Here is a 144179-nt window from a genome sequence, read left to right on the forward strand (position 1 = left end):
TTGGCAGATGAGTTTGGCTGTTGCCTTGGAATGTTCTGATGTGACAAATTGCAGGCGAGCTGTAAGATCAGTGCTAGCTACTGCGGTAGCCACTGGCCACCTATGGCTATAATTTTAAATGTAAACCAATTAAAATCAAATACACTTTTAGAAACCCATCTCCTCAGTCAGGCTAGTCACATTTTATGTCCTCGGTAACTACATGTGGCTGGTGACTGCCATGCTGGATGACACAGTATGTTGTCCAACACACCTCATCAGTCCTAATGGACCCACTGACAACATAGGATGCTCCAGATAAAGGCTAACTGGCAGTATGCATGCATCATTGTTCTTGATGGTAAAGGTGGAAAAGTGAAAGTGTTAGTCGCTCAGTCATGTCGACTCTTTGCAACCCCATACTTTGTAGCCCATCAGGCTCCTCTGTCCATGGGATTCTCCAGGTGAGAATACTGGAGTGGATTGCCATCTGCTTCTCCAGGAGATCTTCCTGACCCAGGTATCGAACCCAGGTCTCCCGAATTGCAGGCAGATGCTTTACTGTCTGAGCCACCAAGGAAGAGGAAAATGGTCCCCAAAGCAGGCAGGACATGCACAAAAGAACAAATTACAACTTGTCAGGCTTTGGCTGAGAGGGAAACAAACGAGGACCCTACGGACCCCTACATGTCCTCCATCTGACTTCTGTCTGTAGAAAAACTTTAGCCAAAGAACCAGTTTAACCAAAGTAGTGAAAAAAAAAAAAAAAATGAAGAAACAAGGAGAAAAAAGTCTAAGAAGAATAGTAATACTAGTTTAGTCATTAAGTTTAGGTAGGTATCTTTCGCTTCTTCTCAGGCACTACAGGTAATATTCTGAGCCATATCCTGTGAGCTGTCTTGTAGGTACTGAAACCCCACCAGGTGGAAGATGTTAACTGCGTGATGAGCAGGCTGTAGCCGTGACATAAGTTGCCACAATCCCAAGAACTGTCCTCAAAGAAATGGGTACAAACTGACCCTGGAACTGAAGATGAGCTGTACTCAAACCATGGACAGAGGAGCCTGGAGGGTTACTCTCCCTAGGGTCGCAAACAGTCGGACACGACTGAAGTGACTTAGAACGCATGCATGCAAACCACACAAGAAGACACTGATCAGACCCCTGATGACCAATTTCAAGACGACAGTCAGAGCTGATTGTGCTTTTTCTGCATATCGCCCTCTTCCTCCGTCTATAAAAGCTCTTACCCAATGATTGTCAGTAGGGCTAGTCTGTCTTTGAACAGAAGTCTGCCGCCCCTCACCCCCAACCCCTCAGTAGCCAGCATTTAAAATAAAGCAAACTTTCCCCTTCCTCAACCTTACCTCTTTATTGGCTTTTGGACGGCAAGCCATCGGACCCCTGGATTCGGTAACAAGTGTGGAATCTTTCCACTAGCATGAGGCGTATTTGAAAGATGAGGACATCTTAGTTTGCTGGGTTGTACTTAATCGAACAGATTTATCTCACTGTATGCACGCTTTTGGCCAAGGAGTGTCCACGGCGCCTCTGCTAATATCATCATATTTCACCCTACTCAGCCAGGTGTCCTGAGTGAAGCTGATTCTGACCCCAGTTCCGTGAAACGACCCTGGGCTGGTGGATTCATGTCTTGCAACTCTCCAGCTAGAGAAAGAACTGAAAACTCTGCTGCCCCTGAAGCTGAGCTGGTCAAGTCCCACTAGCAACGGTCCTGGCCTCCTGCCTGAGTGACCAGGATGCAGTGCTCCTTTCTTGTTCTTGGAGTTGCTTCAAAGAGGATGCATCTGACCAGGGACCACCTTACTGCACCCAGGAGGCCACCCCCGGACTGATGGCCCCAGAGAGGACGGAAGAGGCAGAGGAGGTAAGCAGCTGGGTCCCGGGGACCGCATGTCAGGCACTGGATCCATTCACCCTCAAAGCTGGTTCTTCCCAGATCAGTAAAATTCTCTCCATTTCCATATGGAATACAAACTTCTTTCTTATCCGAGGGCACATGTCCACACGCATAGACACGCACACAGCTTGTAAGAGACCTGCAAGTTGTGTGGAGTGGACTAAAGAGCTTTTTCCGGCAGAGAGAAGACTATCCAAGAAGACCCTGGGGCAGGAAAGAGCCTGACAAATTGCAGGAACGAAAGAAGGTCAGCGTGGCTGAAGAGTTGCAAGCTGGTGGGAATGGCGCTGCAAGAGACAAAGACGTGGGGTGGAGATGGGGGTTTATTTCACAAACAGTGAGGAAAATATGAGATGACTATTCGGGTGATTAACAACCCTTTGACTGCTCCAATACGTTGGAGAGAAATCAGGCCAGAAACATAGTGTCCAGTTAGGAAAGTCAGATGGGAGACTGGTGGATTGGCCAGGATGCTGGCAGGAGGGTGAAGAGAAGCTGGTGGGGGTGGGATATAGTTTGAGTCTAGAATTATCAAGATTTTTGGCTGGAGCACCTGGGTAGGTAGTGACAGTACTGACCAAGATGAGGGACCGAGGAAGGAAGAGAAGAGACTGGAACTCACAGTGTACCCCATCCTTTGATGAAAAGGATAATGTGGACCATCCAAATTAAATCCACACTTACAAATGAATTCTCCATTCTTAGAGTTGGAAATTGCCCTGAGGAAACATTGAGTCAAAAATACAACTCAGGCTTAAATCCCACAGGCCCAATACTATCAAAAGATTTTAACTGCTAACTTGTTTTTGGACAATTAGGGTACCGCTTATTAGATTATAATAATGTTCCAAAAATACCATTTCTAAGATGAGAGAGTTTGCTTCTATTCTAGTACTTTCCTAGTGCTCTTGCCTTATATTCTTTCTCTTGTGCTTAAGAAGATGAGTTGATTTTACTAATTGTCTTCTATTGTACTGGTATGCTTTCTTTTATGTGTTCATTTATGTATTTCTTTTCTTACCATAATGACCTAGTAGGTTCATATATCATTGAACACTTCTCTGTATTTTTGATCTTGTGTGATTTAAGCCCCCTGATGAGTATAAAATTCCATGACTATATTACGCCATACCAACAACAAGAGCCACCCCTTAATAAATACTTTATACGGGCTTCCCAGGTGTCACTAGTGGTAAAGAACCCGCCTGCCAATGCAAGAGATACGAAAGACATGGTAATCCCTGGGCCAGAAAATCCCCTGGAGAAGAGCCTGGCAACCTACTCCAGTATTCTTGCCTGGAGAATCCCATGAACAGAGAAGTCTGGCAGGCTACAGTGCACAGGGTCCAAAGTCAGACACGACTAAAGTGACAAAGCAGGAAACATGCATGCACCATAACATGCATTAAAGCAACCTCCACAACAACAATACAAGGTAGTCCTGTTGCTCCATTTTACAGATGAAGAACTGAGAGCAGATTTAAGTAGGGTCCCAAGGTCACAGAGAGCTGAAATTTGCCCCAGGATGTTTGCATTCAGAAGCTACAGTCTGATTCTGTGCTACCGCCTAGGTCATGTGACTAGATTCAGTCCACACTGCCATGGCCAGTATCTTGATTCAGATGCAGGGAAGTGAAATGTTACGCATAAATCGCTCTTGCCTTTCTATATGAAAAAAAAAATATTAAAGCAGAATTTCAAGCCTATGATAAAATCGTATGCCATAGACTACAATACACTGATCAGAAAATTCTTAAAGAAAAATTTCCTTTTAACAACATTGGCCTGGGTCAGGGTAAGGGGTGGTAGCTGCTGCTGCTGCTGCTGCTAAGTCACTTCAGTTGTGTCCGGCTCTGTGTGACCCTATGGACAGCAGCCCACCAGGCTCCTCTGTCCACGGGATTCTCTAGGCAAGAATACTTGAGTGGGGTGCCATTTCCTTCTCCAAAGGGGGTGGAAGGTGTCCTGTCATTTCATGTCATGGGTAGTGTGGGTGTGAGGCAGCTGAGAAGGCCCTGGTCAGGTTGACCATGCCCTGCTGGGACACTCAGGAATGGAGGCACTGTTTGAACTTGGCAATGTATGTGGTCCCGTGTGGGGCTCAAAGCAGAAAATGTATTCTCTGATCCAAGAGGATAGGAAGTATTGAGATGTCCTCCTGAGGAGGAGAAAATTCATATTTTGAAGGATATCATAATGCTTCCTAATTTTTTTTCTCTCTCTACAGTGACAGTTCTGATGAAATGTCTTTCTGAATGCTTCTTTGTAACATGGGGAATCTGTTTTTGAGGAAATGAGCTTTAAAATATCCAAGCAGACCTTTTCCATCTTTTAATGAAGACTTTTATTTTATTTCAACTCGACAGGACAAGGCAACTTAAAGCGTTAACCACAATAAAAATTTCTTTAGGCAAGTTGAAGTCATCTTTATTTCTAGTCTTTTTTTCATGCAATTTATTAGTGATGGCAGATGCTCTTCTGAAGCTAGTACTGAAGGCACATTTTCTCTATGATTTCATTTCCAATGGGTTTTAAGATTTTTGAAGGCAAGGATTATAACTTCATGCCCCTTTATACTTATCAAAGCAGCTTCTAGAGTACCTTGTGTGCAGTAGGTGCTACTTGCCTGGGAAAAAGCACTTTAATATTTCTGTGATATTTTGTGCCATTCTCATTGAAACTGTAGAGGAAACATCTAGGGATTAGTTTTCCCTACCCAGTGCATAGTTTGCTTTCCTTCTTTTTTTTTATCATTTATTTTTTAAATTTTTTAATGGCAGTATAATAGCTTTACAATGTTGTGTTGGTCTCTGCCATATAACAATGTGACTCAGTAATAATTATATATATACATATATATATATATACACACACATGCCCTTTCTCTCTTGAGCCTCCCTCCCTATACCCATGCCACCCCTCCAGGTCGTCACAGAGCCCCAGCCTGGGCTCCCTGTGCTAGCTTCTCACTAGTTACCTATTTTACACGGGATAGTGTATATACGTCAATGCTACTCTCTCAATTCATCCCACCCTCTCCTTCCCCCGCTGTGTCCACAAGTCTGTCTCTATGTCTGCGTCTCCACTCCTTCCCTGCAGGTAGGTTCACAGGCTTTTGAGGCCCCAGGATCTTCTGGTGGTTTTTGTTGATTCTCTTCCTCTTACATGAGTGTTGATTTATTTGGTAACAGGAAACCAGTCCTAACAGAAGTGGGTGGCAATAACAACACAAAACATTTGAATAATGCTTCAAGATCTGCAATTCTTTTCCCGATTCATCCCTTCATTTCCATGGCACCTCCCACAATACAACTACCAATGTATCAGGATCTTCGATTGGAGTTTTCTGCTCTGTATCACATCATGATAGATGCCAGAACAGCTGATTGTCATTACTGAATTGCAGAGTTTTCCTGCTTCGTATAGAATCAGTGAATTAGTGTGGCTATAATTTCGACCACTATGGCATTCTGTCATTAAGAGCCTCTTCATTTCCTATGAGTTTCGTGTTGAGTCATCCAGATAGCCTGATTCCATCCCTAATAAACACTGGGAGAGGAGCAGGAAATAGCCGTTTCAGCAGGTGGCACCCCACATATCTGCAATTTCTGTTCCTCCTTTAGGCAACGCAGTTGAAGGCTACATGATGAACGAGCAACCCTTGATTGGTCCTATTGTGCATTTGTGATTCTTCTCTCTTTATGTCTAATTTTAGGATGCAGAAGATGCTATGGGGGATCAAAAGCAGATATGTGACACATGCACCAAGATAAAATATAACAATGACATGTGGTCAGAGGATTTTTTTTCCCTTCAGAATATCTTAGACTGATAGCAAGTTCCTACGGTGGTAGCTGTGTGCCCAAATCTGCCTAGAGATGTTGAAATTTGTCCTTCAAAACAGAAACTCCTTACCACCTCCATTACCTCCTCCATCTCTCTCTCTCTCTCTTTTTTTTTTTTAATGTTGGGAAGAACATTTCTCAGGAATGGATGACTTTCCTAGCCTCATGCAAGATGGATTTGGGCAGATATTAAGGGTATTTCAATTACTGATGATGGAGAATTTTCATGTCAAGTTTAGACTTCATATAAAGCTTGTCACCAGTGGCCAAAAAACTTTGGCAGAAATCTCGTACAAATGATGATGTGTGGTACCTACTACTAACTACAGTGAAGGAAAAATTTTTCAAAAGCAATCACCTCAATAGGTTCCAGAAAGATTCAAATCAAGGAAAAAATAAAATTCCATTTATCTTCGTTCCTTTGGCAAAATTACTCAGTGATGGGTACTCCTTGATGAGAAACAGGATGTTGATTCACAGAATCTCTTTTCTATTGTTGTGGGAGTATAAATTGGTAAATCCACTTTTGAAAATACTTGATCTTGTAAAGTTGAGCATTTATATTTCTTCCTCACCAATTTCATTTTAAATATACTGCTTTAGTTATTTTTCACCTTATAAAAGGGTATCATAATGAATTGTAGGTCAGTTTTCATTCCAATCCCAAAGAAGGGCAATGCCAAAGAATGTTCAAACTATCATACAATTGCACTCATTCCAGATGCTAGTTACGGTTATGCTCAAAATTCTTCAAGCTAAGCCTTGGTACTACATGAATCAAGAACTTCCAGATATACAAGCTGGGTTTAGAAAAGGCAGAGGAACCAGAGATCAAATTTTCAACATCTGTTGGATCATACAGAAAGCAAAGGAATTCCAGAAAAAACATCTACTTCTGTTTCATTGACTACATGAAAGCCATTACCTATGTCAATATGTCAAAGAAAATTCTTAAATAGATGGGAATACCAGACCACCTCACCTACCTCCTTAGAAACCTGTATGTGGGTCAAGAAGCAACAGTTAGAACCAGATATAGAACAACTGACTGATTCAAAACTGGGAAGGGACTATGTCAAGGCTGTGTATTGTACCCTGCTTATTTTACTTCTATGCAGAGTGAAGGAAAGAAAGTGAAAGAGAAGTCCCTCAGTTGTGTCCAACTCTTTGCGACCCTATGGACTGTAGCCCACCAGGCTCCTCCTTCATCCATGGGATTTTCCAGGTAAGAATACTGGAATGGGTTGCCATTTTCTTCTCTAGGGGATCTGCATGACCCAGGGATCAAACTCAGGTCTCCCACATTGCAGGCAGACTCTTTACCCTCTGAGCCACCAGGGAATCTATGCAGAGTACATCATGCGAAATGCCAGGCTGGATACATCACAAGCTGGAATCAACATTCCTGGGAGAAATGTTAAGAACCTCAGATACATAGGTGATTCCACTTTACCACTCTGGCAAAAAGGAGAGAGGAACCTCTTGATAAGAGTGAAAGAGGAGAGTGAAAAAGCTGGCTTAAAACTCAACATTCAAGAAACTAAGATTATGGCATCTGGTCCCATCAATTTATGGCAAATAGGTGGGGAAAATGTGGAAGCAGTGACAGATTTTCTTTTCTTGGGCTCAAAAATCACCGAGAGGGTAACTGCAGCCATGAAGTTATATGACACTTGCTCCTTGGAAGAAAAACTATGACAAACCTAGACAGTGTATTACAAAGCAGAGACATCCCTTTGCTGACCAAGGCCCATCTAGTCAAAGCTAAGGTTCTTCCAGTACAGTTGTGATATATAGAAGTATGTGATATGTACATGATATGTACAGATGTAAGTGTTGGGCCATAAAGAAGGCTGAGTGCTGAAGAATTGATGCTTTTCAATTGTGGTGCTGGAGAAGACTCTTGAGAGTCCCTTGGACAGCAAGGAGATCAAACCAGGCAATTCTTAAGGAAATTAACCCTGATTATGGGCCTTAGTCCAAGCTAACTGGTGTCTTACAAGAAGAAGAGATCAGGACACAGACATCAGGAGTCACCAGCACACAGACATCAGGAGTCACCTGTACACACAGAGGGACCGTAGTGTGAAGGGGCAGCAAGCGCATGCCCTTCTGCCAGGGAAGGGAGAGAAACCAGAAGAACCCAACCCTGTCGGCACCTTGATCTTGGATTCTCAGCCTCCAGGACTATGAGAAAATACACTGTGGTCATTCATTCCAGCAGCCCTAGGAAACTGGTAGAGGCATCACACCCATGAGAGAGTCTTGCCTGGAGTACCAGCAGTCCTGCTCCTTGACCATGGAGAATGGAACCCCACCTGGGCGCCACCCTTTGGAGTCTCCTACAAATCACAAACATGGAATGACAAAGCCTTTCCCTCCCTTTTTTGATAACAGAAGAAAATTTGCTTGAAAATTTAATAACCAACCTATCAGCCCATCAGCCTTCCCTGCATCCCTGTCAAGGATGCATGTCTGAGGATGACAGTGTGGTGTGTGTGTGTGTGTGTATGTGTGTGTGTGTGTGTGTGTGTGTGTGTAAGTAGTAGGAGATCACAGCCACAGCCCTGGGAGACTGGAGGCAGAGGGCTTCCTCCACAGATCTGCCAGCACCAGGATCTAGGCAGACCAGGCTCCCCAGACCACGGCACACTCCCTCCCTTCTGTTTGGGTGGTATGGTTTGGGAAGGTGCTTAGCATCACCAGAAAATCTCAGGTCAAAAAGCCAGGGCCTGGGGAGAGGACTTGCCTGCCAGGGAAGCTTCACTTTGTCCCAGTGTGGGTTCAGGCGGGTTCTGTCACCTCTCAGGAAGAGCTGTCATTTCCCTGTCTATCTTCCGCTTACTCTGAGAACTCAAGTGTTGAGGGCATGGTGGTTTAAGGGACAGTATAGCTCCTTTAGCCTCTGGATTAGAGGTGCCTTCCTAAGAAATAGACTCTGGGTCCTTGAGTTGGGAACATGATTCAGGCTGTGGGTGCAGCTAGATTTATAACATTTACTGTTTTGTGATTGGGCTTCCCTGGTGGCTCAGTGGTAAAGAATCCTCCTGCCAATGGAGAGCCGCAGGAGACACGGATTCGATCCTTCAGTTGGGAAGATCCCCTGGAGGAGGAAATGGCAACCCACTCCAGTACTCTTGCCTGGAGAATCCCATGGACACAGGAGCCTGGCAGGCTACAGTCCATGGGGTTACAGAGAGTCAGACGCGACTTAGCAACTAAAGAACAACAACCATTTTGTGATACCATGTGTAAGCTTTGATTTATAGTGAGACTCTGGAGTCCTCAAATTCTCCAGGTGAAGCTGTTTCAACAAGAATACTCATACAAGCTTCATGTACAAGAGCAAAAGCTTGGCCACAATCCAAATTCCCATAGCAGAAGAACAGATGAATTCATTGAGAGCATATTCACATAACAGAACCTTACATAGCAATCAAAATGATTGAATCACGGCACCAAGGAATACAGGGGGTTAACCTTAGCAATAAAATACTCACTGAAAAAAGTACAGGGGAGATTAAGTACAACATGACTATGGAATACATTTAGAAACAACCACAGCTAAAAACACCTGATTTTTAATTTTCATTCCTTATCTAGGTTAGAGGAAGGAGAATGGTGAATACAAGATTCAGGGGGAGTGGTTCCTCTGGCCCAGGGACAGAGCACTCAACATGGGAAGATGCAGTACTCCAAATGATCTAGGTCTGAGGTCATGAGGTGTGTTCATGAGAATCAATATTGGTGTGGGTTTTCCCAAAAACATGTTTTTGGCTAACCCAATATATTTTTGCAATAAATTAGTAAATAGTTAAAGGAATACATAATAAAAAAAGTCATAGCTGGCAAAATGACAGAGAGGTATAATGAAGCAAGGATTGTCTACTTTTGTGTGTATCTTCTCAAAGAATTAAAAGAGCAACCACCTTCTCAGAGGTGTTCTTCCCTCATAAATATGATCAAGCTTTGATGCAGAAATTACTTACTGCACCTGATGAAACTTGTCCCAATGGATTGAATAGTGAGGTAAGAAAATAGGGACCTACATGAGTTTCCTAATGCAGAGCCAAGTCATACATCAAGCAAACCAATATTCTTGGTTATGAACACAAATCCAGTTGTGGAGAAAACAGGACTATTTCAGTGGCAGGAGAATGTGTGCAAATTATTCTGCTTTGGATAAGTTAGGTCTCCGAACCAGTCTTACTGCTTAATAATTTGCCTGGGACAAAGCACTGGATCTGCAATTTGTTGTGGTCTTTGAACAAATGTCTCTGTGCGTCCTCCTTAACCACTGAGGTTACAGTGTCCTGCTGTTGCTTTTGTCCCTTTCTTGAATGTGGGACTGATAATGATAGTGTGAATCACTGGAACCTTCTCTGTGCTGTATCCCGGTCTTGTTCATAACGAAGGGATAATGGTGCGCTCCTCCAATCGGGGCACCCAGAGATAATGAGGCCTTTGAATAAGACAACTCTGCTCAACGTGATTCTTCCATCCTCTTTCAATTTGGTTAGACATATTCTACCTATGTGCTTATTAGCATCAGGGGTAACTAGATATGTTTGCCCTTGCCTGGATGTTTACACAACCTTTCACTTTGTTTCAACCAGGACCACTGTGAAAACAGGGCTGAATGGAAAAGCTTCAGCTACTTCAATTGTCCACTGGTTAACGTTTTTTAAAAATGGCAATGTTTGTAGAAGACAGAAAATTTGTCTTCATTTAAATTTGTACCCTGCATACAATAAGATTACTATATATATATATATATATATGTATATATATATATATATATAGTAGTAAAGCTGGCATAGTTAAAAACAGTGTCTTATATTCTCTTATTTTCATAATACTTGAAAGGTGGCAAACTGTTTCTTGAATAAGCAAATGATCATTTTCTACATAGTCTTCTTTTTGTTCTGATAGAATTTCATGATTGTGTTATTATAAGATAGAAACCTTTACTTGGATGGCCTTCTTATTTTTCTTTTTTTATATTTCTTTAGTAGTAAAATTAAAACATGTTAAATATTGGCCTTTTGATGAAGAGATAAACATAACCTGGACAATATTTAAAATTTTTACCTAAATTTCAGATGCTCATTTTTGTCAAAATATATTTTCATTGTGTCCTACAAAGTCATTAAATATTTATCTTTAAAAAATAATTTTAAACCACCTTTGAAAGGAAGTAGCATTAGCATTTCTTCTGCTTAATGTAATTAGAAGAGGGAACTCCACCAGCACCTTACCTAAACATTTGGGAGGTTTTTGAAAGTTTAGGTTCCCACGTATCCTATGTCTCCCAGAAGCCTGAAGAAAAGAATGCTTAGCTGGAGGACAAAGGACAGGAAGATATCAAAATCACCCCTTGAGTCTCATCATTAGACATTATCAATATCATTCTTAAGGAATGCACATTGGAAACAGGCTAGTCAAAATATAACCTTCCAGAACAGCTATCTGGTATTGAAAAAGCAAAAGGATTTTCCTCCAAACCTTCTATGGCAGCTCTGGGGCTGAATTATTGATTACTATTCAAAACTAAGAAACATTTTGGGTTTCTCTATGTTAATCAAAACTACAGCTTTCACTCTTCCCAGTGTGTTTCAACACAACAGGGGCACTGATTTATTGAGGAAGCCAATGGTAAGCTAGTTTACAATGCTCTTCCTCCAGGGAGGCTCAGTGGTATATCAATTAGGCAATATGTGACATACTAAAATATTTTATCGACAACTGTTAAGGAATATTTAAACAGGATTAAAATATAGCCCTAGATATGCTAATGCTTTTTTAAAAAAGGAAAACGAACACTGTTCCCTCAACAGGCAGAAATGTAATAAAAAAGATAATATATAGATATGTTAGCAGATAAACGATAACAAGGAACCTAGTATGAAAAGAAGCAGCGATGTCTTCTTGTCCTAAAGGAAGAAGCCCTGAATTGTCAGATGTTCTTGAGATTAAAACTAGCATCATTCTTACACCCTGTTGCAAATACAGCTTAGGAAAGTTTTAACGTGGCTGAATTTGACTTATCGTTAACTGACTTCAATCACTTGATAGTAAGAATGGATCTAATATATTTCCTAAGGGAATGAATACTGATTGTTTAAAAATTTGCCATTATTGAGCAGAAACATCAATGTGGGTTTATTCTTAGGCAAGCAGCCTATGTAATAATATTTAAACAAGAATTTCATAGGAGAATGTTTCTGTAACTGTTATGCGTGTGTGGCTCTGATTTTTATTTTTAGGCTACAAACAAAAATGAAATGTAAAGATTAATCACTGATTTGGAATCCAGGGTCACAGACAAAATAGGTCCCGAAATAGTGGAAGTCAGGTTAAGTGTAAGCTAAAGACCTGGTGTGAGTGGTAAGAATCTGTGAGCCCCTACTCAATTCTTCCTTATTGTGGCTCTGAGGAAAGGCAGGCCTATAGTGTTGACAGATGTTCAAGAGATGTTAAGAGGCCAGCGACTTGAATTGTTATGTAAAATCTTCCTATGTTGGGTAATGGCTCATTAAAAACAAAAACACTTGGCGGTTATTTATCACAGTTTGAATGGAAATAAATTGCTTCAAAGTGAAAAAAACCAAAAAAACCAAAAATCAACTAAACAAAAAAGGTGCAAGTTTATCAAAGCATAACTACAGACCAACGAAATATCAAATATCAGCTACTTATATAGTGGATTTGGAAAATATTTATGCCATGATAGAGGTTCTGCAAAAAAGAGATGTTTGTATAAGACCTACTCTATGACACCAGGAAAGTCAGGGATTGTTTTAGGAGAGAGACTATCATGGCTTGGGTTCAAGAAGAGATGCAATGTGTATCTATTATGAACACAGGGAAACAAGAGATTTTGCTTAATGATTAAGGGAAGAAAGAGATCAAGTCTGGCACGAAAAGTTTTCGGGGAGGGTGGTAGAACCGGTTTCTGTGATGGGGAAAATTTGAGAGAAGCATAGTGGGGCCAGGTTAAGTTTTAGATGCCAAAATGATTATATTTAAATGAGGTTATCTAGAAGGCAGCTGCTTATGTCAACCCAGTTAGGCGATAGATCAATATTACACAATAGATTTGGGCATCTTCAGCATACTGATGACATTTAAAGCCACAGACTGAATGAAGCTGCCTTTTTTTTTTTTTTTTAAGCTTTTAAGATGATGCTATTTATCCATTTCATTTGCTTGTTTACTTGGTCATGCTGCTCAGTTCAGTGTCCCAATCAGGGATCAAACCCAGGTCCCTGTCAGTGATAGCACAGAATTCTAACCACTGAATTGCCAGGGAATTCTTGAATGAGGCTGTTTAGACAGGGATGTAGACACTGATGGGAAAATGAACAAGTAGAAAGATCAGGGGCTCCCTAACATTGAGAGATCTGGGAGAGAGAGGTGACCCAGGATGATGCAAAGGGCTTTGGGAAGGAGTACTGGAGAGGCAGAAAGAAAACTCAGAAGTATTTTGTATGGAACACCTAGAAAAGAAATTATTTCAAGAAGATGGACTGAATACTGATGAAAGGTTAAGTATCATGAAACTCAAGAACTAACCATTGATTTGACCAGATCTGTTCATTTTGTAAACAGTTCAAGCACATCTTTTAAAAGAGTGTTAGCTATTTAATTCTTAAATATAAACTGCTGATTCATTTTGGAAAAATAAAAACTAATCAGACATTTTCAGCAGGGTAACCATGAAAAATTTAAATTACTGGGTCATGTAAGTAACTCACACCTTATCTTATTCACCATGCACATACACAGTTTGTAAAAGGAATAATAAACTTTATGGTTATCAAATTGTTGCATGATTTTTCAGCCTAGAATGAATTAACGAAAGGATTCTTCTTATACTTGGAAATAGGTACCTTATTAGGTTGATTATCACTTCTGTGTTCACTGGTAAATGGAGGCATCAAAGCAGCTGCCACCAATTTTATTATTTAAAAACAAAAACTTCCTGCAGAGTTTATCCATAACCCTTAAATTTATTTTAATGGCCACTGTGTCAAGATTACCAGAAGATGCTGTATCATAATTAACTCTTCTTCAGCATTTAAGGATTTACTTTGACACCAATAAGAAAACTGGAAAGAAATTACTAGTTACAGTTAATAATATTATCCATGGCTGCAATTATCACATTAATATATACTGCCAGATCTTTATCCCCAATCACTCTCCCCATTGTCACATGACATCTCAGTGACCCACTAACAGAGCGTGGTTAAGAAAACTTTGTGGTCCCCTTTCCATTCAAAATGAAACAACATTAAACTATACAGTAGCAACACAGTTCTATTTTTTTCTGACTTCCATATATTTAGATTATATCAAATATCAGCTATTCTTTTTAAAAAATCAAGTGTTAATGCTGAAAAATATTTTTATACAGTGATGTGTTGCTTCCATTTTCTGATCTGGTCATCCATTGCTTCAAGTGCAATTTATTTACAACTGTCCTCGTCAAGTTTTCCTAACAAAGCAATGTTGCTTTTAGACCATCGGCTCTTGAACTATTTTGGATTCAGTGTTTCTTTGAAAAGCTGATGAAGCCTATAGACCTCTAAAAAAATGCACATAAACACATACGCAAGTATTTTCGACAGCTTTATTCGCTTTCCCTCCATGTTTATTTCCACTCAAGGAGCGGATCACGTTCACGTCTCATTTTCGTAACGATCACTTACTAATCATAAAATAGAAATGGCTCCAAACTGTGCAACTAAAACAAAATAAGCTTTAATTCTGCTCAAAACAACTGTTAATGAAGAGGCTTATTGTTTGGTTTGTATGAGAAGTGATTGTGGCATAACTGGAAATGTGTAAATAATCTCTGAAAGCCAACTGATTGAGGATTTTGGCTTTGATAGAGGGAGTGAAGAAAATCTGTACTACAAAAAAATAAAATACTCTTTCAAATTTTAAAAAGACAGTAGCAAATGAAATCCAAACTTCCATGACTGACTTTCTCCTTCGAGGAGTAGGTTTGTCAAGAAATGCAAGGATCCCATCTCATCATTTCCTTTGTAGCCGAGTCAAAGAAGACACTGTGGTCATGCCTGAGTCACTGAGACCATCTGTGTTAGTAGCCAACGGATTACAATTCTGCATTTCAGTTTTAAAGCCTTTCAGAGCAGAAGTAACCTTCAGAAAAGTTCTGCAGATTTCTGCCTGCTGAGAAATTGAAAGGCAAAGTTACTCTTGACACCAGGCTCCAGAAATGTTCCCTCCACATTGAAAAGCTTACTTTCTTCTCCACTTTCAGTCTCTCCTTCCAGAGAGCCAGCTGGGACAAAAGAAAGTAGATGTTTAGCAGGCTCCAAAATAGTAACTTGAGAGACTTGAATCCAAAGTTTCACTTCTTTCTTACGGCTGAAAATATCAGCCAAATACTCGAGTCAGGAACAAACTCTTTCCTGTCAGACTGTTCAGAGAAGGGCTTCTGTCTCTCTGAAAACAAACAGAATTTCTGCCTGTTGTTCAGTTCTGGGGATTCAAGTTTGGCCCTGTGAAATTCAGGATTAGGCTTTTGTGATTATTCAAATTAAACTTTGAGTAAGTTCCAGCCTCTTTAATATTAGCCTGAAAGAAACAAAGAGAAGGGAGGGAGGAAGAGAGTGAGAGAGGGAAGGAAGGAAGAAAAGACGGGGGTCCCATGGTTGTGAGAGTTGGACTAGAAAGAGGGCTGAGCTTCCGAGAATTGATGATTTTGATTGTGGTGCTGGGGAAGGCTCTTGAGAGTCCCCTGGACTGTGAGGAGATCAAACCAGTCAATCCTAAAGGAAATCAACCCTGAATATGCATTGAAAGAACTGATGCTGAAGCTAAAGTTCTAGTACTTTGACCACCTGATGGGAGGAGCCGACTCATTGGAAAAGACCCTGAGGCTGGGAAAGGTTGAGGGCAGGAGGAGAAGGGAGCAGCAGAGGATGAGATGGTTGGATGGCATCCCCGATTCGACGGACATGAATTTGAGCAAATTCCAGGAGACAGTGGAGGACAGAAGAGATGGGTGTGCTGCAGGCCATGGGGTTGCAAAGAGTGAGAAACCACTTAGAAACTGAACAATGACAAATGGTCTCTGAAATTTGAGGAGTGTAGATATAAGGCCCTTCTTGACCTTTGGTAGCTCTGCGTGTGTGTCCGTGTGTGTGTAAACAACTTTATTGAGATATAATTGTCATACATTAATCTGCACTTATGTAAATTGTATGATCTAGCAAGTCCTGCCACACATGTGCACCCAGGCAACCATCACCACAAAGAAGCCAGTGAACACAGCTAACACCTTTGAAAGTTTTCCCATTGCCTTTTTAATTTCTTCCTTCCCATCCATCTCAGAACCTTCTTTCCATGACGCTTCTTTCCATCACTATAAATAAGTTTGCATTTCTCAGCTCTTAATATAAATGGAATCATAGAGTATGTACTTTTTTTTTTATACCTCTTAAACAAATCACTCAGTATAATTATTTTGAGATTAATTCATATTGTTCTATGTATCAATAGATCATTTCTCTCTGTTGTGAGTGATATTCTACAGTACATACGGAGATCACTCTTTGTTTCCCGTTCATTTATTGGTGGAAATTTGAGTTTCCAAGTTTAATAAGGGTAGATTATGCCTACCAAAATATTTTAGAAAGTCTAGCAAGGTGACCAAGGTTCATACTACATACATTCCTATCCTTATTTGGAGTAAAATAATTTCTAAGTAACAAAATTGAACGAGGTTAATTTTTATTGCTGAGGTCCTTTGTTCCCCTGCCCCCACATAACTAATCTTCACAGTGTGAGAAAGAAGAAAATTAAACACTTTCTTGAAATTCAGTTCAATATCTGAAATGCTTCTGTGGATTTCCAGATTAAAAATCCCTGCTCTCTAGATGTTTATGCATTTATCTGTTGGGAAGAGGATTCCTCTATTTTTCTCCTCATTTTCACTGGGTCCTCCCAAAGGAGAAGGAGCTGTTAGCTGGATTGGTCAGAGACTGAGACATTTATTGGATGGAATTTTCTAACGGGAGGGCTCACTGTGTGTTAAAGGACAGTGCCCACCCCCAGGGCACCCAGCGGTCCCTCCTTACTCCTTTGAGATAAATTCTCAAAGCAGCGATGGCCTCGCCCCTAAACCAGACATGCTGTGCGTTTGCCCTTCCCAAAGGATCAGCTATGACTGGGTTGGCCAATCAGATGGCAGCTTTTTCTCCAGCTAGGATAGCTAAGAGCCTTAGATTACAGGGAGGGAGAAGAAAGCAGAGGGTCCTTCTCCAGCTGTTTTACTGAAGCTGTAATTTTCACTGATGCTTTCTCCAGGGCCCTGTTTGGGGGGATTTCTGTTGAGCTATTCATGAATGGGTAGTTCTATCCCGTTCCACTTGGCACTACTTTATGTGTATGGTTTCTTGGTCAACAGCCCTGGAGAGAAGAAGAGTTGAATGAAAGAATTTGAGGATGCAAATTCAAATGGTCTCTTTGAGTTATACATCAAGGTTAGAATTAAATTTGGTGAAATACTTATTCTTTAGTCATAGCATTCTATTTATTCTTTCCTTTTAATTTTTACTTTCATCTCCCCAGTCCTGGCCCTTATCTTACAATACTTTGATGATCACAATTGCTTTAAAAACTTACTCATGTCTATAAAGTTTGTATACGACACACAGCATGCCCAATGTTCCCTAAAAAATCAGTTATGAGCAATAACATTAAACATAAAACACAAGGGATGTGACAATATCTGCTATGACTAGCCCTAAAGTAGTTTATAAACCAAAGTGGTAAAAATGATATGGAGCTATGAGTCAGAACTGTTCACAATAAAAACATAAAGTCCATCTATATATGAGACCACCAAGTGAGGGAAATGTCCAGGAAATTATTTACTTAATATTCCTCTATCGAGTGTATTCTGTCCATTCTCCTTTTCCAAGATGGATTACCACCCAAATCACTGAAGACAGATGGTTGCCTCTATTTTTAAAATGTTCTAGAGTCGATAATTTCACAAGCTCCTTTGGTAGCCTGTTTCAGCGTTTAATCACTCTTACACTCAAGACGTTCTTCCTTATGTCTAATATATGATGTCTAAATAATGAAATACACTGACTGGAATAAGGAGGGTAATTTTAACTCTCACAGCTGCTAGAACTAGAGACCTAAACAATTTTTCAAGGAGACACATGGCTCAATTATGTTCTCTATGGGGCTGACATCTCCTTCCCTGACCTTTCACCCTCTTTATAAGCCTATAATTCTTACTTTCCACAGGATATTGTCTACTGAACATCCTACAGACATTCAGAAGTTAAACTAATCAAAGTAGACTCACTTTGCTTGTTAAAAATGCAGCTTTCTTGAACGTGTAGTTCTAGGATCCACTTTCACTTCTGTATTTATTTTCCTCCCTCTATTCTCTATTTGTAAAACAAAATTCAGCAAACTGTTAAATCTATCTATAAAGCAATTCCATAGTCATAGTTTTGGTATAGAATGTTGGGATTTCATTCCTAAACAATTAACGGTATAGGTCTTGGCTGGAGTCTCTACCTTTACCAACACCAGAAGTGACTGACTACCTTCCTCACTATAGTGACAATGCCCTTGACATTCTAAACAAGGCTTGCTTAATTTTTTTTCCCCGTCCCCCATTGTCACCTTTTCTCCAGCCAGGAATATCTCCTGAGTAGCTCTGATTAAGGATAATTTTTTATCCCTATGTTTCTTTTCGGTGTCAGGAAACCCTTTCAATAGTATTTAGAGATGATCAAATGTGAGGGGAGACAGCTTAAGGAGCATCCCTTTCTAGGGTGTGTGAACTTTAATGTGAGGGAAGGGACTGCCTTCCTGGAGCACTGAGTCCCCATGACATCACGTGCACTCTCAGGATGGTGACCAGAGACAGCCCCCCTCCCCATTCCTGCTGGCTGTGAATGAACCAGACTTGTCTCATCTAGAAAGCATACGGCCCCCTGGACACTCGCTGCTTTCCTATCTTCCCATCAGACCATCCGGAGAAGGCACTGGTGACCCACTCCAGTGTTCTTGCCTGGAGAATCCCAGGGCTGGGGGAGCCTGTGGGCTGCCATCTATGGGGTCGTCTACAGAGTTGGACACAACTGACGCGACTTAGCAGCAGCAGCAGCAGCAGCAGCATCAGACCATCACTCACTTCCCCTCCTTGGTTTACCTCCCCTCGCCTCCCCTCCTCATCAACAAGTCCAGTCCTTCCTCCCATCACATGGCCCAGAAGGGCCACTTAATCCTGACATTCAAAGCCACAGCAGCAGGACCCTGAGTGACTCCTTCCAACTTTCCCCAGAAAATTATAATGAACTTATCTATGAGACATAAATAGAGTCATAGATGTAGAAAACAAACTTACGGTTTCAGAGGGTAAGGGTTGGGCATAATAAATTGGGAGATTAGTACTGACATATACACATTACTACATATTGGGTTGGCCACAAAGTTCATCCAAGTCTCTTTGTAAAGATGTTATGGAAAAATCCAAATGAATTTTTGGCCAATCCAATATAAAACAGATAACTAACAAGGACCTACTGTATAGCATAGGGAACTATACTCAATACTCTGCAATGACCTATACGGGAAAATAATCTAAAAAAAAGAGTTGTTTAGTTGCTAAGTCATGTTCAACTCTTTTGCGACCCCATGGACTTCAGTCCACTAGGCTCCTCTTGTCATGAGATTTCCCAGGAAAGAATACTGGAGTGGGTTGCCATTTCCTTCTCCAAGGGACATTCCCAACCCAGGAATTGAATCTCCATCTCCTGTATCCCCTGCATTGGCCGCGGATTCTTTACTGTTGAGCCACCAAATATATGTTCATGTAGAACTGATTCACTTTGCTGTACACCTGAAACTAATACAATATTGTAAATCAACCATACTCCTCCAGTAAAAAACAAATGAACAACAACAAAAAAACACAGACCGACAAAGGTAAATGTCTTAAGAATGCTATTTAGGGTCATTCTACTCTTAGATTAAGAAACTGCATTGAAGTTACTGATGATATTGAAAAAAGGGAACAAAGCCCAGAGCAAGAATTGAAGAAATTCTCAGCATTCAAGTTAGTAATTGAAGAGCAATAAGTACAGCTTCTGGTTGACAGAGGGGTCCTAGATCCTGAAGGTATGTGTTTGAATATTTGTTGTTTCAAAGACTGCTAGTCAGACTGGGGCATGTCACTCAGCCTTTCTGCCTCAGTTTCTTCATCTGTAAAATGGGGATAGTACTGGCCTCAATTATGATTGTTAGGCTTAAATGTAATGCACACAGTTGGCATATAAAGTGTTAGTTGTGCTCACTAATGAAGGATAAAGGGTATTGAGGTTATATTTTTTTAATATTATTCTGGCAATGTGGAGAAAAAATAGAACATGTCTTCTTCTGAGACAGGAGTGCCATCGCCATGCACAGAGTCTGTGAGAGGGAACCCTGGGCAAGGTGAGCAGAGAGAATGGAACCGGTGGAAGGAAAGTTCCCAGTGCTGAGCATGGAGCTCAGAACTTAATAAATGGTGGTTAAATTTGGTAAATAGACAAGGGTCCATTTTTCCTCAGTTGTGGGAATAAGGAGAGGGCATAGACATATAGAAAGACCTCAGGGGAAAAAAAAAAGATAATTTGCTTCCAATTCTGTAGGCTTTGAAATCTTTAAGTCATAAGGTATGGTTTGCTGGCTGGACAGGATGGAGGTTGGTCAGAAAAGACTGATCAATAGATCAGAAAGAGTAGGGGGAAGCTGATTTCTACATAGTAAATGGAAATAAGATGAATACAGAAAAGTGTAGTAGGGGTGAGTTTATTAACATGATACTGATCAATAACAGCATAATGAATGCCCTTGAAATGCTTAAGAAATTTCTTTTAAAGTAGAAAGAATAGCTTTTGTTTGTTTCTCTTTAATTTATAAGGAGCCATGACTTAGACTTGGATGTGAACAAGGCAGTTCAAGAATGATCCCAGTTTTCTTGGTTACAAGAGCCACTTACTTGCCCAGTATTTGTGCCTTAGTGTAGCTCTCATTCTCTTTTGATTCATTATCTTGACGGTGAGGTAGATACTATTATTTCTCTTTTAAGGATGAGAAAAGTGCCACAACCAGAATCAGAAGGAGTCTAGGGGCTTCTTCAGGTCTCGGAAGGCATCCTCCTTAAATGCCGAGGACCTGCTACTGTGTTTTGTAATCTTTGTGTGTGAATTGGGCACTTATCACAGGTATTTGCCAGTGAAAGAAATCTTTTTGCAGATACTATTTTTGCTTTATTTTGTGTTGTCTGCTTGTTTTGGCCTCACTACATGGCATGTGGAATCTTATTTCCCTGATCAAAGATCAAACCCATGCCCCATGCACTGGAAGCATGGAGTTTTAACCACTGCCAGGGAAGTCCCAGGGAAATCCACAAATCCACTCATCTTCACAGATGGTAAAGCTACTTGAAACTAGTGAGTTCAAGTTGCCCCCTTCCCTCCACCCTACACGGTTCAAAGCAAAGCAATTCTTCACTTTCAGGTTTTCTTTTCTTTTTTTTTGGAGGGGGCAAGTTGTATATCTGTGCCTTGCGTTCTCATGATTAAGGCAAAACTAGGAAGTCAATATTTTATTGAATACTAGTTCCTGCTGAGCCCCCAGCTCCTTAGAATCCTGAAGCTAGTCACTTAGCTTTTCTGAGTTTCTGCCAATCCAGCGATAAAACTGCTCAAAAAAATAGAACCTCATCCCAAAAAATGAACCTAGATTTTCTCTTACATAAATTAACAGGGGGAAAAAAGTACACAGAAGAAGCAGGTTACATAAAATAAGTGAAATAGATGTTTCTAATGGACTGAGGGTGGTTTATAGAGGCCAAAGTCACTGTCCTGCTGGCAATAAATACTGGATTAAAAGAATCCTAGGCATTTGATTGAAATGCTCATTTGCAACTTTGTTTTCTAGAGTTAATGACATTTGTTTTGCAGTACATTATTTTGTCCTGCTTAAATAATAATCTAAAAATGAAAAGAAATGAAAACAAAGGACCCAGTGTCCTTTTGCCTTGCTGGAGGGAAAGTACAATGTTAAATAGTCTCCTTTTTTTGTATATCATCACATTTAAAATAGAGTTTTCTCTCTACATTAAATTAACCTACAAGTCTCAGTGGTTCAGTGAATTTTTTTATTGGTCTTTGTGATTCCTCTCCCCCATTTTTCCTGATAGATGAACAAACAATGTCAAAGCTTTAGGCTGTGATACACAAATAAGAACAATAATAAGAGACAATGCAAAATAGAATTAAAATCAGAGACTGTAGTTGTTTTTTCTAAATACTTAATGTCTCTGATTGCTGAAAACTGTAATAGTGATTCAAAAAAACTGGTCCAGTGTTGATATGATTCAAATATGAGGTACTTTGTGTCTTTTAAAGCAATGCTTTTTAAAAATTTTAACCTATACATATTTAGTTACTTCTTTTCATGCTCACAAATGAAATTCTAGAGGTAGTGATCCAATCATATAAAATGGAGATCTTTTTTTGGGTAAATCACTGGATGACTGAAAGAGGAAGAAATTTTAGCTGCTGTATTATCATTTTCTTAATTTAACTATGTAAGAATGTATGCTCTTTAGTTCAGAAACATCCTTATGGGTTAGTCAAATCTAATAATAATATCAGAACCAATGTGCTTGATGACCTTTCTGCTGCTAAATTTAAGGCCAGATAATTCAAAAGAGAATTTTTCATTAGGTACCTATGTTTGTGCCACCTACTGTCATTGCAAATGAAAATGAGAGATGTAAAGATAATTTTTTAAATGTAAAATATTTTACCACTTTAAGGTTTATGTTGTTTAAAATCATAAGTTTTGAAAGGCTTTTATTAAAAAATCATAATTCTAATACTATTAAAGGAAGAAAAACTTGGATGGAGTTTTGAGTTCTGGGGAGCACTCATTTAGGGTCAAGAATAGAACACAAATACTGTTTCCTGCATTGTCTTAAGACATTTTGTTGAAGTAGTTGGATATTTGAAAAGAGAAAAATATTTTAACCACAGAGGGTATTTACTTTATGTCATTCCCTTTATTTCGATGTTAGATGACTTTTACAGCCATAAAATGGGAATGATAACAATAATATTTAAAATAACACCAGTGTTGACATGGAGGAGTCAACTGGCCTCTCCATGGTCACTCTCATTCACACCTAGCCCTGCCCCACTGTTCACTGTGGATAATTATTCTCCCAAAGTAGCTTTGACTGCCCCCCCCCCCGCCCCCCACAAGTTGCCATTCCTAAACCACACAGTGATTAAAAAAAAAAAAAAAGTAACATTCTCAGGATATGACAAAAGACTAGGCAATGGCATTGGGACTAAGAAATGAAGACCACTCTTGAACAGCAAGGACAGACTAAACAAAGTGATCAAAGTGCATAGGGTTGCAAAAGAGTCAGAAATGACTTAGTGGCTAAACAGCAACAATAAGGACAAAAACAAAGTGATGCAATAACGATTTATTCAGGAGTCACACGTGTAGTTACATCTGAAGCAGGAAGTTATACTTCAGAAATCCTGACCTATTCTGGCTTTGTTCCTGCAGGGTTTGAGCCTCTGAAGAAAAAATCCTCCTCTCCCTTCTTGACGCCTCCCTTGTTTTTGCAGGATCCTTCAGTATCATTGTGAGGTGCTAGAAAACCCTCTTCTGACTTTTCTAGTAGGATGTGGCCAATCCTTCTTTCAATAATTATTTACTGAGCGTGTATTAATGTCAGTGCTCTGAAGGCAATGTGCTCTTGGTGCTGCGGAAACACGGAAAAGTAAAACAAAGTACTCCCTGCCTGAAAGGAGCTTCGAATCTTGGGGATATAGAGTTTTACCAGATAAATATTCATAAAGCGATCAATGCTTTGGAGGGAGCTATGAAAGTGTGTAACCAGGGAGGATGATCGAGGCACCAAAGACAGTGAAAGTTTCCTGCAGAAAAAAAATTTTCAATTGAGAACATGACCAAAGTCTGTTTATGAAATTATATTAAAGCTGTATTAGAGTTGGTAGAATGTTATTAGAAAAAGTTAGGAGTACTTGGGAAGAAGTACATGACATCAGAGGTCTAGGTGTGTGAGAATGTTTTGAAAGGACAGAGAGTCAGTGACAGAGTATGACTGAATTTCTCAATCGGCGGGCAAGTTACCAAGCTTCAATTTATTCATCATAAATGTAATTTCATCTACCTCAAGGGACTTCCCTGGTGGCCCAGTGGTTAAAACTCCATGCTGCCTGCCTCCAGTGGTTGAGACTTCTGCTGAAGGGGGTGCAGGTTCAATTCCTGGTCAGGGAACTAAGATCCGACATGCCATTTCGTGAGGCCAATAGAGTCCTTTTAAACTCATTAGTGTGTGTGTGTGTGAGATTGTGATTAAGCTAAATGTTTATAAAATACCTATCACCTATAAAGTGACCATCAGCTGCTCATTTTGTAACCAAAATTATTTTCAAGGATGGATTAAATGTACAAGCAGCAGCTCACAAGATGATTCATAACTAGAGTCATCTTAAATTTTGTTGATCATATCAGGACACTTTTGAGCATGAAAGTGACAGAACAAGAGATGTCACCTGAAAAGTATGTTCACCTTGTCTATACTGCCAGGTAGAGATGATGTTGAAAAGCAATCAACAAAAAAACTCAGCACAAATAAGGCCAACTCCCTCAAACCATGCCTCATACATAATATAGCCAGACTCTGTCTAGAGTACTCAGACATAATACAACTCTGATAACATGGATCATTTTAAAGTATATGAATATTAGAAGGACCCTCTCAAGGCTATTACTACATTCCTTGTATTACAAAAATAATACCTGCAGAAAGTAAATAAATAAACACTACAGTAGGGTATAAAATGAAAGAGAAAAATCTCCTAATCTTCCAGGGTTCAGCTAACTATCCATCCTAGGATATGTGTGTGTGTAGGTCTATTTTTGTTAATGTCATTAATGCTGCAAATAAAACAATGTGGTTTATCTCTTTGAGATATAAACATATTTACAATGAATAGTTAATACTGTGGACATAAAACTTTCCTCAAAGGTGAATTAACAAAAGCTCTCCTGTGTTAGGACAAATGATTGCACCAAGAAACTGGCTGCTCCCCTTTTCAGAAGCTGAGGACCTTGGCCACAGTGGGGGGTGGGGGGAGGGTGTCCTTGTGCAGCCTGGTTCACTGACCCCAGGCAGCTCCTCTCGCTTCTTTTCTCACCACTGACAGCAGAGGGGTTTGATTTCACTCCCCTGACCCTGGGATACTGTTTTCTGTGGCTTAAAGTCACAGGAACTTTTTCTTGATTAACCCAGTTCCCGGCACTGTGGGGACCCCCACTCCTCTTAGCAAAGTGCCTCCATACCAGGCAATTCAGATTCATCCCCAAGACCAAGAGGGAGACTTCTAGCTTGCTTGTGTTCGCGCACCAATCACCAATGGATTTTTCCTCTCTCAGCTCCCTTTTCTCCTTCTAAATGCAAAGCATGTACAGCAGCTGCGAATGTGAGAGACAGGCCAGTGCCCCGTGCAAAGAAAAACAGTCACCAGTACTTGGAAAACATTATGGTGCCTGCCATCCTGAGCTTGTGAAACCAGGAACAGTGAATACATTTAGCCATTAACAACTTTATTTCAAAGGCAAACATATGTGCGTGCAATCTGAGCCTGTGCTCACCGAGAATTAATTGCTTGACAAGATAAATTTAAGGCAGAGCATCATCTGCAAGGGGGAAACACCGTGGAAATTCATGCCGGTAGGTAACAGATATTCTCCTGCGGATCCAACAAAAAGAGCCAATGATTTGTTTCTTTACATTAAAAAATAATTAAATACATGCAGTAGTGTTTTGAGAGTTTAAGAAAGGGAAAATGTAGCCCTTGTGGGTTTCTTATGAAAAACTGCTCGATGGGAAACTCTCGGACATTTGTACAACCAATGCTGGCTTTTCTTGCTGGTAGCTCCTCATTCTAGTTATTGGTTTGGCCAAAAAGGACCATCTTACAGAGAAACCCAAATGAACTTTTCGGTTATCCCAATATTTTCCTGGAGCTACTCTTTTCTTTCTTTGCTATATGAACTTGCTGTTGTTGTTGTTTAGTTATTCAGTCATGTCTGATTCTTTTGTGACCCCATGGACTGTAGTCCTCCAGGCTCCTCTGTCCATGGGATTTCCCAGGCAAGGATTCTGGAGTGAGTTGCCATTTTCTTCTCCAGGGGATCTTCCAGACCCAGGGATCAAGCCCACATCTCCTTCTTGATAGGTGGATTCTTTGCCACTGAACTACCAGGGAAGCACAGATATATGTACTATTTCTCCTATTTTCCTTTGGCTGAGAAGCATCAGAAGAACATGAGTATGTCAAGGAAAACAGATTATTAAGCAACTTGGCTACTTGAATAATAGTGGCTATTGTATGTCCAATACTTTGGCCACCTGATGCGAAAAACTGACTCATTTGAAAAGACCCTGATGCTGGGAAAGATCAAAGGCAGGAGGAGAAGGGGATGACAGAGGATGAGATGGTTGGATGGCATCACTTACTCAATGGACGTGGAGGAAGGAAGGAAGGAAGTGAAAGTTGCTCAGTCAAGTCCAACTCTTCGCAACCCCATGGACTGTACAGTCCATGGAATTCTCTAGGACAGTATACTTGAGTAGGTAGCTGTTCCCTTCTCCAGGGGATCTTCCCAACCCAGGGATCAAACCCAGGTCTCCTGTACTGCACACGGATTCTTTACCAGCTGAGCTACCAGGGAAGCCCAAGAATACTGGAGTGGGTAGCCTAGCCCTTCTCCAGCGGATCTTCCCGACCCAGGAATCAAACCAGGGTATCCTGCATTGCAGGCAGATTCTTTACCAACTGAGCTATGAGAAAAGCCCATAGAGTTTGAGTAAACTCCGGGAGTTGGTGATGGACAGGGAGGCCTGGTGTGCTGCAGTCCATGGGGTCACAAAGAGTTGGACAAGACTGAGCAGCTGAAATGCACTGAAATGATTATATGTGACCAAACACACTTTTTGACTCCCAAAGGACAATAAGGTACAGCCTCTTCATTCCTTGACTCAGAAATTCTGAATTGACATGGACTACTGGATTTATTGAGAATTCAGGGTTTAATAAGAGGGGGTACTAAATTAGGTCATTTCCACCAGACATTCTTTTTTCCATCACTGCACAGAGCACATATGAAAGTAAAACATCTCTTTCTCTCCCCTTTTTTTATCTACCCTTTCTCTCTCTCCTCCTCTCTCTCTCTCTCTCATAACCTTAACATTCTCTCCTCCCAAGGGGTCTTGGACCACCCATATTTCCTCCTTCTTCTCTCTCTGAAGAAAACAATCTGCCCATCTTAACCACAGCCAGGTGCTGGGAGCTCTCATCTTGATATCCAAGCTATCCATAGGGATTCCCTTATTTTCAAAACATCATTTATTACTGAGACTCCTCTGTAAGAAGCTCACAGATTCTCTGCCCTCTCTCCCTCAAAGTTTGTGAGGAGGAGAGTCATCTGGTCTTCCAACGACAGATTTAGGGATGATAAGAGGTGTAGTGCAGACTGTGTCACAAGCTTCCAAAGAGGGAAGTGGCACCACCGTGTGTTCTCTCCAAGCTGATGGGTATCTCTCCTCGAAGCTCCCCACACGTCTTTATCCTGCTGGCAAAGCCCCCAGTCATGGGCTTGTTTATGAGCCCCCTTCACTATATCTAAGTGGGAAGGAGGTTGAACAAGAAACAAGAAAACTCTTATTTAACTTACATGCACCATGCAAAATGGTGCTTCATGTAAAATGCAAAATGTCAGTACACCATGCAAAATGTCAGATTGGAAGAAACACAAGCTGGAATCAAGATTTCAGGGAGAAATATCAATAACCTCAGATACTCAGATGACACCACTGTTATGGCAGAAAACAAAGAGGAACTAAAGAGCCCCTTGATGAAAGTGAAAGAGCAGAGTGAAAAAGATGGCTTTAAATTCAACATTCAGAAAACAAAAATCATGGTTTTTGTCATCAGGTCCCATCACTTCATGGCTAATAGATGGGGAAACAGTAACAGATTTTATTTTCTTGGGCTCCAAAATCACTGCAGATGATGACTGCATCCATGAAATTAAAAGATGCTTGCTTCTTGGAAGAAAAGCTGTGACTCACCTAGACAGCATATTAAAAACAGAGACATTACTTTACCAACATTAGTCTGTAGAGTCAAAGCTATGGTTTTTCCAGTAGTAGTATGGATGTGAGAGTTGGACCATAAAGAAGGCTGAGTGGCGAAGAATTGATGCTTTTGAACTGTGGTGTTGGAGAAGACTCTTGAAAGTCCCTGGGACTGCAAGGAGATCAAACCAGTCAATCTTAAAGGAAATCTGTCCTGAATATTTGTTGGAAGGACTGATGCTGAAATTGAAGCCCCAATAATTTGGCCATCTGATGTGAAGAACTGATTCATTGGAAAAGACTCTGATGCTGGGAAAGATGGAAGGCGGGAAGAGAAGGGGACGGCAGAGGATGAGATGGTTGGATGGCATCATCAACTCAATGAATATGAGTTTGAGCAAGCTCTGGGAGTTGGTGATGGACATGGAAACCTGGCGTGTTGTAGTCCATAGGGTCACAAAGAGTCAGACATGACTGAGCGACTGAACTGAATTGACCTAAACTTCACTGCACCTAAGGAAACAAGAATTCTCTTCCACTCTTGAAAGACCTAGGCTCTACTTCAGGTGTTGAAATATAGGGAAGGGCTCCTAGAAATTCTAGTTTAGGGATTTCCTCTAGCCTCAAACATTCCTTAATCTGAAGTTTACTATTATTCTGGGTATCTGTATGCTTCTAGGGAAAATTAAAAAAAAAAAAAAAGATGCTGAGTTGTAAGTTACTGCAATTTCAAAAGTCAAAGTGACCAATTTGGTATAGTTATAAGGGCTCACTGAAAAACCAATATCTTATCATGGTTTTTCTAGAAGTTAAGAAGGAATATATTCAGCCTTTCCAGTTCATTGCCTACCTACTTAACTCCTGAAAGAATATTATCTGTATATCAGAATGGAAAGCATTTGGGAAGAATCTAGGTTTTCCAGAACTTTCTTAGAAGTATGCCCAGTCACTCCGTCATGTTCTACTGTTTGTTGCCCCCCCGCACTGTAGCCCACCAGGCTCCTCTGTCCATGGAATTTTCCAGGCAAGAATGAGTGAGTTGCCATTTCTTCCTCCAGGGGATCTTCATGACTCAGGTATCAAATCCATGTCTCCTGAGTCTCTTGCACTGGCAGGCAGGCTCTTTACCACTAGGGTCACCTGGGAAGCCCTTCTCAGAAGTGATAGCATATCAAAGAATATTCTGGGAAAAACAAGATGTTATTCCTAGAATATTTGTAATTCAAAAATTCAAGGTAAGTATTTTGACAGCATCCCCATGACTGTATAAATCAATATAAAGAGTCCTATTTCTTTAAGATAAAGTATTTTAAGGGTATTTGGCTTCTGTCAGAGTAGTAAGACAGCCACATTTTCACAATTTGTTTTATTTTTATTTTTTCCTAGTGGAGTATAGACATATTCTTGCTATGTAAACTTTAGATTATTATATTTTATATACTTATTTTTAATGTGTTTCTAGAAAGAAAAGAATAGCAGTACAGTAAAAATAAAAATTATATTCTGTTGGGATTTTTTTTTTTTCACTAAGCCACTAAAGGAAATACTGAAAATGTTGACAGGTTACTTCTCCTGAGATTCTAGAAACATTTGTTTAGGACCTTTGTTTTTCGGAAAGTTTTACTCAAGTATTCAATCTTTGGGAACTTCTAACAACAACAACATCAAAAATCTCTAAAACTGGCAGAACTTTCTAACTAGAAAATGCTTATAAATTTGTTACATTATGTAGTTATTGGAATGATGGCTTATCTATGGTTTTCAAACTCTTGCAGCACCTCTACAAAAAACTCTGCTAAAGCTATGAACATGCTTGCTCCTTATATGAGCCAATATGTACTATAAAGACATATCATAGTGGTCAAATATATATGAATATTCTCCTTTTCTTCTTTTTCCTTCAAAAGGAAAAGGAACATAGTAATATATATAACAAGAAGCTGGAATTATTAGTTGTCTGTGATGTCATAAATTTAGTAACAGTTTTACATGATATAAAGGATAGAACAAAAGACTTTATAACTTAGGTCCAGTAAAAATAGAAACTGGTTTATAAACAGATAATATGCTTCATTTTGATATTTTAATTATCATTGAAAAGTACAGAGTTTCACTCACTGATGATCAGTAACAAAAATTTTCAAAACATAAGATAGTTTAAAAAGTTATGAATGAATGCCCACTATGCACTGATCACTGGCTCAGCAATGGTTTATCCAGTAAATGCATAGTCCCCTCCAGTTCCTTCCCCGTCCGCTCTCCTACCTCTAGCCTTCTTGGATCCTGAGGCCACAGTAAAAATGCACCGCTCAGATACCCTGCTGTGGTGAACATAACCGGCCAGTACCAACTGCTGTCCATCTCTACTCACTAGTTTCTTCGTGCGTAAGCCCATACATCCAAGCCAGCAAAACAAGGATCACGTAATAATTCCTAAAAGACATAGGACTCCTCAGCTCAATTTTGGCTCACAGTTCCCCATCAGTGAGGCCATTGGAAGTGCACTAAAGAGTTAGGCACTTCTTCCGAGGGTCCCTGCTTTCCCCTCGGCTTCTCAGGGACAGAGACTCTTCCTCTTGACCTTCATTGACTCTGTCTTCTCCTTTCTTCACAAGTGTCCTCCCCACCCCCCGCCCCCATAAATCTCTTGCACATCTTATCCTGTCTCCTGGGTCAGGTGTCTGCTCCACAAAGGATGCCAGTGAACACCAACCCACTTTGGCCTCTGCCTTTGACATTTGGCTACTCTTCTCTGCTTCACTTATCACTGCCTACCAGATGCTTCCTTCTGGTGATTTCTTCCCCACTTTCTGTTTTCTAAGCCTCTCTTCTCTGTACGCACCACCCAACCCTACCAGGTCTCTGGTTCTTATTTAGGTTTGTCACTGCCTCTTTTGTTTCCTGATATATCCTGAATACTTAAAACTATGGTTGACACATATCAGGTCCTCAGTAAGTATTCATGGAACAAATGAATGTTAGTACTGAGAAAGAATTAACAAAACATAGTTCTGGAGGATGGTTCTTTGCTGATAATGTAGATGTAAGCTGACTCTTATTGTTCCTGACATCTAGTGGCAAGATGGAAAACTATCCTGAGACCAGAAGCAATTCCATGGAGCTGGCTCAAGTCCAAAACAGTAGAGAAATGTCAGAAAGCCAACTCTTCAGGGCATATAATATTTTATAGGGTTAGTACACTTTTTAGATACTTAACAGATTAAGTATTCATCGGTGAAAACTCCAGTCAATTCTAGCACGGATGGTTAATTCTCACTACATAGAAATCATCTGAGTTTCAAAAGGGTAACCAACCCCAGCTGGGTAATGAGTTAGCAAACTGAATCTATGCCATCACAGAGATTCTCGAAACTTGACATCCTAGTCCATCTAACTATGGCAGTAAAAATAGACACACTAAATCATACAACAATTTCAGTCGGTGGCAGTGTAGCAGCCACAGAACTTGGAATATGGGCGAGTCAGGTGCTAATTCCCAGATTCACCGAGGCCGAATGATGCACTTGAACTCCACCAGTTGTTCACACAAGGACCCAGTGAACCATATCCACACCATGCTCTTACATTGAAGGGCCAGACAGTGAAATGAGAAGAAAATGGGAAGCAAGGAAGACTCATTTTGATCCTTTTTCTTCCTTCTGTTACTGTATTCAACAAATATATGTAAGTGGCACCAACACATTTCTGGCATGGTCCACACTCTTGGGATATATCAAGGAACAGAAGAGACAACAATTATTGCCCTTGGTGAGTCAAATGTCCTTCTTCTCATCCTCCAAAAGGCTACAACTCTCCAGATGCTTCAGCCTGACAAGGGTGTGCTGCTTAGAGACCAGGGGACAAAGCTTGCTGTTGACAATGGTAAGATCTGCGGTAGCTCGGAAAGGAGCAGGGGATTGGGGTCTATTTTCCTCTAAAGGATGCTTTACTAACCAAGCTACTCCCAAAGATTGAATAAAGTACAAGATTCTCATGAGGGCTCTATTGCCTGAGAAATAGGTCAGAAAATGAAAGTTCACTTTCTGGAGGAAATGTCCCGAAGTGCCAGGATTCCTAGGGGAGTTGGATGGGAATGGGGAGTGTCACTCTGGTCCTGAGATGATACAAAGTTGCCTGAGGATGTTCAGAGCCCAGGGATGAAAAAGATGTGTGTGTGTGTGTGTGTGTGTGTGTGTGTGTGTGTGTGTGCGCTCAGTCATGTCTGACTCTGTGGACTGTAGCCCGCCAGGCTCCTCTGTCCATGGGATTTCCCAGGGAAGAATGCTGGAATGAGTTGCCATTTCCTACTCCAGGGGATCTAGATTCTTATAATTTCTGTACTTAAATTTTAAGACATTCTATGAATTTCTGTCTCTGATATGAATTTCTTAGTTTCTGATATGAATCCTCAGTTTCACATACATGTCCCCATAGGGAGGTTGAAGATGCCATGGGCTTTTTCGACAGACAGATGTAGCTATGCGCTCCACCACCTTAGAATTTCATGACCCTGGACAAGCTATTTTGCCTTTCTGATCCTGTCTCCTTATCTCAAAAATAAGTAATGATAGTATCTATCTAAATTCAGTATTTTATATGTAAATGTCTGGTATATAATAGAATGCCAAACATGTTAGTTTCCTTTTATTCTGTGGATTGCAATCATCTTCTAGCTCACAATGGCACATGTACATGTAGGATGTCTCATTGTCTTCTTGTTTGTTTTGTACTAGATCAAAATTTTCTATTTCAAATCACTTGCATTGTTTGGGAAAATATGTATGGCTTATTCACGGGTGATCCTTTCTATGATGTCTGCCTAATGTGGTGACTAGATAACTTATGTTGGTGTTAATGAGTCTCCTCCTTTTTGCGACAAGTATCTAAGATGAGATAAAGCTTCTACATTTGCAAGAGACACCTAACAGAACACATTTTTGAAAGTCTGTTTTTATAAACTGTAAAATGAATCTTTAGAATGTACTAACAGCACAAAACTTGTAGTAAACTGATTTTTACCACTGATTTTTGAAGGTGAGAAAATGAAGATGCCTTTTTAGGTACACTCCACCCTGCCCCTGGGGTCTGGCAGTGCCTCAGTTGAAAACCACCAGGTATGAAGCCACTCTTACTGATCAAGTGTGGTATCTGAAGTGGGATCTTTTGCAATTACTCTTCACATCCCAACTTTCTGCACCCAGACCCAGGATTCCTTTAAGACATTTGGGGATATTAGAAGGAAGATGTTCCATGAAAACCTTGGGAGATGGCATCTTTATAGGCAGTTTCTTGTGTCAGTTGACATGGCGATAAATTTTAGAGCCAGAGATGGTCTCAGGCAACCTCACCAAATTCCCCTTGGACTTAGAATAGTATGATGGAGCAGCCTGGTTTTTCCTTGATTTTGAGGAAGGCCCGGAGATGAGCTAAGAGAGGAGAGAGAGCTGGCTGGCATGAAGGTGCCTTTCATTCTAGAGGACGTGCCACTGTAGTGGCTGTTGGTTTGGAGGTGTGGTTGGGGAGCCAGATTCAAAGACAGACTTTGCAGAGAAGAATAACAACTACTGAGAACCAGATGGGACTGTGTAAACCACAGCTGGTAGCAGTGTAGACAGTTTTCAGATGAGAACCAGATGTCTAGTCTCAATGCTAAGATCTGAAGTAAGCTCACCAGCACTTTGATGCCACTTTGGTAAGAGAGAGGAGGAGGAAAGTCTCAAACGGATGGTATTATAACCTGAAATTGCCTTTACCTGGAATTGACTAAATACAAGTCTCTTCATTCAAGTGGAATATAAGCCCAGGACAGAGATTCAGTTTAGTAGCAGAAAAAAAAGAGTATATTTTTTTCTGTGTTTAGAGGACTTTGAGTTCATTGACAAATGTCTGTTTCACTTTCCTGAAATTTCTCCTGCATTCGTCACGTCAGTATTTCCCAAACAGCATGTTGTGAGGCACCAGTTCTGTGGCACGTTAGTCGCTCTCCAGAAGCAACAATTTCCATGATAATTAATTTCAGGGAAAATTGCATAAGGTATTAAAAGTTCTAAAAGATCTTGCAAAAAAGAATCTTTTCACTTTTCTTTCAGCTAACATTTTCCTTAATCATTTCAATACAACCTTTTTTTTTTTTTAGTCAAACATCAATAAACATCTTTGGGGAAACTACCATTCTGTAGCAAACTTTGGCAAAGCTGTTCTGTCAGTAGTAACATGCAATTTCCATCCCTGTCTCTTCAGTTTAAAAGTGTGTAACTGATCTTTGTTTTATTTTAAATTAACTGATTCAACAAGCATTTCGTGGTCTCCTACCATGTGCCACATTGTAACTAGAGGATTCTAGAGCTTCTCTAGGCTTTGTTTTCCAGCTCAGTCACTACAGTCGTGTCCAACTCTTGTGACCCCATGGACTGGAGCCTGCCAGGCTCGCCTGTCCATGAGATTCTCCAGGCAAGAACACTGCAGTGAGTTGCTATATGCTCCTCCAGGGGAGCTTCCTGACCCAGGGATCAAACCCATGTCACCTACATCTCCTGCATTGGCAGGCAGGTTTTTTACCACCAGCACCACTGAATAAGCCCCCAAGAGATGTAATTGACATATTGTGTGTGATGATTCCATGCACTCATCTTTCATGAGCTGATCACCACGTTTTTACTCAACCCTCTACCGAAGCTCACGCTTACTGTCCTCAGGGTGGGACTGCATGAGGGTGGGTCTTGCAGGTCACCGGGGGCTCCAGGGGGCAGTAAGGGGCATCCGTGGGCAAAGTGTCTCAGAGGCTGCTGGGTGTGCATTCTGACGGAGCCCATGATTCAGTGAGTAGGATCCATGCTCCGTGCTAATAGAGCCTAAGATGCTGTGCTCCCAGCCCAGTCACATGCAGCTCATGATTCAGGGTTCAGGATGCAGTGAGGGAAACGGGCCTCCTTTACACTGTCCTGCACAACTGGGGAAGCTGGGCCAGTCCCTCTGTCTCTCATTCTCTCACTTTTTCACATCAGAGAAATCCTGAGCCGAAAAGGCTCTCTTGGCACTGAGCTGGGCTGCCTTGGGAGAGGGAAGAGGTAAGAAAGTCAAACAGTTCCTCTTACCCTTTCCAAGAGTGCAAATTTGGATTTTTTTTTTTTGGTTCTAGTAGTGTGCTGGAACTTCTGTGGTGGACTGCTGGACATGTACAAAGGCTCTGTCATCTCAGAGTGATTGTCTATCAGTGTCTTCGGAGGCTCCCGGACCAACCAAAAAGGGCTGGAGCCAGTTCATCAGCCAATTAGAGTCAGAGTTGAGATGGAGGTTGGCTACCCTACACAGGCCTGTGTGAGGCTCCTCTCAGGATCTGTCCAGTATGGTCTGGACCCCAGAGCTCACAGAGGCCCTTTTGTCCATGATGGTCACCAAACTATTATTGATAACATAAAGAAGAGTCATAGTTAGCCATCTCGCTCTTTCTAAGTATCTTAATGGTTTCAGTAATTCTTTCCCGAAAATGTATAATGTTCCCTTTTTGAATGCAAGCTCTCATCATGGACTATTTGTGTGTAAAATCAACCCATTAACTGCAATCTACTTTTCAGTTTAACTCTCCAGAATGACACTGTCCTAGGTAATGTGGAAATAGACTATCAAATGACAATATTTAACCATAAATATAAAAATGATAATATTTAAAATTAAAGAAACTAAAGTGTATACATTGTAAGCATCTTGAAGATTTAGTTCTGCTATTTCTTTCTATAGGGAATCACCCTGATGACCACCCTGCACATTATGACTTGCTATGTGCCTTTCCCCATGTCCCTATAATACTGTGTGTATACTTCTATCATTACATTTACTGTCTTGTGCTCATTGCTTTATATAACTGTTTGCCACAGTCTAAGGCTTGCTTGTTGTTGGCTGGGATTGTCTTCTTTGTTGATGTATTGCTAAGGCTTGGCATAACACCTGGCATATGGTAACCATTCAGTAAAATTTATTGCCTAAATATGTTTCCTTTTTGATGCCTAAGTTTAAATATGTACATGTAATTTTGATTGATCATAGTAGACTGAAATTATTCATAGTCTCCCAGACTAATGGAGAAAAGAGTGAGTCCCAGTTACCCACAGTCTCTTATTCTGCAGTTTGTCCTCCAGTGAAGATCACAGGCAGTTTTAGGGAGAAAGAGTTGTATGTAACTTAGGCAATCATTTGATAAATAACAAAAATCACTCCTTAGAGAAATGCTATAGTGTGGATACTAAAATCACTCTTTGGAAAAAATAAAAATGCTATAGACAAGCTGTTTATTCTCTTGTTATAAAGTGACAGATTCACAAATAAATAAGGAAGTTGAACCATTAACTGGATACATACAGTTCTGGTAATGTCTGAGGATTTGGAGATCCTTGAATAAAAGGATATACTTGTTGGCTAGATGCATACTGATGAACTCTACTGATAGTACTTTTAATGGGAGAATAGTTTGATCAAAAAGCCACAAAGTTGCCCACTAAGATATACAGAGGAAAAAGTGGAAATTCATTAATACTTTAAAGGTGAACTTGCCTCATGCCGATGACTCACACAGCAGGAGACTCGGGCTTATGTAAATGATGCCTTCATTAAGGATACAAAAATATTTTGCAAATTATGGGAGGTCAGAGATGATGATTGACTGGATTTACCTATGAACTTTTTCATTAAGATTCTACACCTTCATACCAGAGAATCAATCTGATCACTGAGAAGGACAGAATGATATTTTCATTAAGATTCCTATTCAGGCAAGAATAGTGATAGATCACCCAGTATCTTGCATGACTAATCAATTATGTAATATTATATATTTATATATCATATACTTATAAGAATAAGTATATGCTTTATAAGTATATACTTAATGTATATGTACATTGCATATATATATGTGTGTGTATATATACACACACACATTGTTTAATAAAAACTTGTACATACACAGTGTCAATCTCCTTTTATACTTGAGTCCACGAGATGTGAGTATATCACATGGAATTTAAAATCTTAGGCCCTGATTTTTCATGAACCTTGATTTCAATCTGCTACTTGTTCAATAACTCTGTGACTTTAGGCAAGTCTCTCAACCTCTTTCTGGGCTTCATTATCTTCATGCTTTAAACAGGGAAAAAATATAATGTCCACTTTGCAAGTCAGCAGTGAGTTTAGCAACTCTGAAATATTGTGTTAGCAATAATGAATGACCCAATTTATCCTAAACTATTTAAAAGATTTTATCTATATTATAAAGTTACAGTATATAAAAATTGTGTGGTTTCAATGCCTATTAGAAAATATCAACAGGCTAGAGTAGAAACTACAGGAAGTAAGATATGGTTAGTCTTATTTTCCCCCAGTTTTATCAAGACATAATTGATAATATAACAAATGTACTAGTGTTAGGTATACAACATAATGATTTGATATAGGTATATACTGCAAAATTAGTACCACAATAGGGTGAGTTAAAAACCTCCATCACCTCAAATTTATTTGTCTATGTTAAGAAATTGTAAGATCTACTCTCTTAGCAATTTTCAAATATACAATAAAGTGTGGTTAGCTATAGTCACCATACTCTACAGTTGGCCTCATTATACAGTTGAGCATGTGTGCATGCATGCTCAGCCGCTTTAGTTGTGTCTGACTCTTTGCTACCCTCTGGATTATATAGCCCACCAGGCTCCTCTGTCATGGCGATTCTCCAGGCAAGAATACTGGAATGGGTTGTCATGCCTTCCTCCAGGGGATCTTCCTGACCAAGGGATCAAGCCCTTCCTGTCTCCAGCATTGGCAGGTGGGTTTACCACTAGCGCTATCTGGGAAGCCCATAGTTGAAATATTAGACATAAAGGAGATCACATGCTGTTTAAGACCTTGGGTCTTACTTTGAATATAGCAAAGATGATATAGTGAGAAAATTGGGGGTTATTAAATGATACTGGGAAATGGTTTAAGCATTGTATAAAAATGAATTTATAGCATTTCTCAAACACTAGGTTAAAATCAATTCAAGATGGTGAGGTCAACCATTGGCTCCTAATTCTACATTCCCCTAACTTTCCCTTTGCCAAGGCAAAGAGAATATTACCAAGTATTTTTGGCTGAATTATGAACCCTCAAATTTATATGTTGAAGTCCTCACCTTAATGCCTTGGAATGTGACCTTATTTGGAAATAGAGTCACTGAAGATACATTCAATTAAGATGAGGTGATTAGTGAAAAGTGAAAGTGAAAGTCACTCAGTCGTGTCTGACTCTTTGTGACCCGGTAGATTATACAGTCCACAGAATTCTCCAGACCAGAATTTTGGAGTGGATAGCCTTTCCCTTCTCCAGGGGATCTTCCCAACCCAGGGATTGAACCCAGGTCTCCCACACTGCAGGCAGATTCTTTACCAGCTGAGCCACAAGGGGTGATTAGGGTGGGTCCAAATCCAATATGATTGGTGTCCTTACAGGAGAGGGAAGTTAGGGCATGGAGAAGGGAGAAGACCACGTAATGATGGAGGCTGAGATTAGGATAACACTTCTACAAGCCAAGGAACAGGAATGCCTACGATTGCTGACAAGCCACCAAGAAGCTAGAGGAGGGACCGGGAACAGGTTCTGCTTCACAGCCTCAGATGGCATCATCCCAGCCAACAACCTCCATCTCAGACTTCAAGCATCTCAAACTAGGAGACAATACATTTCTGTTGTTGAAGTCACCCAGTTGGTGGTGCTTTGTTAGGGCAGCCCTAGCAAATCAGTACATCCAGGTTCCACTGCGGATGTGGTCATGCGAAGAAGTACCAGCCCAAACGGCATGAGTGAAATACTGTGTGCAACTCCTGTATGGCTTTCTAGAAGAAGGAGAAGGAAGGGAAAGAGGAAAAGGAAGGAGAAGAAAAAGAAACGTGTCCTCTTCTCGCCCTGTCGCTTTTGCATGGATTAGAAAAGTAACCGTTTCACTGGTGACCCAGCTTTGAGTCTGCGCGTAAGGGAGAAAAAAGTTAAAATGGACAAGCAACTTGATGGACAAAGTCCCTGGGAGACTGCATATACCAAATGGCCTACCTGATTTAGATCACTGGTCTACCTCTAGAATACTATGTGAGAAAGAATTAGTTTCTATTACTTTTAAGGAACTACGTTTTAGGGGCTTGTTGCATTCTACTCCCTTGCTAATACAGTGGATTAGAAAAGATAAAATGTGAAAAATGAAGTTGAGTTAGGGTTTATCTGACTATATTTGTTGTTATTGTTGTTCAGTCACTAAGTGGTGTCTGACTCTTTGTGACCCCATGGACTGTAGCCCACCAGACACCTCTGTCCACTGGATTTCTCAGGCAAGAGTACTGGAGTGGGTTGTCATTTCCTTCTCCCGGGGATCTTCCCCACCCAGGGATCAAACCCATGTCTCCTGCATCAGCAGGCAAATTCATTACCACTGAGCCACCAGGGAAGCCCTATATGTACATACAACTTCAAAGCTAAAAACTTCTGGGATGGATGACATTTTAAACATAAAAAACAAAGTAAAAATCATAAAAGGCAAGTTTTCTCTATTTGTCTACAAAGAAAATTTAAAATTCTGTATATCAAAACAAAGAAACTAAGTAACATGAAACTGACAAAATATGTTAAATGTTTGATAGAACAAATGTTAGTATAAACACCATATAAATACTCTGAAAAAAGTGATCAGCATCACAAAAGTTAAAAACCACATATCAAGTAGGCAGAGTGAAAAAACAAAAGCAAAATATCCATAATTAGAAGGAATTCAGGGAAACGTGTATCTTCTCTCACACCGGCAATAGGCATTTAAATTGCTGTCATCTCCTTAGGTGGTTGTTTGACAATATGTATCAAAAAACTGAACCCTGTTCACACTTTTGGAACCAGAAATTCCACTTTTAATTTTAAAGAATTTATCTGAGAGTAATAAAAGATACATATTCATGCCACTGTTACTAATAATAGCAAAAATCAGAAACAAAAAGTCCAATGCTTGGTTTTAAAGTTGGTTATGTGCAAAACGCCTAAGGGAATTACAGCATATTTCTCAAATGCCAAGTTGATGTTGTTAAATAAATAAATATATATATATAAATACATACATATATATATAATGCCACAGAGATCATTTATGACATTATACTAGGTGAAGCAAGAATGTGTGTTAAAAGGTTAATTTTAGCTTTCTCTGTTGCTGATATTATTAACTATACTTAACATTTTTTTTTTTGCTTTTGACTTTCATATGTTCAAATATATAATCAGAAAAGAAAAATCTCACTGCTCACCCCCAGAAATGCTATAGCCACTCAATTTCAATTTGAATATCATACCCATGAAAGCTTTTGGATTACCCAGGATGTGCAAAATCCTCTTTAAACTATATGTTTACAAATTGCATAAAATACATACTAAAATTTTTCATGAAGGAAAACAATTAGTAAGTTATACGAAATAACAATTTCCTCCTCCCTCCCTTGTTACTATGCTGAGCCTTCAAGCCTCTCCCCCTCATCCTGACATCTCTGTGGATGCTACTGAGCAAAGCGGCCAGAGCGGAAAGACAGTGCCCTCCCCAGCGGCTCCTGTATCAGAGGACCCTCCCTCTGCAATATAGATCCTCACGGGATAGAACATCATGCAGCTGTTACCAAACTGACGTGGATCTACTATGCTGCTCATATGAAAAAGTTCCAATTAAACACCAAGTCGTTAAACACCGAAAAAATAAAGGTCAAACATGATGTGTTCTCTTGTTTCCATTTGTATAAAAAGGTGTGTATGACAGACACACATCTCTTGAATATGGAGAATAAGTCTGGGAAGGGAGACTAGTGGTGGGCACTTGGATGAAGGAAACATTCTACTTTCACTGTACATCATTCCATATGTTTGAATTTCCTCCATGTGTATACACAATTTTAAAATTAACTAAAATAAAGCAAAAAACAATCCTATCCCCACTAAAACTGAAATATAACATATATCATTGTTATCTTTAAAAGTGAAGGTCAAGACATTTAAAAATATATTCATGCTTTTAAGATTCAAAATCTTCAGTTCATTAAATGAGAGGTCATACTATTTGTCCATTCCTCCTTTCAGCAAGCAAAGAAGCTCATGGTTAGTAAATGCCTTCTCTATGTGATACAGGCTCACTGTCTACAAGAAGCTCATGGTCCAGTTTGAGATATGGGTATGTAAATAAATATTTCATATACAAAGTTTCTTTTAAAATAATAAAAGATTATATTAGGGAGAATTTAGGCACAAAGGAAGCAGTGAATAACATTCTACTATGATGAGTATTAGTCATTAACTCAGACAAGAGTGACAGATAGCTTAACCAAGAATTAACAAAGCTGCATCTTGAAAAATGCAGTAGAAGATGGTTGGAAGATTACTGAGAATGGGGCTCCCAGATGGAGGAACAGCAGGTACAAAGGCTGCTGCTGCTGCTGCTGCTAAGTCGCTTCAGTCGTGTCCGACTCTGTGCGACCCCATAGACGGCAGCCCACCAGGCTCCACTGTCCCTGGGATTCTCCAGGCAAGAATACTGGAGTGGGTTGCCGTTTCCTTCTCCAGTGCATGAAAGGGAAAAGTGAAAGTGAAGTCACTCAGTTGTCCGACTCTTAGCGACCCCGTGGACTGCAGCCTACCAAGCTCCTCCGTCCATGGGATTTTCCAAGCAAGAGTACTGGAGTGGGGTGCCATTGCCTTCTCTGGGTACAAAGGCACCAAGGTACAAAATAGAATGAACTAGGCATGAAGCTGCCATTTAAGAATCAATTCCATGATAGTCCAATATGAAATATACTAGTAATAGCTAACATTTGTGAAATACTTATTAATAATGTTGTCAGATGCTTCTCTAAATGCTTTACATGGTGCTAACTCATTCCATCTTCAAATTACTAAGGATGCTTATTATCATAATATAATTTTTTGAAGGAAAAACCACAGACTGGAAGAGTTTTAATTATATCACCCAGAGTCACAAAAATAGTATTTGGTAGAGCTGGTATTTGAACCAAGGTTTTCTGAGTCTAGAGACACTTTTAATCCTACTCCATGCTGTCACCTATGTTAAAATCTAATAGAAAAATACATTTACTATTCTCCATATGTAAATATATGTATATGTAAAAAAGTATATGTCATGTGCGGATGTGAGAGTTAGACCATAAAGAAAGCTGAGCACCGAAAAATTGATGCTTTTGCACTGTAGTGCTGGAGAAGACTCTTGAGAGTCTTTTGGACTGCAAGGAGATCAAACCAGTCAATCCAAAAAGAATCAACCTTGATTTTCATTGGAAGGATTGATGCTGCTGCTGAAGCTCCAATACTTTGGCCACCTGATGTGAAGAGCCAAATCATTGGACAAGACCGTGATGTTGGGAAAGATTGCAAGTAAAAGGAGAAAGGGGCTGCTGAGAATGAGATGGTTAGATACCATCACCAACTCAGTGGACATGAATTTGAGCAAACTCTGGGAGATAATGAAGGACAGGCAAACCTGGTATGCTGCAGTCCCTGGGGTCTCAAATAGTAGGACACAATCAGAACTGAACAACAACTGAAACAGATTACTTCTTTAATGTTAAAAGTAGCCAAATGCTTAAAGTAAAGCCTTCACTTCCATCCTCTGAAATATCAATGACAGAAGGGGAACAAAGGTTGGGCGATTTACTGTGCCATCTATTAGACAGTTCTAGTAGCCTGCACATTTTCAGTAAAATGATAGTCAACATTAATCATTACATCCCTAAAGCTTTGTAAGATCCCCAAATGCTTTGAATGATCAACTCTTAAGTCATGGTTAGACTATTTTTTTCATAAATTGTATTTTCTTGTATTTTAATTCCTTAAAAATTGTCCATGAAGGCAAGTTATCACTTAACCATAAAATCTGATTAACCCAAATATTCTCTGCCTGACCCATGGCATAATACACTTGGCTGTCGAGATCCGCTCTCATGCATTTGGAGAGTTGCCAGGTGTTTCCATGTTCCCTGCAGAACACTGACTATTGATAAATGTTATTTCCTCATCACACAGGCATCCATGCCACCACAAATGATCTAGAGGGGCCCTCCCAGGCATACCTATTATACCCTAAAAGTATCCATTTAGGCTGACAGAGAACTGTCTGTTTGGATTATAGAACGGTTTATGAAAGAGAGTATTCATAAGTGCTTGGATAATAGTTTATAATCCTGCACTGAATCGTTCATATACTAATTTATTACCCATGTCACGCTCCAAATTCATATCTTGCCAGAGCTATGGACGAACTGTTTATTCTTGTTCAGGGATCACATCCTTGGTGGGTTTTACAAGCCTCTTGGAATTTATTGTTGAACTCAATTGTGGAACGATCAGTCCTTTGACAGGACATCATATTTTGTAAGTTCAAATCTATATTTTTGTCCACAAGATCGAGTGTGTTGAAAAATTTTGAGCATAGAACTTCTATATTCTGTGTCAAGTGAGATTCTTGTCTGATGCTTTTACAAAGCACTTGTGAAATTGATCTCCCGTATAGATTTGCTCATACACTCTTTCAATACCTGAACTTTCTCCATAGTACTCCGGCATGAAAAATCAAATCCCCTCAAAATCTCTGGAGAATCACGTCTCCCAGGTGCTTTGGAAATCATTAAAGAGAACAAATTCACAGACTTGTTTGAAGAACAGTACTGGTGGCCTTAGCAATCACTGGAGGAATATACACACCATGAGCTTCAACAGAGTAAAAATTCCTTTGCCCTCTTATAATATTGTTACTTCTGCAGATCCAGTGAGAATCTTTCCTTTAATTTTAGCTTCAAAAATTTAATCCTAATTTAAATATTTAAAGAATTGCATATTTTGCACATCACATTCAATTTTTATGGAGTACCTTCAAAATTTTTAAATTGCTTTAAAATTTTTAATATCTTTTCAGCCTATGGTTTCTTTTATATTTAAGTACAATCTGATATACAAAAGCCAAAAAAGAGGTCTATTTACTTTTGATCTGGTGGCATAACAAAACATCAACCAAGGAATTAGTCTGTACGTCACTTCTAAATACCGAGTTTTTGGTTCATTGAACTTTTTTTTTGAATACAGGAAGAAAATAATAGAGATGAAAAGAGCAACATCTCCTCATTCTTATTTATTCATTAAGCAAATAATAATATGTGCCTATCATGGCCTATGTAAGATATGACACTATTTTTTCCCAATATTATTATTTTGGCCACGTACATATTTTAAATATCCATGAAAAGGGTTAATGAGGAAAGAGTCTAGAATGTGAAATTTTTAAAAATAGAGATACATCTATGACTAAATCATCATTAATAATGAGAATTTTTACATCAAGGCTGTAGGGGAAACAGGCAATATTATATAAAATCAAAGAGTTTTGGAGAGCTTTCATAGGGTAAAAAAGGTTACATTTTCTCATTATACTGAATTGGGTATACTATGCACTTGAGATGTTGCAAGTTATAAAGTCTCAACTTAAAACTGAAGACAATGTACAATTTGAAAGAAGAACAAATGAAAAATGCTATGAAGTCTCAAGATAATGACCTACTGAGAAAAGAATAACATATTAATTTTATAAAAAAAAATGCATCAACACTTCAAGACAAATAATCCATGAAAACTAAAGAATTGATGTGTGGGGGGGTAGAAGGATGAAGCAAGCAACAGATGTATTCATGTCAGCTCTCCTCACCAACAAATTAATAACTTTCACTAGGAAAACATATTAAAAATCAGTTGAGAGAAAAGTGCCCAGAGTATACAATCCAAAAGAACTATGTTAATCTTGAAACAGTAAAATAAAATCTGATTCTTAACATCTACTTTCTTAACTCACTGTTAGAACAATTATGTTTGTATGTGAATGGCAATCAAAGTGCATAAATTGTCAAATCTTCATAAAATTATGTTATAAAATTGATATACTAAACATTATTCAATTTGGAAAATAATCACAAATTAGAATCTACCAAAATCCCCCTTAGTAAGCCATCAGGCATGAAATGCTATACATCAGCCTCTTATAATATTAAAACAAAAACAAAAAACCTCAGGTAGTGTAAGAATAAAGTGCATGGAAAATTCTACAATTTTAAGGGAGAAAATAAAAATAAATGTATAAAGCACTATTTAATTATCATCAGCTGAACTATAGACAATATGGATCACAGACTTAGAGGCTGAAATCATCCCTAAGGTAACAGTTCAGTTTAGTTCAGTTCAGTAGCCCTGTCGTATCTGACTCTGTGAGACCCCCATGAATCGCAGCACACCAGGCCTCCCTGTCCCTCACCAACTCCCGGAGTCTACCCAAACCCGTGTCCATCGAGTCAGTGATGCCATCCAGCCATCTGTTGTCCCCTTCTCCTCCTGCCCCCAATCCTTCCCAGCATTAGGGTCTTTTCCAATGAGTCAACTCTTCTCATGAGGTGGCCAAAGTATTGGAGTTTCAGCTTCAACATCAGTAACAGTAAACACATGAAAATCTGAATACTTTCTGAATTTGTTAGTCAGTATACCTTAAGGTCCATAAAGGCATGCCTGGCACTGGTTGGCTAATTATTCACTAATGTCCATGATCTTTCTACCAGCCTCACTGCCAAACTACACTACCCATTATGTGCTTAGATCTGAATTCTGGCCAATAGTATCTGGGTGAAAGTGATTTATGCCAATTCTGGATCTCTTCCAACCTGACTCTCCACATTCTTTCTTTCATTCAATACCTAGCCAAATGCCATAGGATGCAGGGGAGGATTCCAAGGGCTAATGAGATGGTAGACACACAAATGGGGGAGCAAGCATCTACTAACTCATGCAACAGAGAATGCACTGATTTGCATTGGACCTGAACTAGAACTAATCTTATGTTTCAGTTCAGTTCAGTCGGTCAGTTGTGTCCGACTCTTTGCCACCCCATGGACTGCATGTTTAGCCGTTGGAATTTTTAGGGCTCAGAAATGACTGCCCCTAAATATAGCACAATGGCATATTGATGATTTTTAATTAAAGTTACTTAAGATATGGCCAAAGAACAGGGACTCTCTGAACCTCATTTCTGTACTCCTGAAAGCAGGAAATAAGTCTCGCATGTGAAAGGTACACTCCTATATTAAAGGAGAGGGATACCCTTCTCACCGGAGATGGTGAATTCAGGCAAGAAATCTATATAAACACATCTTGTGACTTCTTTCATTTATTACTCCGAGCCCAAACTCTATTTAGATCCTTTACTAATCAAGCATCCAACATCTAAGCTTCTTTGTCTTGTCAATTCCTTATAAACTCACTGTTTCTTTGTCTAAAGAGGATAAAAGCTCCCTACCTTGGCCCCTCCTTAGATCTCATTTCTATGAAAACTCCATGTATGCAAATTAAAATTTGTTTATTTCTCTATTGTTACTCTATCTTGTATCTATTTTATTGTTAGTCCAGCCACAGGAACTCAAGAGGGAGATGAAGGAAATTTCCTCATGTTGAGAAGATGTTAGGGATGTCTGTTATAAGGCTGGATTAACCCAACTGATACACAAGGAAAAGCTCAGATGAGAAATAGAGGTCACTTTCTATATGAAACTAAATAAATTGACTCAGTGAATAATTTTGTTTTATTAAATAAATACAGTTGCTCATTATTTAAATTTGATTTCAAATTCCTCTATACTGATTATACCTTAAATAAACTGATCACAGGAATTAAGACAGTTGAAGCAGAATCTTAAGGAGAGCACTTTTCTGTCCACTTAGAATGAGAAGCAACCAATTTGGGGCGAAGATAATGTATTCTGCAATGAGACAGAATTTGATTGGTATCTGAGCTCAAGCAGTTGCTAGCTAAATGACCTTCATCCAGTTTCCAAACCTCAACAACTCTTAATTTTCTCATCTGTAAAGTGAGCAAAATAATAGCACCTGCTTCACGGTTATGAGGATTAAATGTGGAAATGCATTTAAAGTACTTTCTCTGCCTGTCATGTTGAAATCATTCAATAAGTGTTAGTGCTTATTACTGTTATTACTAATAAAAGCTAATGTGCTAGAAAAGGTTCATACTTTAAGAAAACATTTTGCCATGTAAAGTGATAAAAAATACTACTAGTTACATTGTGTTTTAGCAATTTCAAGTGATGACATTTAATCTGGCTAAGGTAAACAACAAATGTAGAGATGATTCAAATAAATAGATTTTATAACAGATAACAATACAAGGGTATGAAGTTCTTAGAGCTAGACTACCTATGTAGATCTTTTTTCTTAAAGACCACTTGTATTCATACAGACTAATACTTCAAAGCGACTACTCAACAGGTTGTTAACTTCTCTAAGAACATTTTACATTAAAAAAAAAAAACTGACGTTCATTATTGTACATCAACCATTCTCCTATTGAGATATTGCTTTCAAAAAGTCCAGAAGATTAGATTAGTAGAAGAATGAAATATTTACTGAGAGAAACAGAAAGTAGACACTGATAATGGTATAATGTCTAGTTTGGTTTGGGACTATAGTTATCAAGTAATAGTTTAGTTTTTTTTTTTAATTGTAGGGAAAATATATCAGGTTCAGGATGGACTAGATTCTCCTGTTTATGCTCTCTTCAAAAATAATATTATACTTATTCCCTGCCTAATCAAATTATTTTTTTTATTGAAGTGTAGTTGATTTACAATGTTGTATTCGTTTCAAGTGTACAGCACAGTGATTCACTTATATATATATATTAATATGTACATATACACACAATAGATATATATAAGTTCTCTGATTATTTCCCCTAACAAATTATGACAAAATATTGAGTATAGTTCCCTGCGCTATAAAGTGGGTCCTTGGGGTTTGTCTATTTTATATATAGCAAATATGTAAATCCCAAACTCCTAATTTATCCCTTTCATGCCTTTCCTCTTTAGTAACCATAAGTTTGTTTTCTATATCCATGGATTTATCTCTGATTTGTAAATGAGATCATTTGTACTTTCTTTTTCAGATTCCACATGCAAGCAATTTATGATGTTGGCCTTTCTCTGTCTGGCTTACTTCACTTAGTATGATAATCTCTTAGGTTCATCCATGTTCCTGCAAACATCCTCATTTCATTTGTTATGGTTGAGTAGTATACCACTGTGTGTGTGTGTGTGTGTGTTTGTGTGTGTGTGTGCACGTGCACCTGTGTGTGTGTATACATGTACTACATCCTCCTTATCAGTTGATATGCAGACAGATGTTCAGCCTACTTTCAGGTCCTGGCTGTTGTGAACACCTGCCCATGAGAGCACACTAGTCCTTTGGCCTCATGCCCTCTCCCTTCAGCTGCTCCAAGTCTCCAGCTTTTCCCAGATGGTCTTTCCTGGTGTCACATCTTCCCACACACTTCATTCCCTCTGCTAGATATTCTTTCAGTCAATAGTTCTTCAGAGTCAACCAAGTGTTACTCCCTTATGAAAAGAGGTATTTGGTCCTTTTTGGATATGCTATGCTGCCAGAGCTCCTTGGGTGAACTTCTAGTCCAGTTCTGTCAACTGAATGCATGGTCATCTTCTCTGCCCCTTCATCTCACTAGACTGAAAATTTGTGGAAGAGACTGTTTTACTTGTCTTGTATCTTCAGTGTCTGAAAAGAACAGATGTCCAGCTCTTACTGGTTGAAACAATCAGTACACAGGGAGACCTTGGAGATTTTGTGGATTTGGTTCCAGACCAACCAAAGAAAGCAGTGTCTCAATAAATGTGAGTTGTAGAAATCTTTAGGTTTCCTAGTGCATATAAAAGTGATTTTTGCACTAGACTGTAGTCTACTCAGCGTGTTAGTGTTATGTCCAAGAAGCAATGTACAGATCTGAATTAAAAACTATTGCTGAAAAATGCACACCAACATCTGAGCAATCAGCAAGTTGCTATGTTTCACAATAGTATCGTCAATTTGACTGATCACTATAACAAATATCATCACAATGAAAACGCTTGAAATACTGTGAGAATTAGTGAAATGTGACACAGAGACAGGAAGTGAGCAAATGCTGTTGGAAAAGGGAGCCAACCGATTTGCTCCATTCAGCGCTGCCATGCCCATTCAGGTTGTTCACAGTGCAGTCTCTGTGAAGGACAATAAAGCAGAACATGGTAAAACTAGTTTGCCTGACATTAAAACACCTATGTGTTTTGTTTAGGGGGTTTTGTGTCTTAGACTTGTGTTCACATTTAAAACAAAATTCTTTCTCAATATTTTTGTCAAACAGATCCCGCTGGATCACCGTGTTTGTTTTCCTCCATTTTGTTTCTCCACTCTGAGAAGATCCCTTCACAAGCATGGACATTAAATAGCACTTTGGGGTGAGATGCTTAAAACGCATCCTCAGAGAGTCTGCAGGCACAGAGAGTGAGTCGACCTCTGTTGGCTCTCATGATGTCTCTCATTATCAGCATCAAATCGTTGTGGTCCTACCTGTGACTGCACGATTCAACACTGATAAAACTCTGCTACTGAATATCACTGTCCAATGTAGTTGATGACAGAGCATGATTTACTATTGTTTTACATGATCTCTCCTGGGTTTTTGTTTTCTTACAAACAGACTTTAGTACTCACTATGGCTTTAAAAGGGGCTTCCCCAGGTGGCACAGTGATAAAGCATCTGACTGCCAATGCAGGAAACACAGGTTCGATCCTTGGGTCAGGAAGATCCCCTGGAGAAGGACATGGCAACCAACTCCAGTGTTCTTACCTGAGAAATCCCAAGGAGAGAGGAGCCTGGCAGGCCACAGTCCATGGGGTCGCAAAGAATTGGACACAAATGAGCTACTAAGCATGCTGGCATGTCTTTAAAAACACCATTATCATACAAGCAGCTTATAAGCTCAATACCAAAAAAAGGACAATGAAATCAAAAAGTGGGCAGAAGACCCAAACAGAAATTTCTCCAAAGAAGACATACAGATGGCTTATAAACACATGAGAGGATGTTCAACATTGCTCATTATTCAAGAAACGCAAATGAAAAATTACTATGAGGTATCACCTCACACCTGTCAGAATCAGTTCAGTTGCTCAGTTGTATCCGACTCTTTGCGACCCCATGGACTACAGCATGCCAGGCTTCCCTGTCCAACACCAACTCCCGGAGTTTACTCAAACTCATGTCCATTGAGTTGGTGATGCCATCCAACCATCTCATCCTCTGTCGTCCCCTTCTCCTCCTGCCCTCAATCTTTCCCAGCATCAGGGTCTTTTCCAATGGTCAGCTCTTCGCATGAGGTGGCCAAAGTATTGGAGTTTCACCTTCAACATCAGTCCTTCCAATGAACACCCTGGACTGATGTCCTTTAGGATGGACTGGTTGGATTTCCTTGCAGTCCAAGGGACTCTCAAGTGTCTTCTCCAATACCACAGACCAAAAGCATCAATTCTTCTGTGCTCAGCTTTCTTTATAGTCCAACTCTCACATCCATACATGACTACTGGGAAAACCATAGCCTTGACTAGACGGCAAAGTAATGTCTCTGCTTTTTAATATGCTGTCTAGGTTGGTCATATCTTTTCTTCCAAGGAGCAAGCGTCTTTTAATGTTGTGGCTGCAATCATCATCTGCAGTGATTTTGGAGCCAAAAAAAAAAGTCTGTCACTGTTTCCCCATCTGTTTTCCATGAAGTGATGGGACTGGATGCCATGATCTTAGTTTTCTGAATGTTGAGTTTTGAGCCAACATTTTCACTCTCCTCTTTCACTTTTATCAAGAGGCTCTTTAATTCTTCTTCGATTTTTGCATAAGGGTGGTGTCATCTGTGTATCTGAGGTTATTGATATTTCTCCTGGCAACCTTGATTCCAGCTTGTGCTTCATCCAGTCTGGCATTTTGTATGATATACTCTGTATATAAGTTAAATAAGCAGGATGCCAATATACAGCCTTGATGTACTCCCTTCTGAATTTGGAACCAGTCTGTTGTTCCATGTCTAGTTCTAACTGTTGCTTCTTGACCTGCATACACATTTCTCAGGAGGCAGGTCAGGTGGTCTAGTATTCCCATCTATTGAAGAATTTTCCACAGTTTGTGGTGATCCACACAGTCAAAGGCTTTGACGTAGTCAATAAAGCTTAAGTAGATGTTTTTCTGGAACTCACTTGCTTTTTCGATGATCCAATGGATGTTGGCAATTTGATCTCTGGTTCCTCTGCCTTTTCTAAATCCACCTTGAACATTGGGAAGTTCATGGTTCCCATACTGTTGAAGACTGGTTTGGAGAATTTTGAGCATTACTTTGCTGGTGTGTGAGATGAGTGCAATTGTGCGGTAGTTTGAGCATTCTTTAGCATTACCTTTCTTTGGGATTGGAATGAAGACTGACCTTTTCCAGTCCTGTGGCCACTGCTGAGTTTTCCAAATTTGCTGGCATATTGAGTGCAGCACTTTCACAGCATCATCTTTCAGGATTTGAAATAGCTCAACTGGTATATCATCACCTCCACTAGCTTTGTTCGTAGTGATGCTTCCTAAGGCCCACTTACTTCGCATTCCAGGATGTCTGGCTCTAGATGAGTGCTCACACCATCTTGGTTATCTGGGTCATGAAGATTTTTTTTGTATAGTTCTTCTATGTATTCTTGCCACCTCTTCTTAATATCTTCTGCTTCCATAAGGTCCATACCATTTCTGTCCTTTATTGAGCCCATCTTTGCATGAAATATTCCCTTGGAATCTCTAATTTTCTTGAAGAGATCTCTAGTCTTTCCCATTCAATTGTTTTCCTCTATTTCTTTGCACGGATCACTGAGAAAGGCTTTCTTTTCTCTCCTTGCTATTCTTTGGAACTCTGCATTCAAATGGGTATATCTTTCCTTTTCTCCTTTGCCTTTCACTTTTATTTTCTCAGCTATTTGTAAGGCCTTCTCACACAATCATTTTGCCTTTTGCATTTCTTTTTCTTGGGGATGGTCTTGATCACCGCCTCCTGTACAATGTTATGAACCTTGTCCATAGTTCTTCAGGCACTCTGTCTGTCAGATCTAATCCCTTGAATCTATTTGTCATTTCCACTGTTTAATTGTAAGGGATTTTTTTAGGTCATACCTGAATGGTCTAGTGGTTTTCCCTATCTTCTTCAATTTAAGTCTGAATTTGGCACCAAGGAGCTCATGATCTGAGCCACAGTCAGCTCCCGGTCTTGTTTTTGCTGACTGTATAGAGCTTCTCCATCTTTGGCTGCAAAGAATATAATCAATCTGATTTCAGTATTGACCATCTGGTGATGTCCATGTGTAGAGTCTTCTCTTGTGTTGTTGGAAGAGGATGTTTGCTATGACCAGTGTGTTCTCTTGACAAAACTCCTTTAGTCTTTGCCCTGCTTCATTCTGTACTCCAAGGCCAAATTTGCCTGTTACTCCAGGCATCGCTTGACCTCCCACTTTTGCGTTCCAGCCCCCTGTGATGAAAAGGACATCTTTTCTGGGTGTTAGCTCTCAAAGGCCTGTAGGTCTTCACAGAACCGTTCCATTGGACTGTAGTCTATTAAACGTGCCCTAGCATTATGTCTAAAAAACAATGTATATGCCTGCATTAAAAACTAAAAATATGGTACATATGTACAATACAATATTCCTCAGCCATAAAAAGGAACAAAACTGGGTCATTTGTGGCGATGTGGATGGACCTAGGATCTATCATGTAAAGTGAAGGCAAAAACAAATATTGTATATTAAGACATATATGTAAAATCTAAAAAAATGGTACAGATGAACCTTTTTGCAGGGCAAGGAGAGAGACACAGACATAGAGAATGGACATGTGGACACAGTGGGGTAAGGGGGGGCAGGATGAGTTGGGATAGTAGCACTGACATATGTGTGCAGCCATGTGTAAACTAGATAGCTAGTGGGAAGCTACTGCATAGCACAAGGAGCTCAGCTTGTGCTCTCTGACGTCCTTAGAGGGGTGCGATGGTGGGCTGGTGGGAGGGGGGTGCAAAGGGGAGGGGTCTATATATGTACATATAGCTGATTCACTTCACTGTACAACAGAAACTAACACAACCTTGTAAAGCAATTATACTCCAATGAAGTGTATATTCCGTACCCACTAAGCTTGGTGAAATAAGTCAGACAAAGATAAATACTGTATGATATCATTTTCCTGTGGAGTCTAAAAAGTACAACAAACTAGAGAATATAATGAAAAAGAAGCCAACTAACAAATACAGAGAACCAACTCGTGGCTATCAGTGGGGAGAGGAAAGGAGGGGACAAACCATTACATATAAAATCAGTTACAAGGATATATGATAAAACATGGGAAATACAGTCAATGTTTTATAATACCTATAAATGGAATATAATGTTGAAATTTGAATCACTACATTGTGCACCTGTAACATAATATTATATAAATTTAAGAAAAACTACTTTATTGCTGAAAAATGCTCACCAACATCTGAGTCTTCAGCAAGTAGCTATCTTTTTTGCAATGGTAACATTAAAGACCACTAATCACCATAACAAATATCATCATAATGAAAAATCTTGAAAGTGTGAGAATTACCAAATGTTACACAGAGATAGAAAGTGAGCAAATGCTGTTGGAAAAATGGTGCCAACAGATTTGCTCAATGCAGCACTGCAGAAATGTTTAATTTGTTTAAAAATGCAGTAGCCATGAAGCACAATAAAGCGGAGCACAAGAGAACCAGTTGTGATTGTAACTAACACCCCTGTGTGTTTCGGGGGGTTTGTATCTTACACTTGTTTTTAAGTTTAAAACAATTCTTTCTCAATATTTTTGTCAAACAGGTCCCATTAGACACTGTGTTTTTCTCAAGTTTGATTTTCCCCTAGGAAAATATCTCTTCCCAAGCACAGCACTTATTTGTGATGAGTCTCTTAAAAATATATCCTCAGAGCCGTTGCAGGCACATAGGGTGAGCTGACCCCTCTTGGTTCTCATGATGTCGCTCATTATCAGCATCAAGTCATTCTTGTTCTTCACGTGGCTGGATGATTCCTCAACACTGATAAAATTCTACCATGGAGATCACTGCCCAACATCTTTTTAAATTATTATTTTATATTATCTCTACTGGGTTTTCTTCTCCTTGTAAGCAGGCTTTAGTCTTCACTAACTCTTTATTTAAAAAAAAAATGTTGGGGCACATTTGATTTATAATGTTGTGTTAGTTTCAGGTGTACAGCAAAGTGAATCAGTTATACATATATCCACTTTTTTTAGTTTTGTTTTTCCCCCATGTAAGTCTTTACAGAGTATTGAATAGAGATCTCTGTGCTATACAATAGATCCTTATTAGTTACCTGTTTTATATACAGTATTGTGAAGAGAAGTGAAGTGAAGTCAAAATCATTCAGTTGTGTCCAAATCTCTGCACTTCATGGACTATACAGTCCATGGGATTCTCCAGGCCAGAATACTGGAGTGGGTACCCTTTACCTTTTCCAGGGGATCTTCCCAACCCAGGGATCAAACCCAGGTCTCCCTCATTGCAAGTGGATTCTTTACCAGCTGAGCCACAGGGAGGCCCTATATAGTAGTGTATATGTGTCAATTCCAATCTTCCAGTTTACCCCTCCCCACCTTATCCCCTGGAGAAGGAAATGGCAACCCACTCCAGTACTCTTGCCTGGAAAACCCCATGGACAGAGGAGCCTGGAGGGCTACAGTCCATGGGGTCGCGAAGAGTCAGACACGACTGAGCGACTTCACTTTCACTTTTCACTTTCATGCATTGGAGAAGGAAATGGCAACCCACTCCAGTGTTCTTGCTTGGAGAATTCCAGGGACGGCGGAGCCTGGTGGGCTGCCGTCTATGAGGTCGCACAGAGTCGGACAGGAATGAAGCGACTTAGCAGCAGCAGCAGCAACCTTATCCCCTGATAACCATAAGCTTGTCTTCCAAGTCTATAACTCTATTTTGGCTTTGTAAATAAATGCATTTGTACAATTTTTAGAATCCACATAAAAGTGATATCATAAGATATGTCTCTTTGTCTGACTTACTTCATTCAATTTGAAAATATCTAGGTCCATCCATGTTGCTACAAATTACATTATTTCATCATCTATGGCTGAGTAATATTCCATTGAATATATGTACCATATCCTTATCCATTCTTCTGTTAATGGATATTTAGGTTGTTCCATTGTCCTGGCTACAGTACACTGGGCAAAAAGTACATTCGGATTTTTCTGTAACATGTGAAATCCTGAAAGATGATGCTGTGAAAGTGCTGCACTCAACATGCCAGCAAATTTGGAAAACTCAGCAGTGGCTACAGGACTGGAAAAGGTCAGTTTTCATTCCAATCCCAAAGAAAGGCAATGCCAAAGAATGCTCAAACTACCGCACAATTGCACTCATCTCACACACTAGTTAAGTAATGCTTAAAATTCTCCAAGCCAGGCTTCAGCAATACGCGAACCATGAACTTCCAGATGTTCAAGCTGGTTTTAGAAAAGGCAGAGGAACCAGAGATCAAATTGCCAACATCTGCTGGATCATCGAAAAAGCAAGAGAGTTCCAGAAAAATATCTATTTCTGCTTTATTGACTATGCCAAAGCCTTTGATTGTGTGGATCACAATAAACTGTGGAAAATTCTTAAAGAGCTGGGAATACCAGATCACCTGACCTGCCTCCTGAGAAATCTGTATGCAGGTAAGGAAGCAACAGTTAGAACTGGAGATGGAACAACAGATTGGTTCCAAATAGGAAAAGGAGTACATCAAGGCTGTATATTGTTACCCTGCTTCTTTAACTTATATGCAGAGTACATCATGAGAAACCCTGTGCTGGATGAAGCACAAGCTGGAATCAAGACTGCTGGGAGAAATATCAATAACCTCAGATATGCAGATGACACCACCCTTATGGCAAAAAGCAAAGAAGAACTAAAGAGGCTCTTGATGAAAGTGAAAGAGGAGAGTGAAAATGTTGGCTTAAAGCTCAACATTCAGAAAACTAAGATCATGGCATCCAGTCCCATCACTTCTTGGGAAATAGATGGGGAAACAGTGAAAATAGTGGCTGACTTTATTTTTCTGGGCTCCAAAATCACTGCAGATGGTGATTGCAGCCATGAAATTAAAAGAAGCTTACTTCTTGGAAGGAAAGTTATGACCAAACTAGACAGTATATTAAAAAGCAGAGAGGTTACTTTGCCAACAAAGGTCCACCTAGTCAAGGCTATGGTTTTTCTAGTGGTCATGTATGGATGTGAGAGTTGGACTATAAAGAAAGCTGAGTGCCAAAGAATTGATGCTTCTGAACTGTGGTGTGTTGGAGAAGACTCTTGAGAGTCCCTTGGACTGCAAGGAGATCCAACCAGTCCATCCTAAAGGAGATCGGTCCTGGGTTTTCTTTGGAAGGGCTGATGTTGAAGCTGAAACTCCAATACTTTGGCCACCTGATGCGAAGAGCTGACTCATTTGAAAAGTACCTGATGCTGGGAAAGATTGAGGGCAGGAGGAGAAGGGGATGACAGAGGATGAGATGGTTGGATGGCATAACCGACTCGATGGACATGGGTTTGGGTGGACTCAGGGAGTTGGTGATGGACAGGGAGGCCTGGCATGCTGAGGTTCATGGGGTTGCAAAGAGTCGGACACGACTGAGCAACTGAACTGTACTGAACTATGATGGTAAAACCAAAGTTTTTGGCCAACTCAATAAATGGCGCTTCCATGAATGTTGGGGTGCATGTATTTTTTCTAATTGTGGTTTTCTCCAGATATATGCTTAGCAGTAGGATTGCTGGGTCATATGGTAGTTCTATTTTTAATTTTTTTAGGAACCTCTGTACAATTCTCTATAGTGGCTATACTATAGTTTTCATTCCCATCAATAGTGTAAGAGAGTTCCCCTTTCTCTACACCCTCTCCAGCATTTATTGTTTGTAGACATTTTTATTATGGCCTCTCTGACTGGTGTGAAGTGATACCTCTTTGTATTATGGCTTTACCTTTCTGTAATAAGGAGTGATGTTGAGCACCTTTTATGTGCTTTTTAGCCATCTGTAGACATTCTTTGGAGAAATATCTATTTAGATCTTCCATCCATTTTTCTGATTCTGTTTGCTTTTTGATATCAGCTGCATGAGCTGTTGGTATATTTTGGAGATTAATCCTTTGTCAGTTGCTTCATTTGCAAACATTTTCTCCCATTCTGGGGGCCATATTGTTGTTTATGGCTTCCTTTGCTGTGTAAAAGCTTGTAAGGTTAATTTGGCCCCTTTTGTTTATTTTTGGCTTTTATTTTTATTACTCTACGGGGTGGATTGAAAAAGATCTTGCTTTGATGTACATCAAGGAGCATATTGGCTATGTTTTCCTCTAAGAGCTTTACAGTAAAATCATTATCAAGACCAGTAACACTCAGTGTCCTTTGCCACACCTGGCCTTGTTTCTCCACCATGCTTTTAAAAGGCTCCACTGAGCATGCATCAGAATCACAGGGAGGTTTCCTAGGACTGCAGGCTGCAGGCCCCATGCCCGCAGTTTCAGATTTGTAGGTTTGGAGCAGGGCTGAGAAATTGACATTTCCTAAGAGACTCTTACGTGGGTTTGATCCCTGGGCCAGGGAGATCCCCTGGAGGAGGGCATGGCAACCTACTCCAGTATTCTTGCCTGGAGAATCCCATGGGCAGAGGAGCCTGGTGGGCTACAGTCCATAGAGTCACACAGAGTTGCACACAACAGAAGCGACTTAGCATGTGTGCACAAGAGACTCCCTGATGATGCTGATACTGCCGATCTGGGATCTCACTTTGAGATCTCATTAGGGCCTTGACCAGTTTTCACAGCTAGAGCCTCTTAACTCACACAGGTAGATAACACACCCACGCAGGTAGGAAGGAGTACAGGCCTTTCATGGGTTCCAAGCAGCCTAACTTTATGGCGGATTTTACGTGGGTAACAGAACTGAGCCCTTGTTCTTGTTTTCCAGCTCCCTCACTTCATCCCTTCCTGGACTCCTCGCTGGACATGCTGGTTTCTCTGGAACTAGGACACTCGGATTCTCTTGCTCAGTGCTTTCTGGAGGCTGAAGATGAGTGAGTAAGTTCACTTCCCACATCTGGGAATCTGCCTGGTTGCCTTCTGGACATCCATGACCCTATGTTTACACTGGCATTTTTACACTGATTTACAATGATTTGGTTCTGTTATTTGTTATTCAGACTTTGCAGCTTACCTTTTCTGTGCCAGTGAGTCTAGTGTCCTGGGCCTGGTACTCCTGGGACAGACTTCAGATATCCTAGACTGCCTTCTTTTCTGGTTTGACACTTGAGTTAGTTATTCATTTGAACAACATTGTTGCTATTTCTATGACTGCCGCCCTTTCTTTAACTCTCTTACTTTCCAAACATGTTTTCGGAGTCCTCAACCCCGGCTCCACCTCTCTCATGCTCTGACACTCACTTCTGGCTTGGTATTTTTCATCTATGAAGGTTTACATTTTGAATGAGATGTGGAACAACTTGACTGGAAGGTTCTAATGCCACCTACATGCATGACGTAGATCCAAGTAAGTCACCTATATATTTTCCCGTTTAAACCTGTGTCGGGAGGTCTATGGGCTTGCTATGCAGAATATCCTGAGGACCAGTGGCTTTCAGCATGCTGGGGGAGCTTGTTAGAAGTGCAGAGCCTCTGGACCCACTTGGGATGGACCGAGTTAGAATCCACATTGCAACATGAGCCCACCTGACTGTCCAGTCCACTGGACATTGTACATCGTATAATGTACAATGCACATTGTAAAGAACTGATGTGTGGAGTCATGACTTTGGGATGAACTGCTGCCACTTGAGACTCTCCACTTTCTGAATCACTACTTTTTCCAACTCCTTTATTGCTGATGATGTAATGTTGGGTGAGTTGGGTGCATTTCCCTCTGACAGTGCGAACTCTGACCAACAACCCAGGATGCTGGAGGACACAGTGTCTCTCTGTGGACATCTCACATTGGTTATTTCTTGGGAAAAGTCTTGCGTGAGGCCTTTTCAACTGTGCTAACACTCCACAGGAACATTTCAGTTTGCTTTTGGCCGTGATCTGACATGGGCTTAGTGACAGGCAGCCTGAGGGTTCAGGGTGAATGAGAACCATTCAAGTTTAGCCATCAATCTGAGGTGCTCAGTGCACTGCTGGCTGACAGGAGGTGGCTCCAAACAACTCTCATCAGCATTTGTGATGGAGAAGGAGCTGCAGGCGGTTCAGGCTGGGTGAGCTGACTCCACCCCAGAGTGTCTGAGGTGGGTGGGCCAGCAGTTCTGCTCTGGACAGTGACCAGTGAGTGGTCTTGCTGCCAGAAACCATCCCTGAAGGGGCAGGGCTGTGGCCAAGTCAGGTCCAACCACCGCAGAGAAGGGGCCAGTAAGACACACACAGAGTGTCGGAGCCTCAGACTACCAATACTCAGGATAGGGCTACAGCCCCCAAAGGAGGAGACGGCTCCATTGACCTGAGCCAGTGGACAGGCCCTTATTAACAAGCCGTGGCACAGAAAGAACACAGGTTCTAGATTCCAAGATGGGTTTGCATGACACTGAGTAACTTTATCTTCAGAGGTCCTTCCTAGACAAACGAAAATGCAAGTCCAGGGTCTAACAGAGGACTCAAATTGTAAGTGCTTAATCCAATGATAGCTCCTATTGTGTTTATCATAGAAGGAATCCTATCCTCGGGTCTGTTATAGGTTCTTTGATTTCTAACCTTGTGGGTTGGATAATGTAGCTAAGGCACTATGTTGTTCATGATCTGAGCAAAAAGAAGTATGCATGCTCAAAGCACAAGCGCTTACCATAGTATATTGAAGAGGGTTGTGATAGTGTTTAAAGCCAACTGGGCAGCATTTAAAAAAAAAAAAAAAAAAGTCACTGAGAGGAGTTTGGGTTCACTGATAGTCATGAAGGGTGGATTCTACATGGAGTCTGCTATTGAGGTCTGTGGTTTTGGCAACTAGGATGATTGTTTTATACTTCAGTTTCTTCATCTGTATTTAGAGAAATTCTATGACCCTGCAGTTAACAGGTAATTAAAGTTCTTGCAAAGGTTTTTCCTAATCTGGAATTTGGTGGGAATTTTGTGTGTTGCCAGATTCAACAGTGTACCTTTAATGACTGCATACTATTTCTGTAAGGGTGGCAGTTTAGACTTACATGATATTCAAGTTCAACCCACCCTATATCCCAAGGTTTCTATGCAATCAGCGAGGTGAAGCTGTGATGATGAGTGAGAGGGACTAAAGCCCAAGGTCAGAGTTGGGTCTCATCCCAGCTCTTCCATCTCCTGAAACTGTGGAACCTTCCCTTAGATTTTAGTAGGAACTGGATTGAAAGGGACTGTTGCTCTTTTTTTTTTCCAGCTGAAATTGTATAGCTGAAGGTTAAATCTGAAAGTATTCTGAAGTGTTCGATCTTTTTTTACTATCAATTATTGGATGTACCACATCGTTTTTCATTGTAATATCATTGATTTTCAGTATTTCAGGTGTAAAGCAGTGACTCAATTTTATATATGTTTTCAGATCCTTTTCCATTGCATTTTATTATAAAATATTGACTATAGTTCCTTATACTATATAGTAAATCCTTATTTATTTATTTTGTATATAGTAGTAGGTATCTGTAATCCTAAATTCCTAGTTTATCCCTCCTCCCTTCCCCCTTTGGTAACCACAAGCTTGTTTTCTATGTCTGTGGGTTTGTTTCTCTTTTGTAAATAAGGTCATTTGCATCATTTTTTAAGATTCTACATATAAGTGATAGCATATGATATTTGTCTTTCTCTGCCTTCACTTTGTATGATAATCTCTTAGTCTATCCATGGTGTTGCAAATGGCATTATTTCATTCTCTTTTATGGCTGAGTAATATTCCATTGTGTGCATACATGCATACATGTGATTTTATATATATATGTATATGTATATATAATATATATGACATATTCATTCATGTGTCAAACAGATATTTAGGTTGCTTCCATGTCTTAGTTATTGTAAATGATGCTGCTATGAATATTGGGATGCATGTATCTTTGTGAATTAGAGTTTTCTCCTTTCTGGATCTATGCCCAGGAATGGGATTGCTGGATCATATGGTAACTCTATACTTAGCTTTTTAAGGAATCTCTATACCGTTCTCCTTGGTGAATTGGTGTACCAATTTACATTTCCACTAACAGTGTAGGAAGGTTCCCTTTTCTTCAAACCTTCTCAGCATTTATTTGTACACTTTTTGATGATGGACATTCTGGCAGGTGTGAGGTCACTTAATTGAAGTTTTGATTTGCATTTCTCTAATAATTAGTGATACTGATCTGATATTGAACATCTTTTAACCTGCCTATTGCTCGTCTGTATGTCTTCTTTGGAGAAATGTCTATTTAGGTCTTCTGCCTATTTTTAAATTTTTTTCTATTAAGCCATATGACCCATTTGTAAATTTTGGAAATTATTCCCTTGTACATATTGTTCGCAAATATTTTCTCCCATTCTGTAGATTGCTTTTTTTTGCATTTTGATTACAGTTTTCTTTGCTGTAGAAAAGTTTTCAAGTTTTACTAGGTCCCATTTGTTTATTTTTGCTTTTGTTTCCATTACTTTAGGAGATAAATCCAAAAAATATTGCTGCCATTTATGTCAAAGAGTGTACTGCCTATATTTTCCTATACATGTTTTACAGTATCTCTTCTTACATTTAAGTCTTTAATCCACTTCAAGTTTATTTATTGATTTTTATATACAGTGTTAGAGAATGCTCTAATTTCATTCTTTTACTTGTAGCTGTCCAGTTTTCCCAGCACTACATATTGAAGAGACTGTATTTTCTCCATTGTATATTTTTCCTTCCTTTATCATAGATTAACTGACTCTAAATGTGAGAGTTTATTTCTGAGCACTCTATTCCGTTCCATTGATCTACAGTCTGTTTATCTGCCAGCATTATGCTCTTTTGATTACTGTTGCTTTGTAGTAATCTGCTTTACTTTACAGCTTTGCACTGTAGCCTGAAGTCAAAGAACTTGGCTTCTCTGGCTTCATTCTTCTCAAGATTGTTTTGGGTATTTAGTGTCTTTTGTGTTTCCACAGAAATTTTAAAACGTTTCGTTTCAGCTCTGTGAAAAATGTCATTGATAATTTGATAGTGACTACATTGACTCTGTAAATTATCTTGGATAGTATGGTAATTTTTACAATATTGATTCTTCCAATCCATGACCACATATTTTTGTGTCTTCAATTTCTTATAAGAAATTCCATATTAGAATGCTTTGGATTTTACTCTACTCTGATTATTATGTTGAATCCAAATATCTATCCAATTTTAAGCTTGTAGTTGTCCTTATCCTGGGATGGCTTCAGATTGTTCCTGTACTTCCTCTTCTCCCAAATACAGACTGTTTTGGGTTTCTACATAGTTGGAGCAACAAGAGCATTGGTTGTTGTTGAGCCATTCAGTCATGTCTGACTCTTTGAGACCCCATGGACTGCCGCATGTCAGGCTTCCCTGTCCTTTACTATATCCTGGAGTTTGCTTGAACTCATGTCCAATGAGTCGGAGATGCCATCCAACTATTTCATCCTCTGTTGCCCCCTTCTTCTCCTGCTCTCAATCTTTCACAGCATCAGCGTCTTTTCCAATGAGTTGTCTCTTTGCATCAAGGGCATGGAAAGATGAAAAATGGAAGTCAAGTCATTAGCTAAAGGTGAAAGGAGAAGGTAGAAAAAATTGAAGATAACAAATAGTCATCTAAGAAGGGGAGATGTGGTAGGACTGCTGGGTGGCAATAAGAGTTCCACTTGAAGAGATAAGTCATGAATTTAACTCCAGTCAGTTGGGGTATGATTTTTCCTCCAGCTGCATTTATTTCTTCTTTCACTAATTACTTGACAAATCCCACTGAGCTATAAACTCCATTGAGACAAAATCCATATCTATCTCATTCACCAATGAATTGTCACAGCCTAGTACCTCACCTGAACAGAGTATATATATATGTGTGTGTGTGTGTGTGTGTGTGTGTGTGTATACACACATACATAATTTATACTACCTGACACAGCATTCACTGGTGGCTCAGGCAGTAAAGAATCTGCCTGCAATGCAGGAGACCCAGGTTTGATCCCTGGGTTGGGAAGATCCCCTGGAGAAGGGAATGGCTGTCCACTCCAGTATTCTTGCCTGGAGAATTCCATGGACAGAAGAGCCTGGTGAACTACGGTCCATGGAGCTGGAAAGAATCAGACATGACTGAGCGACTAACACATACAACACAGCATTAAAACTTCCCAGAATGAAGAGCCTACATGTGCTCTTGAAGTCTGTAGATCTTCAGGACCTAGGATCTAGATGCCAGGCTAGCTGTCACAAGGCCAGTCATGGAAAACCTGTCTCTTCCAAGATGAAAGAAACCACATGACTCCAAACCAATAAGTTCAAGTCCTAAATCAAGTAGTCTCAGTAATGCAAAAATTATACATGATTTATACGAGGATAGTTTTGCTCATCAGGAAGACAGAAGAGAATTGAGATGAACATGATCATCATAGTTCATTCAGCCTTATCCTGGATCCCTAAAGTGGAAGAATATGAGTGTGTGTGCATGTGTGTGTGCACACACATGCACACAGACACAGAAATCCCAAATTATGAAATCCAATGATCTAGCAAACTGGGTATAAACAAGCCCAAATATGAATATAGAAATACTTCCAGGACCTTGGAAGTTTGCTTTAAGGAAGTGATTTTGCTGCCATTTTCTTTCCTGCTCATACAATTCCTCTCCCTTAATCTCTTCCACAGTAAATCTTTCTATTCTCAACTACTGAGAAGAACATAATGAAATCTGTTTTTCCCCCAGTGACTAAGAATGCATAAAACATACAAAGCAAGAGCTACAGCCTGTGATACAGCACATTCTCAAAATAATAACTCATAGAGGCTTTTGGCTTATAGAAAATCATTACAAGCTCCAACAGGACTTTGGTGAGTGCCTTTGAAGAAGCTCTTATGGGAGGAACTAATGATACCTCAGAATCAGGGATTAGAGCCTGGCATCATGAGCAAATCAGCTTTCCATAGCACATGTACTTTCAAAACAATCAAGAAAGGTATTGGAAAGAAACTGCTAACAATAATGACACAGGAAATGCTTGAGACATGATACGCTATAATATAGCTTAATCTGTTCTCTTCAACATACTCAATTATGCCATTCTAAACCAGGGGAAAATTAAGTGTAGTTTTCTGTTAAAGAACAACTTTACCCATTTGACTGTTTGAAAGATCTAGTATGACTCAGGTCATAAGCATGTTTGTATAAACAGAAAATCTTGCCTTATTTTCTCCCATATTTGCCAGAATATATTTACTGTCTGGTGTTGGGCAAAAGGAATAAAATTGCTCTTTTTGCACTTTAAGGTATGTATTAAAGTTCTTTCCATGTAATACATGCTCTCTCTCTTGCTCTCTTTATACACACATACTCACTCACACACATAAATAGACACATACAAAAAATTCACAGCTGCAGCATTTAAACCAAGAGTCAGGAAAAGCATCTTGAATATTTTTAAAAGACTTCTTCTAATGTTTGCTGGAAAGACTGTAGAAAACATATATATTAACACCCTAATTTGTAAAAAAAAAAAATCCAGCAACTCTAGCTCAAGGGAAGTTGATCCGTTTACCACTGCGTCTTTGTATTCACCATTTCCCCATATCGTGTATTGACTATTTAGGGCATCTCTTTTCAAATACTATTTGTGACAGCAATTGCCCTATATCACTGACAGAGACTATTCTCCATGAAGTTTGCTGGAGTGATTGAGATAAAAATAAAAATGTTCTGATATTTTCCCCCAGGAAAGTGCCAGTGGTTTCCAAAGCTCAAATAAGCTTTAACTACATCCCACAGAGCAATGCCTCGTAGTGTATTATTAGTGTGATCAAAGAGGATCAAAACATGTTTCCAGGAAGGCCTCAGCACCAGCCCACGTTCAACACTGTCGTGTGAATGTGCCACATGGAGTCTTCAGCTCCTGAGTGCATACCCAACTGTAAATTGTATCACATTCATTTCAAGTAAGACCTTTATTAATGACAGTGACAAAAACAAGCGCTCCTTCTCAAGAGGCATTTTTCGCTCCTTGTGAGTTATTGTTAGGTTTTCAAGACAGAGCAGAAACAAAATTCAGGCTTACGCTGTCCAGGGATAATTGAGTTGAGATAACTTGGTACGTACTTTTAAGAATTTGTTTGTGCTTCTGTCGGGAGGTAACAGAAGCTATCATTTTGTGTTTCTGGTGGGGAGAAGGGAGAGGAAAATCACTCATTTCTGTTCAATAATCTTGTAAAATCAATCAAGACTCTTCATAGTAACAATCCATAGAGAGTTACTCTGCCAATAACCTTGTGATTCTGGGATGTTTATTAGCACTAATTAGGAGAACGCTCTTGGGGAGGGAGCTCACAGGTTTACAGGAGAAGGAACATTGTGTGCAAAGCATGGTCATTATCAAAGTATAGGGAACTTTTGGCGGAGCCTGGATGTTTGTCTGATAGACTGAAATTCAAATCCTACTATTGCTATGAATTTGGGGTTCATGCATCTTTTCCAGTTTGGGGTTTTCTCCATATATATGCCCAGAAGTGGGATTGCTAGATAATAGGCTAGTTCTGTACTTAGTTTTTAAAGGAATGTCTGTACTGATTGGGCTCCCCTGGTGGCTCAGTTAGTAAAGAATCTGCCTGAATGCAGGAGACCCAGGTTCGATTGCCAGGTTGGGAAGATCCCCTGGAGAAGCAATGGCAAGCCTCTCTAGTATCCTTGCCTGGAGAATGTCATGGACTGCTGGGCTACAGTCCATGGAGTCATAAGAGTTGGACATGACTGAGTGACTAACACACCATACTGATCTCCACAGTGGTTGTATCAATTTGCATTCCCACACCTTTCCCATCACTTATTGTTTGTAGATTTTTTGAAAATGGCCATTCAGACTGGTGTGAGGTGATACCTCAGATACACATGAACTTATTTACTAATGGGGGTATATGTGTGTATCTGATTTACTTTGTTGTACACCTAAAGCTAACACAACATTATAAATCAGCTATACACACACACACAAAAAGCCCAGGACCACTGGTCACTAACCATGAATGATATGGAAACCATTACTCCATTATTTAGTCTATCCAAGCCTCTCTGTATTTGTACTTGTCTAAGAAATTGCTTTTTCATACAGTTCATGGCATTCTCAAGGCAAGAACACTGAAGTGGTTTGCCATTCCCTTTTCCAGTGATACAAAACTTGGAGTCAATAATTCACCATTGTCAATTTAGTGAAAAATGAAGTTGCAGTGTTTTCTCATTTAGTTCTTTTGGTAGAGAATTTTCAGTAATTCTCTGACATAGGATTCCAATCCAGAGATGTTACTAGGTTAGCCAAAAGTTCATTTGGATTTTTCTGTAACATCTTATGGAAAAACCTGAATGAGTTTTTTAGCCAACCCAATAGAAGCTGATTTCTGCTTCAATGTCACCTTTATTTGAGACATTATTATTTTGCTACAGGTAGTTGCTGCTAGCTGTTTGCTGTGGTCAAATTAGAAATTCTTCATAAACTAAAAGATTCCTCAAAAGGAGATTATTTAAATTCAGGGCATTAGTGTTCTTATAATCCAAGTCCCATGAGGAGGGAAAAAAAAAAACAACTGTTTTTGGCAAACATTACTGCAGACTTTATGATATTTTGTGACTTCAGTTAAAACATTCTGTCTCACATACACTGTACTCTTTTGTTTAGGTTACCACATTTCTTATTCAATTGCAAGTGTTACCTAACACTTTATTGGGAAACCAGAAGTGCAAAATGAACCCCGAGCACTATTGTCACCATGGGAAATGCTGACGAGACACATTATAGGCATTATATCTTTAAGTTGTTAAAAGAAAAAAAAGTGTGATTTAAAAAAAAAACACATCTGGGTATTAGGTGTACCAGGATCAGAGGAAATCAGTGCTGAAAAGGTTTTTGTGGATCATCTAATCCAGCTCCCATATTTTACAGACTGACAAACCCGGGGCAAAATGACATTGCCCAAAGTTACACCACTAAGTTTGTGAATCTGCCCACCCAGTGTAGGGAAAACTTTAAACTGGATTAATTAGTGTATGGCAATTATTCTACAATTAAAATACATTTCAAAAAGATTTATTGATTCATTAAATTCATTGTGTAATGAATTTTAAACTCTTAACTCTATTTAAAACAAAATATGGCTCCTGAGAACCTAGGAGAAGAAGGGACAATTCCTAGAGCCTGCTGTGTGTTTTCCTGAAATAAGTCACTATTTGAGAACTTAAAGTATGGAGTAAAGTGAAAGAATTCAAATGGTGAATATACCATGCGATCCATGTTTAGGAAAAAATATAACCACAAAAACAAACATATCTATATCCATAGGCCTTGAAAGAACTGAGCACACTCTGACACGTGACAAGTATTCAAAGAATCAGAGCCAGGAGGAGAGAGAGGGAAGTTACCACAAGAAAGAACTGATGCATCCTGCCCAGTCCCCAAATGCTTGTGTAGGCAATACAAAATATTAATAATGATGCGTGCGTGTTTGGTCATGTTGGACTCTTTGCGACCCCAGGGACCATAGCCTGCCAGCCTCCTCTGTCCATGGGATTCTCCAGGCAAGAATACTGGAGTGGGTTGCCATTTTCCTCCTCCCTCCTAACATAAGGATTGAAGCCGTGTCTCCTGCATCTCTTGCATTATAGGCAGATTCTTAACTGCTGAGCTACCAGGGAAGCCCCATTAATAATGATCATCATTAAAAACATCACCTGGGACTTCTCTGGAACCCAGCAGTTGGGACTTTGCTTTCCAATGCAGGAGTTGTGGGTTCAATCCCTGGTTGGGAGCTAAGATCCCACAATATGACTTAAAAAAGGTTCACATCTTAAAAAAAAAATTCTTGAAAACAAAAACACATCTCCATTCTCCATTGCTGTCTTTAAGCTGGAGAAGATAAAGAGGATGGGTCATTCCTCCCAGCAGTATTTCCATCAATCCTTTATCTCTTCAGGGGTTGGATCCTGGATCCTACAGGCCAGGTGATTTGTCACCAGCATCAGCTTTCACTGGCCGGACGCATTTGGTAACCTCCAGTAGAGCAAGCAGCCTTGCGTAGGTGGGTGGGGGTACGGGGAGATGAAGGAAGCGCGTTGGGGGAGGAGATTGAGACTGAAGATCCATGATTCTCATCGTCACTCTTGGGAAAGATGGAAGCTTGTGTACATTCTTGTGTGACCTTCAGCCCATTAATCACATGGAGGTCCACTGCTCCAGGATGACTTCCCCAGCTGGCATGGAGATCCACTCTCCTTGGGGTCCCGGTTCCATGCTGTCTTTAAATCATAAGGCAAGGGCATTTAAAATAAATGCTATTGTTAACTTGCATGTAGGCCTCCTTACACTCTCAGTCAGTATTACAAATTTCCTGAAGCAGAGTTTGTTTCTCAACTGTTGTGTTTTTTTGCAGCACCTATGATGGTGCCGTTTTTAAAAATTAAATGTTCCGCATATGTTTGTTCATACTACAATCATACTAGCAAGAGGTAAGAGTGAAAGGAATCAGACATAGTTAGACTTTTGTAATTCGGGAGGGTTACTATCAGAACATCTTTCTACAAAAGAATCTTTTTTAAAAACTTATTTTGTTGGCATATAGTTGATTTATAACATGTCAATTTCTGCTGTATAGCACAGTGCTTCAGTTACATATGTATATGTATATATATATATATATACACACACATATATATTCTTTTTCACATTCTTTTCTATAATGACTTTTTATAGGATATTGAATATAGTTCCCTGTGCTATACAGTAGGACTTTATTGTTTATCCATACTATAATATACATAATAATTTGTATCCGCTAGTCTCAAACTCCCAATCCAAACTCCCCCCCATCCCACTTGGCAACCACAAGTCTATTCTCTCTGTCTGTGAGTCTGTTTCTGTCTTGTTCATTTGTGTCATATTTTGGATTCTACCTATAAATGATATCACGTGGTATCTGCCTTTTTCTTTCTGACTTAACTTCACTCATTATGGCAATCTCTGGGTTTATCCATTATGTTGCTAATGACATTGTGTGCTGTGCTGGGCTTAGTTGCTCAGTCGTGTTTGACTCTTTGTGACCCCATGGACTGTAACCCAATAATATTATTTTGTTCTTTTTTATGGCTGAATAGTATTCCACTGTGTGTGTGTGTGTGTGTGTGTGTGTGTGTGTGTGTACCACATCTTCTTTATTCATTCAGCTGTTGATGGACACTTCGGTTGCTTCCCTGTCTTGGCTATTGTGAATAATGCTGCAGTGAACATTGATGTGTGTATAATTTTTTAAAATTTACTTATTATTTTTGGTTGTTCTGCGTCTTTGTTGCTGCACATGGACTTTCTCTAGTTGCCATGAGCAGGGACTGCTCTTCTTTGTGGTGTGGACGCGTTTATTTGAATTAGAGTGTTTTTCTGGACATATACCCAGGAGTGGAATCTCTAGATCATACAGCAACTCTATTTTTAGTTTTCTGAGTAACCTCCATACTGTTTTCCATAGTAGCTGCACCAATTTACATTCCTACCAACAGTGCAGGAGGGTTCCCTTTTCTTTACACCCTCTCCCGCACTTGTTATTTTAGAGTTTTCAACGATGGCCATTCTGACCAATGTGAGGTGGTTTGCTATTGTACTTTTTATTTGCATTTCTCTGATTATTAGCAATGTTGGCCATCTTTTCACATGCCTATTGGCTATCTGTATGTGTTCCTTGGAGAAATGTGTATTTACATCTTCTGCCCATTTTTTGTTTGGGTTGTTTTTTTTGTTGTTGTTGTTGAGTTATATGAGCAGTTTCTACAAAATAATCTTAAAGTGATGAGATTTATCATTTATTAAGCAATATCTCTGAGTTGGGCGGTTGATAAGTGTTCAGTATAAAAAGATCTTATTTAATAATCACAACTCAAAGAACGATCCTTTGAAAAACTTATTCTGCCTCTTTACAGATAAATACGATTAGGTTTATGGAAATTGAGTTTGAACTAAAGCACGTTGATAACAGAGAAGCAGAATTAAGTCTCAGATCATTTCACCCTCAAGACTCTGCTCTTCTATTCTCCTACATTGCTGTCTTTGAAATAAAGCAAAACAACAAACAAAAACAAAATCTCACCATGTTAGTCTGCTTAAAGTAAACAAAGGAGGAACACATGATTGAATATGCACTTGTTTTTATCTACTCAAATGAAGAATACAGATGTTGCACTCTGTTAGAGTGTCTTCAGCTGAAGTGATCTGTTGGCAATGGAAAGAAAAGGATGGTTTCAAAGAGAAGGTTGAGGAAAGAACTGACAATAGTGCATCAGTAAGTGTGGCAAAGGGGAGGCAGGACTGACAGATGAGTAAGGTCCAGAGTCCTGATGTTTCAAGGAATATTGCTGCCACCAAGAATGTTCGGGAGAAATGCAATGAGAGGTGGTGAGAGCAACAGAACCCACCCTACCTCACACCCCCCAAAACCTCACTAAAAGACAGGTCTGTGTGTGCTCAGTCATGTTCAACTCTTGGTGACCCCATAGACTCTAGCCCTCCAGGCTCCTCTGTGCATGGAATTTTTCAGGCAATGCTGAGCAAGCTAGCATTTCCTACTCCACGGGATCTCTCCGACCCAGGGATTGAACCTGAGTCTCTTGCATCTCCTGCATTGGCAGGTGGATTTGTTACCACTGTGCCACCTGGGGAAGCCCAAAATGCAAGTTAGAGATATTAAAAAGAAATAGCATAGAATCTAGCCTTTGTCCATACTGATGTAAACATGCTTTAGGTGTCATTTCAATATAATCTTTTTAATTTTATTTTTATTATAATTTGAAGTCTTCACTTAATTTGTTACAATATTGTTTCTGTTTTTTAACCCTTTATTTATATTGGGATGTTGTATCGCTGATTAACAATGTTGTAATAGCTTCAGGGGCAGAGCAGAGCAACTCAGCCATAGGTATACATCTATCCACGTATCCATTCCCCCCCCAAACTCCCCTCCCATCCAGGCTGCCTCATAACATTGAGCAGAGTTCCCTGTGCTGTACAGGAGGGATAACCAGCAGGGACCTGCTATATAGAACAGCTTTAGGAGAATAATCTTAAAGTACTAAATGTTTTTGATAGTAAATGAATTGCAAGGGTGCTAAATTTCAATGCAGTTGTATTGTGTGCACAAATTTCTCACATATAATACCTTTTGGACTAATCAAAGGGTGTGAGAAAGGCACCCAACAGTTTTATGAAGAGGGGAGTTAAGAGTGGCTTGAAAGGGCCGATGTGAGTGGACCAGACCCCAGAGGCCATGCCCACCCATGCCCACCACCACGGCCTGAGAAGCAGGCCTGCACTCAGCGCGTAAGAACAAAGGAACCTCGGGGTGGCCACTAGAGGGGAAATGTCAGAGGCAAACCAGGGTAATACCAGGCCACACGTGAAGCCTTCCTGTGTGCACTCTGAAGACAAGGTGATGAGAATTGGTCCATCGCCATATTTATACACTCTGCGTATTGCACTTTTTCTGAAGAATAACACTGTTTCTCAATGGGCCTTCTTGATGTAAAAGGAAAACAACCTGAACGATAAACGGCACACACATAGCGCTGCTTCTTTCTTCAAATCAGTGCAATAAAAAAAACTAAAGCAGAGCAGGATTAAGAAACTATAAGCAGACAGTGATTTATACACCCTGAAATTCTTTTCATTGTAAATCAGCTGTGATATAATGTTTTTTAATTTAAACAAAATGTGACATATGCAGCATTCAGCAGGTACTGAAAATAAAACATTACCCAAAGGACTTTTTTAAAAAAAATTGGATTTAGACCTTGTCTCAAAACACTTTAGTATTTCCTTTCGATTTGACATTCACTGCCCCTATGAAGCTCATAGGAGCTCTACATTAAAAAAAAAAATTCTTTTATATTCAACTTAAATTAGAAATATTAGGAATCATAGATTCTAGTGTCAATGTTGGTTACATTGCCTAATTAAGGACAATTCTTTGAATTTCCCCTACCAGTTTCTCCTTGTTTTGTTTGCCGTCTCTTTCAAGACACATGATGGCAACAAAACCACTGACTAGAGAAATGGTTTCAAATGGGAAACCTTGTTTGGGGGATGACGCATTGTTATAAAGGGGCTCCATCGGCATTAAAGTTTTACGTATTTGTTTACTAGCAGAATAAGATGAGATAAACAGAACACACAGCAAGGAATCTAGGATTAAACAAAATAAATCTCTCCTGACTCGAACCTAATAACGTGCTCCAAAAGCTCTCATAAATTATTAGCTTCAAAATCATTCAACGTGTCTGCAACACAGAGTGTGTCACTGATGTACTTGAAGTTCACCTAAGAAACTGTATCATCAAAATGTGCCAACAGAAACTGCCAGCAGCGATGCCACCTTGCAATCAATCACATCTCTGTTTCAGAATTATAAAGTGTCTGAGAGCTATAATTTCATCTGCTTCTAGCTGCATATCATTTAAAACTTCATATTTTCAGGGAGAAAGAAAAAGTAAAAACATTTGTCAGCTCCTGCTTCCTCTTTATGAAGACCCACTGTTTCCACAGCACCTTCTGGCCTCCTTATTTTAATTTGTGTTTCAGAGATCTTGCCCCCTACCATGGACTACATGTGATGCATAGCTTATGAACACAGTAGTACAGTCGATTCTCAATTATCTGTCCGAATGGAAACCTACAGTGGTTCCGATTATCCAAAATCATTTTATATTTGATTTTCAAATACATTATGTGCATTTTCCCTGGGAGGTTTACATTCCTGCTAATGCTTTGCTAGAACTAATATTGAAAGATGTTTGCATTCCTTGAGCTCATAACAATTGGGAGCAGTAGGGAGCAACCCAGTAGTGGGTGGCAGGGGTAACTTAGCCTGAGATTAAATGTTTCTATGAAGGATTGTCAACATGGGCTTTCCAAACATGGGTAATTGTGAGGTGGTTACATAAGATATTAGTTATTTTTTTTTAATCCTGGAGGAAAAAAATCTCTTTGAAGTATTTTAATGGAAAAGACCATATTTTAAAATACTAAGTAAAGTCAGGTTTTCATTTTAGCTTAACTATTTAGCTATGAATCACAAATTCATTAAGAAAAAAAAAACAGGGAGCATTCTTGAAAGTGGCTATTTATAGTTACAAATTTATTATTATAGAATAGATAGCTATATATCATTTTTATCTTGATAGTAAGAAATGACTGTGCAATTGGTTATTAACAGCCAATTTCTTAAGGATTATTTTGTGTCCTGATATATCATAAGTAGAACAAAAGGCAGTAATGAAATAATTAGCCCTATTTTGAAAAATTAAATCACCTCATTGACTATTTTCTTTTTTCATTTCTGTTCTCACCACACTCACAAACTGTGTAAATATTCAGTTTAATGATTGGACTTCTATTCTTTCCTGCCATCCTAAAACTTGAATTTCAGGAAGATAAGATCATATCTGTTTTTTTTTATTATTCAGAAAGAATATATAATTATAGTAAGTACTTAAATATTATGCTATTCATTCATTGTTGATACGCCTTTAGTTAAGAAATAACATATTCTGTTAAAGTAATAAACTATGGCTAAAACTGGCACTTGTGCTTTATCAGCATCAGATTAAAATTAGCTCAAGAAATAATTTCTCTCATTCTCTTGGGAACCATGGGATTCTCAGGCAAGAAAACTGGAGTGGATAGCCATTCCCTTCCCCAGGGGATCTTCCTGACCCAGGGATTGAACCCAGGCCTCCCACATTGCAGGCAGATTGCTGGCTGCCTGAGCCACTAGGGAAGCCCAAATTTGGGATGTTAATACCCGTTTTGTAATCAGTGCTCACCTATGAGTTGGATCTACAAGACCTGGCAGTAGTTGAGGCCTGACAGACAGCAGGCGGCGGGCACCTGAGTTGAGCAGGAAAAGGCAAACTGTGGATTAGCCTCATGGATATTGGAAAAACACAGAACAAGGCAAACTGAGAGAGATAGTCATCACACAGGAAGAAAACTTTCAGAAATTAAGTCAGAAAGAGCTCTGAGCTGAGAAATCCATACCGCTGAGAGTTCCTTGAACAAAAAGCTGCTCAGACGATTCTTAAATCCCCATCATTTTTTTGAATATAATTGCTTTATAATGTTGTGTTAGTTTCTGCTGTACAATGAAGTGAATCAGCTATGTGTATATATATATCCCCTCCCTCTTGAACCCTCCCACCTCCCACCATCCTACCCTTTTAGGTCATCACAGAACACTGAGCTGAGCTCCGGCGTTATACAGCAGCTTCCCACCAGCCATCTATTTCACACATGGTAGTATGTATATGTCAATACCACTCTCCCAATTTGTCCCCCTCTCCCCTTCCATCCCTGTGTCCCCACGTCCATTCTCTATGTCTCCACCTCTAGTCTTGCCTTGGAAATAGGGTCATCTGTACCATTTTTCTAGATTATACATATATGCATTAATATGCAGTATCTTTTTCTTTCTGACTTGCTTCACTCTGTATAACAGACTCTAGGTCCATCTCTATAAATGTCCAATGACAGATGAATGAATAAAGAAGATATGGTACATATATGCAATGGAATATTACTCAGCTACAAAAGGAATGAAGTAAGGTCCTTTGTAGAGACATGAATGAACCTAAATCCCTGTCTTAAGGCATTTTCGCTCTTCTGTCTCCCGTTTGTGTATCTTCTGGTTCTTCTCCTCCTCTCTCAATTCCTTCCCACCCCACTTCTCTGTTCTTTTCTGAGAGCCCCAGTCATATCCAGAAAGCTCTGTGCTTCTGGTGATCCAAAATATCCAATCTCAAGTAGAAGAGAGCTAGACTTTGAGTGGATACTCATGAAGAGATTTCCGGACCAAATGTGGAGAGATAGGAAGAAAAGAGACGACAGGCATATATTTTATGAGACAGAATCTAGGAAAAAATAGTGGAGGTTCTAGCTCTTTAGATATATCAAATTTTCCCAGTTGCTGCATTCAAATTTGATTGTAAATAATCTTCTGGAGTGTGTACTCACAATTGCTCAAATGGATTTGAGTGCAGTTGAGTGTTGGCTGGGATGGGGAGAGAGGGAGATGAGGAGGTATTTATATATAGTCGGTAGATGGTCCAGCTGGACAGGTAGGCGGATGTTGGGGTTGGTGGCACCCTTGATGTCCTTCATGATGAAAGGCTTTGGGTAGTTCTGAATCATGGATTATACAAAATAACACACAGATCATTTCACCCCAACTCTCCCATGCAGAGAGATTTGAAATATGCTCTGAAAAGAGAATATACTTTTGGTAGGAGATCAAAAGCTGAAGACCTTAGATGTGCTCTTCAATAAATCAATTCTTCTGCTCTTATTGGGTTCAGTCCTCTAAATCTAGGCCAGGCCAGTTAATCTAGATTTTTCCAGGTGAACTTAAAAACCTGGGAGTTCTTTATGCCATCACTCAGCACACCTAATCCATTTGCAGTCCCATTAGCCTTAAACACACACACTTCTCTCCAGCCATACTTCTACTTTGCTGTTGTGTGTCTGCTAAGTTGCTTTAGCTGTGTCTGACTCTGTGTGACATTATGGACTGTAGCCCACCAGGCTCCTCTGTCCATGGGTGTAAATTATACCACTAGCTCTTTTTGGAGCAACTGCAATAGCTTCACTGCCTGCCTTGCTTCCTTAGACCCACTTCTCATAGAGCCACCAGGGTTCCTTCACCAGTAGAAATCAGGTCTGGTACTCAAAACCTTCACTAGCCTACTAGATGCTCCCCCTTGGAATTTAGAGCTGTTTCTGCAAGCTCACCTCTGACAATTATACCCCTCTACTCTTCAGGTCAAGGGAGGCCCTATCTCAGAGGGGTTTGCACTTGTTTTTCCCTCTGTCTTGAATGCTCTTCACTTAGATCTTTGTTTGGATGTCTCATTCTCATTCTCTAACTCAGGGCTCCACAACCTCTGGGATATAATGTCTAGTGATCTGAGGTGGAGCTGATGTGGTGGTGATAATAGAAATAAAGTGTACAATAGATGCAATGTTCTTGATTCATCCCAAAATAGTCCCCCACACTCTGGTCTTCCACAAAACTGGTCCCTGGTGCCAAAAGGTGGGGACCACTTCTCTAGGGCCCCAGAGTAACTGCTCTGAGTTACTTTGCATTTTTGAGGGGGTTTGGCCATCAGGTTTTTCTGTAAGATGTTTTGGAAAAGCCCAAACAAATTTTTTGAGAACCCAATATTTCCTTTATTGTCATAGTACAAAATGACTTTTTGCTTTACATTATTATTACTTGTAAAACAGAGCTTATCACACTAAAATTTAAGAGAGGGACTAACAAATCTTTTTCACTCAGCTCCTATTAAAATGCCTACTATGAGAATTCCTTGAAATCCAGTGGTTAGACTCAGCTTTCACTGCAGAGGGCATAGGTTCAATCCCTGATCAGGGAACTAATATCCCATGAGCTGTATGGTATGCCAAAAAAAAAAAAAAATGCCGGCCATGAAGTTCATACCCAACAAACGATTGTTCAATAAATGCATGGGAAGTGGCATCTTTCCACAGGACCCACCTTTTACACTAAATTTCAGAGTTCTAATTTATGAATTCAAGCAGTCAGTCTGAGGCAATTAGAGAGAATTAGGAGATCTAGATTTTGTCTTAAAACTAAAGGTTTAAAATTCTTTCTATTGGTAAAAGTATCATCAGCCAATGTAATCCTTAAAGCAAGTATGTTGCATGGTGTAAGATGCTGTGGTTCTGTGTGTGCCACGTATTCAGTCATGTCTGACTCTGTGCAACCCCATGGACTGTAGCCCACCAGGCTCGTCTGTCCATGGGATTTTCCAGGCAAGAACACTGGAGTGGGTTGCCATTTCTTCCTCCAGGGAATCTTCCCTACCCAGGGATCGAACCCATGTCCCTGTGTCTCTTGCACTGCAGATGGATTCTTTACCCACTGAGTCATTGGAGAAGCCCCTCTGACTGTTCAGAATAACTTTGTCTCAATGATTCATCTCAGTAGTTACCAACTCAGGCACTTGGATTCATGGAAAGAGAGTAGCCAAGAATAAAGGGAACAGGCCAGTTGTGGGAGGGTCAGCATCATTATCTGATGTTTTGTTCTTTGTCTCATGAGCTGTAGCAAGTTCTTTGTTGAAGAGTGCATTGGGGTTGATTATCACTATTCAATTTGTTTAACAGAGAGCTTGAAGTTGCCAAGTCATCCACCAAAGCATTTACTGAGTCTCATGGACTAAATCAATGCACAATAAACAACCTAAGAACAAGTTAGTTATTCTGCTTGTATTTAAATAGTGAATTTGAGGTAGCTGCTCAGTTGTTCTAGATTTTGAACTTTAAGGTTATACATTTTTAAATAGATCTCTCTTTTATAAGCATTATCAAAAAGTAATGTTAAAATAAATATATTAGAAAAATAAAATAAATAAAATAAACAGTTTTAGAATTAAAGAGTTATTGTAAAGACAGTACAAAGAGTTCTTATAAAGCCCATATCTACTTTCCTAGAGTTCCTATAAAACCTGTATAGAGTTTCCTATATTATATAGTTTTTCTGTCATGATTGATAAACAAATATTGATACATTCCTATTAATTTGTTTATTTTATTTAGATTTTTCCAGTTTTCTTTCATATCCTTTTCTGTTCCAAGATCCCATCCAGAACACCACATTACATTTAGTCATCATATCTCCTTAGACTTCTCTTGGTTATAACCATTTCTCAGACTTTCTTTGTTCTGATAATTTTGACAATTTGAGGAATACTAATCTGAGGAATACTAGGTGTTTGGAATATCCTTCCATTGGGATTTGTCTGTTGTTTTTCTTGGCTGGGTCAGGAAGGTCCCCTGGAGAAGGAAATGGCAACCCACTCCAATATTCATGCTTGGGATATCCCATGGACAGGGGAGCCTGGTGGGCTACAGTCCATGGGGTTGCAAAGAGTCGGACATGACTTAGTGACTAAACCACCACCACCTTTCTCATTATTAGACTGGGATGGTGGGTTTTGGAGAGGAAGATCACAGGGTGAAGTGTCATGCTCATCCCATCATTTCAACGGTGCCTACTATCAACATAACAACACCAATGATGTTGACCTTGATTGCCTGGCTTGAGTTGGGTTTGCTAGGCTTCTTCACTGGTAAGTCACTCTTTCTTCTGAAGCGTGACTCTATGAACAACTCTACTTAAGGAGTGGTACATTATATTCCATCTCCTTAAAGGTAACAACAACATAAATTATATAGAATTTTTGTCTCTGTTCTTCATTTACTTATATAAGTATGACTCATGAATATTTATTTTATACTTAGGGTTATATAAACCAACACTACTTGATTCTACTATTTTGTCACTCAAATTGTTTCAGCTTTGGGTACCAGGGACTCTCTCAGTTGGCTCCTATGGGTCTTTGACATCTGCTGATCATAGTGTTTTGTTTTTAACATCTCTTTACTTTCTGGAACAATAAGATGCTCCAGGCCCATCTTATATATATCTTGTCTTAGCCCTAGAAGTAGCCATTTATCCAAGGAGCCCTGGTTCCTTTTGTTGTAAACTGGTATTAGAAACTAAGATCTGGATCCTTGGCATTTCAAACAAAAATTCTGATAATTTATAATATGTTGTAGAAATAGCTGTATTTGTAAAATTAAAAAAAGATAAATCTACTCTGAACTAGCATATAAATGTTACTAACTTATTTTTAGGTCAGCTATGTAAACAAGGATAATTTCATCACATATTATATAGCAACTAACCTATTTACATTTTTGAGATAGAAAGTTAGGCTTGTGGAAAAAAATAGTGACATAAAAAAGGGGCAAAATTATTTTTTTTGTCCATATGTATTAACCAAACAGCCATTATTTTTCTACTTCTAAGATCTGGAGATCTGGGATATGTCCTTTTTTATTTCCTATGTCAAATTAATGAGAAAAACAAACAAAAAAAGGTTCAGTATCACTAACATGGGTTTTTAATGATATAAACATTGTTTTACTGAATGGAGATGCCCATATCAATAAGAGACTATCTTATTTTCTTGCTTTGGTCCCTTGTTATTTACAAAAGAAGATCTTCCTTTCCAAAATTAATTTTAAGAATGATAACTTATCTCCTACCATCAATTGTCCTTTAATTATTGATAATTTAACAAATTTTAATCACATCAAGGAAATTTAGTTTTACATTTTATATAAAATAGTTTAAATCATTTAAATAGAGTTGAAGAACTTTGGGTAATTTAAACATTATTACATAGGAAATGTCAATTCCCTTCTATCTCATTTCCCCAGTTGGTTGGTTCTTCCAATTATGAAGAAAAACTTTAAAGGCAGTTGACAATATGATGCTGGGGATTTGGTGGTGAGCAAGTCACCTACATAGGACATAGCCTACCAGGATTATTTGCTGGGTATAAAAAGTGTGAAGGAGAGGATAGGTGTTTGATTTTAGCCTATTCATGGGACATTATAAAAGATTTATATGCCCTAAATATGGTCATACATAAAACATTTTAGTTACTAATCACTTTTCCCCCCAATAGTCAAATAAAAAGGCAGTTGGCTTTGCATAATCTTAATAATTAAACAGCTGAGCCAATTAGATTACACCTGCTATTGTGTTCACTCAGGATTTATTTAGAATAAAGACAATTATTTGGGGTCAAGATTCAAAATGATGCTAATAGTAAGAAAAACTCCTTCAAATTCTCCTGTGAAAGGGAGAAAACAGTATGAATATCTGAATCGAGGAAGACAAATGGGAAACATAGGCTTCTGCCTTGGTGAGCACAGGGCACTAAACTAGCTGTAGTTCTTGGACTGAGTTGTTTGGTTTTAAATTATACTGTGGTTTCTACACACATTGTACATGCATATTCAGTTTGCTAACTCAGCGTAGATGTCACTGCTTCTGGGAGGCTTTTAAGAAACCCAGGGTGATAGGTGTTCTGGACACGTGCCGCATCGTCCTTGCTCTTTCCCCCTCTGTTACCTGCTTGCTATACTTTTGTAGTACACGCGGATTGCCTTTCACTCATTTACCGCTGTGTCCTCCACCACCACTCCAAACCCTTGTGGGAAACCCCAACACTTAACTCATGTGTCTTCATATTCAAGTGCCTACCAGAGCTTTTATGAGATGGGTGTTTGCTTAAACATATGAATGACTGAAGGAAAGAATGAAGGATTGAAGCTTATTCCTACCAAGCTTGCTGTGAGCCAGGCAGCAGGGGTGTTGTGAGAGTAGATCAATTTAATTCAGTAACGAAGAACAATTGGACGGACAACAGATTTAAAACACATCTTTAACATTTCACATATAATCTTGAATAATATTAGTATTTTCTCTTTTGCATTCTTGTCCATTTCTTAGAAGATCTAACAGTTAAAAAATTGAAAATGATGCTTCATGGTTTTTGACTCTTCTAATTATGCCACAGCCTGGGCTAAAACAAAGAAAATCAACAGGTATATCAATGCCAAAGACTCCCCTGCAACACCTTACATATACAAAGAGTATATTTCACATTCCTAAAGTAAGGTATATTTCAAGTAGAGATCTTCCTTGACACACAATGAGGTTATGTCCCAATAAACCCACTGTAAAAAATCGCTAAGGTGAAAATCATTTAATACACCTAATCTACTGAATATCATCGGCTTCCCTGGTGGTTCAGTGGTAAAGAATCCGCCTGCCAATGCAGATGCTGGTTCAATCCCTGGGTCAGGAAGTTCCCCTGGAGAAGGAAATAGCAACCCACTCCAATATTCTTGCCAACATCCTTACTCCTCAGGACAGAGGAGCCTGGCAGGCTACAGTCCATGGGGTTGCAAAAGAGTTGGACATGACTTAGCAACTAAACGACAACAACAACAACTGAATATGAGAGTTTAGCATCACCTGCTTTAAATGTACTCAGAACACCTTAGTGTTGGGCACTAAAGTGTTAGTCTGCAGTTGGGCAAAATCATCTAAACAAAGCCTATTTTATAGTAAAGCTGAATAGTTCATGTAATTTACTGAATACTGAATGGTTGTCTGCACACAGAATTCTTGTAAGTGTATCCATCATTTATATTTGTGATCATGTAGCTGCCACTGCTCAGCATCATTAGAGAAGATCCTCCCATGTATTACTAGCTCAGGAAAAGATCAAAATTCTAAGTGCAGTTTTTACCGAATGTGTCTCACTTTCACACTATTATCAAGTCAGAAAAATTATAAATTGAATCATAAGTAGGGGACTGTCTATGGTTTTATACTATGCAGTGTGTATAAAAATCTAATTATAATTGTGTTACTGCTGGTGAATTAATGTAGACAAAGATAGGGTTTTGTTTTGGCTGCATTAATTAACTTTAGTTTTTGTATTACCATAAGTAGGAGGGCTAAAGTATGGGGTGGTAGAAGATAAGATTTTCCCAGTCACCATCTCTTTTAAGCTGTGTGATCTTGGGGGAATGAATCACTTAGCTTTTCTGGCTTTTTGTTTCCTTAACTTTAAAATGAAGATGATGATGTCTATAACACATGGAGGTTGCAGGTGACTAAATATTGAAGGCAAAGATGCTAACCTAGTGCTTTAAATACAAAATACACTTAGTGACTCTTAACCATCTTCTACCTCCTATTCTCTTGGTGTATTTGGAAGCAATAACACAATTTCCTTCTATGGTTTTTATAATTCAGTCTTTTTTAAATTAATTTGGACTAGCCTTTTTTTTTAATGGGCTTGAACTGGTGAGATTTACTGACTTGTTCATGTTTTTACAAGAACCCAGATGCTCAGCGATTTCTTCACCTCTAGCTTATTTGACATTTGTGAATTACAACACATGTGTAGAGGCAGAATGTCTCAACATAGATGCTCTTCACAGAAAATACTTGGCCAAATTCCCTGGGTAAACTGTAGTCATGAGGGCAATATAGAATTCTGACTTGACTACTGAACTAGGAGTCAGGAAACCTGAAGGTGATTTCTAACTTTGCTGATGACTCCCTTTCTAATCAAAGCTCAGCCTTGCTGTGCCTTTGTCTTTTTGGAAAAGGTCATCTTTCTCTGTGTCTTTTGGAGGAGATTGAGGTTTATAAATGACTTTGAACTCACTTAAGGAAGACAAATATAAACATATAAAATTTTATTACCCTTAAAAACAATTCTCTGTACTTGTTAAAGGGAGGTCTTGCTTTATCAGTACCAGTTGACCTGTCTGGAGTTAGGAAGTTGATGAAGCTCTGATTAAGGTTTTATGAGGCAATCTGTAACCTTGACCAGAGTTCACTAGGGTCCCTTCCTATTTCCTCATTCCATATTTCTTATTGCAAATTAATTCAGTACTCTCAGGAAACACTGCCCTTTTTAATCCAATGGAAAAAAAAAAATCCACATGCCCACTCTGTGAAGACATCCATTTTTGAATAATTCTGCACACCAGAACCTACCAGTAGGACAGAATAATGAAAGCTATTTCAAAGATGTATTAACTACTAATGCTGTGGAATGTCCTAGAAGAATCAAATAATTCAGTGGCCCAATTGTCTAAAGAACTAATGACATGGCAGAAATAAAGAAATTGACCACTTCCTCATCGGGAAGATGAAGATTTATTTCTAATTTGCCCGTTTTCTCATCTAACCTATCACCCAAAGGGCAGTCAGTGGTGCCATAGGCTGGGATGCCTTTTATATTTGATGTGATGATAATCTGTGACTCACATGTATATATTTTTTGAAAAGGTAAATCTGAAGTGATGAAATTCTAGAATGTTCTTCCTTTGGAGGCACTGCAGAAATGTCATCTCAGAGAGCTTGGGCAGAATTTGCCACTTAAAATGAGGAGGCAGAAGCTTGCTCAGGATATATAAAATTATTTCTGACCTTCATAATGCTGAGCACTGCAATTACCCCTAATGCTGGAACAAGAAAGACAGAGGCCATCTAAAAGGCAGCAGTGATTTTAAAAGGGGGAAAAGAGGACGTCTAATTGGAGGATACTGAAAGATATGGATGTTTAGGAGGGAAGTTGTATTTATAAAGCACTTACTGTGTATCAGGATCTGTGTTAAGCACATGGGATTCAGTAGGAAACAAGTTCGGGTATGATTTTTTTTTGCTCACAATTCATACATTCTAGCTAAAGGGGACACACTGCCAGGAGTTACAAGTCTGTGATGAGATGCTGAATGGAAGAGTTTTTTCTTATTCCAGAAATCTGGTTGGCATCCAAGTTTGAGAACTGGAGGAACAAATATCCCTCATTTTAACAATAGCTCCAGGAGGGGTCAAGAATTCGCATCAGACTTCTTTGCCCCCCAGGAAGGCTGCAAAACCTGCCCCACAAACTCATCCCTCTATATATAAGATGGCATCACCGACTCAATGGACAGGAGTTTGAGCAAACTCCGGGTGATAGTGAAAGACAGGAAACCTGGTGTGCTGCAGCCCATGGGACTGTAAAGAGTGGGACATGACTTAACGACTGGACAACAAATAAATAAGGACAGAACTGGGGAGGGAAGGAGAGGTGGGGGTCCTTGGCCTGTGGGGAATGTGCTGCCCAGGTGAGAGGCTTTTCCTTCCCTCCCAGTGGAGGAAGGTGAGGAGTAAATCTTGTCTACAAGGCAGATGGGCACTAGCGTGACTTGTGCATGAAGGGGTGCGAGCCATCCCACTTTCTGGTTCAGATATCTATTTAGGCCACAGATTTGCTGATTTATTTTTTATTAGTTGACTTATTTATTCATTTATTCAAACTAAAACTTTATTGAAGACTGAATATGTACCTGCTGGGTATTATTTTCAAGCCCTGAAAATACAGAGGTGAACAAAGCAAAATCTCTAACCTCATGCATGCAGCTTACTTTTTTGTATGTTTGTTTGTTTACCGGTGAGGGCGTGTGTGTTTTCTGGAGATGGAAAAGAAACACTCAGATACTATCTCAGGTGGTGACCACTGCTGTAAAGAAAACCAGAGCATGGAATGGTGTTCTGTTTCACATATGATAATATACATGTTTCAATGCTATTCTCCCAGAACGTCCCACCCTCACCTTCTTCTTCAGAGTGCATAAGACTGTTCTATGCATCTGTGTCTCTTATTCTGTCTTGTATATAGAGTTATCGTTACCATCTTTCAAATGGGATGACCCAGAGGGATGGGATGGGGAAGGAGGTGGGTGGGGGGTCCAGGAAGGGGAACACATGTAAACCCATGGCTGATTCATGTCAATGTATGGCAAAAACTACTACAATATTGTAAAGTAATTAGCCCCCAACTAAAATAAATAAATTTATTTAAAATAAAAAAAGAAAACCAGAGCAGGGTGAGGGAAGGGAATGACTGGCATCTAACGGGAGTGGCTGGGGAAGACATCCTGATGAGATGAGGTTGGCACCGAGTCTAAGGAAGTGCATCTAAGAGCCCTGCAGGTGCTGGAAGAGCATGGGGCAGATGCAGGAAGGGCCTGAGGCAGGGCCGGGCTGGGTGTGTTTGAGGAGCTGACAGGACAATGAAAAGGCCAGTGTGGCTGGAGCAAAGCGGGAGTGGGGGGGTGGGGGATGGGGTGGGGGTGGGGTGGGGGGTGGGGGGGTGCGGGATGGGGTGGGGGTGAGGTGGGAGGTGGGGTGGGAGGTGGGCTGAGCTGGTTGTAGAACTGATGAGGCTGAATCACACCATCCTGTAAGCCACTGCAAAGAATTTGCCTTCTACTTGGAATGAGAAGGGAAGCAGCCATTTGAGGCTTTTGAGCACAGGGGTGATGCGATCGAACTCCCATTATCACAGGATTATCCTGCTTATTTTGCAAAGATGTAGTGGCCAATGGCTGCAGTTGGAAGCCTGTTAGAAGGCAGAGTCTAGGAGAGAGACTTTGGTGCCTATCTCTGCTTGTGGTAGCTTTTTCTGGTTTTGATATTGGGTGATGGTGGATGCATAGAATGAGCTTGAAAGCATTCCTTCCTCTCCAATTTTTTGGGGAAGAGTTTCAGAAGGATAGATGTTAACCCTTCTCTAAATGTTTGATAGAATTCGCTAGTGAAGCCATCTGGTCCTGGACTTTGGTTAGCTAGGAGGTGTTTAAAGATTCAATTTCAGAATTTGTAATTTGTCTTTTCATATTTTTTTGTTTCTTCCTGGTTCAGACTTGGGAGATGTCCAAATTCTTAGAGAAGTATTTTGTCTGGGTTGTCCATTTTATTGGTGTATAGTTGCTTGTAGTTGTCTCATATGGTCCTTGGCATTTCTGTGGTGTCAGTGGTGAGTTCACCTTTTTTGTTTCTGATTTTATTGTTTTGGGACCACTCTTTTTTTCTTCATGAGTCTAACTAAAGTTTTCTCAGTTTTATTTATCTTTTCAAAGAACTAGCTTTTATTTATTTTTTAAAATTTTCATTTATGTGTTTATTTTTTTCAGGGTTTTCACTGCTGCATGGGCTTCTCATTGGGGTGGCTTCTCTTGTTGCAGAGCACGGGCTCTAGGATACATAGGCTTCAGTAGCTGTGGCTTCCAGGCTCTAGAGCACAGGCTCAATAATTGCGGCACACCACATTAGTTGTTCCACAGCATGTGGGATCATCCCGGATCAGGAATTGAACCTGTGTCTCCTTCATTGGCAGGCGGATTCTTTACCAACCGCTGAACCACCAAAGAACTAGCTTCTAGTTTCACTGATCTTATCTATTTTATTTATTTATGCTCTGATCTTCATAGTTTCTTTACTTCTCCTTTCCTGATTTGTTTTAATTATTCTTTCTATAGTTATTTTAGGGGTAAGTTTAGGTTATTTATTTGAGATTTTTCTTGTTTCTTGATGTGAGCTTGTATTGCTATAAACTTCCCTCTTAGAACTTCAATTGCTGTGTCCCATAGGGTTTGATTGCTGTATTTTTGTTTTCATTTGTCTCTAGGTATTTTTTCATTTCCTCCTTTATTTCTTCAGTGATCCTTTGGTTGCTCAGTGGCATATTGTTTAGCCTCTGTGTGTTTTTATTTTTTTCAGTTTTTTTTTTCCTTTTAGTTGATTTCTAATCTCATAGTGTAGTCAGAAAAGATGCTTGATTTGATTTCAGTTTTCTTAAATCTACCAAGGTCTGCTTTGTGGCCCAACATAGGATCTCTCCTGGAGAATGTTTCATGTGTACTTGAAAAAAAAAATGTGTATTTTTCTGCTTTTGGGCAGAATGTCCTATAAATATCAATTAAGTCTGTCTGACCTAATATTTTTTTAAGGTCTGGGTTTCCTTATCAATTTTCTGTCCGAATAGTCTGTCCATTGATATAAATGGTGTTTTAACATCCCCCACTATTACTGTTTTATTGTCTATTTCTCCTTTTACGTCTGTTAACATTCGCTTTACATATTGAGGTGCTTCCATGTTGGACACAATTGATACATCTTACAATTTACAACTGATACATCTTTTTCTTGAATTGATCCCATGATCATTATGTAGTAAACTTCATTTCTTGTAACAGTCTTTATTTTAAAGTCTATTTTGTTTCATATGAGTAATGCTACTCTAGCTTTCTTTTGATTTCCATTTGCATGGAATACCTTTTGCCATTTCCTTAATTTCAGTGTATAGATCTGAAGTGGATCTCTTGTAGACAACGTATATACGAGTCTTATTTCTGTATCTATTCAGTCAGTATGTATCCTTTGGTTGGTGCATTTAATCTGTTTAAATTTAAGGTAATTATCAATATGTATGTTCTTACTGCCATTTTGTTAATTTTTTGTTAATTTTATTGGAGTATAGTTGCTTTACAATATTGTGTTAGTGTCTGCTGTACAGCAAAGTGAATCAGCTATGTTTACATATATCTCCTCTTTTTTCTGGGGGTTTCCTTCCCATTTAGCTCACCACACAACATTGAGTAGAGTTCCCTATGTTATATGGTGGATTCTCATTAATTAGCTATTTTATACATGGTAACATTAGTGTATGTATGTCCATTGCTATCTCCCATTCATTCCAACCCTCTTTGTCCTTGGTATCCATACATTTCTGCTCCATGTCTGTGTCTCTATTTCTGTTTTTCAGGTAAGATCATCCATACCATTTTTCTAGATTACTTATTTTCTTTCTGACTTACTTTACTCCATATGACACTCTACCCACAAGTCCATTTACATTTAAGATAATTATCAATATGTATGTTCCTATTACTGTTTTCTTAATTGTTTGGGGTTAGTTTTTGTAGGTCATTTTCTTCTCTTGTGTTTCCTGCCTATATAAATTCCTTTAGCATTTGTTGTAAAGCTGGTTTGGTGATGTTGAATTCTCCTAGCTTTTGCCTGTCTGTAAAGTTTTGATTTCTCCATTGAATCTGAATGAGATCCTTGCTAGGAGAGTAATCATGGTTGTAGGCTTTTCCCTTTCATCCTTTTAAATACTTCTTGCCACTCCCTTCTGGTCTGCAGATTTTCTGCTGAAGAATCAGCTGATAACCTCATGGAGATTCCCATGTATGTTGCTTTTCCTTTTGTTGCTTTAATATTTTCTCTTTATATTTAAATTTTGTCATTTTGACTGCTATGTATATCTTTCAGTTATTGTATTCGTCATCTTTGGTTGGTTGCTTTTTGTGTTTTCTAACTATTTTTTTTTAAAAAAAAACTTCTTGTAACTTTTCACCCTACACATCCATTCTTTTCCTGAGTTCTTGGATCATCTTTATGATCGTGAATCTGAACTCTTGGGTAGATAGCCTATCTCCAATTCACTTAGTTGTTCTTCTGGGGTTTTATCTTGTTCCTTCATGAAGAACATGTTTCTCTGCTGTCTAATTTTGCCTAAGTTCCCATTTGTAATTTCTATGTGTGTTGAACGTTAGTTATATTTCTCAGCCTTGGAGAAAGGCCCTCTGTAGGGGATGCCATGTATCTGCGCAGTACACTCTTCTCTAGTTACCCAAGGGCCAGGAACCTGCTGATCCCGGGGTAGGCTGTGATCTGTGTGTGTAGACTCATTTCAGGTAGCTGCCAGATCATAGTTTTCCTGCATCTTGTGTCTGTCCCCCTGGTAGGTGAGGCTGCTCTGGAGGCTTGCGCAGGCTTCCTGGTGTGAGGGGCAGGTGGTTGCCCACTGGTGGGGGGAGGTGTCCCCTCTGGGGAGCAGGGCTGTGTCAAGAGATATGTCAAAAGGCAGCTGGGGACCCAGGAAGTCTTAAGGTAGTCTGTCTGCTGATGGGTGGGGCTTTGTTCCTGCCTTGTTGGTTGTTTGGCCTGAGATGTCCCATCACTGTAGTCTATAGGCTGTTGAGTGGGGCCAGGTTTTGGTGACTAAATGTTGGTATCTAGGAGAGCTCACACCAGTTGATACTCCCTGGTATCTCTGTCTCCAGTGTCCTTGTCCCTAGAGAGAGTCACAGCTCTACCCTACCTCCTCTGGAAACACTCCAAAGTCAGCAGGCAGTTCTGGCCAGGATCCTATGAAGTCATTGCTTTTGCCCTTAATCCCAGTGCATACAAGACCTTGTGTGAGCTCTCCAACAGTGGAGTCTCTGTTTCCCCTAGTTTTGTGGCGCTTCCATAGCCAAGCGCTGCTAGTCTTCAAAGCCAAATGCTCTGGGTGGGGGGGCTCTTCTTGCTGATGAAAGACCCCAAGGTGGGGGAGTCTGACATGGGACTCAGAACTCTCACTCCTCTGGGAGAACCTCTATGTAACTATAATATAATTATTCTATATAATTATTCTCTAGTTCATGCATTGCCCACCCAGGGGAATATGAGATTTGAGTATATATCAAGTGCACCGCTCCTACCATCTTGTGGATTCTTCTTTATGTCTTTGGATGTAGAATGTCTTCCATTTTTTTTGGTAGGATCTAGTCTTTCTTACTGATAGTCGTCCAACAGCTAGTTGTGATTTTGGTGTGTTCATGAGAGGAGGTGAGCTCAAGGTCCTTCTACTCTGCCATCTTGTCCAGGAACCCTATAATTCTTTTAAGTTGTCTCTTTTACAGAAATGATATGCATCCAAATGTTAAGCTTCTCTCCCCAGAAGTTCCATAACATCAGACAAGTTCTTTAATCTGGAGATCCATCTGCCTGGCATTTCCTAGGCCCCCTCTCTGCTACCCCCAAATCCCTTTATACTGCAGACGTTTAAAGTCGGGGCCTATCTGAACAGAAAACAAGATAAATGAAGGGTTGATGGGAGGAGAGCAGACTGCATGCCTGATATTTGGTGGTGTCTCAGCTCTACATGCGGAGAAGGCAATGGCACCCCACTCCAGTACTCTTGCCTGGAAAATCCCATGGACGGAGGAGCCTCGTAGGCTATAGTCCATGGGGTCGCTAAGAGTCGGACACGACTGAGCGACTTCACTTTCACTTTTCCCTTTCATGCACTGGAGAAGGAAATGGCAACCCACTCCAGTATTCTTGCCTGGAGAATCCCAGGGACGGGGCAGCCTGGTGGGCTGCCGTCTATGGGGTCGCACAGAGTCGGACACGACTGAAGCGACTTAGCAGCAGCAGCAGCAGCAGCAGCAGCAGCAGTAGCAGCAGCAGCAGCTCTACATGTGTCCCTGATATGGACACAGCAAAGCTTAGTTGAGACCAAATACCACCAACCTCTGCTCCCAGAAAGATCAACTGGTGGGTCAGAAAGCCTCAGAAGCCAGTGACTGGAGGTAAACATTGGCCACTACTGGCAACTATGCTGACAGGAGACCAGAGTTAAGACATTTTTGGGCTGTGTAGCTGGGAAGCTGTCTCTGGCCACTTAAGACATTCAAATAGATATTCCATGAGAGAGCTGGCATTTCAAGTCAGACCACACAGAAGATATGGGCAGCCACTTAGCATGAGCCAGAGAGGCAGAGATTACCAGCAAGGATAATGTCAAAGCTGTGACTGCTGCATAAAGACTCACTCTGTGCTCTGTCCACATCTCAGGAAGAGCTGACTCCTATAGGAGAGAGAAGGGAAGTGTGGAATCAGATCCAAGATGGGACATGCCAAGGAGAAGTGGTCTGAGTGTCGATACCCTAAATGTCTGTACATGTATGGGACCTGCTGAGGAGAGCATCCTTAGACTAGAGAGGAGATTCAACAGAACCAGGTGGGGAAACATTATTTACACACCAGGACAGAGTTGGTGGTCTAATCTGGTAATAATTAGACTTCTCTTGTGGCGCAGATGGTAAAGCATCTGCCTACAATGCGAGAGACCCGGGTTCAATCCCTGGGTTGGGAAGATCCCCTGGAGAAGAAATTGGCAACCCACTCCAGTACTCTTGCCTGGAAAATCCCATGGACAGAGGAGCATGGTAGGCTACAGTCCAGGGTGTCGCAAAGAGTCGGACACGACTGATAATAATCTGGTAATAATTACGGTGAAGGAATTCCTGGGTGCTCTGCGATGTAGCTCAAGTAATCTATTCTACTCTGGGCATTTGGAGGAACTTTCTTGAGAAATTGGTACTTACAATCATAGAACATAGTAAATGTTGCTCAAGCAAAAGGATATACAGGACCATTTCAGGAAGAGTGTAGGTCAAGGAACTAGAGGAAAGAAGACCTCTGGCAAGTCACAATCAGCTACAAAGACTGCATGACAACCAAAGGAACTAAAAATAATCTTATTTTAAAATGTCATCTTCCTGCTTTTTGCTTCTCCTGTTTTACATAAGGAAAGTTGGTGGTTGTTTGAGTCCTCTCTCTCTCTCTCCACTGTCTGTCTGTCTCTCTTTTTATTGGTCAATTTAGCTACATATCTGTTATTTTTGTTGGCAGGTATTAACTTTGCAATTTAATCTTTAGATTACAAAATTCCAGATTGTGCCTGAATTAGAAGCTAAATTAATATCTATTAGATACAGATGTAGGAATGGATAGGATTTGCACCTTCTCTTTTGGGGAAGACAGAATATTTTTATGTTAACTGCAGTAGTTACATGCTGACAGGGGGATGCATGATGTTGTGACTATTCTTATTATATGGAAGTTTAATCGTGGTGAGAATGCTGCTAGCTAGACAAAGGGGTAGGCTATTCTGGTTATTTATGGGAAACGGATACACTTCTCCTCCCTTTAGTCAACTTCTTTTCCTTTTTTTCTGCTTCTTTTGGAGCTTCTGAGGGAGAACAGGTCCAGCAAACACTGTGGCAGAGTGTGTCCTGATTCATGGAGCTCTGATTGGAAGGTAACTTGGGGGTCAGAGGTCTCCTCCATCTTTTGTGTGAGTGTGGCTCCTAGCTTACTTCATTTATTCATTCTCTAATGTTCTTCCTTTCTTTATAGAGACCTGAGTCTCTAACACATAATTTTCCAAGTGTTGTGAGTTGAATTGTGTCCTCCCCAAAAATGTATTTAAGCCCTAATCTCCCAATACCTATGAGTGTGACCTTATTTGGAAATATGGTCTTTGTCATATAACTAAATTTAGATGAGGTCATACTGGATTAGGTGGGTATAACTCCAGTGGTGTCCTTATAAGGAGAAAGATTTAGAGACACATACACACCAGAATGAAGGAGTACACGTGATGACCAAGTCAGAGACAGGAGTGATAGAGCTACAAGCCAAGGAATGCTGAGGGTTGCCAGTAACCAACAGAAGCTGGACAAGATAAGAGCCTTCAAAGAGAGCATGGGTCGGCCAGAACCTTGATTTCACATTTCTAGCCTTTGAACACTATGGAAAGATTACATTTCTGTCTTAAGAAAAAAAAAAAAAAAAGTTGAATTTGCTTTATACTTTTTCTAAATCCACTTCTTGTTCCCCAAGTGGTTTTGTAATGGAAGCAGGATTTACTTGGATATTTAGATCCCCTTACCTGGTTTAACCTAAGTTGGAGCCTGTTTTATAAGACCTGAATTGTGCTTTTTACCTTCTAACATGCTGTAACCTGGTTTGGTATAAGTTTACTCTTCAAATATATGTTCAGTTTTCAAAAAATGCTTAGCCATTGTGATATATTGAAATTTAAATGAAAAGATTAAAATGGTTAAAAGTTTTTTTTAAAAAAATCATCTACACCAGGTAAAAATGAAAGTGTTAGCCATCCAGTCATGTCCAACTCTTTGCAACCCCATGGACTGTAGCCCGTCACACACTCTGTCCATGGAATTCTCCAGGCAAGAATACTGGAGTGGACAGCTATTCCCTTCTTCAGGGGATCTTCCTGAGTCTGGGATCGAACCCTTGTCTTCAGCACTGCAGGCAGATTCTTTACCATCTGAGCAACCAGGGAAGCCCCATAGGGCTTAACAAATGGCTGGTAAATATGTTTGACTTTAGACAAGAAGTTCAAATCTCCTTGTTTAAGATTTGTACCAGTTCAGAGAGTAGCTTCCTTATGACTCCAAACAGATTGAACACAACCCTTTAAAAGAATCTGCTGTATGTATACAACATTATTTCTAAGTTAAAATTACCTATTTAGTTTTCTATATTTGCATGAATCTCTGAATGATCTGGCATATTCACTAAATCCAATTTGATCCAGTTGAATTTTATATAGGTTAACACAGATTTTACTTCTTTCAATAGTAATGGTTAAAATTGTCCATAGTGATGATGAACTTAAGATGGGCGTTTACATCAGTGTATCTACCATGATAGAGTATGTACATGAAAAGTGAGAGAGAATGGGTCTAAAAAAAGAGTCAGCCTATCCTAGGAAAATTAAAGGAAGATTTTAAAAAGGATTAAATGCAGAACGATTATTATTAATGGGCTTTGAAAATATTTCAGAGATGTCACTATGGATTTGGCAGTGGTTTAAGATTCTCTTGTGCCTACTATTGCGAAGCTACTTGGAGAAGAGAAAAAGGATATGAGGATGGAGGGGACCCCAAAGGAATTTGTATGTCAGAGAACGAGTGTTGGGGGAACCTCCCTTTCTTCTGAGGGCCTATTGATTAGAATACTAGATAGTCTTTAGGGACCAAAAGAAGGTTGGAAACAAGTGTTGGCATTGAGAATATGTGGGAGAACATAAGTTTTCTGCCCACCTGTCTTTCCCCAAGGGCTTTCCTGATGGCTCAGGTGGTAAAGAATCTGCCTGCAATGCGGGAGACCTGGGTTTGATACCTGGGTTGCAAAGATCCCCTGGAGATGGGCATGGCAACCCACTCCAGCATTCTTGCCTGGAGAATCCCCATGGACAGAGGAGCCTGGTGGGCTACAGTCCATGGGGTCACAAAGAGTCGGACACCTGGGGGCTGATCACCCATTGTACCTATGAGAAAGCATCTGTACATGAGTGAGTGAACTTTGTGTACTATAATTTGTGATTTGCATTTTTTCATAATCAGAGTCCTGTGTCTACAGTATATTTGGGAGGTGGAGGGGTACAGTGCACTGTTAAAAAATAAGCCAGAGGCATGAAAATTCTTTAATCCTGAGCAAGGTTCCTGGCCTTGAAATAATGGCATATGGACTGGCTAAAAAGTTCATTTGCATTTTCTGTAACATCTTGCAGAATACCCCGAAACAACCTCTTCGGCCAACCCAATACTCTTTTCTGACCAAACCTCAAGGGCCACATTTATTCTGTCCCTTTAGAACCCAGAATAGGTTTCGAGTAGCCACATCTTAGCTTCTATTCCCTGGGGTCCTACTCTGAACACTGTGAATTCTCAAGGAGCAAAGAAACTTGATAAACAGAGGGAATCTCTAGTCTAAAGACAATAGTCACAGTTCCTCTCCTCTAAGATCCTGGGCTGTCAAGTCTTTGTTCATGTGTTTGTAAAATGCTATTGGTAGTTTCAATTAGTAGTTACTGAGGGAACTTTAGAAATATATCCAAGTTTAACAAGTGCTTATAATATCTAAAAATAATTTAATGGAAACAGTCAAAGATGCAGAGATTTATATACATTGTTTTCAAAATGAAAACAAATTATATGCTATAAATTAAATGATAGCATTTTAGATTTAAAAATTGTAGCACTCAAGAAACTATAAGATATTCATAGTTATTCTTTTGGAGTTAAAAAACTACTAAGATATACAACAAAAGTTTCCTTTATTCCTGTGTTTAGGTGGCTTAATTGAAGTATTTTAATAGTTTTATTGTCTAATCCCTTTACTTTTGCTAATATGTAGATTTAAATACACTCAAATAGGGTATTTTATTCTAAAATTTATATATCTGTCCACAATCCTGTTTCTTCCTTCCAAAGCCATGTATCACATCTTATTTAATATTTTAATTTCCATCCACACCTAAAATCCTGGAGAAGGAAATGGCAATTCACTCCAGGTTTCTTGCCTGGAGAATCCCATGGACAGAGGAGGCTAGTGGGCCACAGTCCATAGGGTTGCAAAGAGTCAGACATGACTGAAGCAACTTAGCATACATACACACCTAAAATCAGTGTGTTAAAATTTTATGACCATTATGCTTTATTTCAAGATATAGTACAATCATTCACTTTCAAGACAGGAATCTCAATGTCCTTATTTATTTATTTCCCCCTAATATGATTTATTACAGGATATCAAATATAGTTTCCTGTGCTATACTATAGGACCTTGTTTATCCATTCTATATATAATAGGTCACATGTACTAGTCCCAAGTTCCCAACCCATCCCTCTCTGACCCTTCCTCCACTTTGACAAGAAGGCTGTTCTTTATGTAGGTGAGTTTGTTTCTGTGTTTTAGGTAAGTTCATTTGTGCCATATTTTAGATTCTACATATAAGTGATAGCATATGAAATTTGTCTATTTATGACTTAATTCACTTAGTATGATCATCTCTAGGTCCATCCATATTGCTGCAAATGGCAGTATTTCATTCTTTTTTATGGATGAGTAATATTCTACTGTCTGTGCATGTATACATCTTTATCCCTTCACTTGTTGATGGACACTTAGGTTCTTTCTAAGCCTTGGCTATTATAAACTGTGCTGCTATGAACATAGAGGCATAGGGGAGCATGTATCTTTTTGTTTTTTTGGGGGGAGGGGGGTTGTTTTGGTTTTTGGTTTTCTACATGCTAGATTATCAATTTATTATATACAAAATGCTATTTAAGCATACAAATCAACAATCAGATGAAGAGATACATAGGACAAAGTTTGAAACAAGGAATCTGATGGCCTCATAAGTGTTTTTTAATTAGAATTTTCACCAGATATATGCCCAGGAGTGGGGTTGCTGTATCATATGGCAACTCTATTTTTAGCTTTTTGAGAAAACTCCATATTATTTTTCATGGTGGTGGCACCAATTTACATTCCCATCAAGGGTAGGAGGGTTTTCTTTTCTGCAGACCCTCTACAGCATTTGCTGTTTGTAGACTATTTAATGATGGCCATTCTGACCAGGGCGAGGTGGTACCTCATTTAGTTTTGACTTGCATTTCTTTAATAATTATTGATATCAAGCATCTTAACACTTGCCTATTGGCCATCTATATATTGTCTTTGGAGAAATGTCTATTTAGGTATTCTGCCTAATTTTTGATTGGGATGTTTGTATTTTGTTATTGATTTGTATGAGCTGTTTCTATACTTGGATATAAGCCCTTGTTGGTCATATGGTTTGCAAATATTTTCTCTAATTCTATAGACTGCCTTTTCATTTTGTTTTTCATGTCCTTTGCTGTGGAAAAGATTTTTAGTTTGATTCAATCTCATTTATTTTTTTCTTTTCTTTTTCCTTGGGAGACTGACCTTAGAAAAACTGCTATGACTTATGTGAGAGAATGTTTTGCCTATGTCCTCTTCTAGGAGTTTCATGGTATCATGTCTTATATTTAAGTCTTTAAGCCATTTTGAGTTTAAATGTGTGTGTAGTGTGAGGGTGAGTTCTAACTTTATTGATTTCCATGGGGCTTTCCAGCTTTCTCAACACCACTTGCTGATGAGAATGTATTTTCAATGCTTTATATATTCTGGCCTCCCTTGTTGAAGATTAATTGACCATAGGTTTTTAGTGTGATTTTTGACTTGTTGGTGTTTCTTACCTCCTGCACCCAAGTAGCAAACAATCTTCTTTGGCTAGAAGTTAGCTATGGTCATAATCTCGGCCAGCAATCATTTCTCACCATTACCACTAGAAAGTCTAAACACTAGTTCCCACATCTGATTTTGTCCTCCTGAAATTAAATCTCAATACTAAGTAACATTTTCAATAAACTCATTTTAAAAGTCACCTACCTGCTTTCACCTTCTCTTATTATATATAAAGAATGTCGGTGGTTGTTGGAGTCATGTCTCTGTTTCTTTTGATTGTCCAATCTTGCTACACATCTGTTGATGTTGTTGGCAGTAACTTTACAGCTTAATCTTTAGATTACAAAATATACAGGTGGGATTGTGGCTTAATTAGGTGGGGGATTAATACCTGCTAGATATGGATTTAGTAATTGATAAGATTTTTCACATTCTCTTTTTAGAAAGAAGGTGAGGTTATCTTCATCTTAATTGTGATTGTTCTAATCATATCAAAGTTTAATCATGGTGCTGCTGCTGCTGCTGCTAAGTCGCTTCAGTCGTGTCCGACTCTGTGCAATCCCATAGACAGAAGCCCACCAAGGCTCTGCCGTCCCTGGGATTCTCCAGGCAAGAACACTGAAGTGGGTTGCCATTTCCTTCTCCAATGCGTGAAAATGAAAAGTGAAAGTGAAGTCGCTCAGTCGTGTCCGACTTTTAGCGACCCCATGGACTGCAGCCTACCAGGTTCCTCCATCCATGGGATTTTCCAGACAAGAGTACTGGAGTGGGTTGCCATTGCCTTCTCCGTAATCATGGTGAGGATGGTGCTAAGGAGCAACAGGGGTAGATTATTTTGATTATTTATGGGAAACTGATAGGAAATTGACTAAAGAGAGGAAAAGCCTTTTTTTCCTGTTTCTGATGGAGCTTCTGAGGGATAGTTCCAGCAAACACTGCTAGAATGTGTTCTGCATTCACGGAGCACTGATTGGTAGGTTTCTTTGGGCTCCTGGTCTTCTGAATCTAATGTGTGAGTGTGGCTCATGGCTGACTTCATTTATTCCTTCTCAGTGCTCCTCCTTTCTTTATATAGATCTGAGCTTCTGGCCTGTATAATTTTCCAAGTGTTGTGAGTTGAATTGTGTCCCCTCAAAAGATGTATTTAAGTATTAATCTCCCCAAACTTGTGAATGTGACCTTATTTATAAAGATGCTCTATGAAGATGTAATTAAATTTAGATGAAGTCATACTGGATTAGTTGGGCAGTAACTCCAGTGACTGATGTCCTTATAATGAGAGAAAACTTTGGATACACATAGACACACCAGTGTGAAGGAGGCCATGTGAGGACAAAGGCAGAGACCAGAGTGATGCAGCTACAAGCCAAGAGAAGCTGAGGATTGCCTGTAAGAAGCTGAAAAGACAAGAGTCTTCAAAGACAACATGGCCCTGCCAATACCTTGATTTCACATTTCTAGCCTTCAAACACTATGGAAAAATTACATTTCTGTTTTAGGGAAAAAATAGGATTTGCTTTATAATTTTCAAAAAGTGTCCCTTCTGATCCACAAGTGGTATTGTAGTAGAAGCCAGGATGTACTTGGACACCTGAATCCCCTAATCTGGTTTAGCTGAAGTTGGAGCCTGTCTTACAAGAACTGACTTGTGCTTTTCACCCTCTAACATGTAGTAACCTGGCCTGGTGTCAGTTTACTCTTCAAATGTATGTTTAATTTTCAAGTAAATTCTTAGTCACTGTGATGTTTAGAAATTTAAATGAAAAATATTAAAATGGTGTAAAGTTTTTTTAAGAAGTCTTCATCATAGGGCTTAACAAGTGGCTGGTGAGTTCGATCTCCTTAGGCAAGAAATTCAAGTTTCCTTATTTAAGATCTGTACCAATTCAGACAGTATCTTTCTTATGATCCAAACACTCTGAACACAATCCTTTAAAAAAATTTGTTGCATGTATACAAGTTAACCATTTAGTGTTCTCTATTTGGATGAATCTCAGAATAACTTGGAATATTTGCTAAATCCACTTTGATACATTGCATTGTGTTCTAGGAGACTCGGTTATGTTTTAGACTTAACACGCGCTTTATCTCTGTTGTAATGGTGGTTAAAGCAGCCCATGGTGATTGCTAATTTATGGGACTTAAAGCAGTGCATCCACCAGGATAGACTGTGTGGGTGAAAAATGAGAAAGAATGGGTCTTAGAAAGGTCTACCTCTCCCTGGAAAATTAAGGGGAGCTTTTAAAAATAGTTATTAAATGCAGAAGAATTAACACTAATGTGTTTTGACAGTGCTTCAGAGATAACACTGTGGATTTGGCAGTAGTTTAAGGCTGTCATGCACCTACTGTCGAGGGGCTACTTGGAGAAGAGAGAAAGGATATGAGGAGGGAAGGAGATCCCAAAAGAATTTTTTTATGACAGAGAATGAGTTTTGGGGGCAGCTCCCTGTCTTGTGTGAGGGCCTATAAACTAGAAAAACAGACAGTCTTTAAGGGACTAAGGGAAGCTTGGTATTGAGACCTGACAGAGAATGTGAACCTTCTTTTCCCAGAGGTTTCTGCTCACCCATTATGCCCATGAGAAAAGATCTGTGTGCGAGTGAGGGAACTGTTTGTATTACAGTTTATGATACGCATTGTTTTTCAAAATCAGATTCCTGTGTCCACATTATACTTTGGAGTTGGAGGAGTGAGTCGTGCTGTTATAAAATGAGCCAGCAGCATGAAAATTCTTTAGTCCTGATCAGGGTTCCTGGTCTTGAAATACTCTTTTCTGACCCAAGTTCCAGACTAAATCTCAAGGGTCACATTCATTTTGTCCCTTTAGAAATCAACAGGTTTAGAGTAGCCGCATCCCTCCTTCTTCTGAGTTTTCCAGGATAAAGGAATTTTACAACCAAAGGTAACCTCTATGCTAAAGATGGTCGATCACAGGTCCTCTCTTCAGAAATCCTGTGCTGAAAATTCTTTGTTCCATGTATTTGTGAAATGCTTTTGGTAGTTCAGTTAATAAAGTACTTATGTAGATAACATAGAAAATATATTCATATATTTAACAAATATTTATAACACTTTAAATAATTTAATGGAAATAAAAGACTTTAATAGTTTTCTTAGCTGAAATTGTAGAGACTTATATACAATATTTTCAAAATGAAAACAAAATATATGCTATAAATGAAATGATACCATATTAGATTTAAAACTGTAGTTCTTAGGAAACTATTTAGCTATTCATAGTCAGCCTTGTGGGGGAAAAAGCTACTAAAATATAAAATAGAAGGTTTCACTGAGGTGGCTTCATAAAGCACTGTAATATTTTAACAGTATTGATTTCTAATCCTTTTACTTTTGCTAATATGTAGATTTAAATATATTCCAAACTGGTATTTTATTCCAAAATGTATATCTCCAAACACAATTCCACTTCTTCCCTTCAAAACTACATATAACTTTCTATTTAATATTTCAGTTTGTATGTCCCACCCACACCTAAAACTCATGTCTTAAAAACTGACCACCATTATGCTTTATTTTAAGATATAGTGCAATCATTCACTTTTAAGACAGGAATGTCAAAGTCTTTATTTTTTATTTATTTATTTTTCTTGTATGATTCACACAGGATATTTAACATAGTTTCCTGTGGTATACATTAGGACTTTGCTGTTTATCCGTTCTATATATAATAGTTCACATCTGCTAGTCTCAATTCCCAATCCATCACTCTCCCATCTTTCCTCCAATCCTTTACAGCCACAAGGCTGTTTGCTATGTATGTGAATTTGTTTCTGTCTTGTAGACAAGTTTATTTGTGTCGTATTTTAGATTCCACATGTAAGGGATATCATGTGCTATTTACCCTTCCATTTCTGACTTTCTTTGCTTAGTATGAAAATCTCTAGGTCCATCCATATTGCTTCACATGGCACTATTTCATTCTTTTTATGGCTGAGTAATATTCTATTTTGTGTGTGTTTATATAATAGATACACCTATATAATATATACACATATATCTTCTTTATCTATTCATCTGTTTATATACACTAAGGTTATATCCATATCTTGGCTATCATAAATAGTGCTGCTATGAACATAGGGTTGTGTGTATCTTTTTGAATTACACTTTTCTGCAGATATATACCCAGGGACGAGTTTGTAGATCATATTGCAGGTCTATTTCTTAATTTCTTGAGGAACTTACATACTATTTTTCATAGTGGCTACACCAATTTATATTCCAACCCACAGTATAGGAGGGTGCTCTTTTCTCCATACACTCTTAAACTATTGTTATTTGTAGACTTTTAAGGGATAGCTATTCTGACCATTGTGAAGTGATACCACATTGTAGATTTTAATGGCATTTCTCTAATAATTACTGATGTTGAGTATCTTAACATGTGCCTATTGGCCCTGTATGTCATCTTTAGAGAGAATTGTGATAAAAAAAAAATCTGCCTGCCAAGTAGGAGATGAGGGTTCAATCCCTGGAGCAGGAAGATCCCCTGGAGAAGGAAATAGCAATCCACTCCATTATCCTTGCCTGGAAAATCCCATGGACAGAGGAGCCTGGCAGGCTTCAGTCCATGGGGTCGCAAAAGAGTTGGACATGACATAGTGACTAAACAACAACACATATTATCTTTGGAGAAATATCTATTTAAGTGCTCTATTTTTCTGATTGAGTTGTTTTTTTGTTATTGAGTTGTATGAACTATTAGCATATTTTGATTATTAAGTCTTTCTTGGTTGTTGTTTGTGATTATTCTTTCTCATTTTGTAGACTGTCTTTTCATTTTGTTTATGGTTTTCTTGGTTGTTGTTTGTGATTATTCTTTCTCATTTTGTAGACTATCTTTTCATTTTGTTTATGGTTTTCTTTGTTGTGTAAAGCTCATTAATTTGATTACGTCTCATTGGTTATTTTTGCTTCTATTTCTATTTCCTTGGAAGACTGACCTAAGAAAACACTGGTGTGATTTACATCAGAGAATGTTTTGTCTGTGTTCTCTTCTAACGGGTGGGTGTGTCCAGTCACTCAGTCACAGCTTACTCTTTGCAACCCCATGGACTGTAGCCCGCCAGGCTCCTCTATCCATGGGATTCTCCAGGCAAGAATACTGGAGTGGGTTGCCATTTCCTTCTTCAGGGGATCTTCCCAACCCAGGGAGCAAATTCACACCTCTTTTGTCTCCTGCATTAGCAGTTAGATTCTTTACCACTAGTGCCACCTGGGAGTTTTAGGGTGCCATGTCTTATATTGAAGTCTTCAAGCCTTCATGAGTTTATTTTTGTGTATGATGTGAGGATGTGTTCTAATGTTTTTGATGTACTTGTGTCTATCCAGCTTTCCCAACATCACTTGATGAAGAGACTGTGTTTTTCCCTGTGTTATATATTCTGGCCTCCCTTTCCAAAGACTAATTGACCATAGGTGTTCAGTGTCATTCTTGATTCCTTGCTATTTCTTACTTTCCACAGCCACGCAATATTCATTCTAATTGTGGCGAGAATTTTGCTATGGTCATAACTTTGGCCAACCACCAATGCTCAGCATCACTGTTAGAAAAATTTAAATCCTAGCCCCCACATTCACTGTTGTCCATTTGAATTAGATCTTAAATCTAAGACATATTTTCAATAATCTTTTAAAAGTGTTCTTCCTGCTTTCTCTTTCTTTTATTTCGTATAATGAATGTGGGTGGGTGGCTGAGTCATCCCTCTAAGCTCTTTCTTTACTCATCAGTCTAGCTACACGTCTGTCAGTTTTGTTGGCAACTGTTAACACTACAATCTAATCTTTAGGTTACAAAATAGCCAGGTGGGATTGTGGCTGAACTGGACACAGAATTAATATCTCTCAGATATGGATGTGGGGATGGATAGGATTTTGCACCCTCTGTTTTCAGGATGGGGGTGAGGATATCTTCATGTTAACTGCAATAATTGCATGCTGGAGGTGGATGCATTACATTGTTGGTATTCTTATTGTATGGGAATTTAATGATGGTGAGCATGTTACTAAGTAGCCAAAGGAGAAAACTATTTTGGTTATTTACAGGAAAACCTGGTAAGAAATTGAGTAAAGAGGTCTTTTATTCCCCTCTTTTGATGGAGCTTCTGAGGGGAGGTAGTTTCAGCAAATGCTGTGGCAGAGTGTGTCCTGTGTTCATGGAGCTCTGATTGGCAGGTGACTGGGCTTGTGGTCTCCTGTAGCTTCTGTGTGAGTGTGGCTTCTGGCTGTATTCATTTATTCCTTCTCTATTGTCTTCCTCTCTATATAGAGCCTGAGTTTCTGGCTTATATAGTTTCCCGATGTTGTGATTTGAACTACATCCCCCAAAGATGTACTTAAGTCCTAATCTTCCAATGCCTATGAATGTGACCTTATTAGGAAATGTCTTCTTTGTACATGTAACCTAATTTAGATGAGGTCATACTGGATTAGGCAGGCATACCTCCAATGACTTGTGTCCTTATAAGGAGATGGAGATGTGAAGACATGTAGACACACCAGAGTGAAGGAGGCCATGTGATGGCAAAGGCAGAGACAGGAGTGATGAAGCTACAAGCCAAGGAAAGCTGAGGATTGCCAGTAACCAGCAGAAGCTGTACATGTTAAGAGCCTTCAAAGAGAGCACGGTCCTACCAACACCTTGATTTCAGATTTCTAGCCTTCGAAAACTATGGAAAGATTAAATATATGTCTTAGGAAAAAATAATCTGGTTTTTCTTTATAATTTTTTAGAAGCTCTTCTACTGATTCTCAGGTGCTTTCATAGTAGAGAACAGGATGTACTTGGTCATCTGGATCCCCTCATCTGGTTCAGCTTATATTCAAGCCTGTTTTCAAAGAACTTAATTGTGCTTTTCATCTTTTATCATATTGTAACCTGACATGGTATCAGTTCACTTTTCAACTATGTTTATTTTTTAAATAAATTCTTAGTCACTGTGATGTTTAGAAATATAAATGGAACTATTAAGGTGGTTTTAAGAGTTTTTAAAAAAGGTCATTTTTATCAAAGGGCTTAACTGGCTGGCAAAAAATCATTCACTAAATCTACTTTGATCTAACTGGATTGTGCTCCAGGATATTGGGTTATGTTTTAGACTTAACATAGGTTTTCCCTCTATTGATGGTAATGGTGGACTTTAAAATGGGTGTCTATACCAGTGCATCCAACAAGAAAGAGTGTGTAGGTGAAAAATGAGAAAGAATGGGTCTTAAGAAAGGTATGTTTATCCCAGGAAAACTAAGGGAAGATTTTAAAAAGATAAAATACAGAAGGATTAACATTAAAATGTTTTGACAATATTTCAGACAGAACATTGTGGATTAGGCAGTGGTTTAAGGCTGTCTTGTGCCTATTATTGAGGGGCTACTTGGAGATTAGAAAAAGAATTTGAGGAGAGAGGGAGACCCCAGTGGAATTTTTATGCTCCCTCTCTTGTGGGGGACTTAGTAATTTGAAAACCAGACAGTCTTTAAGGGACCAAGAAAAGGTTGGAAAGAAGTGTTGTACTGAGAACTGTGGGAGAATGTGAATCTTCTGTCCGCCTGTCTTCCCCAGAGGTGATTGATCTCCAGTTATGCACAAGAGAAAGCATCTGTAGAAGAGTGAATGTTGTGTATTAGTTTGTGATATGCATTTTTGCACAATTAGAGTTCTTTGTCCACAACATATTTGGGAGGGGGAGGGGCAAATTGTACTCTTTCAAAATAAGTCAGAGGCATGAAAATTCTTTAATCCTGAGCAGGGTTCCTGGCCTTGAAATAATAGCATAAGCATTGGCCAAAATGTTCATTCACATTTTCTGTCACATTTTATGGAAAACCCTGAATGACCTCTTTGGCCAACCCAATATTCTTTGTTGACTAAACCTCAAGGGACACATTTAATTCATCCCTTGAGAAGCCAGGACAGGTTTGAGTAGCCACATCCTTGTTTCTTTCTCCTGGGGTCCTACCTTGATCACTGTGAGCTTTCTAGGAACAAAGAACTTTACAAGCAGAGGTGTCCTCTAGTCTAAAGACAGTGGTCACAAGTCCTCTTCTCTAAAAACCTGGGCTGAAAAGTATTTTCTTCATTTGTTTGTAAAATGCCATTGGTAGTTTCAGTTAGTAAAGTAGTTATGGAGAGAACTTTGGAAATATATCCACAAAGAGAGAAGAAAGATTTAGTCACTCAGTCGTGTCTGACTCTTTGCGACCCCATGGAAAGTAGCCCACTGGGATGCTCTGTCCCTGGAATTCTCCAGTCAAGAATACTGGAATGGGTTGCCATTCTCTTCTCCAGAGGATCTTCCCCACCCAGGGATCAAACCCAAGTCTCCTGCATTGTAGGCAGATTCTTTACCAACTGAGCCACCAGGGAAGCCCAGAAATATATCCAAGTCATTAACAAAGCTGGAATAGGAAATGGCAACCCACTCGAGTATTCTTGCCTAGGAAATCCCGTGGACAGAGGAGCCTGGTGGGCTACAGTCCATGGGGTCACAAAGAGCTGAACACAACTGAGTACATGAGGATATTAACAAATGCTTATCACAACTAAAAATAACTTAATGGAAATAATCAAAGATTTAGAGATTTATATGCTGTGTTTTCAAAAGGAAAATAAATTACATGCTATAAATAAAATGGCAGCATATTAGATTTAAATATTAAAGCATTCACAAACTATATAGCTACTTGGTGTCATTCTTGGTGGGGGAAACTACTAGAATATTAAAGAGAGGCTTCCTCTTAGGTGGCTTCCTAGAGCACTGAAGTATTTTAATAGTATTGATGTATAATCCCTTTATTTTTGCTAACATGTATATTTAAATATATTCATATCTGGTATTTTATTCCAAAATTTATATCTGCTACCACAAACCTGCACCTTCCTCCAAAACGTCATACCACTTCCTATTAAACATTTCAATTTGTATGTTCCCACCACACCTAGAACTCAATGTGTTAAACACTGATCACCATTATGCTTTATTTAAAGATACAGTACATTCACTCACTTTCAAAACATGAATCTCCACATCTTTATTAATACACTTTTTCCTAGTATGATTTATCACAGGATATTGAATATCCAGTGACAGATTTTATTTTCTTGGGCTCCAAAGTTACTGCAGATGGCAACTGAAGCCATGAAATTAAAAGACGCTTGCTCCTTGGTAGAAAAGCTATGACAAACCTAGACGGTGTATTAAAAAGCAGAGGCATTACTTTGCCAAAAAAGGTGCATCTAGTCAAAGCTATGTTTTTTCCAGTAGTCATGTATGGATGTGAGAGTGGACTATAAAGAAAGCTGAGTGCTGAAGAATTGATGCCTTTGTTTTTTTTTTTTTGTTTTTGTTTTTTTTTTTACATTTTATTTTATTTTATTTTTTTTATTTTTTTTATAAATTTATTTATTTTAGTTGGGGGCTAATTACTTTACAATATTGTAATAGTTTTTGAACTGTGGTGTTGGAGAAAACTCCGTTGAACTGCAAGGAGATCCAACAAGCCATTCCTAAAGGAAATCAATCCTGAACATTCATTGGAAAGACTGACACTGAAGCTGAAACTCCAGTACTGTGGCCACGTGATGCAAAGAACTGACTCATTTGAAAAGACTCTGATGCTGGGATGACAGAGGATGAGATGGTTGGATGGCATCACCAACTCAATGGACATGAGGTTGATTAAACTCTGGGAGTTGGTGATGGACAGGGAGGCCTGGCATGCTGCAGTCCATGGGGTCACAAAGAATCAGACATGATTGAGCAACTGAACTGAACTGAACTGAGGCTTTTTTTGCCTACCGTTAAGGGGCTACTCGGAGAAGAGGATAGGAGGAGGGGAAGTCAAAGGAACTTTATACAAGGAAATGAGTGTTGGGAGCAGCTCCCTGTCTTCTGGGGGCCTATTAAGTAGAAAACCAGAGAATCTTTAAGGGACCAAGAGAAAGTTGGGAACAAGTGTTGGTATTGAGAACATGAGGGAGAATGTGAACCTCTATCCATGTTTCTTTCCCGGAGGGGACTGATCACCCATTGTGACGATGAGAAAGCATTTGTGCATGAGTGAGTGAACTTTGTGTATTACAGTTTTTTATATGTATTTTTGCAAATCAGAGTCCTAGTTCCACAATACAGCTGGGAGATGGAGCGGTGAGGTGTATTGCTACAGAATGAGCAGGAAGCATGAAAATTCTTCAGTCCTGTACAGGGTTCCTGGCCTTGAAATACTGGGATATTGGTTGGCCAAAAAGTTCATTCAGAACTTTCTGTTAATGAACATTTTCGCCAACCCAGTACTGTCTTCTGATCCAGTATTCTGGACTAAACCTCAAGAACCACATTTATTCTACCCCATTAAAACCCAGAGCAGGTTTTCAGTGGCTGCATCCTCACGTCTTCTCCCTGGGGTCCTACTGTGAGCACTGTGAGTTCTCTAGGAACAAAGCGAATTTATAAGCAGAAGTGCCCTCTAGACAAAACACAGTGGTCACAGGTCCTCTCCTCTATAACCCTGGACTAGAAAGTCTTTGTTTCATATATTTGTGAAATGCCATCAGGAGTTTCAGTTACTAAAGCAGTTATGGAGAGAACTTTGGAAATATATCCAAGTCATTAACAAATGCTTATAACACCTAAACATAATTTACTGGAAAAATCAAAGATGCAGAGATTTATATACACTATTTTCAAAATGTAAACATTACATATATATGCTATATATATGCTATAAATGTAGTTATAGCACATTAGATTTTAAAATGTAGAACTCGCAAAATTCTGTAGCTATTTATAGTCATTATTGTGGAAAAAAAAAGGTTCTCAAATATAAAATAGAAGTTTTATGTTCATGTAGGTTGCTTTATAAAGCACTATTTAAATAGTACTGATGCCTAATCCCTTTACTTGTACTAACATGTCGATATAAACATACTCATAGAGGGTATTTTACTCCAAAATTTATAGTCCTGCTTCTTTCCTCCAAAACTACATATCATTATTTCACTCTACGTTCCACTCACACCTAAAACTCACTGTGTTAAAATCTGACCACCATTACAATTTATTTTAAGATATAGTAGAATCACTTACTTTCAAGACAGGAATCTCAATCTAGTCATCATTTTTATTTATTTATAGTTATATATATATATATTTCCCTCGTATGATATATTACAGGATATTGAATATAGTTTCCTGTGCTATACATTGGGACCTTGTTGTTTAACCATTCTATATATAACAGTTCACAGTTTCTAGTCCCGGATTCCCAATCTATCCCTCTCCCCGCCTCCCTCCCCCTTGAGACCACAAGTCTATTCTCTGTGCATGTTTGTTTCTGTTTCATAGAAAAGTTCATTGCATCATGTTGTAGATTCCATATATAAGTGACACCACATGATATTTGTCTTTCCATTTCAGATTTATTTTGCTTAGTATGATGATCTCTTGGTTGACCCATGTGGCTGCAAATGGCATTATTTCATTCTTTTTTATGGCTGAGTAATATTCTATTATGTGTGTGTATACATAAGAGATACACATATATAATATATACACATACATCTTTATGCATTCATCTGTCAATGGACAGTTTGGTGGCTTCCATGCCTTGGCTATTGTAAATAGTGCTGCAATGAATATATGGGTACATGGATTTTTTTTGAAATAGGGTTTTCTTAAGATATTTTCCCAGGAGGGGGATTGCTGCAATCATATGGGACCTCTATTTTTAGCTTTTAAAGGAAACTCCGTATTGTTTTTCACAGTGGCTATGCAAATATATTCCCACACTGTAGGAGGGTTTCATTTTTTCTTCACCCTCTCTATCACTTGCTATTTGTATACTTTTAAATGATGGCCATTTTGAACAGTGTGAGATGTTATCTCATTATAGTTCTGATTTGCTCAACCTCACTAATTATTGCAGAAATGCATCTTTTTATGTGCCTATTGGCCATCTGTATTGTCTTTGGAGAATTATCTATCTAGGTTGTTTGACCTTCTGTTACTGAGTTGTATGAGCTGTTTATATATTTTGGATAATAACCCTTGCTGGTCACATCATTTGCAAATATTTTATCTTATTCTGTAGATCTTGTCATTTTGTTTATGGCTTCCTTTGCTATGCAAGATCTTTTAGTTTGATTCAGTCATTTGCTTATTTATTTATTTTTTTCTTTTATTTCTATTGCCTTGGTAGACTGACTTTAGAAAACAGTGGTAAGATGTATGTCAGAGAATGTTTTACTTATGTCCTCTTCTAGGAGTTTCATGGTGTCATGTCTTATATTGAAGTCTTTATGCCATTTTGAGTTTATTTTTGTTTACGGTGAGAGGGTGTGTTCTCACTTTATTGATTTACATGTGGCTATCCAGCTTTCCCAACACCATTTGCTGAAGAAGAGAATGCATTTCTTTGTTTTATATATTCTGGCCTCCCTTGTTGAAGATTAAGGTGTTGAGTGTCATTCTTGATTCATTACTATTTATTACTTTCCACACCCAAGTAGTGTACATTCTATTTGGCTACAATTTTGATATGGTCTTGATCTTGGCCATCAGTCAGTTCTCACCATTACTGCTAGAAAAGTCTAAAGCCTAGTCACAACATCCCATGTTGCCCTCCTGAAATTCGATCTTAATTCTTAGTAATATTTTCAATGATTTTACTTTAAAAAGTCATCTTCTAGCTTTCTCCCTCTCCTATTTTATATAAGGAATGTTGGTTGTTGGAGTCATCTCACTCTCTCTTTCAGCCAATCTCACTACACATATCTCTTTTGTTTGCAATTGTTAATTTTAAAATTTAATCTTTAGATTATAAAATAACCAGGTGCATCATGACTAAACTAGAAGGTGAACTAATATCTCCCAGATAGCGAGGAGGGAATGGATGGAATTTTACACCTTCTCTTTTGGGGAAAAGTGTGAATTTACCTTCATGTTAACTGCAACAGTTGATCATTGGTAAGCTGATGCCTGATGCCACTGCTATTCTTCTTAAATGGATGTTCAGTCATGGTGAGAATGGTGCTGAGTAGCTGAAGAGGTGGACTGTTTTGGTTATTTATGGGAGGCTGATAGGAAATTTACTAAAGAGAGAAGAATCTTTTTTTTTTTAACCTTCTTGTGCAGATGGAGTATCTGATGCAGAGCAGTTCCAGCAAATGCTGTGCCAAGTGTGTCCAGCATTCATGGAGCTCTGATGAGCAGGTGATTTTAGGCTTGTGAGCTCCTGAATCTCCTTTGTGAGTTTTGCTCCTGGCTTACTACATTTATTCCTTCTCTAAGGCTTTTTGTTCTTTATATATAGACCCGAGTTTCCAATCTATGCAATTTTCCAAGTGTTGTGAGTTCAATTGTGTCCCCTCATATTTAAGTCCTAATCTCCCCATACCTATGAATGTGACCTTATTTGGAAATATAGTCTTTGCCATATAACTAAATTTAGATGAGGTCATACTGGATTAGGTGGGTAGGACCCAACGGTGGGTGGATTAGGGCGCCAATGGTATCCTTATAAGGAGAAAGATTTAGAGACACATACACACCAGAGTGAAGGAGGCCATGTGATGACAAAGTCAGAGACAAGAGTGATGAACCTACAAGCCAAGGGAAATTAGGATTGCCAGTAACCAGCAGTAGCTGAACAAAATACTGCCTTCAAAGAGAGCATGACCCTGCCAACACCTTGACATCACATTTCTAGCCTTCAGACACTGTGGAAAGATTAAATTTCTGTCTTATGAAGTAAAAAGTTGAATTTGTTTATAATTTTTAAAGTGCATCTCTCCTGATCCTCAGGTGGTTTTCTAGTAGAGGCCAGGGTGGACTGGGGCACCTGGACCCCCTTTTCTGGTTTAGCTTAAGTTGGAGACTGTTTTACAAGAACTGAATTGTGCTTTTCATCCTCAAATGTGCTGTAACCTGACTTGGTATAAGTTCACTCTTCAAATATGTGTTTAATTTTCAAGTAAATGCTTAGCCACTGTGGTGCATAGAAAGTTAAAAGATTAAGATAGTCAAGGGTAGAAAAAAAAAAGCCACCTTCATTACAGCACATAGCAACTGGCTGGTAAATGTATCTGACCACTTCAGACAAGAAGTTTAAGTTCCCTTGCTTAAGATTTGTACCAATTCAGAGAGCATCTTCCTTATAACTCCGAAAACTTTGAAAACACACCTCAAAAATCTATGGCATGTATATAATATTGTTTCTAAGTTAAAATTAACCATCTAATTCTCTGTATTTGCATGAATCTCAAGAATGATTAGATGTATTCACTAAATCCATTTTGATCCAACTGGATTATATTCCAGGTGTCTGGATTAAGTTTTTGATTTAACACAGGGTTTATCTCTGTCAATTGTAATGGTGGTTAATGTTGTCAGTGTGGATGGTGAACTTAAGATGGGAGTTTGTACCAGTGGGTCCAACAATAAAGAGTGTGCAGGTGAAAAATTAAAAAGAATGAGTCTGAAGAAAGGTCTGCCCATACCAGGAAAATTAAGGGAAGATTTTAAAATTTGTATAAGATTAATATATTTTGACAATATTTCAGAGAGAACACTGTGGATTTGGCAGTGGTTTAACTCTGTGAGGGGCTATGTTGAGGGGCTACTTGGAGAAGAGAGAAATTACATGAGGACAGAGAGGAAGTCTAAGGATTTTTTAGTGCCAGAAAATGAGTGTTGAGGGCAACTCCCTCTCTTCTGGGGGCCTAGTAACTAGTAAACGAGGTAGTTTTTAAGGGACCAGGGCAAGGTTGGAATCAAGTGTTGGTATTGAGGACCTGAGGGAGAATGTGAGCCTTACCTAGAGGGGGCTGATCGCCCATTATGCCCATATGAAAGCAGTTGTGCAGATGAGTGAGTGAGCTTTTGTACTACAATTTTTGATACACATTTTTGCAAAATCAGAGTCCTGCATCTACAATACCACTTGCTGGGTAGACGAAGAAGGGCTATTGTTCCAAATAAGACAGAGATATTGAGATACGGATTAGCCAAAAAATTATCTCAGGTTTGCAGCAACATCTCATGGAAAACCCCAAAGGGACTTTTTGGCCAATTCTGACCCAGTGATCAGGACTAAACCTCAAGAAATACATTTCATCCCTTAAAACCCAGAACAAGTTTTGAGTAGTCACATCCTTATTGCTTCTCCTTGTGGTTTTACCCTGATCATTGTGAGTCCTCCAGAAACAAAGGAACTTTACAAGCAGAGTTGACTTTAGCCTAAAGACATTGGCCAGAGGTCCTCTTCTTTGAAACCCTGAGCTGGAAAGTCTTCAACTCATATAATTTTGAAATGTTATTTTTACTTTCAGTCAGTAAAATCGTTATGAAGAAAACTTTGGAATTATATACAAACCGTGACTAAATATTTATGTCACTTACCAAAAGAATTTAATGGAAACAGTCAAACATGTAGGGATTTATATATAGTATTTGCAAAACGAAAACTAATTATTTGCTCTAAATTAAATGTCAGCATATTAGATGTCAAAATTGGGGCACTCAGGAAACTCTATAGTTATCCACAGTCATTGTTGTGGGAAAAGAAGCTACTAGAACATAAAATAGAAATTTCTTCTCAACTTAGGTAGTTTCATGAAGTACTGAAGTATTTTAGTAGTATTTATGTCTAATCTATTTTAGTAGTATTTATATCTAGAGCCAGACATCCTGGAATGCAAAGTCAAGGGCCTTAGAAAGCATCACTATGAACAAAGCTAGTGGAGGTGATGGAATTCCAGGTGAGCTATTTCAAATCCTAAAAGATGATGCTGTGAAAGTGCTTCACTCAATCTGCCAGAAAACCTGGAAAACTCAGCAATGGCCACAGGACTGGAGAAGGTCAGTTTTCATTCCAATCCCAAAGAAAGGTAATCCCAAAGAATACTCAAACTACTGCACAACTGTACTCATCTCACATGCTAGCAAAGTAATGCTCAAAATTCTCCAAGCCAGGCTTCAACAGTATGTGAACCGTGAACTTCCAGATGCTCAAGCTGGATTTAGAAAAGGCAGAGAAACGAGAGATCAAATTGCCAACATCCACTGGATCATTGAAAAAGCAAGAGAGTTCCAGAGAAACATATATTTCTGCTTTATTGACTATACCAAAGCCTTTGACTGTGTAGATCACAACAAACTGTAGAAAATTCTTAAAGAAATGGGAATACCAGACCACCTGATCTACCTCCTGAGAGATCTGTATGCAGGTCAAGAAGCAACAATTAGAACTGGACATAGAACAACACTGGTTCCAAATGGGGAAAGGAGTGTGTCAAGGCTGTATATTGTCACCCTGCTTATTTAACTTATATGCAGAGTACATCATGGGAAATGCCGGGCTGGATAAAGCACAAGCTGGAATCAAGATTGCCGAGAGAAGTATCAATAACCTCAGATATGCAAATGACACCACACTTATGGTGGAAAGTGAACAAGAATTAAAGAGCCTCTTAATGAAAGTTAAAGAGTAGAATGAAAGAGTTGGCTTAAAACTCAACATTCAGAAAACTAAGATCATGGCATCCAGTCCCATCACTTCATGGCAAATAGATGGGGAAACAGTGGAAACAGTGAAAGACTTTATTTTTGGGGGCTCCAAAATCACTGCAGATGGTGACTGCAGCCATGAAATTAAAAGATGTTTGCTCCATGGAAGAAAAGTTATGACCAACCTAGACAGTATATTAAAACACAGAGACATTACTTTGCCAACAAAGGTCTATCTAGTCAAAGCTATGGTTTTTCCAGTAGTCACGTATGGATGTGAGAGTTGGACTATAAAGAAAGCTGAGCGCTAAAGAATTGATGCTTTTGAACTGTGGTGTTGGAGAAGACTCTTGAAAGTGTCTTGGACAGCAAAGAGATCCAGTCAGTCTATCCAAAAGGAAATCAGTCCTGAATATTCTTTGGAAGGACTGATGCTGAAGCTGAAACTCCAATACTTGGGCCACCTCATGCAAAGAACTGACTCATTTGAAAAGACCCTGATGCTGGGAAAGATTGAAGGCAGGAGAAGGGTACAACAGAGGATGAGATGGTTGGATGACATCACTGACTCAATGCACATGAGTTTGAGTAAACTCCGGGAGTTGACGATGAACAGGGAGGCCTGGTGTGCTGCAGTCCATGGGGTTCACAAAGAATCGGAGATGACTGAGTGACTGAACTCAACTGAACTAATGTCTAATCCCTTTACTTTTGCTAATTTGTAAACTTAAATATACTCAAATAGGATATTTTATTCAGAAAGTTACATCTCCAACTATAATCCCTCTTCTTCCCTCCAAAACCACATATCACTCCCTATTTCCTATTTCAATTTGTATGTTCCATCCACACCTGAAACTTTATGTGCTATAAACAGAGCAATATTATGCTTTATTTCAAGAAACAGTACAATTGTTCACTTTCAAGAGCAGAATCTCAATGCTTATTTATTCATTTATCCTAGTATGGTTTGTTACAGGAAATGGAATATAGTTTCTTGTGCTATACAATAGAAACTTGTAGCCTATCCTGTATGTAACAGTTCACATCTGCTAATTCCACATTCCCATTCCATCCCTCTTCTTCTCTTCCTCTCTCTTGTCAACTACAAGTCTGTTTTCTATGCATGTGAGTTTATTTCTGTTTCATCAATAAGTTCATTTGTTCCATATTTTACATTCCACGTGTAAGTGATATCATATGATGTTTGTCTTTCTATTTCTGACTTACTTTCCTTAGTATGATAATCTCTAGGTTTATCCATGTTGTTGCAAATGGCATTATTTCATTCTTTTTATGTCTGAGTACTATTCTGTTATGTGTCAGTTCAGTCGCTCAGTCATTTCTGACTCTCTGAGACCCCGTGGATGGAGCATGCCAGGCCTCCCTGTCCATCACCAACTCCCGGAGCTTACTCAAACTCATGTCCATTGAGTCAGTGATGCCATCCAACCATCTCATCCTATGTCGTCCCCTTCTCTCCCACCTTCAATCTTTCCCAGCATCAGGGTCTTTTCCAATGAGTCAGTTCTTCGCATCAGGTTGCCAAAGTATTGGAGCTTCCACTTCACCATTGGCCCTTCCAAAGAATATTCAGGACTGATTTCTTTACGATTGGCAGGTTTGATCTCCTTGAAGTCCAAGGGACTCTCAAGAGTCTTCTCCGACACTATAGTTCAAAAGCATCAATTCTTTGGTGGTCAGCTTTCTTTATGGTCCAACTTTCAAAGCCATACATGACTACTGGAAAAACCATAGCTTTGACTAGATCGACCTTTGTCAGCAAAGAAATGTCTCAGCTTGTTAATATGCTGTCTAGGTTAGTCACAGCTTTTCTTCCAAAGAGCAAGCATCTTTTAATTTCATGGCTGCAGTCACCATCTGCAGTGATTTTGGAGCCCCCCAAAATAAAGTCTGCCACTGTTTCCATTGTTTCCCCAGCTATTTGCCATGAAGGGATAGGACTGAATGCCATGAAATTAGTTTTTTGAATGTTGAGTTCTAAGCCAACTTTTTCACTCTCCTCTTTCACTTTCATCAAGAGGCTCTTTAGTTCTTCTTTGCTTTCTGCCATAAGTGTATTGTCGTCTGAATGTCTGAGGTAGATACATTAATAGTAAATGCATAATATATATAATAAATATACACATACACCTTTACATTTTGTTCTGCTGATGGACACTTATATTGCTTGTCTTGTCTATTGTAAATAGGGTGCTTTGAACATAGGGTTGCACGTATCTTTTTGAATTAGATTTTTCTCTGGATATATGTGCAGAAATGAGATTGCTGGATCATACCGTGACTCTATTTTTAGTTGTTTGAGGAACCTCCATACTATTTTTTATAGTGATTGCACCAATTTACATTCCCACCAACAGTATAGGAAGCATTCCTTTTCTCTACACCTTCTACAGTATTTGTTATCTGTAGGCTTTTTAACGATGGCTATTTGTGTGAAGTGGTACCTCACTGGAGTTTTGACTTGCTCAACATCACTAATTAGCTAATTATTAAAGAAATGCATCTTTTCATGTGCCTATAGGCCATATGCATGTTGTCTTTGGAGAAATGTCTATTTAGGTATTCCGCCTATTTTTTTGTTTTTTTCATTATTGAGTTCTATGCACCATATATATATATACATATATATGTATATATATAAGATTTTGTGTGTGTACTCTTTTCTTTAAATTCTATATTGAATTTATTACAATACTGTTTCTGTTTTATGTTTTTGGCTCCAAGGCATGTGGGATTTAAGCTCCCCAACCAGGGATCATACACCTTCTGCATTGGAAGGTAAAGTCTTGATAACTGGACTGACTGGGAAGTCCCTGTTTGTATATTTTGCATATTAAACCTTAATTGGTTGCATGGTTTACAAATATTGTCTTTCATTCTGTATATTGGCTTTTTGCTTTGTTTATGGTTTCCTTTGTTGTGCAAAAGCTTATTAATTTGATTAGATCTCTCTGGTTATTTTTGCTTTTATATCTATTGCCTTGAAAGGCTGACCTTAGAAAACACTGGCGTGACTTATGTCAGAGAATGTTCTGCCCGTGTTCTCTTTAGGAGTTTTATGAGATCATGTCTTATGTTGAAGTCGTTAAGCCTTCATGAGTTTATTTTTTGTGTGTGGTGTGAGGGTGCATTCTAACTTTGTAAATTTGCATGTGGCTGTCCAGCTTTCACAACAGCACTTGCTGAAGAGAGTGTGTTTTCCTCATTTTATATATTCTGGCCTCTCCTGTCAAAGACTAACTGACCACAGGTGTTCAGTGTCATTCTTGATTCCTTGCTATGTCTTAACTCCCACAGCCAAGATATGTTCATTCTAATTTTGGTGAGAATTTTGCCACGGTCATAATCTTGACCAACAACCAGTTCTTGGCAGTATGGTTAGAAAAGTTTAAATCCTGCTCCCAACATTCAGTGTTGCCTGTTCGAAATTAGATCTTAATTCTAAGAAGCATTTTCAATAATCTTTTAAAAGTCATCTTCCTGTTTTCTCCTTCTTCTATTTGTATAAGGAATGTGGGTGGGTGGTTGAGTTATCTCTCTCTCTCTCTTTATTGATCAGTTTAGCTACATGACTGAAATTGTTTTGACCATTGCTAACTTTACAATTTAATCTTTAGATTATCAAATAGCCAGGTGGGATTGTAGTTGAATCGATGTGGGGATGGATAGGGTTGCATCTTCTTTTGGGGGAATAGGATGAAGATATCTTTATATGAATCACAATAGTTACATGTGGGAGGTGGATGCATGACAGTGGTGGTATTCTTATTATATGGAAATTTAATGATGATGAGAGTATTACTAAGTAGCCAAGGGGAAGACTATTTTGGTTACTTATAGGAAAACCTGGTAGAAAATTGCATAAATAGAAGTATTTTTCCTTTCTTTTTTTTCTTCTAATGGAGCTTCTGAGGGAAGGCAGTTTCAGTAATTGCTGTGGCAGAGTGTGTTCTGAGGTCATGGAGCTCTGATGGGCAGGTGACTCAGGCCCTGTGGTCTCCTGGGCTTCTGTGTGAGAGTGGCTCCTGGCTAACTTCATTTATTCCTTCTCAATGCTCCTCTTTTATTTATATAGACTTAAGTTTCTGCCTGACTTAGTTTTCCAATATTATGACTTGAACTGTGTCCTTCTAAAAGATGTATTTAAGTCCTAATCTCCCAATACTTGTGAATGTCACATTATTTGGAGATATGGTCTCTGCACATATAACCAAGTCAGTCATACTGGATTAGCTGGCCAAAACTCCAATGACTGGTATCCTTATCAGGAGAGAGAAATTTGGAGACACATAGACACACCAGAGTGAAGGAGGCCGTGTGATGACAAAGGCAGAGACAGGAGTGATGAAGCTACAAGCCAAGGAAAGCTGAGGATTGTCAGACCGCCAGCAGAAGCTGGAGAAGATAAAAGCCTTCAAAGAGAGCATCACCCTGTGAACACAAGAACTGAATTATGCTTTTCACAGTTGCTGTAATATGCTGTTACCTGAATTGGTATCAGTTCACTCTTAACTATGTTTATTGTTCAAATAAATGCCTGGCCACTGTGATGTTTAAACATTTAAATGAAAAGATTAAAGTGGTTTTTAGAGTTTAAAGACAATCTTATCTTAGGGCTTAACTGGTTGGCAAATGTTTGACCTCTTTAGACAGGAAATTCAAGTCTCCTTGTTTAAGATTTGAACCAATACAGAGTGTATTTTATTATGACTCCAAACACTCTGAACAGAACCCTTTAAAAACACTCTGTGGCAAGTATATAATGTTGTTTCTAAGTTAACCATTTAGCTCTCTGTATTTACATGAATCTCAGAATGATTTGGAATATTCACTAAATCCACTTTGATTCAATTAGATTTTGTATTGGTTAGGACAGGTTTTAGCTCTGTCAGTGGTAATGGCAGTTAAAGTTGTCAGTGGTGATGGTGAACTTAAGATGGGAGTTTATACCAGTGCATCTGACAAGAAAGAGTGTGTAGGTGAAAAATGAGAAAGGATGGGTCTGAAGAAAAGTGTTCCTATCCCAGGAAAATTAAGGGAAGATTTTAAGAAGATTAAATGCAGAGTGATTTGCATTAGTATGTTTTGACAAAATTTAAGAGAGAACACTTTGGATTTGGCAGTGGTTTAAGGCTCTCTTGTGCCTACAGTTGAGGGGCTACATGGAGAAGAGAGAAAGAATATGAGGAAGGAGGGGACCCCAAAATAATTTTTATCCCAGAGAACGAATGTTGGGGCAGCCCCCTCTCTTCTAGGGATCGACATTAACTAGAAATCCAGACAGTCTTCAAGGGACAAAGAAAGAGTTGGGAAGAAATATTGGTATCGAGAATTGAGGGACAATGCGAACCTTCTGTCCACTGCCTTCCCCAGAGCTGACTTATCACCCATTAAGCCCATGAGAAAGCATCTGTACATGATTGAGTGAACTTTGTATATTAGTTTGTGATATATTTTTGCAAAATTAGAGTCCTGTGTCCACAACACATTTGGGAAGTAGAGGGGCAAGGGGTACTGGTCCAAAATAAGTCGGAGGCATGAAAATTCTTTAATCCTGAGCAGGGTCCCTGGCCTTGAAATAATGGTATATGGGCTGGATAAAAAGGTCATTCACATTTTCTATAGCATCTTATGGAAAATCCGAATGACCTCTTTGGCTAACCCAATATTCTTTGTTGACTAAACCTCAGGGGACACATTTATTCCACCCCTTTAGAACCCAGAACAGGTTTTGAGTTTCCATTTCCTCCCTTCTTCTCCCTGGGTTTATACTCTGATCACTATGAGTTTTCCAGGAACAAAGAATTTTATAAGCAGAGGTGACCTCTATGCTAAAGGCAATGGTCAGAGGTCCTCTTTTCTAAAATCCCGGCCTGAAAAGTCTTTGCTTCATTTGTTTGTAAAATGCCATTGGTACTTTCAGTTAGTAAAGTCGTTATGGAGAGAACTTTGGAATTATATCCAAGGTTAACACATATGGTGTAGGAAATGGCAACCCACTCCAGTATTGTTGACAGTGAAATCCCATGGACAGTGAAGCTTGCTGTGCTAGAGTCCAGGAGGTGGCAAAGTGTTGCACATGACTGAATACTTGAGGACTTTTTAGCAAATGCTTATAATACCTAAAAATAACTTAATGGAAATAATCAAAGATGCAGAGATTTATATGCTGTATTCTCAAAATTAAAATAAACTATGTGCTATAAATGAAATGACAACTTACTAGATTTAAAAATTAAAGCACTCAGGGTACTATATAGCTATTCATTGTCTTCTTGGGTGGGGAAGCTAATAGAATATAAAAAAGAGGTTTCCTCATCACTTAGGTGGCTTCATAGAGCACTAAAGTATTTTCTTGTATTCATGTATAATCCTTTACTTTTGCTAATAGATTTAAATCTAGTCAAATCTGGCAGTTTAGTCCAAAATTTATATCTCCATCCACAAACCTGTGCCTTCCCTTAAACCATGTATCACTTTCTATTTAACATTTCAATTTCTATGTGCCCACCACACCTAGAACTCAATGTATTAAACACTGACCACCATTATGCTTCATTTGAAGATAAGTACAATCATTCATTTTCAAGACAGAAATCTCAACATCTTTATTAATTAACGGTTTCCTAGTATGATTTATCACAGAATATTGAAGATAGTTTCCTATACTATAGAATAAGACCTTGTTTTTTATCTATTATATAAATGATATAATAGTTCACATTTGCTAATCCCATATTTCCATTACATCCCTCCCCACCTTCCCTCTCCTTTGACAACCACAAGTCTGTTTTCTATGTATGTGAGTTTGTTTCTGTTTCACATGTAACTCCATGTGTGTCATATTTTAGACTCCAAATATAAGTGATATCATTTGATATTTGTCTTTCTATCTCATTTGTTATTATAATCCCTAGATCTATCTATATTGCTGAAAGTTGCATTATTTCATTCTTTTTTCTGGCTGAGTAATCTTCTTTGTGTGTGTGTGTAAACCTTTAAGCATTCATCTGTCCATTTACATTTAGGTTGTTTCCATATCTTGGCTACTACTGAAAACAGTGCCACTGTTCACATAGAGGTGCATGTATCTTTTTAGGTTGGTTGGACGTTTTTTGTTGTTGTTTTTGCATTTTTTACATGCTAGCTTACCAATTTATTATCTATAAGCGGTCATTAAAGGATACAAATCAACATCCAGATGAAGAGATATGTAGGACAAGTTCCCAAACAAGGGATCAGATGTCCTCATGGATCTTTTTGAATTAGAATTTTCTTTGGCTATATGTGCAAGACTGGGAATACTGGATTATATGGGAATTCCATTTTAAGTTTTTTGAGGAAAGCTCATACTATTTTTCATTTTTCATAATGACTTCAGCAATTTACCTTCCCATCAACAGTGTAGTAGGGTTCTCTTTCCCTCACACCCTCTCCAGAATCTGTTACTTGTAGACTTTCTAATGATGGCCATTCTGAGTGTGAGGTGTTACCTCATTGTAGCTTTGACTTGCATGTCTCTAATAATTTGTGATGTTAAGCATCTTTTCATGGGCCTTATGGCCATCTGTATGTATCTTTGGATAATGTCTATTTAGCTATTCTACAGTTTTTGATTGGGTTGTTTGTGTCTATGTTATTGAGCTGTTTGTATATTTTAGATGAAAACCCCTTGTTGGTCACACTGTTTGCAAATATTTTCTCTTGTTCTGAGGTTCTCTTTGTTTTGTGTATGCTTTCCTTTGCTATGCAAAAGCTTATTATTTTGATCAAGTCTCATTTGTTGATATTTGCTTTTAATTATATTGCCTTGGTAGACTGACCTTAGAAAATACTGTAGTTTAAGTTAAAGAATATTTTGCCCAAAGTCTCTTCTAGGAAATTTATGGTGTCATGTCTTATATTGAAATATATAAGCCATTTTGAGTTTATTTTTGTGTATGGTGTGAGGGTGTGTTCTAACTTTATTGATTTATATGTGGCTGTCCAGTTTTCCCAACATCACTTGCAGAAAACAATGTGTTTCCTAGTTTTATATATTCTGGTCTCCCTTGTCAGTGATATATTATCCACAGGTGTCCAGTGTCATTTCTGATTACTATTACTTACTTCACACACACAAGCAGTGTACATTCTACTTTTGGCTGGAATTTTGCCATAGTCATAATCTTGGCCAACAATAATTTCTCAACATTACTGCTAGAGAAGTCTAAACCCTAGTCACTATATACAATTTTTTCCGTATAAAATCAGATCTGAATTCTGTGTAACATTTTCAATAACCTTACTTTAAAAATCATCTTCTTGTTTTTTCCTCCTTCTGTTTTATAAAAGGAATGTTGGTAATTGTTTGAGTTCCCCTCAAAGCCCCCTTTTGCTTTTTCTGTTACTCCTTTAATTGGCTAGTCTAGTCTTGTCAGTTTGTTGATCATTGTTAAATTTACAATTTAATCATTAGATTCCAAAATATTAAGGTTGGTTTGTGGCTGAACTACAAGGGAAATTAATATCTCTCAGACACAGAAATAGTAATGCAGGGATTTTGGCACCTTCTCTTTCTGGGAAGAGTGTGAGAATATCTTCATCTTAAGTGCAATAATCACATGCTAGAGGTAGATGCTTGATGTTGATACTGTTCTTATTATATAGAAGTTTAATCATGTTGAGAATGGTGCAAAGTAGCCAAAGGGGTAGACTGTTTCAGTTATGTATGGGAAACTGATAGAAAATTGACTAAGGAGATGAAAAGCATTTTTTCCATGTTTCTGATGGAGCTTCTGAGGCAGGGCAGGTCCAGCAACTGCTGTGCCTGCTTTCATGGAACTCTGATTGGCAAAGTGACTTTGGCCTCGAGGTCTCCTGCATCTTCTGGGCAAGTATGGCTCCTGGCTGATGCCATTTATTCTTTCTCCAATGTGCTTCCTTTCTTTATGTACACCTGAGTTTCTGACCTATGTAATTTTCCAAGTGTTGTGAGTTGAATTTTATCCCATGAAAGATGTATGTAAATCATAAAGTGCCAATACCAGTGAATGTGATCTTATTTGGAAATACGATCTTTGCACATATAACCAAATTTAAATGGCCGTATTGGATTAGGAGGGCACTAACTGCAATTACTTGTGTGCTTATAAGGAGAGAGAGATTTGGAGACACATTGACACACCAGAGTGAAGGAGGCCATGTGATGGTAAAGGCAGAGACAGGAGTGATGCAGCTATAAGCCAAGGAAAGCTGAGGTTTGCCAGTAGCCAGCAGAAGCTGGACAAGAGCCTTCAATGAGAGCATGGCCCTGCCAACATTCTGGCTTTTGAAAGATATGAAAAGATTTAATTTCTGTTTTAAAATATTGAATTTGTTTATAATATTAAAAACCCCTCTCCTAACCCCCAGGTTGCTTTGTAGTAGAAGTCAGGGTGTGCTCTGACATCTATATCCCCTTCCCTGATTTAATTTAAGCTGGAGCCTATCTTATAAGAACTGAATTGTGCTTTTCACCCTCTAATGTGCTGTAACCTGAGTTATCAGTTTACTCTTCCACAGGACTTCCCTGATGTTTCAGAGAGTAAACAAGAAAAGAAATGAAGAACCCCAGGATTAGGAGAAGGAAAGAAATCATAAAAATTAGGGCAGAAATACATGAAAGAGAAACAAAGGAGACTATAGCAAAAATCAACAAAACTAAAAGCTGGTTCTTTGAGAAGATAAATAAAATAGACAAACCATTAGCCAGACTCATCAAGAAAAAAAGGAAGAAGAATCAAATCAACAAAGTTAGAAATGAAAATGGAAATATCACAACAGACAACACAGAAATACAATGGATCATAAGAGACTACTATCAGCAACTATATGCCAATAAAATGGACAACTAGGAAGAAATGGACGAATTCTTATGAAAGTATAACCTTCCAAAACTGAACCAGGGAGAAATAGAAAAATTTAACAGACCCATCACAAGCACAGAAATCAAAACTGTAATCAAAAATCTTCCAGCAAACAAAAACCCAGGACCAGATGGCTTCACAGGTGAATTCTACCAAAAATGTAGAGAAGAGCTAACACTTATCCTGTGCAAACTCTTCCAGAAAATTGCAGAGGAAGGTAAACTCCCAAACACATTCTATGAGGCCACCATCACGCTAATTCCAAAACCAGACAAAGATGCTACAAAAAAAGAAAACTACAGGCCAATATCACTGATGAACATAGATGCAAAAATCCTCAACAAAATTCTAGCAAACAGAATCCAACAACATATTAAAAAGATCATTCACCATGACCAAGTGGGCTTTATCCCAGGGATGCAAGGATTCTTCAATATTCGCCAATCAATCAGTGTGATACACCACATTAACAAATTGAAAGCTAAAAGCCATATGATTATCTCAACAGGTGCAGAGAAAGCCTTTGACAAAATTCAACACCCATTCATGATAAAAAAAAAAAACCCTCCAGAAAGAAGGCATAGAAGGAACATACCTCAACATAATAAAAACCATATATGATAAACCCACAGCAAACCTTATCCTCAATGGTGAAAAATTAAAAGCATTTCCCTAAAGTCAGGAACAAGACAAGAGCGCCCACTCTCACCACTACTATTCAACATAGTTTGGGAAGTTTTAGCCACAGCAATCAGAGAAGAAAAAGAAATAAAAGGAATCCAGATTGGAAAAGAAGTAAAACTCTCACTGTTTGCAGATGACATGATCCTCTACATAGAAAACCCTAAAGAGGCCACCAGAAAATTACTAGAGCTAATCAATGAATATAGTAAAGTTGCAGGATATAAAATTAACACAAAGAAATCCTTTGCATTCTTATACACTAACAATGAGAAAACAGAAAGAGAAATTAAGGAAACAATTCCATTCATTTTTGCAATGAAAAAGATAAAATACTTAGGAATAAATCTACCTAAAGAAACAAAAGACTTATTTGTAAAAAACTATAAAACACTGATGAAAGAAATCAAAGATGACACAGATAGATGGAGAAATATACCATGTTCATGGGTCAGAAGAATCAATATAGTGAAAATGAGTATACTACTCCAAGCAATCTATAGATTCAATGCAATCCCTATCAAGCTGCCAACAGTATTTGTCAGAGAACAAAAACAAATAATTTCACAATTTGTATGGAAATACAAAAAAAAACCTCAAATAGCCAAAGCAATCTTGAGAAAGAATAATGGAAGGAACCAGAGGAATCAACTTGCCTGACTTCAGACTATACTACAAAGCTACAGCCATCAAGACAATATGGTACTAGCACAAAGACAGAAATAAAGATCAATGGAACAAAACAGGAAGCCCAGAGATAAATCCATGCACCTATGGACAGCGTATCTTTGACAAAGGAGCCAAGAATATACAATGGAGAAAAGACAATCTCTTCAACAAGTGGTGCTGGGAAAACTGGTCAACCACTTGTAAAAGAATGAAACTAGAACACATTCTAACACCGTACACAAAAATAAACTCAAAATGGATTAAAGATATAAATGTAAGACCAGAAACTGTAAAACTCCTAGAGGAAAACATAAGCAAAACAGTCTCTGACATAAATCACAGCAGGATCCTCTATGACCCACCTCCCAGAGTAATGGAAATAAAACCAAAAATAAACAAATGGGACCTAATTAAACTTAAAAACTTTTGCACAATGAAGAAAACTATAAGCAAGGTGAAAAGACAGTTTTCAGAACGGGAGAAAATAATATCAAATGAAGCCGTTGACAAAGAATTAGTCTCCAAAATATACAAGCAGCTCATGCAGCTCAATACCAGAAAAATAAACGACCCAATCAAAAAATGGGCCAAAGAACTAAACAGACATTTCTCCAAAGAAGACATACAGATGACTAACAAACACATGAAAAGATGCTCAACATCACTCAGTATCAGAGAAATGCAAATCAAAACCACAATGAGGTACCATCTCAAGCAGGTCAGAATGGCTGCTATCCAAAAGTCTACAAACAATAAATGCCGGAGAGGGTGCGAAGAAAAAGAAACCCTCTTACACTGTTGATGGGTATGCAAACTAGTACAGCCACTATAGAGAACAGTGTGGAGATTCCTTAAAACATGGAAATAGAACTGTCATACGACCCAGCAATCCCACTGCTGAGCAGACACACCTAGGAAACCAGAATTGAAAGAGACACATGTAGCCCAATGTTCATCGTTGCACTCTTTACAATAGCCAGGACATGGAAGCAACCTAGATGTCCATTGACAGACGAATGGGTAAGAAAGCTGTGGTACATATACACAATGGACTATTATTAAAAAGAATGCATTTGAATCAGTTCTAATGAGGAGGATGAAACTGGAGCCTATTATACAAAGTGAAGTAAGTCAGAAAGAAAAACACCAATACAGTATATTAATGCATATATGGAATTTAGAAAGATGGTAACGATGACCCTATATGCAAGACAGCAAAAGAGACACAAAGATAAAGAACAGAGTTTTGGACTCTGTGGGAGAAGGCGAGGGTGGGATGATGTGAGAGAGTAGCACTGAAACATGTATATTACCATATGTGAAACAGATCGCCAGTCCAAGTTTGATGCATGAGACAGGTCGCTCAGGGTGGGTGCACTGGGATGACCCTGAGGGGTGGGGTGGGGAAGGAGGTGGGAGGGGGGGTTCAGGATGGGGGACATGTGTAAACCCATGGCTGATTCGTGTCAAAGTATGGCAAAAGCCACTACAATATTGTAAAGTAATTAGCCTCCAATTAAAATAAATAAATTAATTTAAGGAAAAAAAAAAAAAAGAATTTGCCTGGAATGCAGGAAACACAGGAGGCATGGCTTTTATCCCTGGGTCAGGAAGATTCCCTCAGGAGGAAATGGCAACCCACTTTAGTATTCTTGCCTGAAAAAATCCCATGGACACAGGAGTCTGGGAGGCTACAGTCCATGGGGCTACAAAGAGCTGGACATGACTAAACTACCACACAAGCGGTACACGCTCTTCAAATAGGTATTTAATTTTTAAGTAAATACTTAGCCACTGTGATGTTTAGAAATTTAAAAGAAAAGATTAAAATTGATAAGAGTGAAAAAAAGTTGTCTACAGCATAGGGCTTAAAAAAGTGGCTGGGAAATATGACCTCTTCAGATAAGAAATTCAAGTCTTCTTGTTTAATATTTCCACCTATTAATAGAATATATTCCTTATGACTCCAAACACTCTGATTACAACCATTTAAAAATATGTTGTGCTTATATTATGTGACTTCCCATTTATCCATTTAGTTCTGTACATTTGCATGAATCACTAAATCCACTTTGATTCAACTGGATTGTGTACCAGAGGTCTGCATTATAATTTAGACTTAACACAGTATTTACCTCTATGGATGGTAATGGTGGTTAAAGTTGTCACTGGCAATGGTGAGCTTAAGATGAGAGTTCATAACAGTGCATCTAACAAGAAAGAGTGTGTAGGTGAAAAATGAGAAAGAATGGGTCAGAAGAAGGGCCTGCTTATCTCAGGAAAATAAAGGGAAGAATTTTAAGGATATTAAATGTAAAAGGATTAAAATTAACATGTTTTGACAATATTTAAGAATTAACTCTGGATTTAACATTGGTTTAAGGCTGTCTTGTACCTATTGTTGAGGTGGGCTACTTGGAAAAGAGAAAGGATATGAGGAGGAGGGAACCGCAAAGGAATTTTATACCAGAGAATGAGTGTTGCAGGCAGTGCCCTCTCTTCTGTGGGCAAATTCACTAGAAAACCAGAGACTCTTTAAAGGTCCAAGGAAATGTTGGAAACAAGTGGTCATATTGAGAATATGAAGGAGAATGTGAACCTTCTATCCACCTGTCTTTCCCGGAGGGGACTAATCACCCATTGTGCCCATGAGAAAGCATCTGTGCACGAGTGAGTGAACTTTGTATACTACAGTTTGTGATAGGTAATTTTGCAAATCCGAGTCCTGTTTCCACAATACAGTTGGGAGGTATACTGTTATGGAATGAATGGGAGGCATGAAAATTCTTCAATCCTGATCCTGGCCTTGAAATAGTGGGATATTGGTTGGCCAAAAACATTCATCCAGCGTTTTCTGTGATGAACATTTTGGCCAACCCAATATATTTTTCTGATCCAGTGTTCTGGAGTAAACCTCAATAACCACCTTTATTCTATCCCTTTAGGACACAGAACAGGTTTTGAGAAGCCATATCTTCACTTCTTCTCCCTGGGGTCCTACTGTGATCCCTGTGAGTTCTCCAGGAGAACAAAGTATCTTTACAAACAGAGGTGAACTCTAGTCAAGAGTGGTCACAAGTTCTCTCCTCTAAAATCCTGGGCTGGAAAGTCTTTGCTGTATGTGCTTGCAAAATGCCACTATTAGTTTCAGTTAGTAAAGTAGTTATGGAGAGAGCTTTGGAAATATACCCAAGTCAATAACAAATGCCTATAGCACCTAAAAATAATTTAATGGAAATAATCAAAGACATAAGAGATTTATATACAGTATTTACAAAATGAAAACATGTACTATAAATTAAACGATGACATGTTAGATTTTAAAAATGTAGCACTCATGAAATTTTATAGCTATTCATAATCATTGTTGTAAGAATAAAAGCTTCTAGAATATAAAATAGAAGTATCCTGTTCATTTAGGTTGCTTCACAAGTACCTAATTATTTAAATAGCATTCATGTCTAATCCCTTTACTTGTACTAATATGTCAATATAAATATACTCATAAAAGATTTTTTTTTTTCCAAAATTTATTTCTCCACCCATGGTCTGCTTCTTTCCTGCAAAACTATATGTCACTATTTCAATATACTGGACAGCAGCCAGTTCTCACCATTACTGCCAGAAAAGCCTAAAGCCTAGTCCCCACATCCCATGCTGTCCTCCTGAAATTAGATCCTATTTCTAAGTATCATTTTCAATAATCTTCCTTAAAAAGGTCCTCTCCCTGCTTTCTGCCCCTCCTGGTCTATGTAAGAAATGTTGTGCCTGTTGGAGTCCTCTCTCTCTTTCTCTCTCATTCAGCCTCTCTACACATCTGTCTGTATTGTTGACAGTTGTTAACAATTTAATCTTGAGATTACAAAACTAGAAAGTGAATTAACAACTGAACCAGAAGTGAATTAACACCTTCTAGATGTGTACTTGGGAATGGATGGGATTTTACATCTTCTCTTTTAAGGGAGAGGATGAGGTTGTGGTTTAGTCGCTAAGTCATGTCTGACTCTTTGCGATCCCATGGAATGTAGCCCACCAGGCTCCTCTGTCCGTGGGATTCTCCAGGCATGAATACTGGAGTGGGTAGCCAGATTTCCTTCCCAAGAGGATCTTTCCCTTCATGTTAACTGCAATAGTTGATGGTTAGTAGGCTGATGCAAATGCCACTACTATCTTATTATATGGATGTTCAATCATGGTGTGAATGGTGCTGCGTAACTGAAGAGGTAGGCTATTTTAGATATTAATGGGAGGTTGATAGGAAATTGACTAAAGAGAGGAGAACCTTTTCTTCCTTCTTGCTGCTGATGGAGCTTCTGAAGCAGGACAGTTCCAGCAAATGCTGTGCAGTGTGTCCTGCATTCACAGAGCTCAGATTAGCACGTGATTTTAGGCTTCTGCTCTCCTGCATCTTCTTTGTGAGTTTGCTCCTTGCTTACTACATTTATTCCTTCTTCAATCTCTTCCTTTTTAAAATATACCTGAGTTTCTGACCCATGTTAAGTGTTTTGCATTGAATTGTGTCCCCACAAAAGAAAGATGCACTTAAATCCTAATCTCCCAGTACCTATGATTGTGACCATATTTGGAAACATGGTCTTTGATAAGTAACAAAATTTAGATGAGGTCATACTGGATTCAGTTCAGTTCAGTCGGGTAGGCATAACTCCAATGACTTGTGTCCTTGTAAGGAGAGGGAGATTTGGAGACACTTAGACCAGAATGAAGGAGGCCATGTGATGAGAAAGGCAGACACTGGCGTGATGCAGCTACAAAAGACAAGAAAAGCTAGGATTGCAGGTAAATAGAAGATGCTGGGAAAGACAAGAGCCTTCAAAGAGAGCATGACCCTGCAAACACCTTATTTTCAGATTTCTGGGCTTTAAAAATCATGAAGAGACTTATTTTTGTCTTAAGAAGTACAAAGTTGAATTTGTTCATAATTTCTATAAAGCCCTCCTCCTGATACCCAGGTGGTTTTTCAGTAGAAGCCAGGATGTACTTGGATAGATGGGTTCCCTTATCTGGTTTAGCTTAAGTTGGAGTGTGTCTTACATAACTGAATTGTGCTCTTCACTGTATAATATGCTGTACCCTGACTTGGTGTCAGTTCACTTTTCAATATGTGGTTAATTTTCAAGTAAATGCTTAGCCACTGTAATGTTTAGAAATTCAAATGAAAAGATTAAGATGGTCAGGAGTAAAAAAAAAAAAGAAAAAAAAGTCATCTTCCTTATCGGGCTTCACAATTGGCTGGTAAATATATTTGACCACTTCAGACAAGAAATTCAAGTTTTCTTGTTTAAGATGCACCACTTTCGAGAGTATCTTCTTCATAACTCCAAAACCTTGAAGATACCCCTTAAAAATCTGTTGCATACATATAATGTTGTTTCTAAGTTAAAATTAACCACCTAGTTCTATATATATATGCGTGAACCTCAGAATGATTTGGAGTATTTACTAAATCCAATTGGACTGTGTTCAAGAAGACTGGTTATGTTTTAGACACACCACAGGTTTTACTTCTATCGATGGTAATCGTGGTTAAACTTGTCCATGGTGAACTTAAGATGGGAGTCTATACCAGTGCACCCAACAAGAAAGAGTGTGTAGGTGTAAAATGAGAAAGAATGGGTCTGAGGAAAGTTCTGTCTAACCCAGGAAAATTAAGGGGAGATTTTAAAAATGAATAAATGCAGAAGGATTGACATTAATATGTTTTGACAATATTTCAGAGAGAACACTGTGGATTTGGCAGTAGTTTAAGGTTGCTTATGCCAATTTTGAAGGGCTACTTGGAAAAGAGAGAACGTATATGACAACAGAGGGAGCCCCAAGGGAATTTTATACCGGAGAATGAGGGCCTGGTAAGTAGGAAACCAGACAGTCTTTAAGGGACCAAGTGAAGGTTGGAAACAAGTGTTGGTATTGAGGACATGAGGGAGAATGTTCTGTCTACCGCTCTTTCCCCAGAGGGAACCGATCACCCATTATGCCCATAAGAAAGCATCTGTGAAGGAGTACGTGAACTTTGTGTATTATAATTTGTGATATGCATTTTTGCAAAACCAGAATCCTGGGTCCACAATACACCTGGGAGGTGGAGGAAGGAGGGGTATTGTCACAAAATAAGCCAGAGGCATGAAGGTTCTTTAATTTTGAGCAAGGTTCCTGGTCTTGAAATTCTGAGGTATGGGTTGGCCAAAAAGTTCATTCATGTTTGCTGTAGCATCTTATGAAAAACCTCAAAGGAACTTTTTGGACAATTTCTTTCTGACCCAGTATTCTGGACTACACCTCAAGGAACACATTCATTCTGTCCCTTGAGCAACCAGAAAAGGTTTTGAGTGGCCACATCCTCACTTCTTCTCCCAGGGGTCCTACTCTGATCACTGTGAGTTCTCTGGGAACAAATGAACTTTACAAGCAGAGGAGCCCTCTAGTTGAAAGACAGTGGTCACAGGTCCTCTCCTCTGTAACAATGGGCTGGGAAATCTTTGCTCCATGTGTTTGTGTTTCACAAATACAAAATTTGGAAATATATCCATGTCTTTAGCAAATACTTATAACACTTAGTTTAATGGAAATAATCAAAGATGGAGGGATTTATTTACAGCATTTTCAAAATGAAAACAAATTATATGTGCTAGATTAAATGACAGCATAATAGATGTCAAAATTGCAGCACTCAGGAAACTCTATAGCTATGCATAGTCATTGTTGTGAGAAAAAAAGCTACTAGAATATAAAATAGAGTCATCATCTTCACTTAAGTTGCTTTTTAAAGCACTAAAGTATTTTAATAGTATGATGTCTAATCCCTTTACTTTTGCTTATATGTACACTTAAATATACCCAAATAGGATATTTTATTCCAAAATTTATATCGCTCACCATAATCCCTCCTCTTCCCTCCAAAACCACATAGCACTTCCTATATAATATTTTAATTTGCATGTTAAAGCCACACCTAAAACTCAGTATTTAAAAACTCACCTCCATTATGCTTTTAGATAGTATAATCATTCACTTTAAGACAGGAATCTTGGTTTCTTTCTTTCTTTATTTTTCCTAGTATGATTTATTGCAAAATATTTAATATAGTTTCTTGTGCTATAAAATAGGACCTCGTTGTTTATCCATTCCAAAAATAATAGTAAAATATTTCATATCTACTAGTCTCAGATTCCCAATCCATCCCTCCTCTGTCCTCTTTCCCCCTTGACAACCACCAGTCTGTTCTCTATGTATGTGAGTTTTTTTTCTCTTTGTAGATAAGTTAATTTGTGTCCTATATTAGATTCCACATATCAATGATATCATATCATTTAATATGATATTAATCATATCATTTCAATGATAGCATATCATTTGTCTATTTCTGACATACTTAGTATGATAAATCTCTAGGTCCATCCATATTGCTGCAAATGGCAGTATTACATTACTTTTTACTGCTAATAGTCTATTGTGTGTGTGTGTGTGTGTATGCATTTTTATGCATTCATCTGTCGATGGACACTTAGGTTGTTTCATGTCTTGGCTATTGAAATAGTGCTGTTATGATCATAGGGGTGCATGAATCTTTTTGTTTTTTGGGTTTTATTTTCGTTGTTGTTGTTGCTATTGATCTGTGTAAGCTGGTTGACATATTTTGCATATTCGGTCCTTGGTCTCATCGTTTGCAAATGTTTTCTCTCACTGTGTAGATTGTCTCTGTTTTATTTATGCTTTCCTTTGTTGTGCAAAAGCTTATTAGTTTGATTAGGCCTCATTTGTATATTTTTGCTTTTATTTCTATTGCCTTGATAGACTGTCCTTAGAAAACATGTCATGTTTATGTTAGAGAATGTTTTGCCTATGTTCTTTTCTAGGAGCTTCATGGTGCCTTGTCTTATATTGAAGACTTTAAGCCATTATGAGTTTATTTTTTGTGTATGGTGTGAGAGTGTGTTCTAACTTTATTGATGTACATGTGGCTGTTCAGCTTTCCCAACACCACTTGCTAAAGGGACTGTGTTTCCTAATTTTATATATCCTTGCCTTGATTGTCAAAAAATCAATTAACCATACATGTTCAGGGTCATTCTTGATTCACTGCTATTTTTCCTTCCCACACCCAAGTCGTGTATACTCTACTGTTGGCTATAATTTTGCTATGGTATAATCTTTGCCAAAAACCAGTTCTTAGCATTTCTGCTGGAAAACTATAAACCCTAGTCCTCACATGCAATTTTGTCCTCCTGAAATTAGATCTTAATTCTAAGTAACATTTTCAATAATATTACTTTAAAAAGTCATCTTCCTGCTTTCTTATACTCCTATTTGATATAAAGAATGTGGGTGGTTGTTAGAGTCATCTCTCTCTCTCCCATTCCCCCATCTCTCTCTTTCCCCCCTTTCTCTCTATTTATTGGTCCATCTGCTACATGTCTATCAGTTTTGTTAGTATTATAATTGTTAGCTTTATAATTTAATCTGTAGATTAGAAAATATCCTGGTGGGATTGTGGCTGAACTAGAAGAGGAATTACTATCTCCCAGATATGGATGTGATAATGGATAGAATTTTACATCTTCTATTTTTGGGAAGAGAGTTAGGATATCTTCATCTTAATTGCATGCTGGAAGCAGATGCATGCTGTTGCTACATTCTTATTATATGGAAGTTTAATCATTGTGAAAATAATACTAAGTAGCCAAAGGGGTAGGCTAGTTTAGTTATGTATGGTGAAAGGCTTCTCCTCTCATTAGTCAATTTCCTTTTTTTCTGCTTCTGATGGAGATTTTTAGGTTGAGCAGGTCCAGGCAATGCTGTGGTAGAGTGTGTCCTGCACTCACAGAGCTCTGAATGGCAGGTGACTTTGGCCTCACTGTCTCCTGCATTTTCTGTGTGAATGTGGTTCCTGGCTTCATTTATTCCTTCAAATCTCTTCCTTTTTAACACAGACCTGAGTTTCTGACCCATGTATCCTTCCAATGTTGTGAGCTGAATTATGTCCCCATAAAAGATGCAAAGTCCTAATCTCTGAATATCTTTGCATGGAACCTTATTTGGAAATATGGTATCTGCACATTTAACCAAATTTAGAAGGTCATAATAGATTAGGTGGGCACTAACTCCAATGACTGCTTTTTGTGTTAAGTAGAGAGAAATTTGGAGACATACAGACAAATCTAGAGTGAGGGGGTCATGTGACAACAAAGGCAGCTATAAGCCAAGGAAAGCTGAGGAGTCTAGTAACCAGAAGCTGGATGAGACAAGAAGCTTCCAAGAGAGCATGGCCCTGCCAGCACCTTGGTTTCAGATTTCTAGGCTTCGAAAACCATGAAAAGATTTCATTTTGTCTTAAGAAGTAAAAATTTTAATTTGTTTATCATTTTTAAAAATCCCCCACCTGATCACCAAGTGATTTTGTAATAGAAGCCAGGATATGCTTGGACATATAGATCCCCTTGTCTGATTGAATTTGGAGCCTGTTTCACAAGAACTGAACTGTGTTTTTCACACTCTAATGAGCTGTAACCTGAGTTGGTATCTGTTCACTCTTCAAAGATATGTTTAATTTTGAAATAAAGGCTTAACTACTGTGATGTATAGAAATTTAAATGAAAAGATTAAGATTATAAGTTATAAAAAAAGTCATTACATCACAGGGCTTAACAAATGTCTAGTAAATATGTTTCACCTCTTTGGGCAAGAAGGTCAAGTCTCCTTGTTTCAGATTTGTAGCAATTCAGAGAGTATCTTCCTTATGACACCAACACTCTAAATACAACTCTTTCAATAAATCTGTGGCATGCATATAATGTTGTTTCTAAATTCACCATTTAGTTCTCCGAGTTTGCATGAATCTCAGAATGATTTGGAATATTCATTAAATCCACTATGATCCAAGTGGCTTTTGTATCGTCTAAGATGGGCTTTGCCTCTGTCAGTGGTAATTGTGGTTAAAGTTGTCAGTGGTGATGGTGAAATTAGGATGGGATTTTTACACCAATGCATCTGACAGGAAAGAGTGTGTAGGTGAAAAATGGGAAAGAATGGGTCTGAAGGAAGGACTATCCACGGAAAATAAAGGGAAGGTTTTTACAAAGGATAAAGCAGAAGGATTAACACTAATATGTTTGGACAATATTTCAGAGATAGCATTGTGGATTTGGCAGTGGTTTCAGGCTGTCTTGTGCCTACTGTTGAGGGGCTACTTGGAGAAGAGAGAAAGGATACGAGGTGGGAGGGGGACCTCAGAGGAATTTGTATGCCAGAGGATGAGTGTTGAGGACAGTTCCCTCTCTTGTGGGGGCCTAGTAACTAAAATACCAGTCCTTAAGGGACCAAAAAATGTTTGAAAAAGCGTTGTTATTGAGAACTGAGGGAAAATGTGAACTTCATCACCCATTATGCCCATGAAAAAGCATCTGTACACAAGTGAGTGAACTTTGTGTATTAGTTTGTAATACACATTTTTGCAACATTAGAGTCTTGTGTGTATAGTTCATTTGGGAGGTGGAGGGGCAAGGGGTACTGTTCCAAAACAAGCCAGAGGCATGAAAATTCTTTAATCTTGAGCAGAGTTCGTGGCCTTGAAATAAGGGCATACGTGTTGGCCAAAATGTTCATTCACATTCTCTGTAACATCTTATGGAAGATGCTGAATGATCTCTTTGGCCCCATACTCTTCACTGATCAGACATTAAGGGACATATTTATTCCATCCCATTAGAACCCATAACAGGTTTTGGGTAGCCACATGCTCGCTTGCTCTCCCTGAGTTCTTGATAACTGAGTTCTCTAGAAACAAAGAACTTTACAAGCAGAGGGGACTGCTGGTCTAAAGGCAATGGTCAGAGGTCCTGTCCTCTAAAATCCTAGGCTGAAAAGTCTTTGTTTTGTGTGTTTGTGAAATGCCATTGGTAGTTTCAGCTAGTAAAGCAGTTACGGAGAGAATTTTGGAATTATATTGAAGTCATTAACAAATCTGGAATAGGAAATGGCAACCTGATCTGGTATTCTTGCTTGGGAAACCCCATGGACAGAGGAGCTTGGTGGGCTAATTTCCATGGGGTCATAAAGAGTTTGGACATGACTGAACCCATGAGCTCTTTAGCTAATGCTTGTAACACCTAAAAATAACTTAATGGAAATAATCAAAGATGCAGAAATTTATATGCAGTGTTTTCAAAAGGAAAACAAGTTGTATGCTATAAATGAAGTGGCAGCATATTAGATTTAAAAATTATAGCACCTAGGGAACTATATAGTTATTCACTATCATTCTTGTGTGGGAAGGAAAGTTACTAGAATATAAAACAGAGGTTTCCTCTTCACTTAGGTGGCTTCATAGACCACTGAAGTATTTTAATAGTATTGATGTATAATCCCTTTACTTTTGCTAATATGTAGATTTAAGTATACTAAAATAGGTATTTTATTCCAAAATTCTTATCTCCAACCACAAACCTGTCTTCCCTCCAAAACCATGTATCACTTCCTATTTAACATTTCAATTTGGATGTTCAATCCACACCTAGAACTGAAAGTGTTAAACACTGACAGCCATTGCGCTTTATTTGAAGATACAGTATATTCATTCACTTTCAAAACAGAAATCTGAACATATTTATTAATTAACCTTTTCCTAGTATGATTTAACACAGGATCTTGAATATAGTTTCCTGTACTATACAATAGAATCTTGCTGTTTATCCAGTCTACATAATAATAGTTCACATCTGCTAGTACCATATTCCCATTATATCCCTCCCCCTCCCTCCCTCCCCCTTGACAACCACAAGTCTGTTTTCTATGTATGTGAGTTTGTTTCTGTTTCATAAAAAAGTTCATGTGTGTTGTATTTTAGATTCCACATATAAGCGATAACATAATATTTGTCTTTCTATTTTGTTTAAAATGATAATCTCTAGGTCCATCCATATTGTTGCAAATTGCATTATTTCATTCTTTTTATGGCTGAGAAATATTCTTTGTGTGTATGTGAGTGTGTGTTTATATCTTTAAGTATTCATCTGTCCATGGACACTTAGGTTGTTCCCATATCTTGGCTATTGTAAACAGAACTACTATTCACATAGAGGTGTATATATCTTTGGGTTGTTTTGTTTGTTTTTTGTTTTTTCACATGCTTGCTTACAAACTTATTATATATACAAGGTTATTAAGGGTACAAATTAACATCCAAATGAAGAGACATGTAGGACAAGGTCCGAAACAAGGGATCAGATGTCCTCATGGATCTTTTTGAATTAGAAGTTTCTTTGGATATATGCCCAAGATTGGGATTACTGGATTATATGGGAACTCCATTTTACAATTTTGAAGAAACTCCCATACTATTTTTCATAGTGGCAGCACCAAATTACTTTCCCACCAACATTGTAGGAGGGTTCTCTTTCATTCACACCCTCTCGAGCACTCATTTGCAGACTTTAATGATGGCCATTCTGACCAATGTGAAGTGTTACCTCATTGTAGTTTTGACTTTCATTTCTCTAATAATTTATGATGTTGAACATCTTTTTATGTACTGAATGGCCATCTGTATGTATCTTTGGAGAAATGTCTATTTTGGTATTCTACCTATTTTTTTAATTGGGTTGTTTGTTTGTTTTTGTTACTGAGCTGATTATGTATTTTAGATAGTAAGTCTTTGTTGGTCATGTCATTTGCAAATATTTTCTCTCATTCTGTAGATTTTCTTTTTATTTATGCTTTCCTTTGTTTTGCAAAAGCTTATTAGTTTGATTAGTTAGGTTTAATTTGTATATTTTTGCTTTTATTTCTATTGCCTTGGTAGACTGAACTTAGAAAATGTTGGTATGTTATATGTCAAAGACCGTTTTGCCTATATTCTTTTCTAGGAGATTTATGCTATCTTATATTTAAGTCTTTAAGACATTTTGAGTTTATTTTTTGTATATGGTGTGAGGATATGTTCCACCTTTATTGATTTATATGTGGCTGTCCAGCTTTCCCAATACCACTTGCTCAAGACAATATGTTTTCCTTGGGTTATATGTTTTGACTTCTCTAGTCAAAGATTAATTATCCATAGGTATTCACTATCATTCTTGATTCCTTGCTATTTCTTACTTACCACATCCAAGTAGTATACATTCTATTTTTGGCTAGAATTTTCCTACAGTCATAATCTTGGTCAATAATTATTTCTCAACATTACTGCTAAAAAAGTCTAAACCATAGTCCCCATATCCAATTTTTTCCTTGTGGAATTAGATCTGAATCCTATGTAACATTTTCAATAATCTCTCTTTTTCTGATACTCCTTTTATTGGTCAATCTAGTTACATCTGTCAGTTTTCTGGGCAATTGTTAAATTTGCAGTTTAATCTTTAGAATCCAAAATATTTAGATCAGTTTGTGGCTGAACTACAAGAGAAATGAATACCTCCCAGATATGGAAGTAGCAATGGAAAGAATGTACACCTTCTCTTTTGGGGAAGAAGGTGAGAATATCTTCATGTTAACTGCAGTAGTTGCACACTGGAGGCAGATGCATGATGTTGTTACTGTTATTATATGGAAGTTTCACCATATGATTAAATGTGAGAATGGTGCCAAGTAGTCATACCATATACTGTTTTGATTATTTATGGGAAATAGAAAATTGACTAAGAGATCAAAAGCCATTTTATTTTTTTCCTGCTTCTGATAGAGCTTCTGAGGCAGGGCAGGTCCAGCAAATGCTGTGTTAGAGTGTGTCCTGCATTCATGAAACTCTGATTGGCAGGTAACTTTGGGCTGATGGGTCTCCTGCATCTTCTGGGTGAGTGTGGTTGCTGGATTATTTCATTTATTCCTTCTCTGATGCTCTCCCTTTCTTTAGATACACCTGAGTTTTTGACCTATATAATTTTCCAAATGTTGTGGGTTGAATTGTGTCCCCACAAAGATGTATGTAAATCATAAAATCTCATTACCAGTGAATGCGACCATATTTGGAAATATGGTCTACGCAGATGTAACTAAATTTAGATGAGGTCATACTGGGTTAGGTACGCACTAACTTCAATGACTGGTGTCCTTATAAGGAGAGAGATTTGGACACACCAGATTGAAGGAGGCCATGTGATGACAAAGGAAGAGACAGGAGTGATGCACCTACAAGCCAAGGAAAGCTGAGGACTGCAGGTAACCAGAAATAACTGGACAAGACAACTGCCTTCAACGAAAGCTTGACCCTGCCAACACTTTGATATTACATTTCTAGCCTTAAAACACTGTGAAAAGATTAAATTTCTAAGAAGTAAAAAGTTGATTTTGTTTAAGAAGCAATAAGTTGATTTTGTTTATAATGCTTAAAAAGCCCCCCTCCTAATCCCCAGATGATTTTGCAGAAGCCAGGATTTATTTGGTCATCTGGATCCCATTGCCTGGTTTAGCTAAAGTTGGAGCCTGTCTTATTAAGAATTGAATTGTGCTTTTTATCCTCAAATGTGCTCTAATCTGAATTGGTATCAGTTTACTCTTCAAATATGTGTTTAATTTCCAAGTACATGCTTAGCCACTGTGTTGTGTAGAAATTTAAAAAAAAAAAAAAAAAGGTTAAGGTGATCAAAATTTTTTTTAAAGGGATCTTCATTATAGAGCTCAACAACTGGCTAATACATATATTTGACCACTTCAGACAAGAAGTTAAAGTTTCCTTAAATTTGCACCAATTCAGAAAGCATCTTCCTTATAAACTTTGAAGATACCCCTTAACAAATATATTGCATGCATATAATGTTGTTTCTAAGTTAAAATTAACCATCTAATTCTCTATATTTGCATGAATCTCAGAATTATTTGGAGTATTCACTAAATCTACTTTGATCCAGCTGGATTGTGTTCCAGGAGACTGGGTTAAGTTTTCAAATTAACACAGGTTTTACGTCTGTCAATGGTGCATGCATGCTTGTTAAGTCAATTCAGTCGTGTCCAACTCCTTGCGACCCTATGAGCCATAGCCCACCAGGCTCCACTATCCATGGGATTCTCCAGGCAAGAATACTTGAGTGGGTTGCCTTGCCCACCTCCAAGGGATCTTTGCGACCTAGGGATCAAACCCGCGTCTCCTGCAGTTCCTATGTTGTAGGCATATTCTTTAGCAATGAGCCACCCGGGAAGCCCGTGTCAATCAGTGGTAAAAGTGGTTAAAGTTGTCAGTGGTAATGGCGACCTTAAGATGGGAGTTTATACCAGTGCATCCAACAAGAAAGATTGTGTTCATGAAAAATGAGAAAGAATGGATATGAAAAGGTCTACCTCTCCCAGGAAAATTCAGGGAAGATTTTCAGTTCAGTTCAGTTCAGTCGCTCAGTCGTGTCCGACTCCTTGCGACCCCATGAATTGCTGCACGCCAGGCCTCTCTGTCCATCACCAACTCCCGGAGTCTACCCAAACCCATGTTCATCGAGTCGGTGATGCCATCCAACCATCTCATCCTCTGTCGTCCCCTTCTCCTCCCACCCGCAATCCTACCCAGCATCAGGGTCTTTTCCAATGAGTCAACCCTTCGCATGAGGTGGCCAAAGTATTGGAGTTTCAGCTTCAACATCAGACCTTCCAATGAACACCCAGGATTGATCTCTTTTAGGATGGATTGATTGGATCTCCTTGCAGTCCAAGGGACTCTCAAGAGTCTTCTCCAACACCACAGCTCAAAAGCATCAATTCTCTCACAATTCTGTGAGAGTTGTGTGTCCAACTCTCACATCCATACATGACCACTGGAAAAACCATAGCCTTGACTAGACGGACTTTTGTTGGCAAAGTAATGTCTCTGCTTTTAAATATGCTATCTAGGTTGGCCATAACCTTCCTTCCAAGGAGTAAGCGTCTCTTAATTTCATGGCTGCAGTCACCATCAGCAGTGATTATGGAGCCCAAAAAAATAAAGTCTGACAATGTTTCCACTGTTTCCCCATCTATTTCCCACGGAGTGATGGGACCAGATGCCATCATCTTAGTTTTCTGAACGTTGAGCTTTAAGCCAACTTTTTCACTCTCCTCCTTCACCTTCATCAAGAGGCTCTTTAGTTCTTCTTCACTCTCTGCCATAAGGGTGGTGTCATCCGCATATCTGAGGTTATTGATATTTCTCCCGGCAATCTTGATTCCAGCTTGTGTTTCTTCCAGCCCAGCGTTTCTCATGATGTACTCTGCATATAAGTTAAATACACAGGGTGACAATATACAGCCTTGACGTACTCCTTTTCCTATTTGGAACCAGTCTGTTGTTCCATGTCCAGTTCTAACTGTTGCTTCTTGACCTGCATACAGGTTTCTCAAGAGACAGGTCAGATGGTCTGGTATTCCCATCTCTTTCAGAATTTTCCACAGTTTATTGTGATCCACACAGTCAAAGGTTTTGGCATAGTCAATAAAGCAGAAATAGATGTTTTTCTGGAACTCTCTTGCTTTTTCGATGATCCAGCGGATATTGGCAATTTGATCTTTGGTTCCTCTGCCTTTTCTAAAACCAGCTTAAAATCTGGAAGTTCACGGTTCACGTATTGCTGAAGCCTGGCTTGGAGAATTTTGAGCATTACTTTACTGGCATGTGAGATAAGTGCAATTGTGCGGTAGTTTGAGCATTCTTTGGCATTGCCTTTCTTTGGGATTGGAACGAAAACTGACCTTTTCCAGTCCTGTGGCCACTGTTGAGTTTTCCAAATTTGCTGGCATATCGAGTGCAGCACTTTCACAGCATCACCTTTGAGGATTTGAAATAGCTCAACTGGAATTCCATCACCTCCACTAGCTTTGTTCGTAGTGATGCTTTCCAAGGCCCACTTGACTTCACATTCCAGGATGTCTGGCTCTAGGTGAGTGATCACACCATCGTGATTATCTGGGTCATGAAGATCTTTTTTGTACAGTTCTTCTGTGTATTCTTGCCATCTCTTCTTAATATCTTCTGCTTCTGTTAGGTCCATACCATTTCTTGCCTTTATCGAGCCCATCTTTGCATGAAATGTTCCTTTGGTATCTCTAATTTTCTTGAAGAGATCTCTAGTCTTTCCCAATCTGTTGTTTTCCTCTATTTCTTTGCAGTGATCGCTGAGGAAGGCTTTCTTATCTCTCCTTGCTATTCTTTGGAACTCTGCATTGAGATGGGAATATCTTTCCTTTTCTCCTTTGCTTTTTGCTACTCTTCTCTTCCCAGCTATCTGTAAGGCCTCCTCAGACAGCCATTTTGCTTTCTTGCATTTCTTTTCCATGGGGATTTTCTTGATCCCTGTCTCCTGTACAATGTCACGAACCTCTGTCCATAGTTCGTCAGGCACTCTGTCTATCAGGTCTAGTCCCTTAAATCTATTTGTCACTTCCACCGTGTACTCATAAGGGATTTGATCTAGGTCATACCTGAATGGCCTAGTGGTTTTCCCTACTTTCTTCAATTTAAGTCTGAATTTGGAAATAAGCAGTTCATGATCTGAGCCACAGTCTGCTCCTGGTCTTGTTTTTCCTGACTGTATAGAGCTTCTCCATCTTTGGCTGCAAAGAATATAATCAATCTGATTTTGGTGTTGACCATCTGGTGATGTCCACGTGTAGAGTCTTCTCTTGTGTTGTTGGAAGAGGGTGTTTGCTATTACCAGTGCGTTCTCGTGGCAAAACTCTATTAGCCTTTGCCCTGCTTCATTCTGTACCCCAAGGCCAAACTTGCCTGTTACGCCAGGTGTTTCTTGACTTCCTACTTTTGCATTCCAGTCCCCTATAATGAAAAGGACATCTTTTTTGGGTGTTAGTTCTAGGAGGTCTTGTAGGTCTTCATAGAACCATTCAACTTCAGCTTCTTCAGCGTTACTGGTCGGGGCATAGACTTGGATTACCATGATATTGAATGGTTTGCCTTGGAAACGAACAGAGATCATTCTATCGTTTTTGAGATTGCATCCAAGTACTGCATTTCGGACTCTTTTGTTGACCATGATGGCTCCTCCATTTCTTCTAAGGGATTCTTGCCCACAGTAGTAGATATAATGGTCATCTGAGTTAAATTCACCCATTCCAGTCCATCTTAGTTCGCTGATTCCTAGAATGTCGACGTTCACTCTTGCCATGTCCTGTTTGACCACTTCCAGTTTGCCTTGATTCATGGACCTAACATTCCAGGTTCTTATGCAATGTTGCTCTTTACAGCATCGGACTCTGCATCTATCACCAGTCACATCCACAGTTGGGTATCGTTTTTGCTTTGGCTCCATTCCATCATTCTTTCTGGAGTTATTTCTCCACTGATCTCCATTAGCATATTGGGCACCTACTGACCTGGAGAGTTCATCTTTCAGTGTCCTATCCTTTTGCCGTTTCATACTGTTCATGGGGTTCTCAAGGCAAGAATACTGAAGTGGTTTGCCATGCCCTTCTCCAGTGGACCACTTCCTGTCAGACCTCTCCACCATGGGAAGATTTTAGAAAGAATTAAATACAGAAGGATTAATGTTAGTATGTTTGCACAACATTTCAGAGATAACACTGTGGAACTGGCAGTGGTTTAAGGCTGTCTTGTGCCTACTGTTGAGGGTCTACTTTGAGAAGAGAGAAACAATATGAGGATGGAGGGGATTCTGAAGGAATTTTTCTGTCCGAGAATGTGGGGCAGCTCCCTCTCTTCTGGGGCCATATTAACTAGAAAACCAGATAGTCTTTAGGGACTAAGACAAGGTTGGAAACAAGTGTTGGTATTGAGAACATGAGGGTGAATGTGAACCTTCTGTCCACTTTTCTTTCCCCAGAGGTGACTGATCTCCCATTGTGCCCATGAGAAAGCATCTGTGCACAAGTGAGTGAACTTTGTGTATTACAGTTTGTGATGTGCATTTTTAAAAAATCAGAGTCCTGTGTCCACAATATAGCTGAGAAGTGGATGAAGGAGGGGTACTGTTATATAATAAACCAGAGGCATGAAAATTATTTAATCCTGAACAGGATTCCTGGCCTTGTAATTCTGACACATGGATTGGCCAAAGAGTTCATTCGGGTTTGTTGCAGCATATTACAGAAAACCCCACAGGAAGTTTTTGGCTAATTCTTTCTCACTCAGTGTTCTGGACTAAACTTCAAGTGCCACATTCATTCCACCCCTTTAAAGTCAGAACAGGTTTCCAGTAGCCACATGCTCATTTCTCCTCCCTGGGGTCCTATTCTGTTCACTGTGAATTCTCCAGGAAAAAGGATGTTTACAAGGAGAGGTGATCTCTAGACGAAAGACATTGGTGACAGGTCCTCTCGTCTGAAATTTTGGGCTGAAAAGTTTTTGCTTCATGTGATTGTGAAATGTCATTGGTACTTTCAGCCAGTGAATTAGTTATGGAGAGAACTTTGGAAAGATATCCAAGTCTTTAACAAATGCGTATAACACTTACAATAATTTAATGGAAATATTAAAATACATACTGCATTTTCAAAATGCAAACAAATTATATACTGTATATTAAATGACAGCATATTAGATGTCAAAATTGCAGGACTCACGACTCTTTATAGCTATACATAGTCTTTGTTGTGGGAATAAAAAACTACTAGAATATAAAATTAATGTTTCCTCTTCACTTAGGTGGCTTCAAAAGGCATTGAAGTATTTTAATAGTATTGATTTTGAATCTCTTTACTTTTGCTAATATATAGACTTAAGCAAACTCCAACAGGGTATTTTATTCTGACATTTATATTTCCAACCATGGTCCCTCTTCCCTTCAAAACCACATATCACTTCCTATTTAATATTTAAATTGGTATGTTATATATACTCCTAAGACTCAATATTTAAAAACTGACCACCATTATGCTTTAAGATAACAGTAAAATCATTCTCTTTCAAGACAGGAATCTCAGTGTCTTTCTCTTTATTTACTTTCTTATTTACATATTTTTCCTAGAATGATTTATTGCAGAATATTTTATATAGTTTCTTGTGCTATACAACAGGACCTCATTGTTTACCCATTCTACATATAATAGTATAATAGTTCATACCTACTAGTCCCAAATACCCAATCAATATCTCCTCTACCATCCCTCTGCCTTGACAACCACATGTTTGTTCTTTATGTATGTGAGTGTTTTAATGTTTGTGGCTAAGTTCATCTGTGTCATATTTTAGATTCCACATGTAAATGATGTTATATAATGTTTGTCTATTTCTGATATACTTTGCTTACTATGATAATCTCTAGGTCCATCCATAGTGCTGCAATTGGCAATAGTACATTCTTTTTATGCTCAGTAATATTC

This window comes from Giraffa tippelskirchi, chromosome 8 (genome assembly GCF_054371585.1).
Source record: "Giraffa tippelskirchi isolate mGirTip1 chromosome 8, T2T-mGirTip1v1.2.pri, whole genome shotgun sequence".
Classification (NCBI taxonomy): Eukaryota; Metazoa; Chordata; class Mammalia; order Artiodactyla; family Giraffidae; genus Giraffa; species Giraffa tippelskirchi.